This window comes from Carassius auratus, chromosome 37, assembly GCF_003368295.1.
Source record: "Carassius auratus strain Wakin chromosome 37, ASM336829v1, whole genome shotgun sequence".
NCBI classification, from domain to species: Eukaryota; Metazoa; Chordata; class Actinopteri; order Cypriniformes; family Cyprinidae; genus Carassius; species Carassius auratus.
The window spans coordinates 13,051,569-13,195,357 of NC_039279.1; the positions used below are offsets into that span (position 1 = coordinate 13,051,569).

The following is a 143,789-nucleotide window of genomic DNA, read 5'->3' on the forward strand; positions in this document are numbered from 1 at the left end:
AGGCTAAGATGTAAAGTAAATGCTGCTCTGGTTGATAAGTTACATGCAATCACAATATCATAAAAAAAATGAATGATTTTAAAAAGAAGTCATTGTGTGACTACATATTATACATACTACATATTATAATATATATATATATATATATATATATATATATATATATATATATATATATATATATATATATCGTATATCGTATATATATATATATATATATATATATATATATATATATATATATATATATATATCCCCCAATAATCCATTAATAAGCATTTACACGTTCAAAATAAGTTTATTAATAGAATTTATATACATATATACACACACACACACACACACACACACACACACACACACACCATGTTTTTTAATATATATAAACTCGTAATTGTATTAATTTTGGACGTTTAAATGCCTATTCATTTCTCTTGCTTATTAGACTGTTGTAAGTGACTTACCGTGGTGGAATCGCGCTGGGCATGGGCAATGGTTTCTGTGATGGTCGCGCACAGTGACGCGCTGCACAAAATTGCGCCAAAATATAAATCATAATGAAAAAGTACAGTCTTAATATTTTATATCCTCGCTCAAAATTTTAAAGGGGTCAGCAGAAATGTCTAAGGAAACATGGGTATATGTTAGCAATTACATTTTAACACATCACGCCCCAGAATGCATCCATCTCTTTGCCAAAGGATATGTCCATATTAAGTAATATAAACATTTCCGCAGCAGGCTATTTATCACAACTTCATAATTAGTATTGAGATGAAAGGTCTATAAAAGTATGCTATTGGTATTTTTTTGTTGTTGAGGTGTTTTTTTTATTTATTTATTTTTTTGGTCGCAAAAAAAAAAAAAAAACCCAACAAAGCAGGCTCACTATATACTATAAGCCATTGCAAATATACCATCGACAATTAAAAATATCCCACTTAAATTAAGGCATGTTTAAGCCTACAGCAAATATGCAGTCCTGCAATTATGCCATTTTAATGTAGCCCAAAATTATATTAAAAAAGAAAAAAGGCGTGATTCCGATTTAGAACAGGGTTTCTGCTCCAATAAAATATATGGTCACTTCACCAATTAATGATTGTAACAGTATTTGCGCAGCATGCTACTGCAAAATACATTAACATAATATTAGCAGCATTAAAATTAATCGCCTGAAACCATACTTTCCAGCGCAGAAAAACCGCTAGATGGATAAGCCAGGTTCGTCAAAATCCAAAGATGAGGGATTTGCATTCAAATATCGGACGACCCTCCTCTACGTTGTCAAGTGACGAATAGGGGGTACCCTCAACGTTGCTTATGGACGTGAGGGGGAAATGACCAAACGGCAGTATGTGACGAATAGGGGTGAGACTGTGTTGGCTTTTTCAACATCAAAAAAATACTGTTACCACCACCTCTTTATTTATTTGTGCTTTTCTGATTTCATCTTCTAAACACACCACTGCATCCATAGTACTCCCTCCTCTCCTAAATCCACTTTGGCATTCAGTCACCACAATACACATTAATCTCTCATTTACCTTTTTTTTTTTTTTACCATTCCTTCAACTGCTGCAGCTTTAATTACATAGCATAGGGGGAGGGGCTACCAGACTTCAAGCTGATGACAAAATAAACATAACTCATACACTACATGGTTGAGTACATAGTGCACAAGTACATGGTGTATGAGTGCATTGTGTATAGTGTGTCATTTGGGACGCAGCTATTGACAAGTAGTAAAGCATTTAAATACATTTTCATTTTCAGTTTGGGTAATAAGATAGCTTACATTTCATTATGTGCGTTTTAAATATTTTGCCTTCAACTGAGAAAAGGCTTAAACTTCAGATTACCCTTCTAATCTCATACACTAAATGGTACATCACACAGTGCATAGTCTAAGTGCATAGAGAATAGTGCAACTTTTGACTGTGAAATGTGTTTAATAATAGAATGTATTCATGCACTGAGCTCAAATAATTAACTTGAGGGGGAGTGACTGTGAGGAATGACCGGTCTGCTTTGAAATTGAGTGGTGTTCTGTCCATGGACTTCTCAGGTCATCATGAATTCGCCATAATGTACACAAAGGACAGACCCGGCAAACCCAAACAAGTTTGTTAGGTTGAACTGGGAACATTTATCCAGATGATCTTTTACTACCACCAATGGAGAAAATACTACATTATACCAAGGAAGCTGAGGACATGGGAGTCCAATTAGGCCCTGTTTAAAGCCTCTTTTGTGAAGGGGACCGCTAGAAACTTGAAACTGGGGCTGGAAAGATTCTGGTGCCTGTTGTGGCAGGAACCAGAGAACACATTGCTAGAAACCAATGGTAAGGGAGCTTGTCAGGCAAAAGGAGAAGGTGTTTTGGAATTGGAGGTCACTGAGTCGAAAAATTCAGAAGAGAGTGAAGGCTGAAAAAAAGGGGATAAGAAAATGTCTTAAAAGGTTGCCTGGAAAGAAGAATCTGGCATTTTGTCTACCCTCATGTGAAGAAGGAAAAATTCTGAAGGAAGGTTTCTGCTCCAGATGTGGCGGGGATGTGGGAGTTTTCTTATCCAGTATACTGTATGTGTTTTGCTGACATGGAGAAAGTTTGCAACTGTGTTCTCTGGGGTATCGTGTGGCAGGGAGGCACTATGGAAGTATGGGTTACTGGGGCTGGTTATGCAGTTACAAGACCTGTAGCACAAGAGCGGAGTCTGCATTCTTGGCAATAAACAAAGCCTGTTCCCAGTGAGTGCTGAACTCTCCTGAAGGCTTTATTATATTGTGACATTACGTGCTCACTTTGGCAGTTTTGGAAGCATGAAGCAGTGGGGGTGAGGGTCAGCACCCCAAAATCTGAGGCCATGGTTCACAGCCAGTAAAAGTGGATAGTCCTTTTTGGGTAGAGGGTGAGTTGTTTCCCAAAATGTACAAGTCCAAGTATCTCGGGGTCTGGTTTACAAGTGAGGGTAGGTTGAAGCATGTGAAAGTGAAACTCGTGACATTTGCCAAGTAGGGTAACCCATACTCGGAACTAGTGCTCTGCATTTTACCCAAGTGCACACACACAGCAGTGAGAAGTGAACACACCATGAACACATATTTTGCCTGGCATGGAAACACCTTGGGATCGCTCAGTAGAAACTGGAGAAAATTGCTGGATAAAAGTGTGTGATGGCTGCCCTCTTTAGCCTGCTACAATTGTGACCTAGTCCCGAATAAGCGGCAGGAAAATGAATAGCTTTTCATCATCAATAACTCATTTTCCATCAGAAAATCTGTCATTGTGTAATAAGACGTTATAAGCCTTTCTAACATACATTCACAAACATTGCCAAGGGACCAACAAGGGATGACAAATTAAAATCTTTTATTAGGCATTTGAAGCAGTATACTGCTCTGGGCTTCCCAAGTTCAGTGTCCTTTATTGGTGATGTATTGTTAAGCAAATCCCATCTTAAAATATCAGCACACCTAGAAGAACCAGTTAAGTTAGATTATCATTATTATACAGCTCTGAGCAATGTTTGAACATGATTGATTATGCAGATGAAAATGGTGGTCAGATATTTCTGTAAAATGACCATTGTCAAAGACAACTTTGTAACTGACCATAACAACTGATCCGTGTCACCTATTTGCCATCTTTCCACCCTCTTTTCAAGATACAATCATTCAACTCAAAACCATGCATTTATATATTTATTTGTTAAGCAGCCATGTAATAAAATGGTTGGCATAGAGCCAGTCAATCACTACTATCACCAAAAAAATTTTACAATTCCAGGACAAACTCTAACCTCACTGCCAGGGTCCTGATCACCTCTCGTCTATATGACAGGCTGACTGGACATCATCACTTACATATAGAACATAATGAGATGTTATTTCCCACAATAGGAAAAAGTACAAATAATAATCAAAAAAGGAGATTTTAGAGAAAAAGAAAAGACAGATGCTTAAGCCAAGTCATCACATTAGGAAAACTCTAAAACCAAGTTACAGTTGCTCTAAAGATAATTCAAGCACAATTTATTTGCATTGCAACAGTATATTACTTTTATCAGCAGCAGGAAGCATGCACTGTGGTAGTTGTACCTATTTTATATATATATATATATTTATTTTTTATATATAAAATTCTGTCTGCATAGTTAATTATAAAGACAAATTATCAAAGATGGCGGCGCTAGTGTTTTCTCGTTTGTCTGTGTAGCTTATCTGTGTCTGTATTTGTGTTTTATAAACTTAACGGGTTACCTGATTCGGAATAATTTTTTTTTTTTTTTTTTTTTTTTTTTTTTTTTTTTTTTTTTTTTTTTTTTTTTTTTTTTTGGGTCTCAGATCTGTGCTAACAACTTGGTAAACAGTAAATAATAACATAACCCGATAACAACAAAACGAGCTGGTCTGGCTGCATTGATAATATGAGGCTATCGATTTACCTGCTGCTCGCTTATGTGCTGAGCGCACCGACTGTGGATGCTCCCGGATCTGGATCATTTGCATCTTCCCGGATTATTCTCCCAAATTCTGCAACTATGCTGTTTTCTGATACCGGTGGCTTTACATCAATCCACATGGCTTCAATGGACTTTTATGACTTTTCTACTAAGACCTTGCATAAGTACGAACTTCTCAGTTGGACAGAAATACGGCAGTTCCAGTCCATCTCCTGCAAGCGTGATCATGGAATCAGCAATGCACGCCCGAAAAGATCAGCAGGTTTTTGGATTATTTTACTCCTGTTCCTATCAGGTAACATCCATCCCAACCCAGGACCAGAAATGACTGACCTTTTGAGCCCTAACGATTTGAAAGATAGCAGTGGCTTGCGTTTTATTCATGTTAATGTGCGCAGTTTGTTTAATAAAATCGATGCTATTCGTCTGTGGGCTAAATTGACAGAAAGTGATATAATCGTCTTGTCAGAGACGTGGCTCAAACCATCAATTACAAGCAATATGATTCATATCGAAGGGTATAATCTCTTTAGGACGGATCGTGTGGGTAAAGGAGGGGGAGTAGCCATATATGCTAAGGCGTCGTTGGAATGTTGTTCCATTGAATCAATAACAAAGCCAAAATTCTTCGAACTATGTGCCATCAAACTAAATCTCCCCAATGGCGCTTCTCTGACTGTGGTAGGATGCTACCGCCCACCTTCGGCTGCAGCTGGAGCAACTGCCCTGCTGTCTGACTTTTTGCATAAACTGCCTAATGAGTATATTGTCCTAGGAGACCTGAACTGGGACTGGCTATCGATTTCATCACCGTTAAGAGACATATGTGATGCGTTACATTTGACGCAATTAGTACAGTCACCTACACGCTTACATCCAAAACGAATGGACAAATCTACATTAATCGACGTCATTCTGACTAATGCTCCACATAAGTACTCGTCTACTGGAGTTTTTTGTAATGATGTCAGTGATCATTGTATGGTTGTCTGTGTTAGAAATTGCAAATTGACTAAAACCAAGCCAAGGTTTATTTTTAAACGAAATTACAAATGTTTTAATGAACAAGCTTTCCTTCATGAAATCTATCAGAGTGATTTAAACTTAGTTTGTGATATGGATGATGTTGAGCTGGCCTGGAATTATTTTAAAAAGACCTTTTTAGCCATAGTTGACAAACATGCCCCTATTAGAAGATATAGAGTGAGGGGCAGAGATAATCCTTGGTTTAATGACTCTATTGCAACAGCTATTAGAGAACGTAATGAAGCATGGATCAAAGCAAAAAGAAATAATAATGATAAATGTTGGTTAAATTATAGGGTATTAAGAAATAAATGCACAAGACTAATAAAAAGTACAAAAAGTGAATATTATTTGAATTTAATAAATGAAAACCTTAATGACCCCAAAAAATTTTGGAAAGCAATTAGATCTTCTTCAGGTGACGTGCCACCCCCCACTATCCCTGAAGTTATAATAGCAAGCCATGGTGAAGTAAGGGGTAAACAAAATATAGTAGACACTTTTAACAAGCATTTTATTAATGCAGGAATGGTTACTCAGTTGACACTTCAAGCCAACTTCGCAGATAGTGTAACCTCTATCACAGACTCGTCTAGTGTAAGTTTAAATAATTTTAACTTTACTCCTATATCTGTCTTTGAAGTACGAGAGGCACTGTTAGGCTTGGACTGTAAAAAGTCTGCTGGCCCAGATCAGATTGAGCCATATTTCCTCAAAATTGCTGCAAACTTGATTGCTGATCCTATTTCCTCCATTTTTAATCTTAGTCTATACAGTGGTTCTATCCCCAAGTCATGGAAATCTGCATTTGTCCTCCCATTATTAAAAAGTGGAGACCCGTCAGCCTTAGACAATTATCGACCAATCTCCAGACTATCTGTCTTGGCTAAATTGTTTGAGTCTCTAATAAATGAGCAACTAAAACATTTTTTAGCTGACAACTGTATTTTAAGTCCCACTCAGTCTGGTTTCCGACAAGGACACAGTACAATTACGGCTGTAACCTCTGTTATGAATGATATTGTTAATGCTTTAGATGACAAAAAGTCTTGTGCTGCTTTATTTATTGATTTATCTAAAGCATTCGACACTGTTGACCATCATCTTCTTCTGCAAAGATTGCAAAACATAGGTTTTAGTAGCAATGTGCTAAATTGGTTTTCTAATTACTTGAGTGGTAGAACTCAGTGTGTGGCATTAGATAATTGTACTTCATCCCTGCTAGAAGTAAGATTGGGTGTCCCTCAAGGATCAGTTTTGGGCCCTATTTTATTTTCCATTTATATAAATAACTTAGGTTTGAATTTGAATCAAGCTAAGGCTCATCTGTATGCAGATGATACTATTTTGTACACCTCTGCTATGTCATTGAAGGAAGCAATTCATAATTTACAGTCTGCCTTTAGTCAGGTACAAAAATCTCTGGTAGGATTAAAGTTGGTATTAAATGCTAAAAAGACAAAATTAATGGTTTTTACACGTTCACATTCTCTTATCGATTTCACTATTTTAACACAAAGTGGTACTCCAATAGAGAGAGTGACCTCCTACAAATACCTAGGTATTTGGTTGGATGATAAATTGTCTTTTGGGGTCCATATTGAGAGCCTTTTAAAGAAACTCAGACCCAAGTTAGGTTTTTATTTTAGACTAAAGAAGTGCTTTCCTTATTCAGCAAGGAAAAGGTTGGTGCAGAGCACATTTTTATCAGTTTTGGATTATGGTGACCTAATTTATATGCACTCTACTTCATTTTTATTAAAAAAACTAGATGTACTATACCACTCAGCTTTACGTTTCATTACAGGTGCAGCAGCTAGGACTCACCACTGCACTCTGTATGAAACTGTACAATGGTCCTCCCTCTCCCTCAGAAGGAAAATCCATTTATTGATTTTTATTGCTAGAGCACTAATGTGTAAATTACCTATCTATATTTCAAATTTGCTTATTTACCAAAATAGTGTTTACAGGACAAGATCGTCAAAGAAAATACTATTAATTACTCCATCAACAAAAACAGCCATTGGTAAAAAAGCTTTCTCATCATATGCACCAAATGCCTGGAATGAACTCCAAAACACTTTAAATCTAGTATCACTTCCATCTATTAATACTTTTAAAAACCTTTTAAAGTCAACTCTGACTGAACAGTGCAATTGTTATTAATTAGGTATCTTATACAATTGTATGTTTGTATTTGCTGACGTTAATGTCTTGTTTTGTTTTCTAGTATGTATAGTGTATAGAGATTTGTAGTGTATTATGTAATTTATGTCCTGTCTTTTATGTATTGAAACTTTTGGCCGCCAGTCTTGGCCAGGACTCCCTGGGAGAAGAGTTACTGTAACTCAATGGGACCTTTCCTGGTTAAATAAAGGTTAAATAAAAAAAAAAATAAAAATAAAATAAAATAAAAAGACAACTCTTTGATGTGTATTTTCCTGAGATCTGTTCTTGAGGGGACGACTTCATCTTGACTGGCATGAAGTTTTTAAATTTTACATTACTTTGTTTTTAAAAGGTACTGGCCCTTTAAAGACATTTTTTTATTAACATTGTCATTTGCTATTCAGGCAAGAAGGCTTAAAATGTTTAAAAGACTAATTTACCAATGAGGTATATATAAAAAAAAAAAAAACCTTCACAAACAACAACTGATATCTTGTGCAATTTTGGCTCTCAAATACACCGATTACTCAGGAGACATTTACTGGGAAAAAAGAAAGCAGTGTCACAATTTCAGATCAATGTATATAATCTGAGAGGATTTAAAAATTACCAAAAATGAACTAGACTTTGGAGTAACTATTGGACAAACCTCAGCGGTTTAAGGCACAGGAAGAATGGCTCACGGAAAATTAGGTATCTGGGGTGGGAGGGAGTAGGATTATCAAAAATTGCCAAGATGCTAGACAGTTCAGACACCAATAAATATTAAACTGATTGACACCTTTCAAGTTAACAAACATACAGACCCAATCAGCATAACATGATCGCCTGTTTATCAGAGAAGATGCTGTCTATGATCAACAAACTATTGTTAGGTCATACATTAAATACAACATTCCCAATAACAAATCTTAAAATCGCCTATTAAACTAACAGCTTAAAGTGTGGATGGTTAAGAAAACATGGATATTCTGAGGTGACATAACAAATTTGATAAATTTTCAATGCCATGGGATTCTGTAACTACAGTTATCAGCCCAGCCAGGGCTACCTGTTTGGTAGACAATGCAAGACAGGGTGATTGAAAACCCTGTTAAATACATTCAGCATTTTTTGCAATTCTGTGTAGTGCCACTAGTTGCAGAAATTAGACAATGCAACCTTTTACACTGTTTCTTGGGCTGTTTTTTAATCTGCAGGTTAAATCCATCTCTCACTCACCACCCTTGAAACGCTATTTCAACTGAGGAGGACCCCCCGGAATGCATTTTCGACAGAGTGGACCTCCAAAGGAGGAGAAAACTGCAGAAACAAATTGAGATAGTGGATCCTTACTGGAGATGAACAAATTGAGAAGACTGAATACTGTCAGCTCAATGTCTTAGCCAACTGTTTGACTAGAAAAAGATTTGATAAAGTAGATTTTTATAAGACTAGTATAACAAATCAAGATAAAAGGTATTGAAAGTGGCAAACCAACACTGTCTATTAAAGTAGCTACTCATATTCAGCCAAACAGAAGAGCATCATTGCACACTACAGACCATTGTTTGTTCTTCAATGGTTAATGATAAAAAATTACACATTAAACTATATATAAAATGCAAAGGCAGTTACACATCCACTGATCAGTTTTGATAAACAACATTTCACATTTGTTAAGATAAAAACATGGAATGGAACCATTGAGTTTTTGTGTAGTTCACATTAGGGATCAAAAGCTTAAAGGTCATGACTATTGTCCACTCCACTGGGTTTCCATGGGGTGTCGCAGGAACTCCTCCACCTGTCGGGCCATGTCCATGGTCTCATCCAGATCAAATTCACCTTCAGTGTCTAACATGGAGTCATTCCTTCAGATGCACACACACATACACATACACCAGTCAAGCACTGGGTTCGTTATTGCAGAAATCAACAGTGATAGCAATGGGGGGAAAAAATAACCATAAACTAGATGTTCCTCAGAACTTACATTGATGGATAGATTGTGAAGTTATGGTGTTGATTGACAGTGGGTGATGCTGTATGCTCCATGAAGGAATTTCCAGGAGAGGGTTCAGGATTGGGTGAAGAAAACCTGAGAAAGAAAGAAAATGCATACAGGTCATTTGTATTAACATCTGTTTTCTTGAGTAATTTTTTGCAATTAACTGTGAAATTTGTAATGCTTCTGGTATTGCATTCAAATACACATTATAACTGTGTGAAATACATGTGCTGGTCATATAATTAGAATATCATCAAAAAGTTGATTTCATTAATTCCATTCAAAAAGTGAAACTTGTATATTATATTCATTCATTACGCACAGACTGATATATTTCAAATGTTTATTTCTTTTAATTTTGATGATTATAACTGACAACCAAGGAAAATCCCAAATTCAGTATCTCAAAATTAGAATACTGTGAAAAGGTTCAATATTGTGAAACAAAACCCATTAAAAAACGGTGGGGAGATTCACAAAGAGTGGACTTCAGCTGGAGTCAGTGCTTCAAGAACCACTACGCACAGACGTATGCAAGACATGGGTTTCAGCTGTTGTATTCCTTGTGTCATGCCACTCTTGAACAACAGACAGCGTCAGAAGCGTCTCTCCTGGGCTAAATACAAAAAGGACTGGACTGCTGCTGAGTGGTCCAAAGTTATGTTCTCTGATGAAAGTCAATTTAGCATTTCCTTTGGATATCAGGGTCTCAGAGTCTGGAGGAAGAGTGGAGAGGCACATAATCCACGTTGCTTGAGGTCCAGTGTAAAGTTTCCAAAGTCAGTGATGGTTTGAGGTGCCATGTCATCTGCTGGTGTTGGTCCACTGTGTTTTCTGAGGTCCAAGGTCAACAGAGCCGTATACCAGGATGTTTTAGAGCACTTCATGCTTCCTGCTGCTGACCAACTTTATGGAGATGCAGATGCATGGAGATGGGGTAATGTGAAGAGGAAGATGCGATATGCCAGACCCAAGAATTCAGAAGAGCTGAAGACCACTATCAGAGCAACCTGGGCTCTCATAATACCTGAGCAGTGCCACAGACTGATCGACTCCATGCCGCACCACATTGCTGCAGTAATTCAGGCAAAAGGAGCCACAAGTATTGAGTACTGTACATGCTCATACTTTTCATGTTCATACTTTTCAGTTGGCCAAGATTACAAGAAATCTGTTCTTTGTATTGGTCTTAAGTAATATTCTAATTTTCTGAAATACTGAATTTGAGATTTTCCTTAGCTGTCAGTTTATAATCATCATAATTAAAAGAAATATATCAGTCTGTGTGTAATATATTAATATAATATTATTAATGTTATAAATAATGTCCAGTTTCTTGCAAAGACTAATCATTTCACTTCATAAGATCCCAAAATATTGTCAGGAGCCATGGGTATTAATTTTTATGTTCCTTGAAGTTGATATGCTTTTTTTTTTTTTTTAGTTCTCAAAAACCAGTAGCCACTGACTTGCATTTTATGAATCGCCAAGGACCACAGTTTCATTTAAAAATCTTCTTTACTGTTTTTAAAAAAATAACCTACATCTTGGTTGACCTGAGATTAAATTAACAGCAATTTTTGGAGGGTGAACTATACCTTTGAATACATCTGTATATATTGGAACGTAGAAACAAATTTCTCTAATATCCAGGAATTATTAATGATAATCAATCAGATGAGTTTTTGACTTTTTGTATAAAAAACCAAACTAAACTTGAGAGAGGAGAAAAATACTCACTCAACCTTCACCACCTGCTTGATCTCTGGTTTGACATATCCATCCCCCACTGCTTTTGCTGAAAAAAACAAAATGATGTTGATGTTAATAGAAACTTTTTAATTTAAATTCACAAGAACCAAAGCATGTATACAGTATTGTTCAAAATAATAGCAGTACAATGTGACTAACCAGAATAATCAAGGTTTTTAGTATATTTTTTATTGCTACGTGGCAAACAAGTTACCAGTAGGTTCAGTAGATTCTCAGAAAACAAACAAGACCCAGCATTCATGATATGCACGCTCTTAAGGCTGTGCAATTGGGCAATTAGTTGAAAGGGGTGTGTTCAAAAAAATAGCAGTGTCTACCTTTGACTGTACAAACTCAAAACTATTTTGTACAAACATTTTTTTTTTCTGGGATTTAGCAATCCTGTGAATCACTAAACTAATATTTAGTTGTATGACCACAGTTTTTTAAAACTGCTTCACATCTGTGTGGCATGGAGTCAACCAACTTGTGGCACCTCTCAGATGTTATTCCACTCCATGATTCTTTAACAACATTCCACAATTCATTCACATTTCTTGGTTTTGCTTCAGAAACAGCATTTTTGATATCACCCCACAAGTTCTCAATTGGATTAAGGTCTGGAGATTGGGCTGGCCACTCCATAACATTAATTTTGTTGGTTTGGAACCAAGACTTTGCCCGTTTACTAGTGTGTTTTGGGTCATTGTCTTGTTGAAACAACCATTTCAAGGGCATGTCCTCTTCAGCATAGGGCAACATGACCTCTTCAAGTATTTTAACATATGCAAACTGATCCATGATCCCTGGTATGCGATAAATAGGCCCAACACCATAGTAGGAGAAACATGCCCATATCATGATGCTTGCACCTCCATGCTTCACTGTCTTCACTGTGTACTGTGGCTTGAATTCAGAGTTTGGGGGTCGTCTCACAAACTGCCTGTGGCCCTTGGACCCAAAAAGAACAATTTTACTCTCATCAGTCCACAAAATGTTCCTCCATTTCTCTTTAGGCCAGTTGATGTGTTCTTTGGCAAATTGTAACCTCTTCTGCACATGCTTTTTTTTTAACAGAGGGACTTTGCGGGGGATTCTTGAAAATAGATTAGCTTCACACAGACGTCTTCTAACTGTCACAGTACTTACAGGTAACTCCAGACTGTCTTTGATCATCCTGGAGGTGATCATTGGCTGAGCCTTTGCCATTCTGGTTATTCTTCTATCCATTTTGATGGTTGTCTTCCGTTTTCTTCCACGTCTCTCTGGTTTTGCTCTCCATTTTAAGGCATTGGAGATCATTTTAGCTGAACAGCCTATCATTTTTTGCACCTCTTTATAGGTTTTCCCCTCTCTAATCAACTTTTTAATCAAAGTACGCTGTTCTTCTGAACAATGTCTTGAACGACCCATTTTCCTCAGCTTTCAAATGCATGTTCAACAAGTGTTGGCTTCATCCTTAAATAGGGGCCACCTGATTCACACCTGTTTCTTCACAAAATTGATGACCTCAGTGATTGAATGCCACACTGCTATTTTTTTGAACACACCCCTTTCAACTAATTCAACTAATTGCCCAATTGCACAGCCTTAAGAGCGTGCATATCATGAATGCTGGGTCTCATTTGTTTTCTGAGAATCTACTGAACCTACTGGTAACTTGTTTGCCACGTAGCAATAAAAAAATATACGAAAAACCTTGATTATTCTGGTTAGTCACATTGTACTGCTATTATTTTGAACAATACTGTATATCGAACTCCGTCATTAAGTTTGTGCTGAACATGTTTTGAGAGGTAGATTCTGACTCTCTTTATCATCCCTTTATAATCACTGAAGTTGTCAATCCCTAAAGTTAACTCACTATGTTGCCTACATTGAACAATTAATGTCTCATTTACTGCACATCATGTTTATACTGTGTGGTTGAATTAAAAGGAAACAGAGCTAGCAGAACCCAGAAGGTGAGCTTGCGCTGATGGTGAGCATTATTGAGTGGATTCTGACTAAGTTAAAAACCTCTGATTGACCACTGATTTTACACGCTAAGCAGGCATGTCTGTGATCGGTTGTCTACACCAGTTACACAAATGACCTACATTGAATTCTAAAAACCTTTGCTGCTGAAAGGTGACAAGTTTGCATCCCTGAAGTTTATGCTAACTAACTGTAACTATGCTAACAATGAAACACAATCATTTCTGTCTGCAAGAGAAACGTGCATACAGTTTGGAGGTGTGCAGTAACGGGAGAAGACTTCCTCTTTCGGCTGATTGGGATAGAGGAAGAGCAGATGATTCAGATCACTGATCCGGTCGGCCAGAGAGCGGATAGAGAAATCTTTAGTAGTGAAGGGCATCAGGTTCCACACCATCCGTTCTCCTGCATAAAGAAACGCACATACTCAGAATGATGGCTGGTGAGTAAAGTCAAGCATTTCTGTTCAGCTTGGACCCACGTTTGGCTGGAATGCATCACTACCAAAGACATTAGTATTGTCTTCACTAACCATTTACTGTGCTCCTACCTGCTTTGTTCGGGTTTTCTGCGACCCACGCTATGGTGATGCCTCCAATCTCAGAGTCACTGAAGCGCAGAAGGAACGTACCATTTGGTTTGGACATCAACATGTCCTGAGCTTGCTGCTTGTTCAGGAAACCCAGAATCGCTCTGCAGATAAACACACAATTGACCAATTGTTCTCTTATTAGTCTCCGAGGTGTGCTGAACAGTCTTTACCCATCATTCCAGTGAGACTTCAGGTGTTTCTTCATGAGCTCAATGACCCCATCAAACCACTGCCAGAATGTGAAGTTCCTGCCTGGCAAGCTTTCCTGTCAAAACAAAAACACCCAAGTCTAGATCCTGAGACTGGATATATTGCATTCATTTCAAAAGTTTGTTTGCTTTTCTTCTGTTATATCACTGGATGTTCTGTGGGGAAAAACTAAATAATGGCTCTGAAGGCCAGCACGAACATATTACATGTCTCAAATGTGATGCATGCCTCTAAAATACAATTATTTTAAATTAAACTCTGCTTCATATATGTGTAGCAACATGCTCATTTAGAGTCATTTAATGCGCACAGTTAAAGTGCACAGTCTGATTTTAACTCAAAGAACGACATCTTTAGGGGATAAGAGCGCTGATGAACAGTTTGGCTATAAATGGTGGTTACCCTATTGAACTGAGACCAGGTTATGGCCATGTTGCAGTAGTCCTCAGGGTTGTTGTTGGATATGCTGAAGGCTTTCTGAGCGAGAAACACCAGATTGTCTTCTGACAGGCCTCTGTCGCTCTGAACCTCTGATTTATATTTCATGTTCAAAGCCTCGCACAGCTGTGGCCACAGAACTTTTTCAGGCACCACGAATGGCACTCGACCCTAAAGAGAAATCACAAAGAACCAAATGAGCACAAGTGTGTACTGCTGTGAATGCTGTAGTACACTGCAAGCACAAAATGTTTTCATGCCATTTTACATTTCGGTTGCTTAAACTTAGGGCTGGGTGATTTTTCTGATTTAATCGATTAATTAAAATATAATGTTTTGCCACATTTAATTTTTATAAATTGAAGAATCAAGATATTGAATAGAAATATTACTAAACATCAGAATTAGACACTTTGAAATGATGCCTATTTTAACAGCAAAAAGAAAAGAATGACTCAACCGCATCTCTGCACATGTGATAAACCGCTCAAATGTAATGCGCTCTGTGAAGGACCAAATATTCTCTAGGTGCCATTCACACAGAATGAAGTTTGTGTGTTGACAAAGATGTGACGCAGGCAGTAAAATAAGAAAAAATGCAGGAAGATGGGAGTTGAACTTCTTTTAACATAAACTCAGTGGTTTTAGAATGCCGTTTCATGCAAGATACATAAATACAACAGTCAAACGCTTCCATGATCACATAGAAATAAACTGGAAAACCTTGACTTTTGAGATTTTCTTTGTTTTGTTTTATTTCTGAACATATAATATGTATAAGACAAGTTTGTAGAAGATGTATTTGTAGTTTGTGCATCTTTTTTGCATAGATATTTAACGTTAACGAGATTAGTTTAACATTTTCATCATTTTGACAACTTCATGTGTAGCGCACTTAAAATAGAAATTTTATTAACTAGAGGGTTAATTATTTTATTTTTTTTAAGTTACTTGAATCATTTTTAAGTTGACTAGTTAAAAATCGTAAAAATCGAGAATCGGTCTAACGTTCTGAAAAAAAAAAAAAAGTAGATTTCATTGTATTGCCATATCGCCCAGCCCTAAACGAATTTAAACATTCTAGACCCTGTTAAGAGAGTAGTGTGTACTCAAATCCCAGTCAAGAAACAACCGTTTAAAATATACATGAAGATAACCTGTTCAGAAGTGTAAATGCATTATATCTGACAGATTAGTAGACAACACAAACAGACTATTTGTGTTGTGCCCAAAAAAATATGTATATATATAAATAAAATTACCTTTTGTTAAAGGGATAGTTCACCCAAAAATCTAAATTATGTCATTAAATCACTCTCATGTCGCTCCAAATCAGTAAGACCTCCATTTATCTTCAGAACACAGTTTAAGATATTTTAGATTTAGTCCAAGAGCTCTCAGTCCCTCCATTAAAACTGTGCGTCTACTGTCCAGTTTGTGATATCCGGTTCGCGATCTTTTTGAACCAGTTCACCAAATCGAACTTAATCGTTTTAAACGGTTCGCGTCTCCAATATGCATTAATCCACAAATGACTTGAGCGGTTACCTTTTAAATTTGGCTGACACGCCATCTGAGTTCAAACAAATCAATATCCCAGAGTAATTCATGTACTCAAACAGTACACTGACTGATCTGCTGTGAAGAGAGAACTGAAAATGAACACCGAGCCGAGCCAGATAATGACTCGTTCATGAGTCAAGAACCGGTGACATCGGTTTTCAGATCACCAGTAGTTCTTTCGGACAGTTCGATTAAAAAAAACGGTTGAAGAAAACGGTTCACCGGTTCTTTGCGCTCGACGTAATGGCGTCATTGGCGATGACTGCAAGCCTTCGGTTTACCCGCGCTCATAATATTAGCACAGAATCAGTTCAGAATCACACTCTGTGTGTCAGTCTGCTTCACGCTGAATCACACAACACATGCGCAATATCATCAGCTCCTCGGTTCTTGAATTGTACGCGTCTGACAGAAACGGTTCTTGCTCGGCTCTTGATCTGGCTCGGCTTGGTACTAAAATACTTACACTGTGTTCCAAAGATAAATGGAGGTCTTACGGGTTTGGAACGACATTAGGGGGAGTTATTAATAACATAATTATGATTTTTGGGTGAACTATCCCTTTAATGGGTGAAATGATCTTGTTCCAAAAAAAAAAAAAAAAACAATTTTACTAGCTGGGTAACCTTGCAATATAAAATGACAACCCTCTCATGTCCATCAGCTGGAGTATAAAAGATACTGTTAATGATGTATCAGCTGCTAATAGTACATTTTGTTAAAATATGATGAGAACATGTAAATGATGCGTCCACTAACCGTCTCAGAGAAAGCATTATCCCACAGTACTGTTGCTGTAGCATTATTATCTTGACTCCCATGAACGATGACAACAACAGGTAGGGATAATGTCTGCAAAAGAGAGAGGAACATGAAGGGACAAATTTATAAAAATGACACAAAGGCGCATAATAAAATACAACAAATAAAGAGTAACTTTGACAGAGTTTGTGTTTATTTTTACCTTCACATGAAACACAAGTTCATTGCCTCCCACACTGAACTGAGACTCAAACAGAACCGTAAACTTCTCTTCAGTCACTGACTCTGCCCCGCGGCGGTCTGACCGCTTAATACGCTTCAGAGACTGTAAACAAGAGGGAAATAAGTCATTCATCGTTAAAATATCCTTTAAACAACAGTTTTGATCAATCAAATCCCAAAACATCCACTGAATCAAATAACAGCAGGCTAAAAAATTTATGTTTATAATCTTTTTGACTTTATTAACAAATTTCTGGAGGATCACTAAATTTGTTCATGAATTTTTTTATCATGCTTTTGTTTCATGTAGTTAGTCATGTAATATTACTAACAGTATAAAGTTAATCTTATGTTTACTTTATTTAAAAAAAAAAAAACTAGATATGTGTACCACAGCCTAAAAGGGGGACATTTGTAGAATTATACTAAAAGGCCTTTTACTTGCTAAAAAGTATGAGCTATTAATCAGACTACAGAAGGCATGTAGTAAAGGTGTATAACAGGTTCCTCTGCTTTTTTGGTGCATGCGAACACAAACAATGTGTAATGTGAAGCCTTTAAGCACAGGTTACCATGGTCCTGAAGTGTGCACTCAGGGTGCCAGTGGTTTGGTGGTACTCCATCACACAGTTGTTGTTCAGAATCTCTCCACTGCTGTCACTTCAGTGAAAAGAGACGACAAACAGTCATGTCACTTTTTACTGTCATTCAAACAGAAATAAAACAGTGTTTCTCTACAGGTCTTGGTGGTGACGTCCATAAAACAAAAACATTTCAAAACCATGACAATGACATACAGAGCTGTAATTTTATGGTGTGAACCTATCACAAGTGCTAGGCCCCCAAAGTGCCATTGTCATGTGAATGTGCAGCCAAAAACAAACAAAACTTTAGCAGTTTTTAGCAAAAAAAAAAAAAAAAAAAAAAAAAAAATGGTAATATAAACATAACCTTAATTATTTACCTTAATTGGTGTGTGAAATAGTTAGTTTCGTTTCATTTTAGCCCCTAATTTAAATGAAAACGATCTCTAAATCCATTCTCTGTGAAGTGTGCAATGATTTGAAGAGTCAGACATGTCACTGCACTCACAGCTGACTGGTTCGATCTGTTTTCAATCAGAACAAAACCTGCTATGGAAGTTAGTTACTATGACCAGGGATTCACACAAGTGGTGTGCATGTGTGATTGCTCACTTGCAAACTGACATGGCTGGCACCTGTTAAAGGGATAGTTCACCCAAAAATGAAAATTTGATGTTTATCTGCTTACCCATCTTCTTCCTGCTTTATGGCGGATCACAGACTTATAAATGCATTACCGCCACCCATCTCTCAAAAGGACCATTGGCACTATCTACAATCTCAATTAGGAGAGTCAATGGACCATTTGATAGATAGGTGACAGTAATGCACTTATAAGTCTGCGTTCCACCATAAAGCAAGATGACCACGCCTCAAGCACCTGCTTGAGAACACGCTTAGGAGAGATAAAACAGTTTGCACATTGCGTAAATCAGAGGTAAAACTACATAAATACTGTTCAGTTTCTTGCACAGACTGATAATTTTGTCTTTATACATGAATGTATTGTCACATGCCACAGGGTTTCATTTGGTTTTGTTCATGTTTTTTTGTTTGTTTTATTGTACGTTTTAGCCGTGATTCCCATTCACATCAATTATAAGACTGACAGACTGCAACAGTTTGTGTTAAAAGTCTCTGTGTTCTACTGAAGAAACAAAATCACAGACATCTTGGATGCCCTGGGGGTAAGCAGATAAACATCAAATTTACATTTTTGTGTGAACTAACCTTTTAATACACAATTACCATTTAGACTGACTAACTATTATGCTAAATACGATTTCCATTCGATCTGAAAGCAAAACTCCAGGCTAACCACTGCTAGAACACAAAAAAGTGAAATTTCATTCACTGACACGCTTCACTCAGCAGTGCTAAAATGGGCAATTCATATAATTGCCAGCAACCTGCCAAAATAAAAGCTTCCTGATTTATTGCAGTGCAATAATACTATTATTACTATGATTAATTGTTTTGTATAGTTGTATTTAATGGGTCCCACTACTAACTGTGCAGTGCCCAAAAGCAGACCCACTTTTGTAGTACATAAAGCCCATAATTAGCAAAAAATAACCTATAACTTATCTTGCTAGCCACCTAAACTCTATTTGAGGCAAAGTTCCCGGATGTTACACAATAAAGCAACTAAATCTAATGCAAATCTATTCCATGTTAAGTTTTAGTCAAAGCCATATCAGGCCATTATGTCAGTTGTTTGGTTTTAATTAGTTGCTGCTGAAAAATGTCTCCTTATTTTAGTAGGACAGTGTAAGGGTCTGTCTGAATGCAGTAAGTGTTTTATAACCTTACTTGCGGGTGTTCTCGTTCTTCAGTAAGGCCTTGGCCTGCTGTTCACTGATGATGGTGGCCTTAACCTGTGGAGGATTCATGTGGACATTGAGTTTCCCTCCGACCAGTAAGCGAACTGTTGCCGAAAATTTGGTTTGAGTCTTCAGCACTTGAGGAGGCTGTTTCTCAATTATGAATGTGCTGCAAAGAGACCAGAAGCAAAGACACTGCTGAAAACCTTGCTTCTCTGAGAGAGACAAAGTTTACCAATGGTGGTAGTGACTGAGTACACACCTGGTGACGAGTGCTGATATAATGTCTGTGACAGTAGCGTTGAGTTCAGTAAGCATTTCTTCTATGGGTCCGGGAATGGGCAGCTGCTGTGTCAGGTGTTCAACTCGGCGAATCTGCTGTCTGTTTTGCCAAATCATATCGGCCAACTTTTCACACCTGCATTCACAAAACAACAACATAAAATACTGTACCACCAATGTGTTTAAAGCAAGTTGCACAAGTATGCAAGTTGGCGTACACCGTGCAACTTGCACGTAACATTTACATGTTACATTTCAGAGTTATATGAAAAAATGTCCTGGCTCTTCCAAGCTTTATAAATGGCACTGAATGGCACTTTTTTTTCTTTCAATACTCCAAAAGAAGTCTAATAAAAGTGCATCCATCCATCATAAAAAGTGTCCTACACAGCTCCAAAATTAGCCAAGAGGCGATTGGTTTTCCTTTGATCCTGTAAACAAAATCTTGGTTCTCGTTTTGTGTATGCACGTATGACGCCCGTTTCACACATACTCCGTCTGCAGTGCGTATGCGTTGCGTCTTTTTCTACGCACCCATGTTAACGGATTCCAGTGTTCGTAATGCACGTGGTTGCGGTCCGTCAGTGCGTTGAAGGAGCAGTGCATCTGCAGCAGTGCAGTGATCATTTACTTACAGAGTCTATTTTTGCTACGCTGCATGCGCTGAATTAAAGTGACAGCGCATTGTCCGCGGTAAAAATGAACATGGATTGACACAATAATTAAACCAAAAAGTACACGATTTATTTATTTATTTACTTACTTTAAGTCTAAAGTAAGGAGACGACTCTGAATCGACGCTGAAACGAGTCGTTATAGATTTCAAATCTTTTGCCCATCTCTATGTACGTCACTAGGAACACTTTGCATAATAATCTCCGCCTACCGTGTTGGGAGAAACGGAACTCTGACCTGCCCCACCCCCACACACAGACGCTCTGGTTGGTGTGATAGCATCATGTCGAGGAGACAGTGTGTTTTTAATTGTAAAGGCAAGTTAGTTTTATTTTCACTGCCAAAGAATGAAGATCAGAAGAACCAATGGCTAAAATTCATTTTCACCACAATGCCAGAGCAGTACAACAAATCCCTTTTGATGTGTTCACAACATTTCACTGATGACTGCTTTTCTAATCTCGGTGAGTACAGCGGGATTTTCAAAGCGTTTGGCCATAAAAGATGGTTCATTACCAACTTTATTTAGACCAACGAGCATCTCCGAATCACAAGGCGAAGTATGATTATGAAGTTGTGTGTCTGCTTTCTCCCGAGCGTCTTATCAGTATGTGTGCTGTCTGCAGCCTGTCTGCGCTGATCGTCATCTACAAACACGTCATTAAAATGAAGTGTAACTCCGTGAATACTCAACAAAGAGACATGAGAGAGATATCTATAGAAAGCTTGACATGTCCACTTTAAAACTAAACAAGTGCTGCCGAAAACAGATATTCTGTGATAAAGTAATCCATATGAAAACAACGCGATGTCTGTTTTTCACGTCTCCCTTCGTTATATCTAATGTGACCACGCCCCCTTGCTGAACGCGCTATTCAGATTCAAACTGAAGCGCGCGACTTGAATACACCCACACAGAAGAAAAAGCAGCGAGACTGTTCAAGTTTTTTATTTTACTGTTTGCTTTGTGGTGAGAGGAATAAGACATAATTCACCCCAAACAGATGCTAACGCATTGTTTGTAGTGAAGTCGTGTACGGAACCACCAATCCAAACTGCTTATGTTAGTTGACCAATCAGAACAAAGTATGCTACCGAAAGGTGGGGTTTAAGGAAACTGAATCTTTTGAACAGTTTCGCGCGAACCGTTTGGGGATCTCTGAGAATTGAGGTAATTTTAAAATTATATTTTGACAAAATGACAATGTTTTTTAACCTTGGATGGATTTAAACCTAATGTACAGGACTTATAAACAGTGATAGGAAGCTTAGAATTTTCATCTTACTGGCTCTTTAACTGGTATTTTACATTATTTCGGATTGTAATAAAATAATATATCCCCCCTTTAAGTTTGACAATTCAGGTAAATTTTTTGTTTTTGTTTTTATTCAGAAAAAATATGGCAATTTATATTGATTTACACTTGACAAAACAAATGTGTCTATATGTCAACGGTTGGTAGAAAACATTTAAGATGCCTTTGTGTATGGTGTGAAACAGGCCTCTGGATTTGTGTCAGGGGAGGTCATAATAATTTAGCCTGGTAATACCAGACTCTGCTACTTCACTTTGCTTCGTAGACAGAGTCTGGAATGGCATAATAGAGAAGTTTTCTCTCTCGCTAGGGGGCGCTTGTCTGAAGTTTAAAATCATTGGTTACCCGTAAGCCAATCAGATACGTTTAGTTATGACGTATGTTATGCGCCTGTACAGCCGCATTGAAGCACAGACATCATAGCCTGGTAATACCAGACTCTGCTACTTCACTTTGCATCGGAGACAGCAAATGACAGTGTTCAACTGAGCTGGTATCTAAATAGATTAACTTGAAGTTAATTACCAAACTCACCATTTGTATGCGATGTGTACCTCGTCGACAACCATGGCGACAAGGTTGTCTTGATAAAGCGTTGATGCTAGCATAGCTCGCCATTTGGGATTCAGAATCCAGGATCGGGGCTACCAAAAATAAGGCTGTAATACCCCGCCATTATATCTTGATCATTGTGCACGCCAAGCTGTGCAGCACACAGACCAAGTTTTTCTGCCTCCTTGACCTGATCCTCCATGAGTGCAACCAAGGGGGACACAATTACAACTATAGCCTTGCCGGCCTTTGGCCTCCCCAGTTTCTCGCTAACTAACGGTAACAATTGATAAATTAAACTTTTCCCAAAACCAGTCGGGAGTAGGGCCACAAAATCACCTCCATTTAAAATGTTTATTAAACACTCTTCTTGTTCTGGCTTCAGTTTGAAAAAGAGTTGAATGTTCTCCATAACAGAGCGAATTGCATCCCGTGTCTCGTTTCCCATTTCCGCGGTCGTTTCGGTTTTCGATTTCTCTAACCTACAATGTAAAACTCGGCGGTTAGCATCTACGTCACGGCTCTCAGCCCTCCCTCTGTTCGTTGATTGGCCCGGCTGTTTCCAGACCGGTGGCAAACAGAAAGCTCTGACGCTGTATCAGACTGAGTACAGAAGCTAAATGAAATTGAGCGGAATTAGGAAGTCTGACGTAGTCAGGCTAATAATAATTAGCTTATGAAAAGAATGTCTATGGTACGCACTCCTTCCCTGTAAAGGTGTAGTAAATGTATGTGTATACAGTGCATCAGTACCAGGCTTGCAGTATGTCCAGTCCTCCCTCTGATGGTCCTCCATTGCCTGCGAGCTGCTGTCGTCTCTTCCACTGAATAAGTTCATCATCTATGATCACGGTTTGCTGTTTCCTCAACAGAGCTAGAGTCCTCTGATGCTTCTCTGCCAGTTCCTATACTCAAAGACACATTATTTTATTCAACCAATGGATATGATGGAAAATATTGATGCAGCTAATAATAAATAGACATGCGTATCATATGGATTCAGTGTACCTGTCTGTATTTCTGTAAGGTGTTGGCCTCTCGAGTGAGCCATGTCTCTAGCGTTGACTTCCTGCTCTGCAGACTTGACTCTTTCTGAACCCGCTCAACTGGAGGAAGGCTGGCCAAACTACTCACTTGAGCTACTCGACAAAGAGAAAGCTTCAATTAATAATTTAAAAATACAGTTCAATAACGCATTACTCTGAAGTATTTCCTGCATAGCTTTATTTTTATTTTGCTTGTTTTTCACGCTTTTGCTGTTCAACATGTTCAAAACATGACATGGTTTGATTCGACTGTTTTGAAAGATGATTTGCTCACATAATGGACATCTCTATGCACATCAGACCAGACAAAACTGTCCTATTAGTCCAGTTTTGGTTACTGTAACTTAGAGGGTCCAATCGTGCTCTTAGGAGAAGCAATTTTCCAGCAGAGCTTATCTCCAACAGACCTTTAACCCTGAAGACTCTGATATCAGGGTTGGAGTTAAAGGGTTAGTTCGCCCAAAAATGAAAATTATGTCATTAATAACTCACCCTTATGCTGTTCCAAACATGTAAGACCCCCTTTATCTTCAGAACACAGTTTAAGATATTTTAGATTTAGTCCGAGAGCTCTCAGTCCCTCCATTGAAGCTGTGTGTACGGTATACTGTCCATGTCCAGAAAGGTAAGAAAAACATCATCAAAGTAGTCCATGTGACATCAGAGGGTCCGTTGGAATTTTTTGAAGCATCGAAAATACATTTTGGTCCAAAAATAGCAAAAACGACGACTTTATTCAGCATTGTCTTCTCTTCCGTGTCTGTTGTGAGAGAGAGTTCAAATCAAAGCAGTCTGGATTTACTGTTCGTGAACGAATCATTCAGTTAACCAAATCGAACTGAATCGTTTTAAACGGTTCGCATCTCTAATACTCATTACAAACAAAAACAAACCAATATCCCGGAGTAATTCAGGTACTCAAACAGTACATTGACTGAACTGCTGTGAAGAGGGAACTGAAGATGAACACCGAGCCGAGCCAGATAACGAACAAAACATTGACTCGTTCACCAGTCAAGAACCGTTTCTGTCAGACGCGTCCGATTCGTGAACCGAGGAGCTGATGATACTGCGTATGTGTGATTCAGCGTGAAGCAAACCGACACACAGGGCGTCTGAACTGAACTGATTCTTTTGGTGATTGATTCTGAACTGATTCTGTGCTAGTGTTATGAGCGCAGGTAAACTGAAGGCTTGAATCAAGGGCAATCATTGCAAATGAAGCCATTACGTTGAGCGCAAAAGAACTGGTGAACCGTTTTCTTCAACCGGTTTATTGAATCGAACTGTCCGAAAGAACTACTGGTGATCCGAACACCGATGCAACCGGTTCTTCACTCGTGAACGAGTCAGTCTATTGTTCGTTATCTGGCTCGGCTCGGTGTTCATCTTCACAGCAGTTCAGTCAGTGTACTGTTTAAGTGCATGCATTACTCCGGGATATTGATTTGTTTGAACTCAGAGGGAGTGTCAGCCACATTAAAAAAAGTTAACATCTTAAGTCATTTGTGGATTAATGCGTATTAGAGATGCTAACCGTTTAAAACGATTCAGTTCGATTTGGTTAACTGAATGATTCGTTCGCGAACCGGATATCCAGACTGCTTTGATTTGAACTCTCTCTCACAACAGACACTGAAGAGAAGACAATGCTGAATAAAGTCGTTGTTTTTGCTATTTTTGGACCAAAATGTATTTTCGATGCTTCAAAAAATTCCAACGGACCCTCTGATGTCACATGGACTACTTTGATGATGTTTTTCTTACCTTTCTGGACATGGACAGTATACCGTACACACAGCTTCAATGGAGGGACTGAGAGCTCTTGGACTAAATCTAAAATATCTTAAACTGTGTTCCGAAGATAAAAGGAGGTCTTACATGTTTGGAACAGCATAAGGGTGAGTTATTAATAACATAATTTTCATTTTTGGGCGAACTAACCCTTTAAAGGGATACTACACCCCAAAATGAACATTTTGTCATTAATCACTTTCCCCCATGTCGTACCAAACCTTTAAAAGCTTTGTTCGTCTTCGGAACACAATTTAAGATATTTTGGATGAAAACCTGGAGGCTTGTGACTATCCCATAGACTGCCAAGTAAATTACACTGTCAAGGTCCAGAAAAGTATAAAAGACATCGTCAGAATAGTCCATCTGCCATCAGTGGTTCAACCGTAACGTTATGAAGCGACAAGAATACTTTCTGTACATGAATAAAACAAAAATAACTACTTTATTCAACAATTTGTCTCTTCTTGTCTATGCTGCCTCCATTCAGCTCATATTCTCCAAAATGGTGCCAATGTGATGCAAGGTGATACAGAGGAGACAAACAGTTTAATAAAGTCATTATTTTTGTTTTCTTTGTGTATTTAAAACTATTCTCGTTATTTCATAACATTACAGTTGAACCACTGATGGCAGATGGACTATTCTGACGATGCTTTTCATACTTTTCTGGACCTTGACAATGTAATGTAATTGGAGGTCTACGGGACAGTCACAAGCATTCCGTTTTTCATCCAAAATATTTTAAATTGTATTCCGAAGATGAATGAAGCTTTTCATTTTGGGGTGGAGTATTATGGAGCTAGATTTGTGTCTTTATTACATGCGAGAAAATTTTAGGATCTGGGAGAAAAAAAGTTTGAGCGAAAGAATTTTCTCATAGAACATAAAAAAAAAGTGAAATTTTTAAAATTATTTCTGAGAAAAAAAATCTCTCAAAATACTTTTTAAAAAAAACTCTCAAATATATATATATATATATTTTTTTTTGCTATCAGTGTGAAAACATTTTCTCAACAAAAAAAAAAAAAGTGTTTCTCTCGAAACGCTTTTCTTTGCTCTCGTGTCAGGATTTTGCCTTCACTTTGAGAATTGTGTCATGGACGGGGCCATGTTCCTTTTGTCAGTTGGGTGAGCATAGTCTTGTCTTGGGAGTCGAACTGAATCATTACAACATTGTTCAGTTCACTGGTTAGATGCCGCCTCTGCCTTACGGCTAGTTTAGTTGAGCACGGACACTCCAATGTTTGGGTAAGATGATGGCACACAGCTGGCTGAGCAAGTTCAGTATCACTGAAGATTAAACATAAAAAAATAGCACTAATAATTTTACAATTTTCAAAATTACATTTTTTTTTATGTTCTATGAGATATAAGATATGTTCCTCTCAGATCATTAATTTTCTCTCATGTAATAAAGACACAGATCTAGCTCCATAGAGTATCCCTTTTAAACTTTGCAGAAGGGTGAACCTCAAAAAGCAATTATGGTCAGCCTTAGGAGTAATTTTTTTTTAATAAGTAAAAAGGGGTCATATGACGCTGCTAAAAAGAACATTTTGTGTATTTGGTGTAAGGAAATATGTTTATGCGGTTTAAGGTAAAAAAACAAACACATTATTTAAAGCATTTTCGCTTTCTCAATGAAACAGCATCACACACTGTTGCCTTGAGTAAGTGTAGGCCGGAGGCCTAGAGTGAGCAGAGGCTGGCTTAAGTGAGCAGAGGTGGGACGGCTTGAGAACAGCGCGGCCGGAGGATTCTATGAAGGAGTGTATGTTGGGCTTGCAACAACCCCACATTTGACGACCCTGGGCTGGTCTCCGCTTTATCCACAGTGAAAGCCGATCCAGCGATGCACAGTGCAAAGTTGATGTATTTCCTCAGCAACCAGCATAGATCAGCTTCTGGCATGATGAAGCAAATATCGTCCTCTTTTGGAAGGCCAAACAATGTAGTTTCTCTTTCAAAGTGAAACAAACAGTGTCTGACATGGCGGGAATAATACTACAACGAGAATCTTTGTGTGAAAATCTGAGCAGCGTGTGTGGGGGCATGTCAGAACAAGCCATTTTAGGGGGGGATGGCAGTTTTAACTTTTATAAAGAGTATCTCTTTGGATTTGAGACTTTAGTCTTTGCAACTTCACAGATCTTCTTTATGCACCAAGAGCTTGTAACACTCCAAAGCAGGGGTTCCCAAACTTTTTAGCCCGCGACCCCATGATAAATGCGCTGCTGCCCCGCGACCCCCCCCCCCTCCCCCCCCAAAAAAAACCACCTCTCGTCGCGTGAAATGTACAGCAAATCGATTTTATGCCCAGTGTCAAAGCACACGAAGTTATATTTTATTGTTCTGCGTGCAAAATCAGTGTTACAATTCTGCATGAGCTGCTCGATATCCACCTGTTCTCTCTCGGAAAGTAACTGTGCAGCTATGTTGGGTTGAACTCGTTCATTATTCTGCCATCAGGAACCAGTCGAGTAAGTCTGAGCTGCTCACACGCGTGCTCACACCCGTGCGCGCATACACACACACACACACACACACACACACACACACACACACACACACACACACACACTCATGCTAATCCGCTAGATGTGTCACTTTATGCTTTCCATGGTGACGCGTCATTGCTTGTCACGTGACATACCGCAGCAACAACAGAGCTGAATGAATGATCTGCTTTTGTCATTTTTCCTTTTTTATTCAAAATATTAACAAATTTGTTAGATATGGCATGAAATAGCTGATATTACGATGGTCAAATATATGCAAGTGGAAGTGTTTTGTTGTTTAAACACCTTTATAACGATCGCGTTAGTTGAGCTGTATGCGCGATGGGCGCCGCTATCTTAGTTTGTGCCGCAGACGCAGTTCAGAGAATCAGATCTGTTGGATTTACAACACGTGAATTCATCCACTTCTCCCGAAATACATAAAAGTAAGTGGCTGGTGAACTGGGAGAATAATGGAGTAAACTTTAAAGTTACTTACACAATGTGTATCTGATATGAATAAAATGTGTCTAATTATAATGAAAAAGATTATTATTGCCTCTTCCTTTGACATCAGTGTGTATTTTACAAACTCTAAATGTATTGTTTTTTCTAGTACTTATATGTCTGAAACCTAAAATAAACATTATGTGGTTGAAAACACTGAAAAGTGATGACAAGTGTGATGACAGCTCTGAGGGCACTTGTCTCTGGCTCAGCGCCAGCCAACTCGTGAGAGCACATTTGAATTTCACGTCATGCACTGACCGGTGTGGTCGTACACTCCAGGTACTAGCCTAGACTGATCACACCGGTGTGATCGTACGTGCGATGCGAAAGAGTTAAATTAATTGAAACAAAAATATATAAAGCCTATATCGAAATCATCTCGCGACCCCTGCGCCGGGAACCACTGCTCCAAAGAACAATCATTTTTCTTTTTTATCGCATCATATGACCAGTTTATAAAATGTAAATCTCAGAATTTATGGGTTAAAATCCGTCTGAAATTTTTTTCACAGAATCAGTCAATTGTGTGTTTCCCAAAAACTTAATTAGCTAACTCATAAGGCGTCGTAAGTACTAACATAGTTCAATTATTTAGCCTTAGTGAAACTAAGAAGCCAACGAACATTCACAGCAGTGCAGTGTTGTCTGGTTGATGACATGTTTGTTACAGCATAATTTTGTAGGAATTATGATGTCTTGACTGAATGAACCTATATAGCCTGAAGGAGTAAAGTGTACAGCAATTACATACTACATGTAAATGGTTAAAAATAAATTAAGGTTTTCTGTTGTTTCTGCAAAAAATTATCTATAATGAATGTACATGAATTGCTATCTTGAATTAATTAATTACCGGACATTCTTAATCCAGCACCTCTGTATGTTCATTTACTCTGAAAAGTTTCTGAATCAAGCACTCACTGTATATGATATAAATGATACTGGATGTGTGGATTAATACTACATATGTTCATACCCTGTATCCTCAAGCTCTCCTGGTACTGAATGATGAAGTATTCTTGACTGTGCTGTAGCTTCCGGAGGTCATTCTCTGTGTCGTGTGTCATAACACGTAGCTCCTCAAACGTCTGGTTGATCTGCTGATATCTCTGAGGGGTCCCATCTACCGGGCCTGACCCCGGACTGCTGGCCTGATTGTGACAAACAAACAAGATATCACTTGCTCACAATTCAATTATGGCATCCTCAGTGTAAATCAACAACCAAAGAAGCTGCATGTGTGACTTACGTTGGATGCTTCCTTTACAAGTCTCTCCTCAGTGTACAGGATGTGTTTGACACACCGCACAAGCTCCAGAGGGCAAGGGTCATATGAGCTCTAAAAAAAGCATAGGATCATTATTGATATGAGCTCAACATGATTCAACAGGTGTACAAATCTTTTGCAATTAAACAATTTGCAGTAAACCTGAATGATGCGTCACTTTAGTCTGTGTGCAATGTGTGAACCTATATTATTATTTTTTTTTTTTTTGTAACCTTGTACTGCACTGTTTTTTGGGCAGAGCTAATAATGGTCTGTGTGGCGCGGTTCACATGATTAGTGCTGTTCCTCTTTTGGTGCGTTCCTTAAGAATTCTCAACAAAAGTGGCAGCGCTTATCAATTGCCAAATTGCTGTCACTCACATTTTACTACTACACCTGGCCTAAATTCTAGCTCAGTTACCTTGTGTTAACAAAGTGAAAGTTCTTGATTTGTAAATGTATGGCAGCCCACCTGATATATTCTAAAAGAAAAGCTGTGGGCAATTCGAAATTCATCCACAGGGCGTAATTGCCCCACGGGCCGGATTTTGAACACCTCTGCGATATATAAAGGAACATACAGACAGTAAAAAAAATCAGGCTAATAGTCTGATTAAAAAGCTAAATATTCATGTTCAATTTGGCCCAACTGATAAAATGTTTTAACATATTTCAGAGAAGAATTTTTTGACACTACTGCTTTGTCATCAATATCCTTTTCATTGATGACTATTCAACCATTTTTTAATTTATTTTATAAAGTACTGCTGCATTCCACATGGAAACCTCCACTGGGAAAGAAATACAGAGATCTGACCTCTCGTAACTAAATGCATCGAGTTCTTGTACCTTCAGCTGTGAGGCATAATGACCCAGTTTGATCTTCAGCAGGAAACCATCTTCACCCATCTGATGTTCTGCCTTCCTCTGCAGCTCCTTGATCAGACCCTCCAGCAGACGCTTTGCTTTAAACTCTTCCTGCTGGTTATCCAGGTCGATGGCATCCCTGCACATGACACAAACACTCTTCAGTCCATTTCATGCCCTGCTATGATAGTAAACAGATTTTATTACATACACAGGTCTGAGCTGCTAGTGGAGCAAAAAAGCTCACCATGGCTGAGCCTCCAGCCAATGCGCCAGGTAGTGGCGCACCTCGATGGGGAAGTGCTGCCCATAGAGAGACTGCATCTGATGCAGGGCATCCCCCTGCAGCTGCTGTGCCTGAATCCACAGCGCCATACCTGGCTCTGAAAAAAACAGAGCGAGATGTGCACTTGTAACTTTAAGAATGGTTTGAAAACAGTGTCCCACAATGAAATCAGCATGACCTTGTGTTTCCAGCAAAACTGGACAAAAAATCAAATTAATAAAAATCAAGACAAACCAAATTGATGCATTTAACTTTAAAAATGTATTTTCTTAAACAGTATACACAGCAAAGTACACAGTAAACTAACACTCCATTGTGAAGATAAGCTTTCACTAGGGGATTTTGATTCATGGGTTATGCTGAAATACAAGCATGCATACTAACTAAAATGCCTATACTATATAATGCCGCCCAAATGTTCACGCAAAGAAAGAAAGCGTGGTTTCAGTAACCGCAGTTAATGTTGAAGCAGCCATGTCAGGGAGATGCTGTATGTTTCTAGATGGAAGCAAAATCACTTTATTTGGCCTGAAAGCAGATGCATTTAGGAATCTTTAAGATTGCTTCAAATAGAACAGCAACGCATTTTATGGACGTCTGTTTCGTGAACCTAGGAGAGGAGGTAAATCTGACTTTGCGACAACAATCTGGAACTTCTGAATCAGCTACTGTATGTTTTGTTATTAGTTTAAGTATTTGCTATTGAAAGTTTAAATGTGGAGTTTTGCGCATGAGAGGGAGAGAGAGAAACAGTCACATCACAGAGCTGTCTTAACCGTCTGTGGCGTGTGTACCGCAAACACCTATGAGCTTCATCACTGTGTCTGTCACACAACTCTGTTCCCCTTTTGCACTTGAACTGATGGTAAAACTAAGGACATTATTAACGGACTTTATATTTATTTTGAAAGATGAAGCTCACAGTTATGGAAAGGGGCATTACATTTCCGACAAGTGCTTGTGGTGTTTGGCCAATGATAATGAGCTGGGTCAGCTGGCCAATCAGAGCAGACTGCGCTTGTCGGAAGGAGGGACTTCGTAGAAAATGACACGTTTGAGAGAGGCGGTGCATAGAGGACCTACAATAATGTTTTTTGAACATTAAAGCATGTAAGCATTTTCTGTTACACCAAATACACAAAATAATGATCTTTTAAAAAAAAAAGCATCATATGACCCCTTGAGTGCTTTATGGGTAAAAGACGTACAAAGGTGTCCCTAGATAAGATATGCTGGATAAGAGGAATTATTGTCCCTCACTCAATGTGTCAGAAAACAGATGCCATGGAAAGGATCAATGGAAGTTAATGTTTTTGATTAAAAACCACAAAAAAGTTTTGATAATCCAAAACTTGAAAACAAGCCCTTTCAGTTCTGTCATACTGAAGTCGATTAATTTTTATTTTAAATGGGCTTTTGATTAAATCACTGAAATAAGGTCTGTGGTTAACAGAAGTTTGCAGTCTCCACCCCGAAATTAAAATGTAGTCAGTAATTATTTACTTGGGCTGTGCAAAAAATCGAATCTGATTTTCATGCGCATCTTGTCAGTAAAGGCACTCCTGTGATTAGAAGTACATCTCCAGCACGTGCGTTCAGATCAGTGTTGCCAGGTTTTCAAAACAAAACATGCCCAAGTACTTCTCAAAACTAGCCCAATTGCGTTTCGTTCCGGGCGATAAAATAAAAATGTTTTGGCGGGGTTCCCATGGTAAAATTTGACGAACCGCGGACATAAAAAACAACCGCAGACTTGCCAACACTGGTTGGCCTTTACTACACAGAGCCGTAGTTCACTGAAAATCTACACAAAATCAATTTTAAAATCGGAGGTCAAAATCGATTCTTTTTTGATTTTGAAATCGATTTTGTGCAGCTTGTCGGTGGACTATGGCTCTGTGTAGTAAATGCTGCTCCACCTGAAACAGTGTTGCTAAGTTCGCGGTTGTTTTTCATGTCCGCGGGTTGAAGCGACCCCAATATCAATAACTTGAGGTTTAGCCCCTAAAATGTAAATTTTACCAAGGCAACCCTGCCAAAGAACATGCATTTTAACCCTGGGACGCTATTTTTATCAGGGAACCTCCTGGAAACGTTGAATTGAATTAAATTTTTTGCACAGCCCTATTACTTACCCCCATGTCGTTCCAAACCCATAAAAGCTTTGTTTGTCTTCAGAACACAATTTAAGATATTTTGGACGAAAACCGGGAGGCTTGTGACTGACCCATTGACTGAGAATATCTGCTGAATGCAAGCAGCTTACGCTCTTTTGTGTCAGCTGTGCTGCACAGATGCTCTGTTTTCGGTAAAATCAAAGTATAAATACACTTAGAAAACATATCCTTGTGTTGCGGCTGACACAGAAGAGCGTAAGCTGCTTGCGTTCAGTTCATAATCTCTAAAATGGTGCTACAGTAATGCGGAGAGACACAGAGGAGACAAATTGTTGAATAAAGTTGTTATTTTTGTTTTCTTTGCGTACAAAAAGTATTCTCGTCACTTCATAACATTACGGTTGAACCACTGATGGCAGATGGACTATTCTGATGACGTCTTTCATACTTTTCTAGACCTTGACACAGTTGACATTGTAAGTTACTAGGCAGTCAATGGGACAGTCACAAGTCTCCCGGTTTTCATCCAAAATATCTTAAATTGTGTTCCGAAGACGAACAATCTTCTCTCATAGGAGCTTCAAAGAAGACGGAGAAAGCCAATATTTGAAAAATGCCAAATATTGGCCGATATATCGGCCTTGGCCAGTGACACCTGTAACATGCAACTATACTAATTGTGACAGAAAAACCTAAATAAATATACTAATTTAATTAATATTTAATAAATGTCAATCACACATATTTACAAGTGAGCATTTGTTTCCAAACATTCTGTAGGCTATCTGAGTGGCATGTGCCACTAAATGTTGTGTAATACAAGTCTTATTGTATGTTGCTGATCAGTGCAAACTATCCATTCTAGGAAACACAGGAAATTAATCTATCATGGGTCACTACCAATACCGCTTTTACAGTCTGACACCTACCTGCCTGCATTCAGCATCATCAATAAAACAGCCAGCTCAATCTATAGTTTTAATAAATATATTTTGTATAGTTTTATAAAATTATGCAATAAGAAATGAAACCATTTTATAACAATGTGAGATTCTTTATTAAATCTGACAACAGAAGTGTCACTGCCCCAACCCACTGCTCTACAGTGGAAAGATGGAAGAAGTTTGTTGATACTGATTTCATTTAAATGGCAACTAACTCTACAGTGTTATATTATTTTAACTGAATTAACTGATAAAATGTTTTAACTGAATTAACTGATAAGAATTTTACATGAAAGATGACACACAAATTTAAAAAGGTAAAAAAAAATTGCCCATTTATAAACAGTGGAAAATAACATGCATTTTGTGATTTACACCAACACTTTTTTTTACTTGTTATTTCAGCCTCTCTCCAGTCACATAGCAATGTTGGAAAGAGTTGTTTGAGTGAACATCCTGTAACGGTGCAGTTTGGATGTAGTTGCAATATTTATTTATTTAATTATTATGTTTTGCCAATTATACCGTACGGTAAGTACTTGTATGGTAATTAGTACTATAATTTCATCATGATACTTTCACTTCACCAGAGTAAATGATGGTATTTTTTTTGTGTAATGTATTACGCCAAAAACTAATATTTAGGTAGCTTACATATAGCTGTTTTAGAGACATACTTTGAGATAACGTTACTTCATTAGCATACACAAATATTAGCATCAACAAAAACTTGTTGCTTTAAACTCAAGAAGCGAGTTAACTGTACGACTAACGTTACAGGCAAGCTAAAATGAAACAATCACCAGAATAATATTTTAGGGTATGAAACCTCTACAGTACAGATTTATTTTCAGAAGATGAATATAATGGCTCGTGAGATGTTTAGTTAGCATTAGCAGTTAGCACTGACAGCTAGCATTAGCTTGACCTAAAGGATAAAACATACAAACTCAAGTGTTTAAACCTTCTGACAGTTTACCCGTGTCATAAACAAACCTGTATTTGTGTCTGGATACATGTTTATTATCATTCAGTGGAGCAGTTTAATATCTGCTAAGCAAAGTTAGTTAACGTTAAAGTTTCTTCATAATGCACAGTCAGCTGAAACCAATCGCATGAGAAAAACTGAATAATAAAGGTAATAAAACATGTGCTCACAGCATTAACGGAGACCTGCAGCAGAATGATTTGATGATGATTTGTAGATGTTAAACGTTTGACAGGGTTTATCCATCCATGAGCTCAATTGTACAGAATCACCACACAACTATTAGTAGTGATGGGTCGTTCTTGAACGAGTCGTTCATTTTGAACGAATCTTTAATGTGACTCGTAAAGAACGAGTCGTCTCGGGGAGTGATTCGTCCAGTAGCCCATGCGCAACAAGTTGTTTAAAAAGCTAAAACGTTGTCCAGTTTTACAAAGCCTTCATTATAATGCACAGAAGAATAAAAAAAAAAACATTAGCCTGTAATTTGACATGTCCCTGAAATGACTGTTTTGCTAAATTAAGATAATCTTTAGGCTAACAGACGAACAACCCACTGAATTGGGTTGATTATCCACAATGGGAGGATCAGATAGAAGAATTAATTATGAATTTAATAATTATTGAAAATGTGATTATTTAATATCATCAGAGTATGAGAAAGAAAATGAAAAGGATCAGTATTGTTTTATTAACATATGACAAGACTATTATTGTTACTTATGTGATCTGTCATGAAATTGATAAATTACTAGAAAATTTGATTTCTACCGACCAGTGATGATTGTGACATACACTGAAAAAAGTAATAAGTAAATTTACTTAATTTTTATTTGGCAAGTTTTTGCACAAGCATTTTTCAAGTAAATTTAACACATTTGGAAATTAAGTAAATCTACTTAACTAAGTCAAGTAAAAAAAAAAAAAACAATAAGTATATTTTATTGAGTAAATTTTAATTAAATAATATTAAGTTAATGCATTTACCAGACACTTTTATCCAAAGCAACTTACAGTGTATTCAGGCTAACAATTTTCACCTATCATGTGTTCCCGGGGAATCAAACCCCCAAACCTTGCACTTGCTAATGCAATGTTCTACCACTGAGCTACAGGAACACTTCAAGATCTTGTGACAAAAATAAGTGAAAATTTCACTTACTTACTTTTTTATTTTGGAAAAGTTTTTACACTAACAAAAAACCCGAAACAGATATTCTAGAAATTTCTAAATGTAAAATATTTTTTTTCAAAACAGTTTTATCAAATGAGGGTAAATAAGTCACTTCTGTCCCTTTAAACCAGTTTACAGCAAAGACAGCACGAAGGACTGGATGCACATGATAAATATTCTGCAATTAAGAAAACAGACAAAAGAAATTGCACTGTAAAACCCGATAAGTAAACTTTACTCAAACCGTTTGAGTAAACAGATTGCCTTGATTTAAACCATGTAAGTTTTAAAACTTTGCATTCAAGTAATTAAGTGATTAACTAAGTGCTGATTGAGAATTAGTGATGAACAGCTGCTGTTAACAAACAGAATCACTGAAGAAAAGAGAAACACAAGAACTACTACAACTGACTTCAGACACAGTCTTAGATGAAATCAACTGAAATAAAATACATGAAATCTCTCAAGATCTGATTACACAACCCCACAAACAGCATCACCAGCTCCATTTATTAATAACCAGACTGACTTTATTTCTGTCAGACGTCTACAGAAGATCTTATTGAGAATGAACTAAGGTTTAGATGTTGATTTATTGTTTCATTTGAAGTAACCATGTTAGAGATCAGTGTTTGCTTTAGTTGGGCTCCTTAACCCTTGATTTCTGTCTTAGTCTTTTCTTTGGCTGTTATAACCGTGTGTTTTTAAAACACATTTGTTATAACTCAAAAGCCCAGAAGAAAAGCCATCAGGCGTTAACCTGTACCTAGGTGTAGATTGTTATACTTTATATCGGTGATGATAATCATCAATTATGGAACTGTGCGGAGTCTAATCTCTGATGAAATAGGTGTTGTGTTAGAGCAAGTGGTTCTGTGATAATCAGTTAATATGAATGATTTTTCAAACAGTTTAGACTTCTATGGTATCAAACAGTCACACAAAGACATCCATAATCAGCATATGAACGTCAACAATGGTGATCATAAAAAAATGCTGCAGAGCATCCTGGGAGCCATGGATGAGTTTTGTACTACAATAGTACCCAGAATGTATTGCAGCATGTTATTTTCGTCACCATTGTAGAGGTTCATATTCTGATTATTGATGTCTGTGTTTGACCAACTACTAGCATAGAAGAAAAATGTATGTGTACAAAAATGTGTAGAAAGTCATTTTTATATTAACTGATTATCCCAGAATCACTGGCTCGTAATATCACTTTTACTAGAATCACTTCAACGAATTACACAACACCTACTTCTTTAGACGCCATACATATAAATAATTGATGATTATCATCACTAATATAAAGTATAACAACCTACACCTAGGTACAGGTTAACGCCTGATGGCTTTTCTTCTGGGCTTTTGAGTTATAACAAATGTGTTTTAAAAACACACGGTTATAACAGCCAAAGAAAAGACTAAGACAGAAATCCAGGGTCAAGAGCCCAACTAAAGCAAACACTGATCTCTAACATGGTTACTTCAAATTAAACAATAAATCAACATCTAAACCTTAGTTCATTCTCAATAAGATCTTCTGTAGACGTCTGACAGAAATAAAGTCAGTCTGGTTATTAATAAGTGGAGCTGGTGATGCTGTTTGTGGGGTTGTGTAATCAGATCTTGAGAAATTTCATGTATTTTATTTCAGTTGATTTCATCTAAGGCTGTGTCTGAAGTCAGTTGTAGTAGTTCTTGTGTTTCTCTTTTCTTCAGTGATTCTGTTTGTTAACAGCAGCTGTTCATCACTAATTCTCAATCAGCACTTAGTTAATCACTTAATTACTTGAATGCAAAGTTTTAAAACTTACATGGTTTAAATCAAGGCAATCTGTTTACTCAAACGGTTTGAGTAAAGTTTACTTATCGGGTTTTACAGTGCAATTTCTTTTGTCTGTTTTCTTAATTGCAGAATATTTATCATGTGCATCCAGTTCTTCGTGCTGTCTTTGCTGTAAACTGGTTTAAAGGGACAGAAGTGAGAGACTTATTTACCCTCATTTGATAAAACTGTTTTGAAAAAAAAAATATTTTACATTTAGAAATTTCTAGAATATCTGTTTCGGGTTTTTTGTTAGTGTAAAAACTTTTCCTAAATAAAAAAGTAAGTAAGTGAAATTTTCACTTATTTGTCACAAGATCTTGAAGTGTTCCTGTAGCTCAGTGGTAGAACATTGCATTAGAAAGCACAAGGTTGGGGGTTTGATTCCCCGGGAACACATGATAGGTGAAAATTGTTAGCCTGAATGCACTGTAAGTTGCTTTGGATAAAAGCGTCTGCTAAATACATTAATTTAATATTATTTAATTAAAATTTACTCAATAAAATGTACTTATTATTATTATTTTTTTTTTTTTACTTAACTTAGTTAAGTAAATTTACTTAATTTCCAAATGTGTTAAATTTACTTGAAAAATGCTTGTGCAAAAACTTGCCAAATAAAAATTAAGTAAATTTACTTATTACTTTTTTCAGTGTACCCCCGACAACCCCATTTATTTTTTTTATTTTTTTTTTTTGAATGCTTTATTAATAATTTGTTTACTGAGTTTGGTCTTTGTAAAATGCTGCTTTAATGCATTAAGCCACATAATTTCACGTTAAGTGCTTTAGAATGTCCCAATGATTCCTACGTGTATTCAACTAGTCCAGAAGGTTAAAGGGTTAGTTCACCCAAAAATCGAAATTATCTCATTAATAACTCACTCTCATGTCGTTCCAAACCCGTGAGACCTACGTTAGAGTCCTGCACGGGTTCGGGTACCCGCAGGTACAGGTGACCAGCAAATTTAGCTGAAACAGGTGAAAAATATCCAACAGTGTCGGATATGGGTGCGGGTCGGACACAGGGGAAACACGGGTCTAAACACGGGTTCAAAACAGTCACGTGCAAACGTAAAATTAGGCCTACATTCCACTTTAAAAAAAAAATCACAACTGCACGAATGGCTGCATTAGTAGTTAACAGACGTAAAAGATCAGCCAGCTGTTCTTTTCCATTGTTTTTGTTATCCTTATATATATCCGCCTCTCCTGATGCTCATCTGTGAACGATTTAAAAATGGGTGCATTCGACTTGAAGCACAACCTCAGACGGTGGTATGGTCCGGTCTTTTGTTGTTCTGTTTTCTTTCAGGATCAATAATACAAAAATTAAAGCATTTATCTGTATTTCCGACTGATGGGAACTGTGCATATACATTCATAAATCAGTCAATTTTGTATTTTATTATGAGATATTTTATTCTAATGTGATCAGTGACTCAAGCACTGATGGACCAAAGAGCACCTATTTCGACATTTGTAGTAAAAACGTGAAATATAAATTCTCAGAAAATGCATTTAATACCAATATATTGAAACATCTGTTTATATACTCCATTAAGGAGTTCAATTGGAAAAATATCAGTCCACATGCGTTTTATATTTAATATGAGGGAAATAGACATGCATGCATGCATGCATGCGTGACACAAAAAATATTTAACTTTTAGGTAGCAATTTTTTTTTGTAATTCTGTCAATTACACTAAGGTTATTACATTGTCTGCTATATATTTGCTTCTTATTTATTAAATACGGGCAATTGATTGATAAAACATTGATCAAAATTAAGATAAAATGTATAAAAAACAAATATCTTTTAAAAAGAGTTTTCCGTAAATAACTTCTGTATGACCTGGCAATAAAATTCGAAAAAAATGGAAAACAGGTCGGGTGCGGTTTTAAGCACTGCGGGTATGGGCGGGGGCGGATTTACAAAATCGGACCCATGCAGCTCTCTGACCTAAGTTTATCTTTGGAACACAGTTCAAGATATTTTAGAATTAGTTCGAAATTCTATTCAAATTTTCCCATTTTTTTCTTTCAATACAAATAAAATGCTTAATTATGAGTTCTATTAACAAACTAAATCTTTTTAAAAAAAAATTCTTACCTGAAATCGAAAATCATCCTAAGAAAGATCCAGGCTGCTTTCTCCTTCATTCAAAGTAGTCCATGTGACATCAGAGGGTCAGTTAAAAATTGTTGAAGCATTGAAAATAAATTTTGGTCCAAAAATAGCAAAAACTATGACTTTATTCAGCATTGTCTTCTCTTCTGGGTCTGTTGTGAGACCGTTCAAAACACTGCAGTTTAGTGATGTACGGTTCACAAACGAATCACTCGATGTAACCGGATCTTCTTGAACAGTTCACCAAATCGAACTGAATCGTTTGAAACGGTTTGCGTCTCCAATAAGCATTAATCCACAAATGACTTAAGCTTATAACTTTTTTTAATGTGGCTGACACTCCCTCTGAGTCAAAATAAACCAATATCCCAGAGTAATTCATTTACTCAAACAGTACACTGACTGAACTGCTGTGAAGAGAGAACTGAAGATGAACCGAGCCGAGCCAGATAACGAACGAAAGATTGACTAGTTCGTTAAGATTTTTATTTAAATATATTCATTGTTCTGCTGCATTAACTCCACTTGTTTGTTCACGATCTTGAGGATCAAAAACAGATTTGGTTCATGAAACACTTGTGAAACGCCCCAATGATTTGATTCGCCTTAGTCACATGACACGGGTGTTTCGAAAAGCCTTATTCATGTGACATGGGTGATTCAAATCACACTTCGGAGCAGTGTTTGGAAACATCTATGCTTCGGGTTCTCGACACAATATGAAAACGTCAGTGTAGACACAGTGTCACATTGTGCCTTTATAGCGGTGTTCATAAGGGCAGGCTGGGCAGCCTGCTTTGTTTACAGCAGTAACCATGGAAACAATTTATTGCTGCTGTTTCATAAGAGCCACCTGCTGTCAGACAGTGAAATTGAGTCTCTTTCAGCCCCTTTGCTGTTTCTGTCATGTTCAGATGTTTTATTTGTAGCACTATTTCACACGCTCTCATATAGGTTGTTTAAAAACATTATTTTTTACACGTCTTTTCAAATGAAGGCCCGCCTTCTGAAATATAAAATGTGCTGTGATCGGTTAGCTGGGTCAATGTGTGTTGAGATTGACACCTTTCAACGGGTCGGGAAATGTTATGCCCCTTACCACAGACACCTGCAAACTTCAATGTTTCAATGTTTGCCAAATCAAAAAAAAAATTCGCAATTCAAAACCGGATGATTATAACCACTCCAACTACATCTGCCTTGGGAAAGCTAGTGTATCTGCAACATAGTGATAACAGCTCAACAAGGTCTAACCCCATTCATTGGTATTTGTGATATCACAAATCCCGGAAAATATGCATTGTAGTCCAAACTAGTCATTCGTTGTAGTTTTTGAAAAGTTTTTAGGTTAAATAAAATATCATTTTTAAATTGGACTTTGAGCTTTGTAACTTTGGAGATCTTTTTTATGCTTAAACAACAACATTACAGACTAAAGTTGAAAAAGTGAAAAAGGACCAAGCAATAATGAAAGGACATCTTTTCATTTATAATGTCTTAAATCTCATTTTGTAAAAAAAACTTTCTCTAGTCTTTAAGTTTCAACACGACTCCTGACTCCATCACCTGCTGCTAGAATTATTCTATTTAATTAGGGTTCTTTCCCTCATCATTATCATCATCATCCTGAGAATCCCTTTTGATGGATCTGCAAAGGAAACGGAAAGAACTGTTAATGCTACAGAGCTAAATCTACAAGTCTATATATAGATCTATGCTTACTGCTTGCTCACCTTCGCTTCTCAAATGTTAAGATCTGTAAATAAACACGTCATGAACCTTGTTCACCTCTCTTGTGGTCTCCTTCTGTATTGTGACAGATATAAACTAAATGTCAGTTATCGTTAAAATAAATGGGCTTTAAAAGGATAAACCACTCAAAAAAAAAGAGATAAATTTACTCTGACTTACGTCACACCTACACTGTAAAAAATTGTGCCATTAAATAACAGTAATTTACTGTCAGTAGGGGTGCCAGTAAAGTACTGTTAATTTACAACTCTCAACCATTAATTTACCACTCTTCATTTTTTTTACAGTATTTTATCGTACATTTCACCATGGAAATTAACTCCACTCCCACTGCTTCAAACAGTTCGAAAAAAAAAAAACTAGCATTCATACGATGTTAGTACTATGAACTTCTTTCATTTGAGTCCACTGAGAAGGAATATTTCTTAATATAAAACTGCAAACACTTAATGTGTTATAGTAAAGTAACTTAATGCATGACTTTTACTCGAATCACTGCAGCTCACACGTATGTGCTGAAATACTTAACACAGAGATCACCGCTGTATCAGGAGAATCCAAATTTACTGTCTTTATATAAAGCAACAAAAGATCAGAAATTGTGGCTCATCATTGACTGAAGCAGAGGCTGTACTCTCCAGCACAATGGTGAACAACAAAACTACATTAATCTAACAGATCTCTCTTGTGCAAACACACATTAATACAGTAGAGTTCAGTATTTACTCTCATTATCAGTGTATGACTTTGCATAATTTTTTTTTGTATGGATGTTCACAAATGTTTTAGTTAAATTAACTTTTTTTTCATTTGGTAAATCTGACATTTACATTTTACAGTGTATTACTGTTTTTCCTTGACTTAACGGCAACAAACTGTAGAAAAATACTTTTTTGCTGGCAACCATTAATTTACGGCAACAAACTGTAGAAAAACAGTTATTTACTGGCAGCAGGGGTGCCAGTAAATAACTGTTTTTCTAAAGTTTGTTTCCTGTAAATTAATTACAGTTTATTACTGTTAAATTATTCTTCATCTTAAATCTTTAACCCTTTAAACCCCACAACAAAATCCTCAGTTTTAAGTGAACACTTATAATGTGTGCACAATACAGAGTGTTTGAGTAACACTGAATTATTGAAGTTTATGAGATAATTCTGTGATTAATTGATGATTGAGCATTAGTGTTGAACACCTGCTATTTAAAAACAGAATCACTAAAGGAAAGAGAAACACAAGTTCTACAAATGATTTCAACCACAGCCTTGAATTCATGAAATCTCTCAAGATCTGATTAAACAACTTCTAAAACAGCTTCACCAGATTCACATTACTAACCAGACTGACTTTATTTCTGTCAGATGTCTACAGAAGATCTTATTGAGAGTTAAATAGGTTTAGGTGTTTTTTCTTTCTCACATGACGGAGATCAGTGTTTCAACAACTAAGTTTTTTTTTTTTTTTTTTTTTTTTTTGTACATACTGTAACAATGCATCTTTGGAACTTATTGTAGCCAACAAAAAAAAAATCAACAGAAGAAATAAATCTGGTATTGTTGTTTATAGATTGACAAGAACAAACAGTCTATTATTTCTGATCCAGTCCCATGTCCCTTCTCTTATTGAATATTACATCCAAATAAGAAACACTGCTGAGCCTTAAATTATGAAACACTGTTAAGAAAATTTTACTCATTCAAAAAAAAAACCTTTGCTGAAATTTACACAGAAATATCAAAAATCAGCGTATGAATCACAAAAATGTTGACAATCCACAAAATAAATAAACAGATAAGTTCTGAACTTCACAAAAAATGCTACTAAAACTTAAGACAAAAGCAAAATTATAAGCACATAAGAATTCAAGAAAATAAGTGAACAATTCAGGGGCATATATCCTGTGCTGGTACCCAGCATGCATTGCATCATGAACCTTTTGATTGTCACCACTGTTGAGATTCATATGCTGATTGTTGATGTCTCTCTTTGAGTGTTGTGGACACTGCTTCTCAAAATATTTAAAACTCAAACTGTTGTTAAAACCGTATGTTCTGGTTATTACATTACTGCTCAATCTTCTTATAAAATTGAAGAAACAGAAAATTGTGTAACTCACTCACATATTTCAACACCAAATTAATATTTGAGTACTATAGCAACATTCAGTCTAGTAGATAATGCATGACAGAAACAGCCATAATCACTTGACTATGAAAAGTCAAGGGTCAGGAGCCCAACTAAAGCAAACACTGATCTCCACAATGGTGACATCAAACGAAACAGTAACATTATCATCTAAATCTCTGTAGAGATCTGTTGATCTCTGATCTGACAGAAATAAAGTCAGTCTGGTAAGTAATGAGTGAAGTTGGTAAAGCTGTTTGTTGATTGTTTAAATCTTCAGTTGATTTCATCTAAGGCTGTGGCTGAAGTCAGTTGTATTTCATGTACTTGTTTTTTTCTTCTTCATTGATTCTACTCATTAACAGCAGCTGTTGATCAGTGTCTGAATTCACTCATCAGTTTCCTGTAAAAGCTTTTTTCGTCTTTGGAACACAATTTAAGATATTTTGGATGAAAACAAGGAGGCCTGTGACTGTCCCATAGACTGCCAAGTTAGTTACACTGTCAAGGTCCAGAAAAGTATGAAAGACATCATCAGAATAGTCCATCTGCCATCAGTGGTTCAACTTTAATGTTATGAAGTGACAAGAATACTTTTCGTAAGCAAAGAAAACAAAAATACCAGCTTTATTCAACAATTCCTTTGTCTCCTTGTGTCTCTCCACATCACCTCCCATTTCTGATCATGCTGATTGATCATTTAGAGGTCTTAGTTCACATATCAAAATTGAGACAGACTTTATAGGGTTAATGCCATATAATAGTTCAAAATGCTTTCCATTTTCATACAAAATTTGCAGTTTCAATACATAAAAAGGAACAAACAAACAAACAAACAAACAAAAACACAATAGCATTTATGAATTCTATTAACAACCTCAAAATAGGTTATTTTTCTTGCCTGAGGAATGATTTGGTCCAATTTCCATGGTCCATTCAAATGTTGCAATTTTTTTCTTTCAATACAAATGAAAAAGTTAATTATGAGTTCTATTAACAAACTAAAAGTAAGTACTTTTTCTTACCTGAAATCTAAAATCATCCCAAGAAAGATACAGGCTGCTTTCCCCTTCATTCAGATGTTGCAGTTTGTTTGTTTTGTTTCAGTATGAAACACACACAACAATATACAGTAGTTAATTATGAATTCTGTTAATAACATAAAAATAAGTACTTTTTCTTACCTGAAATTGAAAATCATCCCAAGAAATATTCAGGCCGCTTTTCCCTTTATTCAGATGTTGTTGTTTGTTTCGATACAAAATACACACACACAAAGAACAAACAAAACAGTTAATTATGAGTTATATTAACAACTTACAAATAAGTACTTTTTCTTACCTAAAATCGAAAATCATCCAAAGAAAGATTCAGGCTGCTTTCCATCTTCATTCTGATTGTTTTTTTCTCAATAGAAGCGCGCACACACACAGATACACACACAAACACAAAACACAATACAGTTAATTATGAGTTCTATTGACAAACGAAATAAAAAGTACTTTTTCTTACCTGAAACTGAAAATTATTTAAAGAAATATTCAGGCTGCTTTCCCATTCAAATGTTGTAGTTTGTTTATTTTGTTTCACTAAAAAACACGCACACAACAATATAGTCAATTTTGAGTACTAGTAACAATTTAAAAATAAGTACTTTTTCTTACCTGAAATTAAAATCATCCCAAGAAAGATTCAGGCTGCTTTCCCCTTCATTCAAATGTTGTAGTTTGTTTCAACACAAAATACACACATACACACACAACAAAAACAATATAGTAAATTATGAGTACTGTTAACAATTTAAAAATAAGTACTTTTTCTTACCTGAAATTGAAAACCATCCCAAGAGTGATTCAGGCCGCTTTGCACTTTCATCAGATTTTTTTTTTTTCATTAGAAAAGCACACACACACAACAACAACAACAACAATATAGTTAATTATGAGCTCTGTTAACAACATAAAAATAAGTACTTTTTCTTACCTAAAATTGAAAATCATTCCAAGAAAGATTTAGGCTGCTTTCCATCTTCATTCAGATGTTGCAGTTTGTTTTGTTTCAATACAAAACACACACACACAGCAATATAGTTAATTATGAGTACTATTAACAATTTAAATATTTGTACTTTTTCTTACCTGATATTAAAAATCATCACAAGAAAGATACAGGCTGCTTTTCCCTTCATTCAGATGTTGCAGTTTGTTTATTTGTTTCAACACAAAACACACACACACACACACACACACACACACACACACACACACAAAATCATATAGTTAATTATAAGTTCTCTTAACAACTTAAAAATAACTACTTTCTTACCTGAAATCGAAAATCATCCCAAGAAAGATTCAGGCAGCTTTCCATGTTCAAATTTGCAGTTTGCTGTTTTAATATGAACAAAAATATTTAAATTGTAAGTTTTATACTAACAACCAATTTTTCTCAGGAAAGATTCAGGCATCTTTTCGCCTTTATTCAAAAGCTCTAGTTTGTTGTTTAAACAGAAGAAAACAGTAAACAATAGTTTAAGAAAATAACATCAATAATTTAAGTATAAATACTTCTTGGACAATCAGGTGTTTTTACAGTAAATTTCTGTATGTTTTCTCGTTTCTATATTATCAGCTTCAGTAAACTTCACTTATCTCTATAGCGTCCAACGCGAGACTCACTCAGTTCAATCTGGAGTTCTACAGACATAAAAGTAGTCTGTGACACCATAGAATAAAAATCTTCTGCACAGTTCTAATGAGAAGGCAACAAAGGGCAGCTCCAACAAGCGCCAATTTGTTGTCATGACAACAAGATACTTTGCCGCTGATTGGCTGAAAGACGGCCTACAATGTTAAATAAAGTAAACTTTTTTTCTTCAAACGATACCAGATATAAGGGTTTGAAGGGCACTGAGGATAAAAAAACCAGTAAGCATAAACAACTGAAAATGGTATATGTTTGTCAAAATGTATTCCTCAAAAGAGTCGACAGATGGCAATATTAATGTGTGGTGTCACCATAGACTGGGTGTCACCTGTTTTTATACAGTCTATGGGTGTCACCCATTGATTGCCAAAATTGTGTTAAATCTACCGCCATAGGAAATTATTTGGGAATACAAAAATGCAAATAATTTTTGGTGCACTTAATGAGCTAATTAAATGAAAATACAGTAAATGCAAATCGAATGCAAGCTATACTGTATAGACAGGAACTTTGGTTACATGAAACCCATGTTTGGCGACTAATTTCATGTTCTGTTTTTATACAGTCTATGGTTCTGACAAACTATTTAGTGCAATGTAAATATGCTTTAAATCAAATGTACATGAGGGGAGTAAATTAAATAATTTCTACTTGAAAATAAAATATTACAATTACAAGGTGACTTAAAACAATTAGATCCGAATGGGATATATTGGCCAAAACACATAGGAAAACATTATATAATTGTATTTTATGCTTAACAGTTTACGGTTTGTAATGGGTGAACTAAAGTTATCGCTTTTTAGGAGGCTCAACTATTCGGCTTTTTACGCAATCACGCGTGTGACGAGCCAGGTATGTGAGAGCGCGGGCTTAGTCACGTGATATCTCAGAAGGCGGAGGCGGGGGCGGTCTAGCAGAGGCGGTGCTGAACTTTACTCGCATCTGATTGGTGGAGTGAAGCTTCACCACGGTAGTGGTAAACGTTGCAACAAGAGAAGAAGAGGGTTTGTTCCTGTCTTATTTTTCATCGTCTGAAGTGTAAGTACAACAGCGCTAAATAATAGTGTTAGTAGCAGTATGTGTGCATGCGCGCACCGTTATAATGACAAACATTGCAATGTGTGTGATGTAGTTTAGTTAAGGTCAAAGAGATTGTGCTTGCGTTTATTCTTTCACACGCTTTTAAGAAATGTAGTCTGCAGAATAACTATTGATTAATTATTTGCAAAGGTACGTTCTAACCATAGACTGTAAGGTTCTAACTGGAAGTGATCGTTCCAAACATAATTTATTTCATTTTGACATGGAAGAATATCTGTCCCTCACTTACTTAACGTTACCTTTTAAAGAATTTGCTTCGGATTAAAGTTTATTATCATCACTTCGAGAAAAACATACACACACACAAAAGAAGATATTTCGAAGAATGACATTTGGGTTCCAAACAGTACTGGACCCCATTCAATTTAATCGTATGGTTAAACAAAAAACACTGAGACATTTTCAAAAAATAAATAAAATCATTCATATTTGGAATGACATGAGAATTACTAATTGAAGACAGATTTTCATTCTACCATTTAAAATTGTTGGGGTAAGTAAAATCAACAAAATTATTATAATAATAGCATGGACTTGTTAAATTGGTTAAACAAAGTCACAGTAAAGAGGACATTTATAATGTTTTATATTTCAAATAAATGCTGTTCTTTTGATGTATCACAGCCTTCATAAAATAGCCTTTGTGAGCTTGCTGAGTCTTGTTTACAAAACTTTTGTGAATGCTCACTGCAATGACAGTCTGTTTCCCATCCCAGCATGGCTGAAACTAAAGGGAAGTTTGATTTTGCGATTGATCGGGGAGGAACCTTCACAGATGTGTTCGCCCGCTTGCCTGATGGTAGGGAGAGAGTCCTAAAACTGCTGTCACATGACCCCCAGAACTACAGAGACGCTCCTACTGAGGGCATCCGCCGAGTACTGGAGGAGGTAAGGAGGAAGACATCAATATATTTTGACTTAGAAGCTTATTGGAAAGAGTTAAGTTTGTGGTTATGGATTTGATCTGGGAATGATAGAAGATAAGAATCTAGTGAACAGATTTCTGCCCAAGTATCGCATGGAAATCTTTTTGTTTGTTGGGTTTATGAATTAAACAGGAGACGGGGCAGAGCTTTGCTCGAGATCAGCCCTTGGACACTACTCAGATTGGCTGGATTCGGATGGGCACCACAGTGGCGACTAATGCCTTACTGGAGCGACAGGGTGAGAGAACAGCACTGCTAGTGACACGCGGATTTCGGGACTTGTTACATATTGGCACGCAAGCACGACCTGCCCTGTTTGATCTGGTGAGTAGTGCTGACGATGTAGACTCATCCCAGTAACTTTCGATTCTTTTCACTAAAAAGATTCATTCTGACCCATTTGGAGATCAGTTGGTGATCAGATTCTCATTCATTTTGTTCACAAATGAAAGGTCTCTGTCCATTCAGTTTAATACAGGTGTTCCAGAAACACTGTCTGAATTCAAAACAACTTACTACTTTAACTATTTCTGTCAGATATGGCAGCCACCGCCTTATTCAGTAAAACAGCATATTTTTTGTTCAGTAAGTCCAACCAATGTAATGCTCTCCACAGAGACCGCTCAACTGCTACTTGTGCAGGCAGGGAAAAAAATCCAAGGGCTTGTAAAGTAAATGATTTTCAATTGACAGAAGTAAGCAAAAACAGATCTGTACGTAAACCGACACAAATTACATGAAAAATGAAACTCCACTACTGGTTAGAATTAGTCATTTAGCAGCTTACTTATAGTGACGGTCCACAATGTTACACAACTATCTGAGCTCAGGCTTGGCCATTAGAGTAAGCTGTCCTTCAAGCTGTTTCTTCTGCTTGACCTGCCAGAAAATTGACTGTAGAATAAGACACTTTAAAACACGAATAACTGCTATAACATTTGTTAACGATCAAGGTCACAAATGAGCGGAATCCAAGTATGCTTTGTTAGCTTTGGAAGACCATAAAATGGGAGCCTGGGTCTTATTGTCCAATGGGGAAATTGTCCTAAAGGGCTATATCATAAAAAGTTTTCACAATACACATTGTTTCAAAGCAGCTTTGTAGAAAATGCATGTGTCTGCATTTAAATTTAGAGTGATATTTTATCAGAAGTGAACATATCCAGGCAATGTCAATTCCTCAAGTGAACAGTTCAAAATAATAGAATCATACAGTTAGCTAACATGAAATAAATCTTAGGCAGAAGCTCATTAAAAGCGATTTTACAATTGTGAGATTCAATATGAGATTCATTATGTGAATGTTTGCCGGAAGAGATTAAGCCAGGTGAGAAAATGCTCTTCTCCTTTAGTGGACTTATGTCCTAGGATAGTTTGGAGTCATAAAAGCTTATCTTTTCTAGTAGAGGTTTTGTATGTTGGTTTCAAAAATCTGGTTTAACATTGGAATCAAGTTTGTGAATTCTGCATTGTAAAATTGCTGTATCATCATGTTTGTAGCTCTTGGTCAAAAATTTAACCCACATATAGTAAGAGAAGTTACATTTTAACAGAAAGGTTTAACACTGTTCCTAGGACAAGGGTATTTTTCATAAATGATGGCTCTGGGCAAGTTGTCTCAGTTAGACAATTTCTTTTGGCCAAAATAAAGGCTTGATATTTATATTTACCTAGTTTTTTTTTTTTTTTTTTTGCTGGTTTCTGAATAGTTTTACTCTGACATGTTGAATAGTGAATTCTAGTGTTGTGATAGTGTGGTGTTGTACCAAGCTATTGGGGAAGATAAAATTCTACATGTGTGCAATACAAATGTAGATTCATTTTCCTGGAGGTAATGTTAAAAAGGTAAAAATATATAAATAAAAAAATTGAGTTGGCAGTTTTAGCAATGCTTTTAGTTTAACTCAAGACGATAATTCTATAATAAGAGCTGGGTTGTTTGTGCATGTGAGTGTGTACAGTACAGTAGGTTATTTTTTACAAATTGCAGTTAATTCAGCTTTTGGTATTATAAAGTCAATTACTGAACAACACAAACTAACTATATTAACTACCTAGCCATCCCAAACTAACCTGCAGGAACCCTGTCTGCCATGATTCCTGTTTCCATTTCTCAAGTTGCTTTGATGAAAGACTTAGACAATCAAGTGTCTTGTTGTTGTTTGTATTAAAGTGTTTGTTGTTTTAGGAGGTGTGTATGCCGGATGTTCTGTACGAGGAGGTGATTGAAGTAGAGGAGAGGGTTATTCTCAGACAAGAATCCTGTCAGCTACCCAGAAATGAGCCCAAACGAATAGTGAAAGGTGATTAAGATTTTTTTGGTATTTTGTAATAAAGGACTTTTATGTATTATTTATAAAAAATTATTAAATAAAAATTAATAAAACCTAGACTAACATTTTATGTTTATGTCGTAGGAAAGTTTTATTGGTTTATACAACCTCAGAAAGTATCAGTAATGTCACGTGCATGGAATCTCTTTCTCGCTCAGGCAGTACTGGAGAAAGTCTGGAGGTGTGGCAAGAACTGGATCTTCAGCGTCTGGAGCAGGATTTGAGACGTGTGCAATCCAAAGGCATCAGCAGTATAGCAGTGCTGCTACTCCATTCTTACACGTGTGTATAGATCATTATATACATTTGATGTATTTATTAAATGACTGGAATATTTGATTCTGATTAGTCAATCATGGCCTTCAGCAGTCTGATATTCACAAGGAAACTGCAAGAAGAAAAGCTAGTAATTAATTAAATTGAATGTAATGCAATATTAAAATAAACAAATGGCTGAACAAACTTAATTCAAATTGATATAATTTCTAACATTATTCTGTGACATGGTATTTCACAAATATTCTGACATTAGAAAGGGAAGAATTTAAGACGTAAATATTAGTATTGTACTCTTTAGTAGTTTTAGTTGGTTCTTGTAAAGAGTGAACCTAAGTGTGAACACCCCTAAGAGTCACATTTCCATTAGTGTTAAAGTCTTTGCTCTTTGTGTCTGAATGTCTCAGCAATAGTGATATGTCTTATCACAGTTTAAAGGTTGCAATATAAATATAACGCAGTAGCAGTTCATAACAATATAACAAAATAATCGCAATATATATTGTTGGCCAAATCATGCAGGCCTATATATAATTCATTATAAACATTTTAAAAGTTAAATACTTTCATAGTAGTGGTATTAATATTTTCTTGTCCAACATTTTAAGTTTGTTTACAGAAAACTATGCAAAGATTCCATAATAGTACAGCTTGTTTCACAGTAGACGAATTTGTCAATATCATTGAATGCATACATAACTTTGCTGTTTCATTGTTTAAATAACTTAAGATTACTCACAATTATATTAAGTTTCTCAACAATTATTATTATTATTTTTTTTATTCTTGTCAATTTAATGCCAATAATCTAAATATTTCCACTTCAACTGACTCAGGCCTCGCTATAATCTAATGTGGTGTAATTTAAAAGTACATAGAAACAAGAGACAATTTGGTCTGCTAGTCTAACTAGTACACTTAATCTGCAAAACACTGCTTACAATCAAGGTGGAAGTAAAAACAGTAAAACACCAATATAAACAAACACTGCAAAGTGCAAGAACTCATATTGCAGTGTCACGAGGACACCTGGGTGTCAGAAGGTATGCCCAATGTGGCATTATATAAAACACTGAATTAAAGCATACTGAGACATCTGATAATGTTGAATGAAAGCATATTACTCATTCCTGTTGGTGTGTGTTTCAGATGGGCAGCACATGAGAAGGCAGTGGGCTCTTTGGCAAAGCGTCTTGGTTTCACTCAGGTGTCTCTTTCCAGTGAGGTGATGCCCATGGTGCGAGCAGTGCCTCGTGGGTACACTGTTTGTGCTGATGCTTATCTCACACCTAAAATACACCTTTACCTCACTGAATTCTCTGAAGGCTTTAAAGGAGGCTTGAAGGTATGTCTGTGAGGTTTATTTTATCAAGCTTTTATAAGTACTCCTAATTTCTACTAATTTAATACCCCGTCTCCCCCTCTCTCAGGATGTGGATGTGTTATTCATGCAGTCAGATGGTGGGCTGACACCAATGGAGCAGTTCTGTGGTTCTCGGGCAGTACTTTCTGGTCCAGCTGGAGGAGTCGTGGGCTATGCTGTCACATGTTATGGATTTATGGAAAATAAGCCCGTCATTGGTTTTGACATGGGAGGTGAGAGATGTGTAAATGTATCTCCTGAAGGTTTAATAGACTGGTTCATCCGAGTATGAAACTCCCATCATCATTTACTTACCCTCATGTTGTTTAAGACATTGCCTTCTGCAGTCTTGTTTGAGGAAATGACAAAAATTTAGGTTGTTATTCACTACAAATCGTGCCTTTGATTACATATCTTTTATGTTTGTATTTGTTCACGCTGAGCATGCAGTAAAGTCAGAAAAGAGATTGTTGAAGGATTTGTTTGTACAGGCACATCTACAGACGTGAGCCGATACGCTGGACAGTATGAACACGTGTTTGAAGCAACTATCTCTGGCATCACACTGCAGGCTCCACAGCTTGACATCAGCACTGTAGCCGCAGGTGGAGGCTCTCGACTGTTCTTTCGGTAACAAACATAAAATATGAATCTAGTTAACAATGTAACTTTTAATTTGTTTGAACCATTTTTAACCATTATAACACACATTGTATAGCATGCTTGTACATTTAGGCTACGTCCACACGAAGCCAGAGCTTTCCATATCTGATCTTTTTTTTTTTTTTCTCGTCTCAAAAACTTCCACGTCCACACAAAACGATGTAGTATACATGCCAGATCAGCATGTGGCGCTGTAATTCTGCCACAGATATACACTAAAAATGGAGAAGACAAGGACTATGCTCATAAACCTTGCGTGTGGTTCACAAACGAACATGGAACAATAAATTTATTCATCTGTGTTAATGTTAGTTAATAAAAAGACAATCGTTCAGTGTGTGTTTATGTTTTTATTGCTGTTACGTGACGTAGAGGTGTCTGACTAGGGACGAGATGTGGGCTGATGATGTCATCGTTTCAGAAAATGTCCACACGAAAATACAAAGGCAGATTTTTCTAATTTATCCACTCTGGGACCCGGTTTCAAAAAATATCAGTTTCACTCTCAAAAAAGTATGCGTATACAGCGAAACACGTCTCCGTGTGGACGGGGCCTTAGTTAGGTTTGTTAAGAGAAGTAAGAACCAGTGGCATGTGGTTGTTCATGATGAAGGGATAAATGATAAATTATAATTAATAATTTAATTGGTTAGGACACCTGATTGTCAGAAGGTGGAAAAGAGTACTTTAATTGAGTATCATCTGTGTAAGATTGACAGAAGTTGCAATGAGCTGTGGTGAATTGGTAAAGAGGGAATAAGAGTGGTCCATGTACAGAGCCCTGTAGAATACCAGTTAGTACTTGGTGTGGAGATAAGACTCCATACGAAGATTATATTTATTATATTATATTTATGGATTAGTCAAGTCATCTTTATTTGTATAGCGCTTTATACAATACTGATTGTCAAGACAGCTTTACAGTGTCAAACAGGAAAATAGTTTGTCAATAATGCAAAAAAATAACGGTGTAATTTTTCCAGCTAAAGTCAGTTAATTGATTAAATCAGTCAAGTGTCCCCAACTACGCAAGCCAAAGGCGACAGTGGCAAGTAACCAAAACTTTGAAAAATACAAAAAGTTGTATTTTCAAACACTGAAGTGTTGCTAATACAACTCATTTACATTTGGAGAAAATTTATGTTCTTTTCAATTTATTCTTTAATTTCTTTACTTGGTCTTAAAACCGTTTATAAAAATTCTTAAATTTACCTATATAAAACCTGCACAAACTCTTTGTTTGGGTTAAATCAAGACACAAAACTTATTGTAATTAATACACTTAATAAATCTTTTGCACTGCTCCTTAGAGAGTAAAAATTATTATTTTAAGAGAGACACCAGTCAATTTCAAAGTCATGACACGTAGCAGCACATTTAAGATTCCCAATATGTTGGACATGTTATTGAAAGTAGTCTGTTGAGACATGCTTTCACTTTCATAGACTTGTAAGTAGTGCTGTGCGATATGGACAAAAAAAAACTTGATTTTTTTTAAATCAATTTTGCAATTTCGATTTTAATCACAATTTTGAAACACACAGACATGCTTTACAGTCATAAATCTATTCGTTATACATTTTTAACATAGTTCCAAAAGAAAACCAATGAGAGCTTTATCAAAAAGTTGTAACTTGTCTCTAGAACAGACATAAGTCAAGTAAAGATGTCAAACAAAATGTCTAAACATTTGTCAAAAAATAATCATAATTAAAAAATTTTATAAAACCCTTATCTAGGGATTTTTTTTTCTTTTTTTTTCCATGCAGTGGTCATAGAGCTCACTGTATCGGTGCCTCAGGTGTTATATTTTTTGCCCAATATATTTTTGCCCAGGGTTCACATGTACTCCATCTGCAGTGCGTACGCGGTTCAGAAGCAGCAACAAGCGCATTATTGTAACGCGAAAGCACATTAAAATAATGCGCGGGCGCAAATCTATCCGCTCGCATTTAGATTTTCTTTGCTCTGTTAACAAAACCAGACGCGCATGCTCAGATCATAGACTGTATAAGGCTACGATACATGCTGCCTAAAAATGTGTCTCCTCTCGCTCAACCTGTATCCTGTGCACTCACATCTCTCTGTGCTCATGCACAAGATATTAAATCTTTTTACACCTTAACCTTTTCCGTTCTCATCTTTTACTGCATGCAGTATGAATGTTCTGATCCGTTAACATGGGCTTGAAAAGAAAAAAGGCTACACATCACAGACATAGCGTGTGAACCTGGAGTTAGGCATATGCCCAGTCTGTTCTGTTCTCACGCTCCACTTAGGCGCGTTGCAGTCTGATTTGTTCGAAGAGCATACTGCAGGAGGTCGGGGCCGCGGAAATCACTCAAGCACACTTAAATCGTGATTTTATTACGATTTCAATTAATCGCACAGCCCTACTTGTAAGTGTTGTTTTGTGTTGTTTGATGTGGAGGAGGTGTAACACTGTGTAAGTTTGGAAAGGTGAATATTTCTTCTGTTGTCTGTCTGTATTTCAGTTCAGGGATGTTTGTTGTGGGGCCAGAGTCAGCTGGTGCTCATCCCGGACCTGCCTGCTATAGGAAGGGTAAGAGCAGCTGTTAGGTTATCAGACCCACTGTCTTTCCATCTTCTTGCTTGTACATTTAACCTTCTACAATGCCATAATACTTGCTCCCATTGAATTCTTGTTCTTCTCATGTCTGTGTTTAACAACTTCGTTGCCTCTCATCTGTTGCTGGTTCACTGATACTGATTTACTATATACAAGACAAGTTGTGAAAACATACCAATATTGGCACATTAATATTTGTTAAGACATTAAGGGGTTATATGACGTTGTTAAAATTATTATGTTATTTTGTGTAATGCAATGTGTTCGCAGTTTAAGGTTTAAAAAACTCTTACATCATTCTGAAAAATGCGGTGTGCTCTGATTGGTCAGCTATCTAGTGCGTTGTGATTGTCCAAATACCTCAGGGCGTGTGATGGAAATGTTACCTTACCAGGTTCAGGAAACTCCGTAAAATGCTCTACACACACTTGAATATTTGGGTTGTACTGTTCTGGAACAATGTTGTAAATAAAACTTAACCACTGATTTCTAGTTGTGTCCTCTTGTGGAAGGAAAAACAAAGTAGTTTGGCTTTTGCAATGAAACACACAGTGTCTCCATGATATTGTGGTGGCAATAGTACTAAAAAAAGTGAAGTGATGTGGCATACAGCCAAGTATGGTGACCCATACTCAGAATGTGTGCTCTGCATTTAGCCCATCCAAAGTGCACACACACATCAGTGAACACACACATCGTGAAGACACACCCAGAGCAGTGGGCAGCCATTTATGCTGCGGCGCCCAGAGAGCAGTTGGGGATTCGGTGCCTTGCTCAAGGGCACCTAAGTTGTGGTATTGCTGGCCTGAGACTCGAACCCACAACCTTAGGGTTAAAAGTCAAACTCTCTAACCACTAGGCTAGAGAGTCCTCATTTATAATGAGTCTTTCCTCGGGCTCTACTCTCCCCAGTTTGTTGGGTCGTAAAGACGAGGGGGACGGGTTACCTGAGGATCACTTTCAGGAATGCTCCGTCAGGCCAGCCCCCACGGAAGTCCGGCCCCTTTCAGTGTAGCCTCATTGAACTCCCAACTGATGGCACTGGCTTGACCCATGGCATACCCAGCATCTCTTTCGGGACTCCGGAAGAGGATAAGATGTCTATCACTGCATCATTGTCAGCAGAAGAATCTGCTGAACAGCCCCCCGCCATGGTGACTGCTCAGTCGGAGTCCAAGGTTGAGTTGATGGCCTTGCTTCTCCGGGCGACCAAGAGTATCGGGCTGGAGGTGAACTCTCCACCTTCTCCCGAGCACTCAAGACTGGACGATTGGTATCTGGGCTCCAGATGTGACTCTCAACCACGCTCCGCCCCTATCTTCCTGGAGGTTCATGAAGAGCTCACCAAAACATGGAAAGCCCTGTACACTGCGCGTTTGAGCTCTTACCTTTTCACCACCCTCGTTGGCAAGGCGGGCAGGGGGTATGTGGAAATTCTTCATGTGGACCGTGCCGTTGTGCTGCACTTGTGCCCGAAAAAAGCCGCCACCTGGAGGAACCCTCGATGCCTCCTATCCGAGGCATGTAAGCTGTTGTCAGCCCTGGCTGCCAAGGCTTACAGGGCTGCGGGCCAGGCAGCCACCGTCCTACATGCCATGGCCATCCTGCAGGTACACCAGGCAAAGGCACTGAAAAAGTTACTAGAGAAAGTTCTGACTCTGGGTAGAAGCAGGAAATGTGTACTCCTGCATGGTTCAGGAGTGTCATCTTTGGCTGAAACTGGTGCAGATGCATGACGCCGACAAAGTCCGCTTTCTAGATGCCCTGTCACCCAGGCCAGCCTCTTTAGCAACACTGTTGAGGACTTTGCCCAGCAGTTCTCGGCAGTCCAGATCAGATGGAGGCCATCAAGCACATCTTGCCCGGTCTGATTCTTCGAACACAAAGCTGCTGGGAGCCAGGTCTTCATCTGATTGTCGCCGAGGGTGCCCCTCTGCAGCCTCAACACCTGGTCTGCCCCAGACATTTGACTAACATAATTACTGATGTTAACACACAGGGAAAATGTGTAATGAACACCTTGCAGATATAAACGGGGTAAATAATGTTTCGATGAACAGATAGCTAACACTTAACGTCGCCGAAAGCATAACAATTTTTTTTTTTTTTTTTTTTTACAATAGTGCTCTCATTAGTTAATGTTCAATTGGATTCAACTCATAATTTCATATAGAATACGCTTCTTTATTTATACAACATAGCGTTAATATTAAGTCTTATAGGCTATTTGCAAAAAGGGCCTAAATGCACATGAACATATCTGCGGGGCTCTGAATGTTCTATGTGAAATCAGACATTTGAGTTCCCCCATACAGTTAAAATGGCATAATCAATGACACCCCAAGAATATTCGACTGTTAGATTGGTAGTCAAATCAGGCTCCTCGAATCAAAGCATTGATTCATCGACTATTAAACAAATTAGCATACGCAGTCATTGCTGAACTGCCTGAATTTGCTCAGGGGCAGGACAGCGCCGCTCGGCCTGTTAGAGATAAGATCACTTCAGTATTGTTTGCACAGTCAATGAACTGGACAGGACCTCGACTGCAGTGGCACATCAGTTGCCTTGAGTTGCTAGCAGTGCTGCTTGCTCTTCGGCAGGCATGAACTGTACATGCCTGGATGGACAACACAGCAACAGTGGCATATATCAACCACCAGGGCGATGTATGTTTCCGTTGCATATGACAACTCGCCCACCATCTCCTCCTCTGGAGTCAGACATGGCTTAAATCGCTGTGTGCCATTCATGTTCCAGGAGAGCGCAATCATGTGCTCAATCGTGTGCTCTCACGACAGCTTACCCTCCCCAAAGAATGGAGACATCATCCTCAGGTGATTCAGCTTATTTAGTTTTGATTCAGGTAACCCCAGGTAGACCTGTTCGCTTTCCAAGAGTCTTCCCACTGCCGGCTGTTTTATTTCTTGACCAAGACTCCCCTCAGCATGGATGTGCTAGTACACAGCTGGCCCCGGGGGTTTACGCAAGTTACGCCTATTCTTTGAAGCTTTTTCTTGAGTGGTGTTCCTCCCACTGAAAGGACCCTCAGAGATGCTCTGTTAGTGTGGTGCTTCCCATGCTGCAGGAAAGGAGGCTGTCCCTCTCCACTTTGAAGTTTTATGTCGCTGCCATTGCGGCTTAACACAATGCAGTGGAGGGTCTGTCCCAACACCTTTGCAAGATTCTATAATCTTCGGGTGGAGCCCATGTCCTCCCACGTGTTAGGTAATTTCTGTTAAACTGCAAGAGGTGAGTTTGGTGTTCGGCTTGCCGTGCCATCCTGGGTCCTCCATTGCCCCGCAGTTACAGACTTGGCATAAAAGTCTGTTACTGTGTCCTGAAGAGAGTAGGGAGGGGTCACGATTTTCGAATATTCGATTAGTCGATTTAATGACCGATTATCGATTAGGCTGTCTGATTATGTTCTAAGGATGTGAAGCATGCCTGAGCGCGTCTTACCCCCAAAGCCCGGTTCGGTTGACTGTGATTGCTCTGTGACGCAGTTGGTTGGAAGAAGTGGACCAGAGTGCTTCAGTTTAATTAGCATGCGGTATGCATGCAGTGTGAGGACCAACACCGGAGCACAGAACTACTGGTACGTGCAGCATGATTACGTGAACGTTTCTGAGCGGCAAACGTAATAGATTTATAAAGCAATATGTTGTGAGAGGGTCTTCTGTGTCACCGCGTCCCAAATGACTCAAAATAATGAATCACAAAGTTAACAGAACGATGCACTCCACTGTGCTGAGCAAGTAGCTTCTCATTTCTAACTTATTAAGTTGTGATTACGAGCTAGCTGCTTTCAAATTATTTTTTCTTTTTTGAAGGAATAAAATGTCAGGCTTCTGTCAATTTTAAGATAAAATACAAACAATAAATGTTTTTACACTCTTTAATCTAAACAAATGTTTTTACACCCTTTAATCTGTAGTGAGATATTCGCCTCCTTTCATGCGGCATGTGAATAAATGATATTTTCCTGTTTAATATTTGCAGCACGAAAATAATAACGAATAAATATTTGAGTGCATGTTGGAAATAATTTAATACAAACGAGTTTCTCATGAAATAAATCAATTCATTTGTCAGTACGCCTATTGCTGTTTTTTATTTTAAACAGGAAGAATGACAAGGTGCCACATACTTAATTTTTTATACATTTTTATAAACATTTTATATATATATATATATATATATATATATTGTCACGGGGTGAAGAACCACTCGACAAGAGGTACGTGAAATCAAAAGCCCCGGAGGGTGGGTTTATTGAAAAGTGAAGGGTGCCTGGTGAAGTGTCCTGATCTGCTTTCCGCTGGTTGGTGCTCCCCGTGTGCTCTCCGTGCTCCTCTGTGCCAATCAAGGGGAAAGTGGGTGTCCTGACGTGCTCCAAAGGGTGTGGGCTGTCGGTCACTCGCTGCTTTCTGTGGGGATAGGAGAGAGGGGTTAGTCCAGCTTTGCGTTCTGGTTGAGAACCTCTTCTCAGTGCAACATGTGCTGCTTTTCAATGTGCTGGCTGATGGGGAGCAGCTGTGACCGATCAGCCAGTGACGAGGACGTGCAGGTGTTTTGGTTTGGTTTCCAGGGCGACGCTGATTCCTCTGGGAGTGCTCGTCACATCCCCCCCCCCTAAGCGTCGTTCTGGTCCTGCGAAGACATGTAGAAAGTAGGGGTGAGATTAGGGGAGGGTGGGGAATGACCCCTGACAGACCTGCATAAGCTGTCCAGATCCGGGAGAGGCCATCGGCGTTCGCGTTGGCGGCCCCAGCTCGATGGCGGACTTCGAAGTGGAAGTCCTGGAGCGCTAGGAACCAGCGAGTCACCCTGGCGTTAGTGTCCTTGGCGCGGGCCATCCACTGTAGGGGCGCGTGGTCGGTCACCAGGGTGAACTTGCGGCCCAGGAGGTAGTACCGGAGCTCCAGGACTGCCCACCTGATGGCCAGGGCTTCCTTCTCCACAGCGGCGTATTTCCTCTCGGCGGGGGACAGCTTCCTGCTGATGTAGATGATCGGATGCTCCTCACCTTCCTGAATTTGGGAGAGGACCGCTCCTAGTCCTGTGTCGGAAGCATCCGTCTGCAGCAGGAAGGGGCAGCTAAAGTCCGGGGCGCGGAGTACCGGCGAGGACGTGAGTGCTGCTTTCACCTGGGAGAAGGCTTCTTCCGCCGACGGGGTCCAGCATACTTTCTCCGGCTGCCCCTTCCTGGTCAGGTCTGTCAGGGGGGCGGCTAAAGAGGAGAAGTTGGGGATAAAACAACGATAATAACCCGCCAACCCCAAGAAGGCTCGTACCTGGGTCTTTGTCTCCGGTCTTGGTGCGGCGTGGATGGCCTCAACTTTCTTTTCTTGCGGCCGGATGAGTCCTCGGCCGACTTGATAGCCCAGGTACTTGGCCTCAGAGAGGGCTAGGTGGCATTTTCGGGGGTTGGCGGTAAGTCCAGCCCGCCGGAGCTCCGAGAGCACCCTCCGCAGACGATCCAGATGTTCGTCCCACGCCTCGGAGTGGACCACGACGTCATCCAGGTAGGCGGCCGCGTAAGCTTGGTGAGGCCGCAGGAGGATGTCCATCATCCGCTGGAACGTCGCGGGGGCCCCATGTAGGCCGAAGGGAAGGGTCCGGTACTGCCAGTGGCCACTGGGGGTGGAGAAGGCGGTTTTCGGCTTGGCGGCCTCGGAGAGCGGCACCTGCCAATAGCCCTTGGTGAGGTCTAGGGTGCTGATATACCGGGCCCTTCCTAGCCGGTCCAGCAGTTCGTCCACCCGAGGCATGGGGTACCCGTCGAATTCGGAGACTTCGTTCAGGCGGCGGAAGTCGTTACAAAAGCGGAGGGTGCCATCCGGCTTTGGGACCATCACAATGGGGCTGGACCACGGACTCCGGGATGGTTCTATTACCCCCAACTTTAGCATCTGTTGGACCTCTTCCTCAATAGCCTGCCGACGAGCCTCCGGGACTCGGTAGGGCCGTTGCCTAACGACGACTCCTGGGGGCGTCCGGATATGGTGTTGAAGCACGTTGGTCTGCCCGGGCTGAGAGGAGAACACATCCTGGAACTGACTGACCAGGTGCTGCAGCTCCGTCTTCTGGGCAGCCGAAAGGTGGGGGTTGATATCCACAACCACGGGCTCGGTGAGGCTTAGGGCAGCTACTTGGTCCCGGGTCCCCACCCATTTCTTTAGGAGGTTGACGTGGTAGAGTTGCTCCGCCTGCCGTCGCCCCGGCTGTCTCAGGCGGTAAGTGACCGGTCCAACCCTCTCGACGACCGAGTAGGGCCCCTTCCAGGAGGCCAGAAATTTGCAGGCGGAGCTGGGGACCAGGACCATGACGCGGTCTCCCGGTTGGAACTCCCGTGGCTGGGCTGTCCGGTCATAATGACGTTGCTGCGCTTGTTGGGCCCTGGTGAGGTGTTCCCGGACTAACGGCATCACTCGGTCGATCCGTTCCCTCATTTGCCGGACATGTTCGATGACGGTACGATGCGGGGCCGGCTGCTGCTCCCACGCTTCCCGGGCCACGTCCAAGAGGCCCCGGGGTTGACGGCCAAACAGGAGCTCGAAGGGGGTGAAGCCAGTTGAGGCCTGGGGAACTTCGCGGATCCCGAAGAGCACGTAGGGGATCATGAGGTCCCAATCCCGCTTGTCCTCCGCCGCCACACGTCTGAGCATTTGCTTGAGGGTCTGGTTAAATCTCTCTACGAGGCCATCAGTCTGGGGGTGATAAACAGTGGTCCTCAACTGCTTCACCCGCAGCAGCCGGCAGAGGTCAGCCATTAGCCGGGACATAAAGGGGGTTCCCTGGTCAGTCAGGATCTCTGAGGGGAGGCCGACTCGGCTGGCCAGCAGAAACAGCTCCTGGGCGATGGACTTTGCGGTGGCCTTCCGCAGGGGGACTGCTTCTGGGTACCGGGTGGCATAGTCGACGATGACCAGGATGTGCTCATGCCCTCGGGCAGACTTCGGCAACGGCCCCACTATGTCCATTCCAATCCGCTCGAAGGGCACCTCGATGATAGGCAGCGGGATGAGCGGGCTGGGGGGAGGAGTCCGGGGAGACGTGGCCTGACAGGTCGGGCAGGCCTGGCAGAACCGCTTTACCTCGGCGTCCAGGCCCGGCCAATGGAAACGGTCGCGGATGCGTTGGGCAGTATTGGCTGCCGCGAGGTGTCCTGCCATGGGGTGGGAATGGGCCAGCTCCAGAATGGTCTCGGTCTTGGCACGAGGCACAACTAGTAACTTTTTCTCCTCCCCCCTACGCTGGGCGACACAATACAGCAGGCCATTCTCTACGACAAAATGTGGGAGAGGGTGGGGCCGGGGGAGGACGTCCTCTCCATCCACGACTCGCACCTGGCTCCAACAGTGCTTGAGTCGGTCGTCCTCCCGCTGTTCCTTGGCGAAAGAGCCCCCTCCAGCGGCCTGTTGGTAGACATCATAAAACAGATTAGTAGATTGGGAGGGGGCCTCACCTTCTCTCCCACTGTCGGAGACGAGCAGGGCCGGTCGGCGGCGGGGTCCAGGCGGCCGCCTCGGTCTTCGACGGTTCCCCTTGGGGCTGGCAGGCTGAGTAGCGGCGGACAGCAGCTTCTCGAAGCCGGGCCAATCCCTTCCAAGCAGTACGGCCACCGGCAGGTCCTTCACCAGGCCTACCTCCACTGGCCAGGTGCCTTGGGGGGACGAAATGACCATCTCACGGGCCGGTACTTGACGAGTGTCTCCGTGCACACAGGTAATCGGTAGGAAGTTTTTCCGGCCGCTTCGCGGGGCGCACAGCCGCGCCTGGATGAGGGTGACCGCACTGCCTGAGTCCAACAGGGCCCGGAACCGTCTTCCATCCACCTTCACATCTGCTTCGGGGGCTCCCGCCGGCACCCGTTGGTGAAGGATGCAGCCTGCCAGCCAGGCTCGCGGAGGCGACGGTGGTTCGGCACTTGGCATGGGCTCATCTCGCGGTGGGGGAACCGTCGGCCTGCTGACGGGTCGCGCGGTGCCTTCGAGCGGGCGTCGCTCCTGGACCACCCTCCGGGGGAATGGCGGCAGCCGGTCCCCTGCCCCGCTGGGATGAACGGCATCCGCCAGCTCGATCGCCTCCACTAGTTCCCGGACGTCACGTGGGTCCCTCATGCCGACGGCCTGTCGGTGGGCGCGAGGTAGTGCGCGCAGGAGGCGATCGACCACCACTCGTTCCGCTACCTGTGTTGGTGTGGGGTTTCCTGCCAACAGCCAGTGCTGGGCGAGGCGGCTGAGTTCGGCTGCCTGGGCACGGGCTGGCACCCGGGGCTTGTATTCCCACTCGTGGAACTGCTGGGCGGCACTTACAGGGGAGAGGCCCAGCCTCGCCAGGATCTCTCGCTTCACTTCGACATAACTGTCGGCACTCGTCAGGGGGAGCGAGAAGTAAGCCCTCTGTGCTTCACCGGTGAGTAGGGGTGCCAGCGCACGTGCCCACTCGTCCTCCGGCCATCCCTCTCGGTGGGCAGTGTTTTCGAAGACCTGAAGGAAGGCTTCCACATCGTCATCGGCCGTCATCTTGGGCAACAGACGGGTGGCTTGTGCCCGAGGCTCAGGTAGCGGAACGCGCTGGGCCGCGGCCGCCCGGACGGCGGCGAGTTCATCCTCCGTCCTGCCCAGGCGAGTGGCGAGGTGTTCCGCTATTTGCTGCTGGCGGATGCTAACCTCAGCGAGGCGTTGTAAGACGTCCTCCATCGCGGGGCCGCGCGTGCCGCCTTTCCGTGGTGCTGCTGACAGAAAGCAAAAAAAAAATTAGGAGTTGGGGCGGTGACCTTGTCGGTGATTCCTCACTGTTCTGCCCGCATTCTCCACCACTGTCACGGGGTGAAGAACCACTCGACAAGAGGTACGTGAAATCAAAAGCCCCGGAGGGTGGGTTTATTGAAAAGTGAAGGGTGCCTGGTGAAGTGTCCTGATCTGCTTTCCGCTGGTTGGTGCTCCCCATGTGCTCTCCGTGCTCCTCTGTGCCAATCAAGGGGAAAGTGGGTGTCCTGACGTGCTCCAAAGGGTGTGGGCTGTCGGTCACTCGCTGCTTTCTGTGGGGATAGGAGAGAGGGGTTAGTCCAGCTTTGCGTTCTGGTTGAGAACCTCTTCTCAGTGCAACATGTGCTGCTTTTCAATGTGCTGGCTGATGGGGAGCAGCTGTGACCGATCAGCCAGTGACGAGGACGTGCAGGTGTTTTGGTTTGGTTTCCAGGGCGACGCTGATTCCTCTGGGAGTGCTCGTCACAATATATATATATATATATATATATATATATATATATATATACATTTTTGTTTTTTCTTAAACTGACAAAAATGCTCAGCTCACGGTCTTGAGCTGGCCGCTTTGTAGGCTATTTACAAAGCAAACAAACTTGAATTTAACCAACATAAAAAGTTCCAATCATATTTCTGAATTAAATTAATAAAGAATTTAAACAAAATATGACCACTTTGCCATTAAAAACCAAAACTAATTATAATGGCTGCAGCAGCAGCTGTGTAATGAGGACAGTGACTCGTACAGAGAAATCTGATTAGCCCTGGCCGGGCCATGTAAGGCTCTATATTAGTTAGTATTAGTTACGTAGTTTAAATCAAAAGCTCCCCTAGGATTGGCGGGTCCTTATTAAGTACTACCTACTTTTTTCATGGGAGGTAGCAAAATCTGACAGGGTATCAGAGATCGACAGAACACCGGCCTGGAGTTTGAAGTGCAGTGTGAGTACACGCCATCGGGGGAAGGGAGACGATGCCAGAGAGTACCGCCAATAACTAGAACTGTGGACATGCTCATTTAAAATAAAAATAAAATAGGTTATTGTTATAAATACAGACATTAAAATTAATGTTCAAATTAGTGTTGTCATTCAGGCTGTTTACAATATGTTTTAGCGCATACAGTGTTTTATGATATTCTGTTTTAGCACGTAATGTGTTTTAAGCCTAATATTCATGTCTGAATTAATCTGTTCTAATCTTAATTAATCTGTAAACTAAAAAAAAAATGCTATGAATGTTCATGCTCATTTTAAAAAATAGAAATGTCATAGGCTCCTACAGTCTTGTGAGCAATTGATAATAGATGTACTGTTATGTTAATAAGTGTCGTCATTCAGTTATGTTATATTAATATTTCAGCAATCATACAACCATCAATTGGCTTGGGTTAGGATAGACCTTTCTCTAATACATTAAACAGTTTGTTATCATACAGATTGAAAGCCTGAATAGTCTCTCTCCCTCTCTCTCTTTATATGGGTGTGTGTTTATGCGTGTGTGTGTGCATGCGCGGGAGGGGGGCAATTATTGACTACTAATCGAATAATACCCAGCGATTATCGATTATTACTTTTGCTTGAAATGCACATCCCTAGTAGAGAGTTACCTTCTTTTCTCCGGACATGGCATCAATGTCTCAGTTTCTGCCTGTGTTGGGTTCCACCGTGTTCCCCTCGATTTCTACATTTTTCACATGACCTTTCATTCTGTCATTGTGCTCCAGTAGGAGTGGCTGAGCGTTCACTTTTATAATATATACACTTTTATTTTTCTCTACTGTTTATTTTTTTTTATTGATTTTTTTTTTTTTTTGGACTTTATTTAACCAGTTAAGTCAGTTGAGAACCAGTTCTCATTTGCAATGACGACCTGGCCACTGTTCAGTTCAATTCAGTTTTATTTGTATAGCGCTTTTTACGATACAAACCATTGCAAAGCATCTTTAAACAATATTTAGTATTAGCTTTATAAGGGGTGATTTTCAGAAAAAATAATACAAGACATAGTCAACCAGACAATGAACACTATTAACAGGAATTACTATGTAATTGCGTAGTAAGTAGCAATATTTCATAGTTCTGTGTGTTGTTTAAGGGTTAGCATTTTCTGAGGTTCTCTGAGGGGTTGGCATCTTCTCTTTTCAGGTGTTCTGGATCCAGTTTGGAGCTTGTGTAAATCCTAGTTACCTCGGAATGTAAATCCTGTGGCAAAACAGAGAAACAAATAGAGACATAATTAGCGTAGCTGCTGTTCCAACAAAGTAAAATTAATTAGTTTAACCCAAGCTAAAGAATAATAATTCGCATTTGATCAGATACAACTGCAGTCAGAAATTATGAGATGCATTTGTAATAATGTTCTTTCGTAGAAAGAAGGAAGGAGACTAGGGTTGGCGTTTCTGAGGCTTGTGGTAATTTATTAGTCAACACAAAAATAAAACAAAGTCGCACCACCTGCGGATATGCTTAATTCAAACCACTGCTGGGCAATTCACAGTCTTGCTGCTTCTTTGAATTCCTCAGCTCTCTCATCCCTCGCCGGTTCACGGCTGGTTTAAGTACCGCTTCCCCACACCAATAACTGCAATGAGAACCAGGCGTTAATCGTTTTTTACTTGACCCACTTACCACCGCTTGTCTCTTCACTCTCTCTCTCGTCACAGACCTTGCTGAACCACGCCTCCCCTACAACAAACCCCCACCGCCAACTGGTACCTCCTTTTTAGTGAGGTCAGTCACAAGCTGGTGAGGTCGAATAACCAGGAATAAACTTCCTATAATATCCGGCCAGCCCCAGGAACTGCCTCACCTCCTTTTTGGCCTTGGGCCTGGGGCAGGTCACAATCACTGCAGTCTTGTCAATTTGGGGACACACCTGCCCGTGACCCAGATACCCTACCTCCACCCGCCCAACTGCGCACTTCTTCGGGTTGGCCGTTAGCCCTGCCCGTCTCAGTGCCCCGAGGACAGCCCTCACATGCTCCATATATGCAGCATGGGGTCGCAGCACTCGATCCATGAGATGCTGAAACGTAGCGGGGGCCCCGAACAAGCCGAAGGAAGCATCACAAATTGGTGTAATCCAAACGGCGTGGTGAAGGCTGTCTTTTCTTTGGATATGGGAGATAAGGGGATCTGCCAATATCCTTTTGTTAAGTCCAATGTCCGAGCCGAGCCGTCTGTTTTAGGCACAAAAACTATGGGGCTCGCCCAATCACTGTGGGACTCCTCAATTACTCCCAACACCAGCATCGCCTCTAATTCTGTCTGAACCATCTCCGTCTCAATATGGTGCTGAATCAAATAAGTATGACCAGGTAGGGGCGAAAACACGTCTACAAATTCGGACCATAAATGCCCGATGTCAGTGAGCTGCGAGGGCGAGAAGTGATCCCCTCCCGGGGCCAGGGCGAGGGATTTTTCTTTAAAGACTGCTTCTGGCCCGAGATCTTCCTTGGAGCTGGAGGTTGGCAGTAATACGAGCACTTTATCTCCCTGTGCAAATACTCTGAGCTTATTTCCCCTGTTATACAAATGGCTTTATCAGCCCTGGGCCTGAAGCAAATTCTCCATAGAGATCCGCCCCAGTGTATGGAGTTTTGCTCTCAGGTCCATGACATTGAATGTCGTTCTTCGAACAGTCCGGCCGTTTGTGGGTGACAGACGCTGGTACGTATTGCTTTAATGCCCAACAATTCGTGTAACGTGCGTGACATAAACACGGTGTCCTGGTCCGTGAGAATCTCTTTTGGGATTCCAACGTTTGAGATTAAATGAAGCGGTGAAAGTGAAAGTGACGTGACATTCAGCCAAGTATGGTGACCCATACTCAGAATTTGTGCTCTGCATTTAACCCATCCGAAGTGCACACACACAGAGCAGTGAACACACACACACTGTGAACACACACCCGGAGCAGTGGGCAGCCATTTATGCTGCGGCACCCGGGGAGCAGTTGGGGGTTCGATGCCTTGCTCAAGGGCACCTAAGTCGTGGTATTGAAGGTGGAGAGAGAACTGTACATGCACTCCCCCCACCCACAATTCCTGCCGGCCCGGGACTCGAACTCACAACCTTTCGATTGGGAGTCCAACTCTCTAACCATTAGGCCACGACTTTGTTGCGGAGCGCCACTGCCTCTGGATATTGTGTTGCGTAATCCACTATGACTAACGCAAAACGATGTCCCCATGCTGATCATTCTAATGGCCCGATGAGGTCCATACCAATTCGGTTTGAAGGGGACCTGCACTAAGGAAGAGGGCGCAATGGCACTTTTGGGGTGGCCAGTGGGTTCAACAACTGAAATTCCCGACAAGACGCGCACCATCTGGGCATTTTCGTGAATGCTTGGCCAAAAAAATCGGGTCATTAGACGATTTAATGTTGCTGTCATACCTAAATGCCCTGCCATTGGATTACAATGTGCCGTCTGTAAAAGCATTTCCTGACAGCTCTGAGTTACTAATAATTGGGTTGTATCTTCCGTTTTTCTGAGTGTCGTGGGTCACTCGATACAACCGATCCTTAAAGGTCCCGTTTTACGCGCTTTTTTGTAGCTTTGATTGTGTTTACCATGTGCAATATAACATGTGTTCATGTTTCGCGTGTAAAAAAACACAGTATTTTTTACACAATACACCTATCTGTATACCGCTGTTTTCACTGTCACAAAAACGGGCTGATGACTTCTATGAAGCCTCTCCTTCAGAAATACGTGACGAGTTCTGATTGGGCCAGCGGTTCCTGTGCTGTGATTCGACAGCAGCTGAGAGCAGGCTGCCCTCCTGGTAACGCGATTGGGCTAGAACGCACGTGCTTGAGATGTATTTATAATCACAGGAGCGTTTTTACTGACGAGATGCGCATGAAAACCGCATTCGTTTTTTTGCACAGCCCTAACATCTAGTTAACAAAGCTGAACAGCGTTGCCCTTTGTGTAATACGTTACAGAAACTGTTAAACGCACCAACTTAAATAATAAAATACACTTACCAGTTGTGGTCCAGACAAAGAGGGCTCCATCTTTCAAGAATAATCTTTGTGCAAATCCGGCATTAAACTGATTGAGATTGAGAAAGTTGTCCTCAGCAAGCTGTCCTCAGCAAAATGAACTGCACATAGTTTTACATGTGCCTTATAATGTTCGGGAACCGAGTTAAACATAAATTGTAACCATTAATCTCAAAGTACAGCGTTCCTGGGAAGCCCAAACAAAGGTGATTGGACTCAGAGATGAAAATAACAGCGTTTCAACGACATGGCGACAAAAACAAACAGCTCTTCCTTCTTCTCCGTCAGAGCGCAACAAGGCCACGCCCCCTGTTTGTGAATTCATGTGGGCGGTGGTTAGTCAAAAAAACTGTTTAGTGACGTTATTACTGCAGGAACTAGAGGGCTGTAGTCCAAACGGGTCATTTTTTGTAGGCAAATTCTGTTAAATCAAATATCTCGCTTGGCATTGAACTTTGAGCTTTAGCATTTTACAGATATTATTTATACTTCTATATTTATATGTTTATTTAACAACATTACACACTAACTAAAGTTTAAAACATGGAATCACGAAGAAGGGGACCTTTAATAAGGGCAAAATATGGATAAGAGAGCGCGCAGTCAGGATAGAGGAACTGCCCTCGAATGCATGTTTGAGGGTCTCATCCTGGGACTGCTCCAGGGGAAAGTCATCGCGACTGTAAAGGTTTAGTCTCTCCAAGTCGCTAGGTTCAACCCGGCTTGATCGGGGGCAGCCTGCGGGTCGTCCGGGATCCGGACCAACGTCCCCACTTCCATGACCAGGCACCGATCCACGAAATGGCCCGGATCCCCGCAAAGCCATCAGGACGGCCCACGAACACGCCGCCAGCGTGTCCTCCGTTAGTTGGATGGCCAGATCCAGCGATGCCAACTGGTGGCACTGGACCCACTGGGCGTTTCTCTTTAGGAGTCGAGAGATGAACTGCTCCAGTACCACTTTGTTGATGGTCTCTGCGTCGCTACCTCCGGCCAACAGCCATTTGCGGCACGAGTCCCTGAGCTGCTGTGCTAAGACAAAGGGCCGGCCAGCTTCGGTCAATTACAACGAACGGAAGCGCTGAAGGTGTTGCTCGGGGCTGAGGCCGACCCTTTTGGAGAACTGCTCTTTATAAGTCTGCATATACCAGAAGGTACGGGACGGGCAGTTGTTGAGCAGCCTTCTGGGCCTCCCCTGACAGCAGCGGGATCACTCGCACCGGCCAGCTGTCTGTTGGCCAACCACATGCCTCGGACGTTCTCTCAAACAGGTCGAGAAAGGCTTCTGGATCATCTGTTGGCCCCATCTTCATAAGAAGCATGTGAGCGGCGGGGTTGGAACTGAGGGAAGCCGACCTCATCCGAAACTCCCGGTCCAGCAAGCTCCGGAACACCTCGCAGTCGTCCTGCATCATTGCCTGAAACCGATGTTCGTGGTCAGCCCATAAGTCCAGCAGGGCTTGATGGTGTTCCCGATGCAGGCCCACGAACAATGATGATCTCCGCAAACAGCGTTCTCGATGGTCCTGATGGAGTTTGCATGGCGGTGTCATTCTCCTTCCTTCCCGGGTTTCGGCACCAGTGTAATAATGTTCTTTCGTAGAAAGAAGGAGACCAGGGTTGGCATTTCTGAGGCTCGTGGGAATATATTAAGTCAACACAAAAATAAAACAAAGTCGCTTAATTCAAACCACTGCTGGGCAATACACAGTCTTGCTTCTTCTTTTGGGCTTCCACTAGTCCTTAGCTCTCTCATTCCTCGCCGGTTCACGGCTGGATTAAGTACCACTTCCCCACGGCAATCACTGCAATGAGAACCGGGTGTTAATCGTTTTTCACTTGACCCACTTACCACCGCTCGTCTCTTCACTTTCTCTCCCGTCACAGACCTCCCTGAACCACGCCTCCCCTGCCACAGCATTTTTCGAATGCTTGGCGAAAGATATGTGTGTTTAATCTAGATTTAAACAAAGAGAGTGTGTCTGAACCCCGAACATTATCAGGAAGACTATTCCAGAGTTTGGGAGCCAGTGGACTTTGCTATCCTAGGAACTACCAAAAGTCGAGAGTTTTGTGACCTGAATGACTGAGTGACCTGAATGACCTCCATCAGGTTAAGTTATATTCATTAAAAAAAAAAAAAAAAAAAAAAAAAAAAAAAAAAAAAAAATATATATATATATATATATATATATATATATATATATATATATATATATATATATATATATATATACACATACATCATACATACATACATATATACATACATACATATATATATATATACACATATATATATAGTTTGCAATGTCTTAAGAGTAATGTTGTGGTAACATCCTAATATCCTTTCAACATTTAAGGGTAGTGTACTCCCCCATGGCTTGCGTCAGCACTGGTCAATTCATTGATTTCTATAAAGTGAAGCATCAGCTTCAGTTTTTCCCCGTTGTTTATCCCTGTGTTTACCTCTCACGTCACTTGCTCCGCCCTTGCACCATAGCTCATGACCGGAAGAGAAGATGGGTCATTTTGAGGGGGAGAGAAGGTTAATGTTTTTGATTAAAGATTACGAGGGCACGTTAATTAATAATTAAGTGAAGTGCATGGATACATTTTTTATAATACACACAATAGTATTCCATTAAAAAATAAAAATTTTCGATTTTGATTTCACAGCCACTTTAAGGCACCCATTACAATAAATGTACATATTCTTAATAAATGATTCACACTAACTTCAAACTACTCAAGCAGAATGATTTGCCAGAGTTACTGAAAGGTGTGCACCTCAGGCCAAAGTCCTCAAAAAGACTCAAATAAGAAATAAAAATAAGAAAAATAATTAGAAATGTCAGAACACTTGTCAATCTCACACTGATATGTATGTCTATACATAGTATTAAATTATTTTATTTATCTATAACATACAGACATAAGACACAAGGTCTCCTTTATCAGAATATGTTGCTATTTTCTGTGCTTTTTTACTACAAAAGACTATAAAACCATTAAAAAAAAAAATTATGCAGCTACAGTATGGTGAGCGTTGATTAATATACTTGCAATTCCCAACTATTTGTGGGAAATTCATGTCAGATTTCTTAAGTATCCTCCCAAAATAACAATATAAATATGGTTCAGCACCAAATTGCATCAATTCCATAACTGTAAAAAGGCTCAATATCTGGTCTCATCTTATTGAGTTTGTGTATGACAACTGTAGGATACAGCTTTCTTTCTTCAGGTCAATCATATTCATGAAAAAGCTTTAAGTTGCCACAGTCATTGCATGCTTTTGTGCTGCGCTTTATTTGTGCCATTTAGTTTTATTATTTTATTCGAATTTGAAAGATAATAACAAAATAGTTTGATAAATAAGATCTCTGATTGTAGTCCTTGAAAACCAAAAAAGAAGTGCTTCAAATAATTTTAGTTTGCAGTTTCTGTTCAAATCCTGCATGCATTACAGAAAAAAAATAATGGAGAAGGGTTGACCATACAAAAAGCATAAAATATCAACTTTATTTAAATTTTATTTAAAAATCAATTTTAAAGGTGTGACATCTCTCCGTTATGGACCATTCTGAAATCAGAATGCATGCAAACACATCTAAATGCTTTAAAAACCTTAACAGAGACGTCTAGTAGCCAATTGGATGCGCCTTTAAATAGAAATGTAACATTCATTCAAATTATATTAACAGGGAGTATTTGCTTCCGCTTTGAATCGGTTCCTTTTAGTGCTGCGCTAAAATCGAATGCGATTTTAATGCGCATCTCATCAGTAAAGGTGCTCCTGTGATTAGTATTATATCTCCAGCACATGCGTTCAGATCTGGGTTGTTTTCACAGCAAAGTTCTCTCTTCACAGCAGTTCAGTCAGTTTACTGTTTGAGTACATTAATTACTCCGGGATATTGGTTTGTTTGAACTCAGAGGGAGTGTCAGCCACATTAAAAAAGTAAACAGCTTAAGTCATTTGTGGATTAATGCATATTGGAGATGCAAACCGTTTAAAACGATACCGCTCGATTTGGTGAACTGGTTCAAAAAGATCTGGTTACATCGAATGATTCGTACGCGATCCGTAACATGTGGTTAAAGCGGCACTCAACATTTTTGCAGACATGGTGGGGGTGCCCATTGTGGTTAAAAGCACGTTCTAGTTGGCCACCTACTGTAGCTAACATCACATGTGGAACCCACCTGCTGAGAGAAAAACACAAGCTAAATGGCACTGAATGCTGGTGATGTAGAAAGACCTGACTTACCATTATTTTTTTTTTACTTAGGTTCACACATTTAAAATGTAACTTCAAATGTAAATGTCTTGACGTTATCATGTCATAAAGACTGGACTGAAAGCAATAGCTCAAAAACAAAATTGTTCTATAACAAAAGTGTTTCTCTCTTCTCTCCTGGTTCAGGTGGTCCTCTGACTGTCACTGATGCTAATCTAGCCCTCGGCCGCCTGCTGCCTTCTTTCTTCCCAAAAATCTTTGGCCCTGGAGAAAATGAGCCTCTCTCAACTGAGGAAACCATGAAGCATTTCTGCACTCTCACAAAAGAAATTAATCAATACCTCTCAACTAACCAATCATCAAGTAGTGCTGCAGGAGGGAACCATTCAGAAATGAGTGTTGAAGATGTCGCCATGGGCTTCATCAATGTGGCTAATGAGGCCATGTGCCGGCCAATCAGAGCACTTACACAGGTATAGCACACTATTCAGTCACTTTCCGTTTGTATAGCTTACGTAAGAGAATAGGTGTAATATTTCAATCTTTTCATTCTTGGTTGTTGTGACCAAGAATATGACATACAACTTTCTTTTTTTTTTTTTTTTTAATTTAGTGCAAATTACCAAAAATATGAGTTTGCACAAAATAAACTTAAAATGATGTACGTCACCAATCTCATCTTCCTATCTAGCCACTGAACTTATTTAGTCCATTATATAGTCACCTTATTCCTACAACCCATGACGCTTAGAGCTAATTTTGTGTGTAACTTATTTTAAGTTGTAAACGATGAAAGGCTTGCACTATGAACGCAATAATGTTTTTTTTTTAACTGGGTAAAATGAGATGACAGTATTCTACTCATATGTTGCCTTAATCAAAAATTTTCATTAATTTAAGCATTGCGTGATACTATTTCAAAGTGATTTCCATCATTTTGACAGATTATAAATTGTATTTACCTGAGAAAACTAGCAAACCTGGAATGAAACGTTAGGAATTGAGGAGAAAAACAAGATATTTTTCATGCATTCCACAATTAATGGAACATAGAGAATATTAAATTGGGGGAAAAGACCACAAATGTTCATTATGAGCTGTCCTTTTTCATACTATTCAAGTGGAATGCAAAGGGAAAACAGAAAATAATCATGAGGAAAAGAGTGCAGTGACTGAGCTCTTGCCATAGATATTCTTTTTATAACGGCACGTTAAATACCAAGCGTTATGTTATTCTCATGGTCTCTGAGAATAAATAATTGAGGAAAATAGACCGCTCATTTAGTCACACAGAAGGATAGGTTTTATGTGTAGGGCAACCTGATGACAAACCTATTTGTTTCAGTCTTTTGTTCGCAGTAGGTTTGTCAGGAATAAGGTAGATACTGTAGTAGCCAAAAGTAATGTCTGGATAGGATGTTTGCACAATATTAGTTTTTTTTAATGAATTTCAGTAGAACTATCAAACTATAAGTAGTATAATATATTATATTTAACTGACAAAAGTGTTTGTGCTTCAATTCCAATTACGGAATAATGAGAAATAATTAAATAATGATATTCATTCAGCAGCTTTGATTCATAAAAAAAAAAAATAATAATGTTTGGGATAATTATTGTTAAAATCACGTTTATATATATATATATATATATATATATATATATATATATATATATATATATATATATATATATATATACACGAAAGTATTGGGACACCTAACCATTACACTAACAGGGACTTTAATGACATTGCATTCTAAATACTCAGACTTAAGGCCAGTGAAGTTCTTCCTGGCATCCACCAAACCCACACTAGCTTATCAGACTGTCAAACTGAAAAGCATTACTCATTACTACACTTTTTTTTTCCACTGATCCAGAGTCCAGTGGCAGCATGCTTTACACCACTCAATTTGATGCTTGGAATTTGTACTTAATGTGAGGCTTGCATGCGGATGCGCTGCTCTTTTACATTGCATTGATCATTATGAAAATGAGCTGTCTGCATCTGTGCACTTCCATTTACACATTGTTATTAGATCAACCACAAAACTTTTTTCACTTCCATCAACACTTTTAAGGGGTTGTGGTCTCATGCTAATTTGCCCTGATTAGTAAATCTGTCCCTATATATTTAAATATAATTGAACCCATGACCATTGTACTACTGTTTGAGAAACTTAAACACACTTGTAGTACATTAAAATTATCTGGCTTATTTAACATTTTAAGCAAGAAATGTACCTCTGTAAAGTATGTTCATGTCAACATCAGTCAGATTGTGACATGATGAATATCATCTCTCTCTTAAAGGCTAAAGGCCATGATACATCTGAGCATGTGCTGGCATGTTTTGGAGGAGCTGGTGGTCAACATGCCTGTGCCATTGCAAGAGCCTTAGGCATGAAGACTGTCTTCATTCACAAGTATGTCTATATGTTTATGCATGTGCATTATCTTTTTGTTTTAGTCTGATGTTGTCACATGCTTGAAGGGGAGTCTTTATCATATAAGTCATGAAAGTCATGTTATCAAATCAGTCCCTTGCGAAATGGATGAGAAGCAATGAAAATGTTCTACTGGTTGGACAGCACATCACCGCTAAAAAGTCAGGTGACTGTACCACCTTGTTCATATCTGTACCTGACAGGTAACTTTCAATAAAATGATAGCACTTCTTCTGAACTTGATTATTCACCACCTTACTATGTTTTTAATCTGGCATTGCACCATTTCAGATATTTTTGCCTCCTGTATGATGCTTGTGTTCTGCTCTTTTTAAGTCATTAAAGCCCCTTTCACACTGCACGTCGGACCCGGAAAATTGCCAGAACATTGTCAGTTTGCCTTCTGTGTGAAAGCAACCACGTCCCGGGATTGATTCCCGCATTGAACCCGGGTCGGGGACCTAGTAACATTGCGGGGTTCGACCCGGGACGAGCGCTGTGTGAACAAAAGCCAGATCTAATGCCTTGTTGAAGTGATGACGCGCGTTATTGCACGACTCTTTTACTGGCTGTTTTGAAGGAAGATCAACGTTCGTGACGAAAAAATATGTGCGAACTGTAATGAAGCAGAGATCCGTTAGTTCCTCACTTTCCGTGCTGACACAGAGATCGTTCGCTTGCTTCAGTGAAAGTATAACGCGCCTACCGTTTTCGACTCGTACATTACACGTCACGCCCTGATGTCACGTGTCGTTACGGGATCTTTACGGGTTGTGTGTGAAAGCACGCACATATCCCGGGTAATCACTGGCAGTGTGAAAGTGCACAATCTAGCGACCCGGGAACAATTGCCAGAACACTTTACCCATGTATTTGCTGGAATGGCAGTGTGAAAGGGGCTTTAGAAGAATTGCATCTGTTAAAGCTGGTGAACATTTGGATTTCAAAACTGCCATGAATCATCACTTGAATCTTGTTTTTTATCCATTCTGATATTCAGTACAACAACATGATTGCAAGTCTGAAAATACTTTAAGTAACATATCTAAAAGAAAGAATTAACATAGGTTTAAACTTTTTTATATTAGTCAGTTATCTTTATCTTTTTTTTATTTCTTTAATATATATATACACTAACAAATAAAGGATCAGAATCATCAGGCATTACATGTTTGTTGTAACAGGCGACAGGATTTCCTGAAGATTGAAGACAAATTTCCTAAATACAACTGAAAACTTATCATATCTTGAAAACTTTTGAAAAAAGGTGGTTAAAATTTCAAATATTTAGACTGCGGTGGAAGGTTTTACATAGACTAATATTGGAAGTGGGACAGATCAGCAAAAAAACAAACTTGACATATACATAAAGGGTGTCTGCATTATGCTGTCTATCAGTTTTTTGACCTTCAAAAGAATACATTTTTGAGCTATAATCTAAAGTCCTTTTTATTCAGAATCTATGGGTTGACATGAATCTGAAATTGTGATCAGATGTTTTAATCTGACACTGAACTGAATATTCTCTTCACATCTACTTGGACCCTAGTGACTTCTGCTTGTGGCTGTTTTTCATGTTCATATTCATAATATATAAAATATGTAAAATATAAAATTAAATGCCTCAGTGTTTCAGAACACTGACATAAAGTGCTTGCGTTTTTGAACTGATTTGATGACACTACAATGCAATACTCTTTTTTCTGTCAGATACAGCGGAGTGCTGTCAGCATATGGTTTGGCTCTGGCTGATGTGGTGGAGGAGGTTCAAGAGCCATGTTCTCTAAAATATGAAGCGGGCTCATACTCCGATCTGGACAGCAGGATTGAGCAACTGACTCAACGCTGCAATCAAATACTGTGCAAACGAGGCTTTAGCAGGTCACCCTCAAAGATGCAGCCAGATCTCAAAGCATCTCTTTTTGCTTATCTGTTGTGTCATTACCTTTGAAAAAAAAAACTGATTATAGATGCAGTAACTTAATATTATGATAATAACATATGATTTTGTCTGTACAGTTCTCAGATCAATATAGAGGTTTTCCTACACCTGCGGTATGAGGGCACAGATTGTGCACTCATGATCTCAGCCGCAGGTCACCCCAGTAACGCCCACTCCTGCATGTCTGGAGACTTCAGAACAGCCTTCACTAAACGGTACTGCTATTTCCATTGTGAATGCTCAAAATGGCTTGTTGTTTCCTCTTCTGTCTCAAAATTTGTATTTTTCTACATCAGATATCTAAAGGAGTTTGGGTTCACCATCACTGATCGGCCTATCATGGTGGATGATATTCGTGTACGCGGTTCTGGGAAATCTGGAATTAGGTCAAAAGTGCAGCCCAAAGCAGGGCAGAAATCTCCAAGACCTATTAAGGTATTTAAATCTAGGACAGCTCAAAGGTATCACACAACAGACACGTCACATTCAGTTCAAGGGGCAGTCCAAAACGGTGAATCTAATCATTAAACAGGAAAAAATTACTTCAGCAATTTAGAAAAAGTGGCATTAATGAATTTGAACTTTGGTGTTTGAAAAAAAAAGAAATTTTAAGAAAAAGAAGATCTGTATTATTATAGCTCTCTAGATGAAGCATATAGAATTTATTCAAGCCTATGTATTGTATTATGTACATTAACAACAATTTGGGACAAATATATTGCAATTTAATTGAAAACTAATGGAGTGACAGTAGGAAATAGCTGGGCGTCATGGACAGACACCCCATGGCATGTTTTACCAGGCGGTTTACACATATATTAAATTGTTTTGTTTTTGTTTTATTGGACCCAGATGACCCAGTGTTACTTTGAGGACCGTTATTTGGACACCAGCGTGTATCTGTGGGAGAATCTTTCCAGTGATCACAGTATCCAGGGACCAGCCATCATTATTGATAAGAACAGGTGAGTGATGTCCTGAAGGTTTCTCAATTCTACATTATACATAGTCAGTAGTGGTGCTTGGCACTCATTTTGAGGGTTTAATCAGACATGCTAATATTACAGTGTGTGTGTCATTCTATGTTTTCCGGTAGTGAATGATTCTTTAAGACGTGTTGTTGATGAGAATTTTGCTCCTAAACAGTCCTACAACCCATGGGCAGTACTTGACAGAACACAGAACCCTTATCTGACAGCAGGTCTAATGCATTTCCTTACCAGACCCGTGTAAAATAAAAACAGCGATCCAAACCGCACTTGTAGACCTCACCCTTGTTCGCAAATCTGTTACACAAACCTATTAAAAATTACACATGGCTGACAGACCAACCTCAGATTTTTCTCTTTTCTGGTCATATGAGGCTCGCAGGACTGAGAAAAAGAGCACATCATAAACATAATTGTTTAATTAGGACACAAGCAAATAGTAACTTTTCACTGTGAATTTTGATGTGCATTTCCTGTAGAAAACATATAATTTAACCTTCTAGTATGGGCACCTTAATTGTAAGCAGAAAAATAACCTGGCAAGGGTCATTAAAATAGATAGTAGACCACAATGTAATTTAGGTTAGGCATAAACTTCAAACTGTGTTAGGAAAGCAGAGTGTATTTTTATCTGTTTTGTGTGGTATGTGTTTGTATTCAGCATCACTGGTGTGGTCAAAGACAAATTTCAACCATGGTTGATAATAAAGATGTATAGTATGTTCTAATTGAGGGTTTAGAAATGTTTTCATTTTCTCTGTACACCATATAATACTTTGATATTATTAGTATTTTTTTATTAGTAGTATTTTTTGATTAATATATGTGTTCTTTAGCACAATTCTCGTGGAGCCGGCATGTGTGGCTCATCTGACAGAGGATGGTGACGTGTGTATTGATGTCGGCACAGGAACACAGTTTGTGTTAGGAACCGAACTCAACGCCATCCAGTTGTCCATCTTCTCCCATCGCTTCATGAGCATCGCAGGTCTGATGGGACAGGAAAAAATGATTGGATGAATAATGAGTGTATGGAATGAATAATCAGGGTTTCTGTGGCCATAGAAAAGGTCCTAAAAAAATCTTTATTCACCCTTCCACAAATGAAGGCCTTTTTCAAATCAGAGCAGAAAGTTTTAATTTCATAAAGGCATGGCATTAAATGCTGAATGCATTACAATAATGGAGTATCTTCATCAGATTTTTTTCTCTTCATGTAAAATGAAATCTTGAAAGTTTTAACAAAAATTGAACAAATTCTCAAAACAAAAACAAACATTTGACAGAAGTGTATGAAAGCTTGTTTTACCTTTAAATGAAATATAATTTTCTGTGCCCACTTCATTTTGATTAATTTCAGAGAAAACAAGACTTCTTGGGTCATTTTGCTTCTCAAGTATCTAAAGAAGCTTTGTGGTTCCTCAAACACAGAGCAAATGGGTCGTGTGCTGCAGAGAACATCCATCTCCACCAATATAAAGGAACGACTGGATTTCTCCTGTGCTGTGTTTGGACCTGATGGAGGTTTGGTGTCTAATGCTCCTCACATCCCTGTTCATCTAGGGGCAATGCAGGAGACTGTACAGTTTCAGGTACACAAACACACACATATAAATTCAATTTCTTGATTGTTTTTCATTTGGAAACATTAATTGTCTGTTGCTGCATGGCTGTCAAAGGATTCAGTTTTGAATGAAGTACAGTCAAATATAATTTCATCACCTTTCTGAATTGTGACACCAGTAATTCAAAAAGCCATCCAGTCTGTCCTAAAAGTAAAAGAACCAGAAAAATACAAATATATTGGTAAAACCAATTGGATTTGTTTACCCCAAAGCCTGAAATATGACAAAGTACTTAAATCTATTTTACTACTTGCATAAATCAACCAGATGGTGGAATGCATGTTGTAATAGTGATCATTTAGATGCCTTAGAAAATTGTCAATTATGTCAATTATGATACAGTAGGCTTTTATAGGGTTAAGAATTTTTAAACTATTCTTAAAAGTCATTTATAGCACCAGATATAAACAGAATACTATAATATGTCAGTATGCACAATATACCAGCACTGTGTGTGTTTGTGCCAGGAAAAAAAACATTACATCATGGAAAAAAATATAAATATATTTTTAATGGTAATTTGAAATGTGTAGTAAAATCTATTTCAGTCACAGACACAAATTCATTCCATTTTCTCCATTTTCTTTTATTATAAGCACTTATGTTTTTCTTATTCTAACTGTAACATTTTCTCTTTAGCACATATCATGTTGTGATACATAGTCACTTTAAACAAAAGTTAAAAATCAATTTTAGTTTTTAGTGTGTTTTTAATTTTTGTTACTTATCCAGGCTTACTCTGATTATGATTAAGATTCTGACAGTGCATAAGGTCAGTTAGCACCTTAAACAGGTTGCTATAATCTAGTTCATAAAAAGCTTTAAAAAAATAATAATAATAATAGATTGATTTAGCCCATTACACCAATTCCTGCCGGCTCATTCATTGTGTACGTCTAAATCTGTTACAGAAAAATGTCCCACAAAAAAAGAGAAAAAAGAGACTATTTTACTGTTAAAGGTGCCATAGAATGTATTGATACAATATTTTAATTGTTCCTCATAATATCTTCATAGAAGGTATGTGGCTTAGGTAAGGGCAAAAATTCTCCAGAAACGGTTTTACATGTTCATTTTCAACCCTAGGATTGGTCCCTAGAATGAAATGATCTGTTATTGCTTTGTTTAGAAGCATCATGAATAATAATGTTGAGCTCTGCTCTGATTGGCTGTTTCACAGGGCAACTCATTTCAGTAGCTCTCACAGTGAACAGATGTCCAGTAAGAACAATGGAGAGATTTGGCATCCAACCTTAAAGATTGAGTCTGTATCAGGCACAGGAGCTGTGATGTACTCTGAAATACAAGTGTGCAAAATAATCATACTTCAGTTCTCAAAATAAAATTATTTTGACAAATTGACTAGATGGCTTGTCAAATGACAATAGTTTCAACTTAAGTGGTGGAGAAGGTCACTGCTAACTGTAAGCAACCAAACTAACATAGTTAGCTCCTGATTTAGGTTTTGTTGATGAAATATAGACTAAATTATAATTGTATATAAATTCTAATTAATAAGACATCACAGGCAGGAAATAATATTAAAGGAGTCATATGATGTTGCTAAAAAGAACATTATTTTGTGTATTTAGTGTAATTAAATGTTTATGTGGTTTAAGGTTAAAAAAAAACATTATTTTCCACATACTGTAAATTACAATTTCTCCTCTATGCCCCACCTTCACATTGATTTTTACAAAGCTCATCATTCTGAAAAGCAAGGTGTGCTCTGATTGGCCAGCTATACAGTGTGGCCAAATACCTCAAGCGTGTGTCAAAAATGTTACGCCCATTACCATGTTGTGAAGCGCATAATTACGGATTTTAATGACTTATACTGTCTTTTATCGCACTGCTTTACATCGTGCAGTGTAAACATAAAACCCCATGTCTGCATTTATCAGAGAAATGACAAATAACTAGTGCTACTCTACACTGCTCAAAACTCGAGTTTGAATCATCAGTGGCCAATCTTTAAAATTTGAAAATGTACTTCCAGCCTGTGAGTCAGAACAGCCAGCATTGTAGTCCACTCTCCCAGGATCAGGAAACTGTCCTCCATAAAATGTGCTGCACACATCTCAATATTTAGGTTGAACTGTTCTGGAACAGTGTTGTAAATACAACTTAACCACTCAGTTCTTGGACCACTTCTCTTCTCCGTCTACATGGCATCATTAGGTTCTGTCATTCTGAAACATGGATTTTCATACCACTGCAACGCTGATGACACTCAACTCTACCTCTCATTCCATCCCAATGATCCGACAGTAGTTGCTCACATCTCAGCTTGTCTAACAGACATTTCTTGCTTGATGAAGGACCATCACCTTCAACTCAACCTTGCCAAGACAGAACTGCTTGTGATTCAAGCAAACCCATCGTTTCATCACAATTTCACCATCAACTTAGGCACATCAACCATAACTCCTTCAAAAATAGCCAGAAACCTTGGAGTTATGATTGATAATCAGCTGATTTTCTCAGACCACATTGCTAAAACTGTCCGGTCCTGCAGATTTGCCTTATTCAACATCAAGAAGATCAAGCCCTTTCTTTCGGAACATGCTGCACAACTCCTTGTTGAAGCTCTTGTTTTCTCCAGGCTGGACTATTGCAATGCTCTCTTGGCAGGTCTTCCAGCCAATTCTATCAAACCTTTACAGTTAATTCAGAACGCGGCAACAAGATACATTTTTAAAGAGCTGAAAAGTATACACGTCACACCTCTGTTTATCAATTTGCACTGGCTTCCAATAGCTGCTAGCATAAAATTCAAGGCATTGATGTTTGCCTACAAAACTATCACTGGCTCTGCACCCATTTACCTAAATGTATTACTTCAGACTTATGTGCCCTGCAAGTGAACATCTCTTGATTGTGCCATCCCAAAGAAGCACAAAGTCACTTTTACAGACTTTTAAATTAAATGTTCCCTCCTGGTGGAATGACCTCCCCAACTCAATCCGAGCAGCTGAGTCCTTAGCTATCTTCAAGAATCGGCTTAAAACACATCTTGTCCATCTTTATTTGACCCTCTTACTTTAACACTCACTATTCTAATTCTATTCTTAAACATCTAATTTAATCCATTTTTCATTCATTCATCTTTTCATTTATTATACAATTATAACAAATAAAAAAAGATTTCTAACTAGCTTGTGTGATGAAATTATAAGATGGACTCAATAGCAAGTAAAAGTGAGTTTATTAGTAAATGTAGGAAACAAGGTGATGATGATGATGCAAAACAAGGTCCAAGGAAGCAAACGCTTAGTGACACAGGGACGCTGTAGTACAGCCCAGTCCAGACGTGAAGATCCCGTGAGGTTAGTGTAGACGACAATGATCTAGAAGTTGACGGTGGTGATAATCCAAAAGATGCTGAAGACGTGAAGGCGGACGTGTAGGACAAACGGTTAAATGCATTATAATTGTTATAGCACTTAAATATCATTGCTTTTTTGTTGTTTTGATTGCTTCCATTGTCCTCATTTGTAAATCGCTTTGGATAAAAGCGTCTGCTAAATGACTAAATTTAAATGTAAACTATGCCAAGGTAAATACAGTTTTCCATTCGGTGGCAACTTTAAACCTTGTGAAAGAATATATCCACAAGTAATTCAGACATGAGAGGAGGAAATTTCCTCCTGAGATTTTGGATTATACCTGTGAATGCTTAAATTTTGCCATAACCATTTAAAACCCCTTCTGTGTCCTTAAACAGTTTTGTATTATATATTTTTAAGTTATCGGTTAACACAAAGGATGTGAATAAGTGCAATAACACACAATCACCCTCTGTCCACCTCTCTCTCTCTCTCTGAGCTGTATCTAATCATTGTCCCTTTCAAGTAAAGTCTCTTCGCTTGGCGACCATATTTGCACTGCCTCCGGGCAGTTCATCCAAGACCAAGTCCTATCTAAATCAAGTTCAAGTTCAAGTAGAGCTTTATTGTCATTCCGCTACATTTGGAGACATACAGTGGAACTAAATGTCGTGTCTCGCAAGACTATGGTGCTACATAAATAAACATAATCTAAACATACAAAACTAGACGCAAGAACAATTTTTAGACCTACATAGCTAACAATCTGAAGTGGTAAACTAACACACTTATGACTGCGCATTGGCTGGTCTAGCCTCGGGTTTCTACGGGAACCAGAGCTTCTAACAGGCGCTGCAGTGATGCATTAACTTTACCAATCTGCGATTGGCTCATTCATTTAGAAGGCGGGACTATTCCACCATATTGTGTGTTGGAGTTTCTCCCATTCATACGTTTAGGAGTGAACTGTCTTTGTATTTCTGTAGTCTTTGACTTAATTGAGATGCTTAATCTGTACTGAAAGCTGGAAAATGTTCTTCATCCAAAATGTAAAAAAGAATCTAAAAATACGTTATCCTTATTTATTCCTTCCCTTTTTAGCTTGTACTTATTTGAACAAATGCCTGAAACTTGGTATTATGAGCACTTCCTATATCTGTTCGCCTCTTTAAGAAGAATAGCTTTGTGTATTTCCTAACTGTAAGTCGCTTTTGATAAAAGCTTCTGCAAAATGACTAAATGTAAATATATACACATTCTAATGTACTGTGGCATGATGTAGATTGACTAAAGGAAACCCAGAGATCCCTGATAGCACATTCAGTCACTCTTAGCAGATGATCAGTTTATTAACAGTTTTTGTTTGACATTTTACATTTAAATGTATCAATGTATTTTGAATAAACAAAGGAACAAAAAGTAAAGAAGAAAAGTAAACAGTACAGTAAAGAAGAAATCCAAAGTTTTGTAAGCTTGAGAAAATGTACTTTTGATGTCTTTTAGATCAAGGCAGCAGGAGGCAGCATGCAGGAGGGAGATGTGATCCTCAGTAATCATCCGTGTGCAGGTGGCAGTCATCTACCAGACCTCACAGTCATCACTCCTGTAGGTTACTTGTGATGAGTTTTTAGCAGTGTCATTTAAAATGATCCACAAAGTCTGTCATAAAAATGTTTGGCTTCTTGTTTTACTCCAAAAAACAAAATACTGTAATGTATCACATTTTTTCTAAATTTAAAATCGCATTACTGTGATACAGTTATTCAGTCGAACAAACATATGCATATGAAAAACAATGTTATCATCAACAGTAAACAGCATATAAATGAAAACTGCCTAATGGTACTAAATGAAATGTGGATCCAGGAAGTGGTAAAAGACTGCAAGCTTTGTGGGTGTCCATGGAAGCGATCTACTGCATCTTTGCTTTTATCGTCCTACTGAATATGATCCAGATGTAACTTAGTATGTGATAAAAACTTGATTTTCTCTGCTTTTATATATATTAAAAATTAATATAAATAATTATTCAAGTTAAAATAAAAAACTCAGCCCTGTTCAGATATCCATAAAACAAAATATTCTGGGGGCGATGAAATTTTTGTGAAAATCGTCAAAAATGCTGGTGAAAAAAAATCTACTTTACATCACAGGAATAAGTTATATTTTAAAATAGATTAAAATAGAAAACCGTTATTTTAAATTGTAATAATATTACACAATGCTACTGTTTTTACTGTATTTTTTATCGATAACATTAGAGACTTAATAAAAAATAAATAAATCATTCCAATCCATTTTCATGGTGTGGATGCAGAAATGCCAATGTAAAAAAATCTAAATGATCCTAACAGTAGACTTCATTTTCCTTAAGCAAAACTGCTGATTTTGCAGGATAACAGACCTGATGAGATTTGTGTTATGTAGGTGTTTCGCGATGGCATGAGAGTTCCGGTATTCTTTGTGGCCAGTAGGGGGCATCATGCTGATATAGGAGGCATCACTCCAGGCTCCATGCCTCCACACTCCACCAGTCTACAACAGGAAGGGGCCGTCTTCACTTCCTTCAAACTGGTCACGGGTGGAGTTTTTCAGGAGAAAGGTTAGAAGAGATATCAATCAGGTTGAAGTCAGTGTAACAAATTATATTGAATGGTTATCCTATTGTTATACCAGGATATTTCCACGGTCAGTCTATGCGAGTTTTTTTTTTTTTTTTTTTTTTTTTTTTATTATTCATAGTCATCTTTATATCCATCAGCTGTGACAGAAGCCCTCATGGCACCCGCTCAATATCCAGGATGCTCTGGGACACGCAATCTCCGTGACAACCTGTCAGACCTCCGGGCACAAGTAGCAGCCAATCAGAGGGGTTGTCAGCTGGTGGGGGAGTTGATTGCCAGCTACGGATTGGAAGTTGTCCAGGCATACATGGGATACATTCAGGTGTGTACTTTTTTCTGATGTATTAAATATAGCTAATGAAAATCTCAGCTTTAAGTTTATGTCAGGGTATGTCCCTGTGTATATTTAGAGTAACGCAGAGCTTGCAGTTCGAGACATGCTGAAAGATTTTGCCCGTCAGCGGCGACAGGAAACGGGCTCTCTTGAGGTTGAAGCAGAAGATCAAATGGACGACGGGACACGGATCAGATTGAAGGTTCAGATTGATGAACAGCAAGTAGGAAATCTTTTTTTTAATTTTTGCAGATTCAAACAAGTTTCTGAATTAGAACCCAGTTTAACTGTTTTCCATTTTGATAATTTATCACTTCCAGGTTTCATACTGAATATAAAATTGAGAATATTGAATTTTCATTTTCAATAGCGCATTCTCCTGTAATATATGTAAATGAATGTAAAACTGCACAAACATCACAAACTGTTGTACAATAAAAAGAACAACAAGAAGACGTTGTTGATCAACGTCTCTGTCCATCTGTGTGTCTGTCTGCAGGGCAGTGCAGTGTTTGATTTCACCGGGACGGGGACAGAAGTGTGGGGTAACTGTAACGCTCCTCGTGCCATCACCCTCTCTGCCCTCATATACTGCCTGAGATGCATGGTGGGCCAGGACATCCCCCTCAACCAGGTGACCCACATACACAATATACATACCAATGACTGCTTGGCTACTCACATTCTTTAAACTATCTCCTTCTGTTCAGCAGAAGAAACAAATTCTTAAGGGTGAGTAAATGATGACAGTATTTTAATTTTTGGTTGAACTATCCATTTAATAGAGATCGAAGAGGACTAAACAAACCAGAAGAGAGTAGCAAATTAGTTTGTTAACAGAGGAAGACAAGGAACTTGAACTGCAGGTTAATAATAATTAATAAAAAGGCACCAATATGGAATTTCGGGGCCAATCCTGATAACCGGTCTTTTGTGACTGTGACAGTCAGTGTGATTGTATTACAGATGTTACGCTGTTAAACTAGTTTAACAGTATAGAAGTATATTATATTTCAAATTAAACTATTATAAATTGTATTGTGTTAGTTTATATGTTTATGGTTATAGGGATGAATTGCTGTAAAGCAAAGTAGAACAATAAATGTCATACATACACTATTGTAAAAGGGTTGGGTCTGTGGGATTATTCATGTTTTTGAACATTATATAAGAGGTTATCGTACTAAAATAATGTCCTGTAAGTTTCAGAACTGAAAACGTCCTTGTTACTGAAATAAAAGCTTTTATTGACACCAGGCCCAGTGAACACCAGATCCTGGAATGTGCTTACATATGACGTAATAGATAGTAGGGCTGTGCAATTAATCGATTTTGATTTTGGACTCCCAACGATTATGAAAAAACACTAATGGAAAAACAATATTATTTTTGCCTTATTTGAGCAGCCCTAATAGATAGGTTGAACACCGCCTCCACAGAAGAATATCAACACCCAATTCTGTAGCCCCGCCCACTAATTTTCACATGACATATTAGGGAAATAACGTGAGTGGCACTAAACCGGATCGAGCAACCAAGAAATAATAATAATTATTATTATTATTCATTACATTTATTTAGCGCTTTTCTAGGCACTCAGGGGGTATCTCCTCATCCACCACCAGTGTGCAGCATCCACCTGGATGATGCGACGGCAGCCATAGTGCGCCAGAACACTCACCACACACCAGCTTATTGGTGGAGAGGAGACGGAGTGATGAATCCAATCAGTGGATATGGGGATTTTTAGGAGGCCATGATGGTCGGAGGCCAATGGGCGAATTTAGCCAGGATGCCGAGGTCACACCTCTACTCTTTTCGAAAGACATCCTGGGATTTTTAATGACCACAGAGAGTCAGGACCTCGGTTTAACGTCTCATCCGAAGCACGGTGCTTGTTGACAGTATAGTGTCCCCATCACTACACTGGGGCACTAGGACCCACACAGACCACAGGGTGAGCACCCCCTGCTGGCCTCACTAGCACCTCTTCCAGCAGCAACCTAGTTTTCTCAGAGGTCTCCCATCCAGGTACTGACCAGGCTCAGCCCAGCTTAGCTTCAGTGGGCAACCGGTCTTGGGCTCCAGGGTGATATGGTTGCCGGCCAAATAAACATGCCATTTAAGATCGCAAAATATTGTGCAGTGCCTGGAAGAACACAGTCGCTTCATAACCTTCCTTCAGATTCAAATATAGGAATGCGTGGTTGAACTTTTTTTTAAATTAAGTTCCAGCTCACGCGAGTAAAACATTGAGTGTTCGTTCACTTCTTTGTAAACAAGACACAGGTTGACGCTGGATTTGCAGAGAGACTGATATTAAAAAGCAATGCAAAAAAGGAATTGCACAGCACACTTATAAGAGTAAAAAATATTTGTACTTTGTGGAACTACTGCTTTGTTTGAGATCACTTGATCTGTCCTGATTATGTGTATGTGTCTAACCAAAGTCACAAAAGGCTCCAACTATGAAGGACGTAGCTTGTCAAATAGACATACAGAAAGTTAGTTTACTATGCAAAACTTTTATCCAATCATAGCACTGGGCGTTTACTTCCAAATCATTAATGCGACATACCCATAAAAACCTTTCATGCCCAAAAGAGCCTTTCTCAATTACTTATTGATTTTGATGTTTTTGAATGTAAAAACCATGCAAACATCATGGAACATCATCAAGTGGACCTCAGACAACAGTATAAAATAATAAAAAGCCAGTTCAAGACCCCTTTAAAATGTGATTATAATTATTCCTAAGACCGCAAAGCTGATTCTCGCAGTCTTCCGTGTCACATGATCCTTTTGAAAATATTCTAATATGCTGATTTAATGCTGTTTTTTCACGTATTAAACTTGGTAAATAAAATAAAAAAGTAGTTTAAGGTGGACATAACATGCACAGTTTGTGGCTAAACTTGAAGCTTTAGAGTATAATATTGCATCCTTCGTATCTTCGAGGAGTTCCATGGTCAGAGCTAGAGAGTCACAAGCACACGCAGCTTTTGCGCAGCAATCGTCTACAAGCTGTGACATCGACATAAATGCCCCAGGGACAAAAACTTTGTTGACTTAAATTAACTGTGGCTAACGAATTAACGAATGAAGCATGTTGATGGGCGAGCTCTAGTCTCAGCCTCAGATGTCACGCCCACAGACCGTTGGCTAAACGTCTGATGCATATGGGACACAAAAGTATAAACACTTCAGGAGTGTCGAAGTCGTCATCGGATTTGTTGAATTATACAGGATTTCCGCCTGGAAACAAAGATAGCTTGGCACCAAGGTTTGAAGGTCTGGATACGCAAGACTAGGCTCTCTCTTGCTCTCTCTCTCTCTCTCTCTCTCTCTCTCTCTCTCTCTGGTTGGTGTCTCTCTTCCTGGAGAAGTGCCCATACAAGGAATTCTGCCCTTTATGGCGTCATACAGGGCCATACTCAAAACAAACTTTCTGAAACTTATACGAACCCTGAAGGAATGTCTCTAGCACAGAAATACTACGCCATAAGTCGTTTTTTAAAACTTTGGTCATGTTTAGCGTAAGAATCCAACTCATTAGCAGTGTAAATAAGCCAGAATGCATTAGACTTCCCTTTTTTCTTTTAAAGGACACAATCATATTTATTGATGAATATATTTAATGTACTGTATGCTTTCATTCACATATAAATATCAATGCACATGCACAGAAGATCAAGCATGCTTGCATGAGACACAAGATTTTTTGCACATAATTCTGCTCCACTTTTTGTTTACAAAGATTTTTTGACTAAATCAATATTCATACACATAGTTGTGTGGGTAGTTGACCTGTCATCTGAACTTACTCTTACCGGTGTATATATATATTTGTATAAAATCTTCATAGACAAAAGAAAGGTTGCATTTTATTTAAAAAAGATAGGTTGCCCTTGTTACAGTGCTATAACAAAAATGAATACTGAGTAATATTAATATTAAAAACATGTGCTTATTATAGGGGTTTGATTTCTGTAGGGTTGTAATTGCATAATTTGGATGCTAATTTACCGCTATTACTCAAGTAAGTAGATGTAACCTATAACAAGGACACTAAAAGAAAACTTTATTACACTTTAACAAATATAATGCTTTGTAATTAGCAGGAAAGACTTTGTGTGTGATGAAGTGCTTTGTGTCTTAGGGCTGTCTGGCCCCTGTTAAAGTCATCATTCCCCCCGGCTCGATCCTGCAGCCATCTCAGAATGCTGCGGTAGTGGGTGGTAATGTGCTGACCTCACAGAGAGTGGTGGACGTTATCTTCAAAGCCTTCCAAGTGTGTGCGGCATCACAGGTGTGTCATATCTACATCTTTCAATGAAATCTCCTTGTGCTGCAAAAATCCAGTTGTGGTTTTCAGAACATGCAGTTTTGGCTTTTTGAGTTAGGTCAAATTAATTTTTACAATATAGCTTTATAGAAAATAATGATGTTAATGTTCATAATATCTTAATATCTTAATGCAACTACTCTGGTATAGTCCTATTTAGCAGATAAGACTTGAGCTATTATATGATAGACATTTTACAACAATACAAGCAATCATGCAGCTGAGATATGCAATGAAGTATGTATAGCCTTTCGCAAGTATACTATATGTGGATATAGTAAGCCATACTTGTATAACCAAATTGATATGAAGACCTGGATGATACTGTAGTTTCATTATGTGACTAAATAAAAATATTAAGCAGTTAAGATACTTAACTTGCTATAGAAAAAATAGATCTCATTATGTGAATGTACTGTATGCATGTGAATAAAGTTGAGTATAACCAGCTTTAAAAGAGCTGTGCAATAATAAATATAAATAAATGATCCATGCAGGCAAGATTTGCTAAATGGTGTATATAATGCTTAACATGAGTATAATGTATGTATACAGGTGAAATAAGATGTATATTCAACTTTTAATATATTGCTGAGTCATAACATAGTTTATATTTTCAACAATATACATTCAGACAGTAAGTTTGCTATATAGTACATATCTTATCAGGACTGATTGGATACATTCATAGTAGTTACTTTCTTATTAATTAATTATAGTAACTAAATTATTAATTATTCTTTTGTTAGTTTATTTGAGTTACTAATTCATTATGTGGTGATATTGTGAATGATGACACCTGTGAGGTTTTGTTCAATTAATAACAGTTTGGTTTAGTAATAAGCTTAATTACTATTCGGTATGTAAGATTTTGGTTTGTGCATAAAAATGGAGTTAAATATGTCAGTCATATTGCAAACCCCTAAGCAGTTTAACTGTGGAGTTAATTGAAAGTATGGAGCAATATTGTTTCATAAAAATTTGAATCTGTTAAAATTGAGAAATCAATATATATATATATATATATATATATATATATATATATATATATATATATATATATATATATATATATATATATATATATATATATATATTTTTACCTAGCCCAAATAATAAAACACAAGCATCATCAGTATTATCTCTAGTCCCCTAGTGTACACCTTTGACAAGGAATGAAAAACTCTAGATGCTGTTTATGATCCTACTTATTGCATTCTCTCATATTCTTTTTTTAAGGGTTGCATGAACAACATTTCGTTCGGCAGTGAGAACAGTGGTTACTATGAGACTGTTGCCGGGGGTGCAGGGGCGGGACCAACCTGGAACGGGCGCAGTGGCGTTCACACTCACATGACAAACACACGCATCACTGACCCTGAGATCCTGGAGAGCAGGTCTGACATTGTAGCAGCCTTATAGATATGTTCCATTCATTCATAATGTATAAGAGATTTTTAAAGTTGAGTTGATGTCTAAGGTATCCAGTGATTCTTGAGCAGTTTTCCCTGCTGCCCGGTTCCGGAGGGGCAGGTCTGTACCGCGGCGGTGATGGTGTGATCCGGAAACTTCGATTCCGTAGTCCAGTGGTTCTGTCGATATTAACGGAGAGGCGTTCTACACAGCCCTATGGCCTACACGGTACCTTCATCTGCAGTATATTTATATGATTTCATATATGTGCTTAAGTGTGTATATAATTATATAATGTGTATATAATTATATAATGTGTATATATATATATATATATATATATATATATATATATATATATATATATATATATATATATATATATATAATTCTTGGTTCATTTAGGAGGTAAAAATGGAGCACCTGGGCTAAATTTGTTGCATAAAACGGATGGCAGAGTTTTAAATTTAGGGGCCAAGAATACCATCAGCCTGGATCCTGGGGTAAGACAAACTGCATTCAAATCAATAATTTGTTTTATATATATATATATATAAACATTTCATATCTATTAGAAAGAATTAAAAAAAAGTCTCACAATTCTAACTTTATTTGCAAGCTATAAACTGAGAAGTGCAATATATTAACTTAGAATTGCAAGAAAAATGAGAAAAAGAATTCTGAATTTTCATCGCAGAGTTCTGAATTTTTTTCTCAGAACTGCCAGAGTAAATCTCATAATTGTGAGATAATAAGCAGCAGTTAAATTTTTTATTTCTTTACTCCATGATGTAAATAGTCTTGAATACATGTAAGTGATCAGGAAAAGCTCTTTAAAGGGGGGGTGAAATGCTCGTTTTCACTCAATATCCTGTTAATCTTGAGTACCTATAGAGTAGTACTGCATCCTTCATAACTCCAAAAAGTCTTTAGTTTTATTATATTCATAAGAGAAAGATAGTCTGTACCGATTTTTCCCGGAAAAACACGACCGACTGGAGGCGTGACGTGGGGGCGGAGCTAAAGAATCACAAGCATCAGTAGGCTTTTGCGTTGAGAGTGTTTGGAAGCTGTGACTTTACCGTGAGGACAAAACCATCATCCAAGACAAACCATGGCTTACAGTCAGATTCAGCCGTTTATTTATGATCGAGAATCAGATCCAGAGGCTGAAACTGAACGAGAGCAGCAGCAGCAACGACTCGCTCCGAGCGGGGCTCGAACCCGGGTCTCCGGCATGGGAGGGGACGCACTAACAAGGAGGCAGAGATATTTTAAGCAGTTTTACTCACCACCTGCGGTTCCAACACACGATCACATGACCCTTTTCCGTTGGGATTGCATCATCCTTAAGAAATAAACGATGTGCAAATCCGTCGTCAAACTGGGCCTTATTTGTAAAACAAGCATCTTCGAAATGCAGGGAACAAACACAAACACTTGCACAACTCCGTTGATGCTCTGTAAAAATAAACTCCATCCACTGGTCCCTTAATGCTGTTTTTTTTTTTTTTTTTTTGGTAATCTGTGCAGGGTTGTCTTGCCCTGGCCACCAAAAACACACTCCTTTTGTGACTTTTCGCGACGCTCTCGCTCTGATCAGTGAATGTCTGTGCTCTCAGTGCCCTGCTATACGGGAGCGTGCGCTCTTCTGGCAAACGTGCCCTCAGGACCCATATAAGGAAATTCCGCTCCATCTAATGTCACACAGAGCCATACTCGAAAAAAACTTTCTGAAACTTGTGACAAACCGGACGGAGTATTTTTGGAACAGAAATACTCCTTTAAACGTACAACTTAATTTCTGAAACTTTGTCCATGTTTAGCATGGGAATCCAACTCTTTAATAGTGTAAAAAACTCAGTATGCATGAAATAGCATTTCACCCCCCCTTAAATTCTACATAAGGATGTTCCAACCTCAATGATCACATCTGGTTAAACAACTGTATTTCTTTAAATGTCTTTGTTTTAGACTGGTTTTGTGTTAAGTGAGTTATTGACTATAGACATTTTCATTAAAATGGTGGCATACATGACAGGACATGTTCAGTCTGTTCACCCCTGGAGGAGGTGGATATGGAAGTGTGGATGAACAGGATGAAGACCATCAGCTTCCTTCTAAACGTCGCTGCCTGTAGGAACACAGAACACAGTTTAAGAAGAGGAAACAAAAGAAACAATAGAAACGGTTTCTGAAGACAGCTGAAATAAAGTCTATTGAAACCTCGTATATAAAGTGTTTTTCTTTCTGCTACAGTGCTTTACAAAGGTTTGTTATAGACAATGTACAGTAGTGACAGAATCAGTGATCAGTATTAACTGAATACAGCCAAATGTTATGCTGTTAGCATGAGCTGGATGGGAATCATTGATAATGAGATCATAGTAATGTGTTAACTATATATATATATATATATATATATATATATATATATATATACCAATACCAAAGGCCAAGATAGTATTTTTTGTAGGCTTTATAGTTTATACCTACAAATAAATGAAAAATCAGTTTTACTTCTATCATTCATTTCTTTATGTAGTTCCGAATTATATATATTTTTTCTTTCTGCGCGACAGACACATTAGAGAATGTCAATCAAACACCGGGTGTTTATGACATCACTGGCTGATCAGGGGAGAAGTGCTTATGAATCCTCAAACGGGAATTTTAAGAATCGGCGGAACGAAATCTAGAAATTCCGCTTTTAAAATGCGTCTGGTGTGGAAATAAACTTTGTGCTTCGATTTTTGCACAAGGTGCTTTCACAGAGCCTTATTCCCAACTCCAATGTTGTTCAAATGTTGAAACAATCCGAGAAATAAAAAACAAAAGTGTCTTTTAGTAGAAAGAAAAATTAACTCAAATGTTTTTTGTAAAACGTTTTTTTATTTTATATTTTCATTTTTAATTATTTGCATTCCCTGGGAATCGAACTGAAGATATCTAAACAAGTATTAAAAATAAAGGTTCAAAAAAGGAGTCCATAGGAGAACCATATAAAACAACCTTTATTTTTCGTTGTGTGTGTGAAACCGAGAGAGAGAGAGATAAGGGGCATTAAAAAAATCTAATGTACATTTCTTCCGCTATAAAAAAACCTTTTGTGGAATGGAAATGTTCCGTGGATTGTTTAATATTTTAATGAGCGCAATGTTAATTAAACTATTCTTTATATAAAAGCGTAGTATAAGCGTTAGCCTATATAAAAGAAGTATTTCAAAATATAGCCTATCCACCGTTATGGCCATAATTAAGGACACTTGTCAAGAAGTGATTAGATTTAATTGCGATATCAGAGATTGAATAAAATAATAGCTTTAATTTTAGAGAATCGAATTTTTGCCAAGGCAATTTGTCTCGAAACATTTCAAAAGGATTAGCTAAACTATTTTGGATCATTTGATTCTGACCCCTCGAAAGTGAACAAATTCTATATTCATAAAAGCACAATTTATTTTTCCTTGCAAAATAATAATAAACAGGCTACACTTGTTTGTCTGTCTGTGACGTGTTTTTGTAAAACGAATCATATTCTTAATTATCTTATGTTTAAGGGTGAATTCTCTTAAATTGTGTTAAAAGCAATAATCTACGATTTGGTTAATTGGCTGCGATGTCGTATGAATTGGATCTGCTGATGCCTCCCAAGTGGAGTTTCTAATGACGCTTTTACCTATAAATCATACGAATTCGAAATTAGTAGATTAATTGCGATTTCAAATTTTCTACATCGAGGCACATTGAAAATTACCGTATGGAACCTACCAAAATCTTTCCATACAGTACTGCCCCAAGGCTTTTTTTTTCATAAAGGTAAAAGTGAGTGCACTGTGAGGTAGGCCCCATTTAAACCCACCTGTGTTCAAAATAAGCCTAACACACACAGTATGTTTTGATATTGTTTCACATTAAATAAATGCTTTAATTTTGATTGGATAACTTCTGAAGAATCTTATCAAGCATGGATTACATCTTAAAATATGTATTTTCAGCATTTTCATTAGTTTTTTATAGATTATTCTTGTTCCACTGGATCTTTCTTTCTGAGGAATTACTTTAAAATAGAAAGCTGTTTTGACAGATGAATATAAATCATATCAGGTATCATTTGATTTATTACTCTGAATTTTTTTTCATTTCTATCAGGATTCAGTCAGTTTCATTACTGGCTTTAAGAATAATACTGTCTTTGGAGGGCTTCTCAAACCACAAAGTTTATGTGACTCGGGCAGAAGAACACATGATCACAACATTTGAAAAAACATTTGATAGACTCCAAATGCAAAGTAAATGAAAACAGTTACAAATGAGCATTTGCTGTGAGAAATACTGTCACCCATTGCTTTGTCCATGATATTTATATTGTCACTTTCCCTGCAATCTGTAAACAAAAGGTGATACACACACACACACACACACACACACACTTAAGATGAACTACGCAAAACTTTACACAGGAAGCTCCTGGACACGTTTTCACGCATTACACCTAAAATTAACACATCTGAAGCATATTCATCAGTATTATACAGTCTGACTGCTTGCATGACACAAAAACAATACATGAAAAAAGACACAAAGTCAGTCAAAACAAAATCACCCAGAAACTGAGATTTCCCAAATACTTGAAACTTAAGATCCATTACAAAGAATGGACCTGTAAGAGGGTGGAAGTGTTGGGGGTATGCATGAGTGATTTAAGGGAGGACAGGACAGAAAAAAACAGCAGGAGGTGGTGGTGGGATGACGTGCACCAGACGGAGTGACAACCACAGAGCACCCAGTTAAATGACCCTAACATTTAATTACTGATCAAATCGCTCAATATGAGCTTCTGGACAGTATCATGCAGACATGCATGATTAAAAGGCAACAAACATTTATTTAAAAAAAGGCATTTGATGACCAGATTATAAAAATCATAGTTACAGCACCTACACTCCACAGGGACACAGAGTCGTGATAAGACTTTGAGACAGTGCACTGATAAAAATGGCTCTAATTACAGTTCTTCAAAGTGAATGCATGCCAGAAAAAACCACGCAAGACTGGATCTCATCAGATCTGTCAAGCCTCCACCATTGTTATCAGAGCCTGAGATTGGACTTTACCAAATGGAGTCGGGGGTGAAATGAAAGTGTTTGAGCACACATAATCATGTCAGAAAAGCCATACAAAAAGTCAAGATCTCAAAAAAAAAAAAAAAAATCAGTTTACCCTGCTAAAACCAACATATAAAAAGTGACATTAATGGCATAAAAGTTTATGTAAACTTTGCAGGTCCCTTGCAGTTTTAAAAGAACACATTCAAACACGAACACATTCCTAATCCTAACAAATGTCCAGCACACCATTTCAGGTTGATTTGTAGAGAGGTAAAGGAATCACAAACACTATACTTCAACATTCAATTGGTCTGATCAAGTAATTCATGGATTGTCCCCAAACATTACAAGGGTCCATTCAGGAAACAAGAGCCGCTAATGTGCCTCCCCACTGACATTAACAGTCTGAGGTAGTAGTTGTGTCAAAGAAAGTCACATGAATGAACATTGATTGGGTAGAATCTTTGGTCAATATGGGCCCTTAACAGTTCGGTTCAGGATTTTCTCAAAGAAATCCCTGAGACAATTCACAGATTGAGTATACAGTGATAGCAGCATCAGTGGTTGCAAATCTTTGTGTGAACCTTAGCAGTGCCAAAGATGAGAACCCATTTAGGAGTATCAACAGTTTAAAGAGAATATTTGCAAAGAGAAGGTCCGTTCTGAAGGGCATACTGGTTTGGAGGTGGATGAGCAGTTTGATTGTTGGGGCCAAGCGCATCAAACACACTTTTATTGGGCGGAACAGATTGCAGCATACTGTCCAAGTCCATTAGGAGGGGCGGGGCTTGAATAGAAACCGGCCCATTTGGTAGGATGGGCCAGTAAGGGTGACCAATCAAGTGTGATGAAGTGACGTGCGCACCACCGTAACCATAGAACGGAATACCACCCAGTGGCATGAACGGGTTTCCGTTAAAGCGCATGCTAGGAGGGGCTACCGCGTTGGGAGGGGTGTACTTGGCGTAGGAAGTCGGTAGCTCCCATGGAGGTGTGTTGCCCCGTTTGGACATTTTGTTTGGCGGGGGGCAGGAGTCACTGAATCGTTCTGAAGTTGATCCTCGTTCACTCAATCTTTTACCAACAAGCGTCACCCCTCTCCAGTCCTCGTCTGACAAATCCGAGGCAGGACTGACGGAGCTGGCTGATGAACTGCAATTATACGAGGCGTTACAATGGCGTGGTGGAGTGGTAGAGCGATTGTGCGGCGGGGGCCTGATGCCCCAACTTTCCCTCTCTCGGGGCCCTTCCCCAGCAGAACTGGCAGGCCTGAGGCTATGCAGGAGAGAATCTATAGCAAACGTGGAGTCCAGTTTGGGACGATAGGGGTCCTCTGATGGGGGTGGGCTGTGACGAGTTGGGACAGGGGGTGAGGAGAGGTCAGCGGGCAGAGGTTTAGACTTGTTCGACTGAGTGTAACTTTGAAAGATGTACGGGGCCAGGTCCTGAGCAAAGATAGTTTCATCTTGACGGGACACTGCAGTATTTTGTCTTTTCAGCAGTTCCAGGGGAATTCGGCTCACTTGAACAGTCCAAAAGTTACCTTTACCTTGGGGTTTACCAGGATCCTTAAGCACCTAGAGAAGAGGGGCAATAAGATAATGTCAAAATAATGTAAAACTAACACATCTTTTGTCAGTCACCTAAAGTTAAACACAAACCTTCACGAAGCAGTCATAAGATGACAGGTTGTGTCGGACTGAGTCCCTCCAGCCTTTGTAATTTCCTTTAAAGAATGGAAAGAGAGTGCTGATCTCCTTCAAAATCTGTTTGAAGAAGACAATTTATTCATGGTTATTAAAAACATCATTACTGTTATTATTATTAGCCATGGATTCTAAACAGACAGCTGAGTAAGTGTATCAATGAGAATGAATGAATCTTGACTGTCTGCTACATTTTCAAAAAGCCAACAGTGTGTGCTTTCATAGGCCTATATATATATATATATATATTTCTAAATCACATTTTAAAAAGTGACTTTTTTTCTGTGTGGTGACATTTTTATGTAATCTCACACAGTGAATAGGAGTTTGCCTAATTTGCATATTTTACCAGTTTAAACACAGGTCATAAAACATAAGTCGTTTTAAAAATATGTTTAAAACACAGGATTTGATTGCCATATTATTTAAAGAAAAGTCGAGTTCGGTGACCTGTAGCAGCAGACCCTACCTCACATCATTAACACAAATACACAGGAGTCACTCTTGAATAATCAGCAAACTGTTAATCCCGATCGCGGATTCTTACAACTTGTGACATTTCGGAACAATTGCGTAGTAATTGCGGCACAGTGTGATTCCAGCCACAGCTATCAGCATGATAGAGTATCGGCCTCTGCTTTCACTATTCACAACACAAACCCCATCGAGATCCAGACATGAGACAGAATACGTGCCCCTGGACGTACAACACGCACTAAAACTAACTTCACATGTAAACGGTCCTGTACTTTCTTTGTGGAAATTAACGTCAGTGTTATGACGGCACACTAGGATTTATACAAATTTGAAAGGTAATTCCTGTGTATATGTGTTTCAAAGAGTGCTAATGGAATTTGTCTTCATTTAAAACTTTAAACCTTAAAGAAATCCTCCAATACGATATTAAAAAAATACTTTTTCTGCAGTACGACTTGTAAAAATAAAAAATGTAAAAGTGGATGTGTCACTGACTTTATGATAAGTAGCCTAGGCAATAATCATTTCAGTTGAAACGCTGAATTTAAAATATCCTATAGCCTAAATATATTAAATGGCGTATGAATTGGGGCATAACGCAAACAAACTGTGACAGTTAAAGTTCATTCACATTCCTGATTAATTTGAACAATTTAAAAAGACTGAAGTTGCGCGTCGCGCGCATGAGAAGATAACCTACCTCTGACAAAGTGAGCTTCTTCTCCGGAGAGTTCTGGATGACCATGGCAATCATAGCTAGGTAAGAGTAGGGTGGTTTCGGATAACGCTGGTAGTTCTTCTTTTTTCCTCCACCGGAGTTTCCATCATGCATTTCCCATGCGCTCCGATCCGACGGTTTGGCTCTGTAACAGGAGTCCTGCGCCATCCCTGTGGACCTTTCCAGCCGGCCACCGAACTCCAGCAGCGGGTTTGTAGAGCAGTGACAGCTGAGGATGGAAGAGGAATAGCTGGTTCTGCAGTCAAGGGCTCCTGCTCCTACAGTGATCACGGGTGGTGCCAACGAGCCCGGACCCCCCCAGTGCTTTGTCATGCTGATGTAGAGGGGGAGGAGGAAGGGATGGTCGCTCCTCAGCCCCTCAGACTGCTGGCTCCAGGTCAACTCTATTTGAGCAGCAAACAATTCACAGTTTCATGTCAATCCCGCTGCGTAATGGGAGTGAGAATGAGGCGCGATGCGCGGTCACCGCGGGGGAAGAGGGGGAGGACACGATAAACATCAGATCAGATTTAATGAAAGACACCTTAAGTGGCCTTTCCTGGTATGGACCTTTCTCCACCAAGCAATAAATGCGAATAGGAATAACAAAATCTCGCACTTGGTTAAAGATAATTTGCAATCAATACATTTAATCAAACAAATCAAGGTCACAGAAGAACCAGCTCAACTAACGTAGAATAGAAGACTTCACATCTGGACAGCCAATATGACAGTGAAAGCAGTGTGACAATGTGACAACGGTAGTTAGTAAAAAAAAAAAAAAAGTTACATCTAAATCATGTAGCCTAACCAATTTATTTAATTTTTTCTAAATAAAAAATAAAATAAACGAACACTGCAAATAAGCCTTTAAAAATCCAATGCCATATCGCAAGACTAGTGGAGAGAACTGCAAACAAGGCTAAAATGCTGTTCAAAACATGCAGTTACTGCCCTTAAAATCAAGGCCACACTTTACCTAACATAGCCTATATACATCTTTTGTTGAGAAAAACATTTCCATGTCGTCTGTCAGATATAAAGAGGCCTGAATAATACGCGGATGGAAACAATACACAGATTAACACCCAATCAACAATCAGGAAATAACTGCAACCCGATCACCTAATAGGGAGCACGTCTCTGTGTATCAATGCGCACGAGTAAAGGAAAAAGGTAGCCCTAAATATGATTAAATAAAGAAAACGTGGAAACGATGTGGAATTTCCCAGGCCGAAAGTAATGTCTTTTGGGATTGGTTCGGATTTAAAGCAGGACTCTCATATCTCAGCAAGACAGAGAAAACAAGTTGGATTAGAGAGAATCTCTTCCGTCGCAGGGGTTCAAAACACAATAGAGGGATGAGAACTAAACTCATCACACCGAGAGTCTGATAATCGCCTTGAAAACAGATTGACAACATACTGACTACTATTGTCGCACGTTTATTGGGATACTTGTCTTTCACAAGCAAACTTCTTGAACATTTGTTTTTAATAATAATAAAAAGGGAACAATATTTTATTGTAGCCTATTTAATATATATATATATATATATATATATATATATATATATATATATATATATATATGTATGTATGAATCGCGATTCATTTAGCCTATCTCACGTTTGCAAGTGCTTCATTTATTTCCTGATTTTCATCGTAGCATACACTCTTTTTTTACATTTTACAGAGAAACACTAAATTATGTTAAAAGAAGCTGCTGTAGCTGTTAAACGTGAGCGGACGCGTGTCTTACCTGCGGTATTGATTAGCTACATTCACGCGCTCCTCTCTGACTGTTTGAGAATCTGCAGCTCATTTGCGTAATGATAACGTGACGTTCTAATCAAACGAACGCTCAACGCTGATTGGACAAACAAACAACTCTGCATTTGCTAACGAACCTGTCCAAAACCTAGCTACATAATTTTACAATTACATATATGTTCCCTTAATATTCATTTATTTACTAACTTCAAAATTCAACTTCACTTATTAAAAATAAATAATTAATTAAATAAACAATTAAAACCATAAGGCACATTGCCTTTAAAAATTAGCGCAATATAATAATAGTAATAAAAATAATAGTCTAATACATAAATACATAAAAAATCTAAATTACAGAAACTAATTAGCACATATAGTATTTTGACAGTTTAACGATGTTCAGGATTTCGTTTGCTATATAAAACCAATGCTGGTTCTTCACCGGTTTAGAAAGCAATGCAGAAATCATTATAATAAATCCTCGCTGAAAGTAGGCTACATGCCATTTTTAATTTAGTTATTTCTCTTTTAGCCATGAAATAGAAAAATGTAGATAAAACTACCACAAAAAGACATACATTCTTGAGTTAGAAAATAAATTGCATTTACAACTGCACAACTGTGAAATTGTGGGTTTGTCTCTTGCATTAATAGTAAATAATAACAAAAGGACACAAAGTGAGTTTATGGAAGTATTAACGTTAGTTGCAGTATATGTTGATTTGCCAAGTATTATAGCAACATAATACAATTCTCATGTTATATGCATCTTCTTGGAATCAGTAAGCGGAACTTCTTCACTTCAGCAATGTAAAGAAAACCAGAGGACTCTATTTCCTGTGTCCCTCTGGAAAAAATCAGATGAAGCTGTGAGGTCATTAGGGTCACCAGATTAAATGCTTCAGCTTAAATGATCAGACTCTTCCTGGATTTTCCCTTGAAACTTTTCCCTTAAATTGTTTAATTTTTTTGTTTAACCTTAGAAGTACCTGAAGGTTATCCATAGACTGTTATCAAATCACTTTTAGCTAAGTCTTGTTTATATGACCCGATGTTCCGCTATTGCAGCAGTAATTGCTGACTAGTGTTCATGACACTTTTATGAGCCCTGTGAGTTAATAAACAGATAAGCTGGTGTGTAACCTGCCTGCTGTGAGGGCTGTCCATATGAGTTAACTCTGTCTAAATCAAAAGACAGCTCAATTCACCAGAACTCGACTTTCAGAGCACAGAAACATTTTTTTTTTTTTGGTAAATTGTTTCAAATTTGCATATGCAAGAAATATTTGTTTGTCATTTTAATGGAACTTGTATTTGCTCTGTATTTTGTGAAGTTTATTTGTTTTCATTACATAAGCTTGTTGAATTTGTGAGATAGAAATGTTAGTCCTGAAATGGTTATAATTTTGTGATATTTTTTAAATTTTAATTTCTATGGAAATATTTTTGGTAACCCTGGGGCCAACATTTGGGGCATGTCTAAATACTGTAAAATGTAAGAAAATCAAACGAGATTACTTGTTTTCTCAGCATGCAATTCTAAAAAATTATGCAGATTATGTAATAAACTGCACAGCAAAAAAAGCCAGTGTAAAATTAAACTCAATTCGAGTCAAAAGTAACACTCCTAAAATGTATATATAACCTCCATTTTGGAGTTAAAATAACACTTTTGAAAGTGTGAAATATGTACATTACTCAGAGTACATTTTGACACTGAAAGAGTTTATTTGTAAATCCAGCATGGTGTTAAAATGTACTCTGTAAATAATGTATTAATATATATATATATATATATATATATATATATATATATATATATATATTAATTCACAAATGAATGCATGTTTACATTTTCTTTATTTAAACTGAAACGTTGTAACTTTATTTTCTGCACCAAAATGTCTTCACATTCGGGTTTCAGTACATGTTAACAACATGTTCTTACAAAAATATATAAAACATAATGTTAAAGCAAATCAGTGGCACAAAATACATATTCTTATTTGCTTTATATGCATTCTGAATTTCATTCGGTTTATTGTGCTTACATTTATCTGCTTAAACCACAGCATCTCATTCATTACCATCAAAGCTGAATGCAGGGCTGTACTTAGCTGATGTGGGGCCCGGTGCGAAGTAGGGAGCAATGCTCCCCTCAGCTTGATTGCGTTCTTGGGGTGGTGGGGGGGTGCATTCAGTCCGTTTATCCCTCAAGTGCGGGGACCGGTGCGACCGCATCAGTCTTTTTTTTTTTTAAATCTTCATGTGGTTTCAAACCTGTTTGACATACATGTCATACATGGAGTCTGTGGAATAACATGAGTATAAGTAAACAACAATTCAGGTGAACAATTTGTTTTAAGGGTTATTTTGCCTCCAAAAATGATGTCATCATTTATTTACACGACTGCTGGTCTCTGTGCATGAATGTGCGTTCATGAGCAAAGTAATTACTCTATTAGCAAAGTAATTCAATCTAACTTAACCAGGAAAAGCTGGTGAAAAGTTGTGAACAATCAAGATGAATAAAAACACAAAATAAAATACAATCTATGTGCTTTTTTTCTCTGAGGTAAATATATCTGTTGTGCTCATTGCAACAGGAAGTTATTACATCATCATCTGTCATTTTGACGTCATCACAACCGAAGCTCCAGTCCAAAGTCAGTGAAGAAAGTACACAGATACTTTTTGGGGGATTTCCATGCTTAGTTTTTTATGTAACATTTTTATTAATCTTGATTTTTTTCTTCACAACTTGTGTGTAATTTAGAGTGAACTGAACTAATAGTGTCTCATGAACACAAAGTCATGCACAGAGACCAACAATCAAGTCAGAATGTAAATGATATGAAAAGTTCAGTATGTTTCTCACCAAATCTTATTGTATACCTGCAGAAAACTTGGAATATACATCACATGATACATAAGACCACTCTATTATACTTTTGCTTCTATTTTAAAAGCTCGATGTTATTTACCATAGACTGAGATTATAAGGGCAAGCACATTCGGGACATTTTATTTAAATCTCCTTTTGTGGTCTGATAAAGAAACATATGACATAGGACAAATTCAAAGGTTAGTAAATGATTATTTAAATTTGAACTATCCATTTAAGGAAAAGCATTTAACTCACTGTAAATGTATATATTTATTGTTGTAAAAAGAAGTCGGTCTTACTGGAAAATAGGTCACAATTCCTGAATTCCGTGCTGATCTAGTTGCGCTGAGGCAGGGCTCTGTCTATAAAAATTAATGCGCATAAATGAGACAGCACATAAATAAATGACAGCACACGCATACCAAAAAATCATATCTGATGGGTAGTTCATGCTACCCATGTGTCATATTCCAAGTCATGCACAAATTTACTTTAAATGGTGAACAAATTTAACTAACAAAGAGTTTGAGTATACTGAAAAGTTATTTTCAAATATATACAAGTGAATATATATGAAAATATATGAATATATGAAATATTAAACAACACACACACACACACACACACACACACACACAAACATATATATGTATGTATGTGTTTGTTTCATATATATATATATATGGGTCATTCCTGGTATGACCCATATTTGGTTTCGTAAGTATTGGAAAAAAAGTTACATGATTTTTATGTTTTTTGCATTCTACCAAAATAGTGACATGTTTAACTATTAGGAATGGATATTGGTCAAGCTTAGGGACTCAAAAAATAACGATTATGGACAGATTGTTCAGACACTGGCCATGAAAATATTCCACCCTGTTAGGGACATATAGATAGTTATCACAACATGTTAAAAATGTAATGTTAAACAATAATGAGTTTTTCTTGGATAGTGTATGTCCCTTATGCCATCCTATTATTATTATTATTTTTAAAACAATAACAAAACAATTATTGATTAATATGTCTTAATTTTTAGGAACAGGTACTTTTTGTGCCAATTTTTGCCAAAAGGGTAGTAAATAATAATAAATAATTATCAAAAACATATATATGATGTTAGTGCTCCTTACCTCACAAAATAAGACAAAACTATGCCAAACATTTAATGTTGCAGTGAAATTATTATTTAAAATGACTGGAGCTTAACAGGGTGGAATACCAGTGTGAACAGGTTCGTTAACGGTGAACAAACTTTACGTTATTGCCCATGCATGGTTTCCCACCTGTAATGTGTGGAACTGCACCTATATAATATTGTAAATAGGACATAAGAAAAAAAAATAAAAAAAATAATAATAATCCAGATTTCCTTTGGAGGAGGGACACCATATGGTTCCTTATCACAATCAATCATGGAGACAAAACCGTTATCTGTTCAGATGGCTAAAAAAATATTTACAAATTAGAGAGGACAGACATAATAAATTATTTTTTTATTTATATTTGAATAAAAATAAAGATGTTATAAATCATTTGGATTAACTAGATTAACAAACAACCGCAAAAACCATAAAAAAATGTAATGGTCAGTGATGCCATTTTTTGTGTTTTTTTATGATATGATGATAATTATGATGGGAAAAAATGGATGCTGCGTTAATTGTTTTAAATATTGTAATATTTCCACGCTGATTAAAGATGCTATAAATCAATATGATGTTATATAATACATACTTTAAATGAGGTAAAACTCTTAACTTCTGGTCTTTCACTTCTCAAGCAACCTCTGCATCTGCACTGCATAGCAATTCAAATCTGTGAGAAACGGTTAGGCGAGCACAGCATTTAAATATCATCATAAAGTAATATCATCTTATAAAATAAGTTACATAATGTAAACGAGGTAAAACACTTACTTTTGGTGTTTTCCTTTGATAAAACCAAATTTCGCATCTTCTTCCCATCAAGTGAAAGAAAATATCTCTCTTGAGAAAAAGGTTTGGAGAAAACATAAATATAGCTATAAATCAATATAATGTTATTAAATAGGCTACATATTTAAAATGAGATAAAAAAAACACTTGTGTATGGCAACCCCTCATAAAGCATGTATCATGAACTGTGATGCTTCCTGAATAGTCTACTACATGAAAATGTGAGATTTTTGTCCACAATCCTACATGTAATTTACATAATTCCATTAAAAAATGGAAAGCTGTCACTGGGCAGCACCTTTGTACCTTAAGGGTGTGTAATGGTACCTTATAGGTAGGCCTATACATATGAGCACATATTAATCACAACTTTACATAAAAAGTTATAATAAGAACTTCTAGAGGTCCCAAAATTGAAGAAATATTACAAGATCTTTGAGCATTGCGTTGACCTTGGATGCATGCAACTCCAAATTAGGTTACTACAGTAAAATGTCTTAATTCAGGCTATTTTCACTAACGCAACAACGAAACACTCTTATAGCAAAATAACAACTAATTAACAGTTTGGATGATATTTCTTCCCGTTTTCTTCATAGGCATAAATGTTATTTGTCGTAACACCCCCATTGCTGTATGCTGTCGAGTCCGACCGTGTTTATGAGACTCGCAGGGGGCGCTTGACGGCTCAGGCTCACAGAACAAGTTCCTTGTTCTGTGGATGAGGGGCATCCACAGCTCAGTAACATTTATACACTAAAATATAGACTACTTTTGTTAAAACACTAAGTGCAAAGAATTGCTGTCTGATATACAAATGGAATTCCGTAGCGGTCTCTATGAAATAATTAAATATAAAGGTTTTTTATTCGATAATCGGAATCGAATTTGATTGGTTCAACTTGACCAGCGCTGAGAAAGGTAACTGATACCACGGAATTACGCCATCTACTGCGACTTCGGTCTAGACAAAAAAATAAAAATAAAAAACAACACTAAGAAACGTTCATAGAAATTGTATTGAAAATACACTAAGATTTCAAATAGAAGAATTATTATTCAGGCCAATCCGCCCATTTCTTAAAACTTTTTTTGCTGCCTTTTATCCGCGCATTCGCTTTCCGTGCAAGCCAGTGTTTGTGTGAGTGTAGCGCCGACTGTCGGGACTCGGGATGCGTTGAGCGAGTAGACGGACCAAAGGGAGCAACCGGCTGTTGTGGAGATTATTTTATTTCACCTGAAAGCTAACGAAAAGGACACAGGATTGATTAAACGGACATGAATTTACCGACTGAGATCAGCTAAAAGCAACAGGTGAGACAAAAGCGTTGAATGTGACGTATTAAACAGGTGAATAAATGACAGGTGTGTTTCCAGGTGCGCTCACAGGCCACTGACACTAACATTGTCGCGGCTTTAAATGTATTAAAGTGGCTTTATTCTTGAATGACTGATTTAATACAGAATGATGGTACTGTTTAAAGTGTTCTTGAATCGTTGTTATTTTTGAATGAGGAATAGGCTAAAGAAGTTGCGATGAACTAAACTTCAAGTTAGCATTATGCTAGTAAACAAGAAATGTCATTTTAAATAAAATAAGGTTTTTTGGACATGTTCCAACATAATACCACGTTTTTGACATTATGTTACCATGTTTTCGTGCCATGTTTTCCTGCGTTATGAAGTAGTAGGCTACGTTATAGTAAGGCTAACGTCACATGAATATGGCGATCGTTCATTACCATGGCATGCTATTATATGAATTAAATTATCAAGCTTTCACATAAAAACAAACAAACATAATTGTCTTCTGATTCATATGTTCTCGATACAAAAGCCGTCCTCGCAAATTCGTAACGATTCAATATAAAGACCCGTGATACAGTTTGATTATAGATTCAAATAATAATTAAACTATTTTTTGTCTTGAGCAGAAAAAAAATATTAAGACAATTAAGATTGTTTACTGCCCCAACAATAATTTGTAAAGAAACATGTCCAACACTTTATATAGACTAAGCTACTTATAGGAGTAGATTGTGCTAATATTTTAGAGCTTAGTTTCACTAAAAAATAAAACCATATTTCACCCTAAATTAATATTTGAAAAATGTACTATGTTTATTTGCAATTTTTTTTCCTGATTTCACAATTTCTTAAAAATTCCATTAGCCTTTATTGGTTTTCAGCGACGGTTGGAACCCAGTTATTAAACTAATCTAGATATTAGAACAGTACTGCACCACGAGTAACTCATAGTACATCAGTTATGCTGAGTGAAGAGAATTGTCTAGTTAGATATTAAATCGTTTTCTGTTAGGTCTCCTACATTATGAGAAATATAAATATATATTCAAATATTTATTTATTTGTATTTATTTATTTAGGGACATAACCAAATTCATGATTTGAGCCAGAAAAGGCTGAAATGTTTGCATTGCACATTGAGAGTATAACATGCTAAATAGAATCTTGGGTCCCTTAAAGGCTTTTCTTTTAAAAAAAAAAACCTACAGTTCTAATATAAAAGGCCAGGCCATACATATATACTTATACATTCATACATAAATTTTTTTTTTAACTATCTTACCTTTAGTAGTTTAGCAGACATTTTAATCCAGCAGAATATTTATCATATTTAAGAGTTTATAAGCTTGTCGGTTAGGTTCACAATACCAAAATCTTATTGATGCCTTAGAAATGGCTATTAAACTAATTAAATAATTAAATAATTAAATAAAAAGTTAAATATTAATATTAAATTAATGACTGTTAGTAAAGAATACATAAACAACTTTGACAAGTGACAAGTAGGCAATCAATAATTACGCTATTAAAAACAATTACAAGCAATGGAACAAATGTGTTTGACATCTTTCAGTATCAGTATTCAGAGGATCAGTGAAATGCACGTTTTCTTTTCAGTATTGTTAATTGTAAGACCCAGTAATGCACTGATTTATTATAACGCATCAGATATTTTTACGATAGAACCAACTGTTGTTACATTATAGACAAGCATTTTGAACAGATGGTGCATTTGTTCCCACAAATATGTTATACTTGTTGCTCTGCTTTCACACTTTGGTCACGCAGTTGATATCTGGAAGTCTTTTCTTCAAAAGTAGTTCTGATGCAGTCTAAAGGAATGTTTTGTGTCATTATCTTGCAAAAATTCACAAGAGGGAGTGAAGGTCTTTGTACCCGGTTGCGAAGGAAACACCATGCACCCCCTCTGTTTGTAGATAGTGGGAGGGAACATACACTTGTAGTAGAAACATGTTGAGATAGTGTAGGAGGGTGCCGTTCCAGGGCCAGCAGCCTTTTTGGTTGATTAAAGACCAGACATGCTGCTGTATTCTGGATCATCTGCAGAGGCTTAGTGGTTTTAGCTGGAAGGCTGACCAACAGAGCATTGCGGTAATCAATCCTTCAAATTATTAGTGATGTTTTCTGCATTAAAATGTTATGATTTCCTATTAATTTAATAGAATGTATGGGAATACTATGGAATACTAATATAGCGGCGTGATGGTTTCACATTTATGAGCAGAGGGGGAGTTTTGTGGCAAACAAAGACTTATGTTTGTGACTCAAGTTCAGCAAAAGAGTTATTTTTCTGAGTCTGTATATATTCTTGTGGACTACTTTTGTGGTACATTTGTCCCCAACTCCCCATCCACTTTCACTGTTTGAGATGTGCATTGTGAACGTGAACATTATGCTAAACACCCTTTCTTGTGTCCTCTGTATCAGTCATGGGTTTGAAAGCACAGTAAATTATTTATCCTCTTTCTTTTTTTCCTTTTTTTTTGAGTGAATTGTTCTGTAATGTATGATGCAGCGAATCAAACTTGGATCCAGTCGGCACATCCATAAACCTGGTCATGTGCCATGGCTCATTTCACTGAAACACTTCGGCTCAATGAGAATAGTGTGTTAATGGATTATTCTGGCTTCAGTGCGTTTTGACTGATTTCTGGAGGTTTTTTAAGAAGAAATGTGAAGTGAAATTTAGAAATACGCTTCCAGTACATTAATTCTTACAGTGAAATATGTGTATTTCTGTTTAAAACTTAATTTGTACAGTTAGAGAGTCATTTTGCTTGTTGTGTTGTCATGGTTTGAAAGTTGAAAAAATGGATATTAACTAAATATTAAAGTAGTAAGTGAATTTTTTTTCACATTAAGATCATGTCAACTCGTATATTATTTATATCTTGTGTCCAAAATATTGAAATGGTGCATATTTTGACATTTATAAATTGGTCCGATTCACCATCATTTTAAAGAAAATGAGGCAGAAGTGGAAATGAATTCAGTTTTCAAAAAGCTGTTCTCAATAAAATGACTGGGCGGTGTTTGACGTGGTTAAAAATAGAATTTACTATTTCGGCTGATTTGCAAAAAGTGTAACCAGTAAGAAAGTATAAGTACGTTTTTTTTTTTTTTTTTTTTTTTTTTTACAAAATCATGGGAATGTTAAATTAATTTACTTTAACAATCTAGAAGTATTTTATTACAACAGCTGTACTATTATAACATATGGTAGACTTCTCTTATTGTTATTTTACTCTGATATTCCTGTATCACACTATCAGATCATTGCATTACATCTCTATGGTCAGATGGCAAGTGTCTTGCATTAAAGCATGTGACATGTTTTTCGTTTGACTCTTGGTATGAATGAGTCTTTATACTGCTGTGCTGATCCTTTCCAGAACATTTGGATTAGGAGAACTTGTCACTTTCACTATTCCACCACTAAATCTGCTTAGAGCCTGAATCTCTTTTATCTGCAGTTTACTCTGGTCTAAAGAGAGAAAAAAAAAGAGAAAACTGGGCTAAAAGAAGCTGGCTTTTCACATGCATACTGTGTGTATTATTTACACTTATCAACAGTACAGCTCTAAGAACATTAACATTATGCAACTACACCTGCTTCTTCTAGAGGAGCCTTGTTGAAGTCACCTCCTTTGATGAAGTGAGTGAAATGTTATCATTTGGTTATATAGCCATCAAAAATCATTTGGTTATATAGCCATATATAAGACATCAAAAAATAAATTTCTGCAATGATTGTGCTTATAACTAGCATGGTAAGTTTTAAGTTTTATATTTGTACATTTTTTATCCTTTTGATTTGTCAATTTCAGTTTACTTATTGTGTAATTTGTTATATAATGTAGTAATATAATCATGTAAGTTAATAATAAAGTGCACAACAAAGGAGTACAATCCAAAAGGTACTTTTAATATATCCAAGGAGAACACATGCGGGGAAACCAACATCCATCTGTATACAATACAAACAATACCCTACCATGAATGTGGGTATAAATACAAAGGGAATGTAATCAAGAGGAAGAAAAACAGGTGTGTACTAATTGATAGCCAGGGAGATAAAATAGGGAGCCAATGCAGGAGAACAGGAACATGGAGAAAACTAAGCCAAAACATAACATTAACATGACAAAATGCTAATAATTGCTAATAAATCTTGTCTTTTAAGTTTTGTCTAGGGCATTGCAGTCTTAAGTACTATTCGGACGGGACTAGTTTTCTAAACTACGTTTGAGTTTCGATTCTTACCACCTGACGTCTGAGATTTTCATGTACCAATTCGGACGGGACTAAAATCTCTGTGTTTATTACAGAGGTGGGAGGGTCTGATTTGTGTATCTGGGTATCACAGAAATCACGCACTCTGTATGCGTGCATTGCATTCATTCAGAATGATTGCCTTAGTATTATTACACAATACATACTAAATGGCTAGTGTAACAAAACCATGTTAATGTGTGGTTCCTTTAGTTTAACTTGTTTTCCTTTTTTTTTTTTTTTTTATTAAATGTAATTAAAACATTATGTAACTGAGTACATAAATGAACGTGAGTAATCTTACCTGATGCTGATATTACAATGGCCGGTATTAACAGTTTACTTGATCTTGCTCTTGATTTTATTATTTGTATTATTATTTTATTATTATTTATTTGCCGCTAAGCAAATATATCAAACATCCGCGTGGTAAGAGCATCTACGGTAATTCGGATTAGTTTTCTCAGAGGATCACTGAGTTTGCTGAAAAACAGTAGGTAATTTGCTATGGAATTATCACAGAGGTTGTGTGAGAAAAACACAGACGTGGCAGATTCGGATGGGATTATAATCACCAAGTACGTCTGTGAAAGGCAGATTTCTCTAACGACCCCCTGTAAAACTAGTCCCGTCCGAATAGGGCTTTAGACTATGACTTGGAAATGATCACATTAAAGCATAATAGTTTGTAATTATTGGAAATACTACTTTTGTCTATGTCAATTACTGTACTTCTACCAAATGGATGCCAAAAATATAGTAGAAGTAGACTCTCTGTAGTAGTACACGAATGATGTATCGTGAGACACCAATGTGTCCCTGAGCAAGACACTTAACCCCCTAGTTGCTCCAGAGGCGTGCGACCTCTGACATATATAGCAATTGTAAGTCGCTTTGGATAAAAGTGTCAGCTGAATGAATAAATGTAATGTAAATGTAAATGTATCTATTTTCCAGATTAATCGGCACCGATAGTTGACCATGCCGATAGTTTTCCACATTTCGTCCTTTGCTGGAGTGGCTAATAGTTTTCCGGGTTACGTCCGTTGCTGGCGCGGCTGAGAAGGCTCTGTTCCCTTTCAAGGCAACCTCGAACTGCGTCATCTAGGGGGCGCTATGGGGAACACCTTGCCGTGACCCATGTTTGAAGCGTACATTGAAAAATCACCAACGAGTTGGCTGGCGACAGCCTCTGACGTCAGTCCAGGTTCAACTATAAACAGGCACTGGGAGAAAACGTCATTCTCTTTTTCGTCTTCACTGACTGTTCTGTTTGAAGTGTGCATCTGAAAGAATTGATAAGAGCGATCTTTCTCTGTCTATCATGGTGACCACTAGCAAGCGTTTAGACAATATGTGCATTCGTGTCTGCTTTAATTGACACTCGATGACACAAACGATCTTTGCGTCATTTGTTTTGGTGAAGAGCACACGCGCTATGTCTTTGAGGAGGCAATCTGCATGCATTGTGAGCATTTTTTCAATGAAAAAGCTCCGCTCTCATTCGTCTCTCTTTCCGAGGAAAAAATGCAGCCATCTGCTTCCCGCGGTTCAAGACCCGCCGCTGCTGCTGAGGCATGGAGGAGAATGAGCTTGTGAGAATTTCAGGTGGCTCTGTCTGAATGGTTTAGAGAGGGACTTTCCCTTTCACGCTCTTAATGGCGGTGGACGAGAGAGAGCCTCTGGAGGATGATGTTATATCCTTAACACTTTCTGATACTGAGGTTAGTGCTCTGCTTGGTTTTTTAGAGGTTATGAATTGCACCATGGCATAGTTGGAGTTCCACTTCCACAGCCTTCCATTTCTGCCCGATCTCCATACAGAGATAGAAAAGAAATAAAAGAAGCCGTTTTCTTCTTGCATCCATCGGTTTCGGCATTAGAGTTGTGCCAACATCGAGGCAATGCATGAAGAGGATGAGGAGGATGCCCCCTGTAGAAAGAGCTTTCTTCCTGCAGGGGAGACATCCTCTCTGAATCTCCCTCCTTGCCATCGAAGCCCCTTCAAGAAATACATCTCGCTTAAATGGCAAGGCAGCAGCAGGTCAGGCTGTGGCTTTATTACACACGATGGTGGTGCTTCAAGCATATCAGACTGATCTGCTAAGAGACCTGGATAGAGGCGAGGGCCTTTCTTCTCGATGCTCAGGTTTCACCTTCTGAACTTTTTGGTATTTTCTTTGAGACAGTGATCGAGAAGTTTAGGGAGACGAAGATGCGCTCCACTGCTTTCAGATCCTTCGTTCCACGAAGGTCCAGTTCTTAGCCTGAACAACATTGGGTTCCTGGCCTGTCTCGATCTGAGGATCAAAGACGGGCACATAAGGCTAGTGTCGCGACTCGCGCTCCTCCCCCACCTGCGGACAGGGGTAAGAGGAATTGTGGGTCATGAGGAGGTAAGCACAACCTAAGGGAAGTGATCCAGACGAGGCAGCAGTCTTGTCCGAATCAGAGCGATACCTAGGTATCTACTCATCCCCTTTGGGTATTTTTTACTTCTGCTTCTATCCTCCCCTTCCTAATTCCCCTGTAACCACCAGCTCTCCACCTAATCGGGGGTGGGTGAGTATGTAACCCTTTTTGTATATACTTATGTCTATTAATTGCCGGTGGTTATGTGTCTACTAATAAACTCTGTGAGTTTCCTTTTGCAGTGCTCAGTTACAGTGTTTACTAAACACTCATCAGCACCAGCCATCCAGTTTCATGTTCTGGTATTAGGCATCCCTGAGGGGTCTCCTGGCTGCTTAGTTGTGCTGTCGCATCCAGCTGGAAGTGGAGGTGGCAGTTATAGAAGTCTTCTTGTATATGCTGCCGCAGGTGTTGCTTCCCTTGCCAGAGGTTTGTAAAATTTGAGCTTGCCTCTCCCGTGAGGTTCAGCGCCTCTGCGATGCTGAGGAACCTTTAGGTACACATGCTAAGCTCTGTGTACTTTCTGAAAACCACATAGCGGTTAGTGTGCACGTGAAAACTTTGCACACTTTCTAAAGTCCACGTAAGTGGTAAACATGCACGCAAGACTCTGTGCACTTTCTGAAATCCTGTACGGTGAGGGTTACGCGCTCCGCCTCATTCCCTTTCTTGAGATTATTAGACCTTGGTTCCTTGGGCTCCATTCAGCCAGTGTGTATTTGTTTATACACTTCAAGCATCGCTTCATTCAACATGAGGGGCTGTTTGGGCAATTCTCCTGGTTGTTTAACAGCGCCCCCCTTTTCCAAGAAGGGTCGCCTATGAGTGCACTACTCTGAATTCTCTCATGTGAGACTGAGTTCTCTGTTTTTTCCCCAAGAGCGCTTCAGCATTATTTCCACAGATCGAGTTGATGAGTCATACTGACTCATACATACTGTTTTGAGATGCACCATTCCATCTATTAGCTGCTCTATCAGAGTGCCACAAGGGCCCCTTCCCTACAACGGTATTTGAAAATCCATGCTATGGTAAGTGTGCATTTGAAGTCTTTGTGCACTTTCTGAAATCCACACTGTGGTAAGTTTGCATGCTAGTATTCTGCGTTCTTTCTAAAATCCTATATGGTGAGGGCTTCATGCGGTTGCTTCAAGCCCTTTCTTGAGTTGGTAAAAGCCTCGTTCATTTTGGGTGCCACTCCACCTACGTATCCTCGGATACCTATCTAAACAGGGTGTTGCTACTAAGGATCTATTGAGACAGCACCTTCAGCAAGCTTATGCGAAAGCAAGCGGTAGCCCCTGTGTGACATGCAGGACTTGGTATAAAATGCTAGGTTCTTAGCCGTATCCCTTTAAAGGAATCTTTCCTGATTCCAAGCCTTCAGCTCTACCCCGGACATTAAGTTGGATATGTAGCTAAGGCCTTGGGCCATAAGGGGTACTGTCACAGACAGCCGTCTAAACGTCCCAGGGGCAACTCCCATGGAAATGGTAGAGTTGGTACTTGGTGTTTGCCATGATTCTGTGTATGTAAAAATGTATGGTCAGAAAAATTAAACATTTCGTAATTTTTCATGTAATTTTTGTTAAACTTTTATTAAAATTGATGTGAAAATGTATAATTTCATGATTTTAATTAATTAAAATCCGTTAAGTATCCATTTTAAAATCTATCTGTTAATTAATCGGTATTGACCAGTGTGGTCCAACCTAGCTATCGGTATCGGCAAAATCCAATATCGGTCGACCTCTAGTACAAAGTACACTGGACACTGTCTGAATGGTATTAATGTAGCTGCAGTCAGTTATTTATTCAGTCATTGTTAACAGTCGAGACAAAATATATCTGTGTAGAGCTCACCAAACTTGAATAGAGAGTTGAATTTGCGTCTTCCGTGTCTAGTTTGCCGCTTGAACATTTTAAATGCATTCATGTGTCTAGAGCGAAATAGACGCGCATAAAAATCAAACATTTAAAGCTAAATTGACGCGCGTCCGAGGCTAAACCTGCTTCTTGGTGGAGGGGCACGTGCTAGGTGGTTGTCTGTTTGCAAGATGGCTGATGTTGATTGAGCATTCATCAAGAGAGGTACCGCTTTGTATTTGCTCTTGTGAAAAGTAGCTGTATATCAGGGGGAAAATAGTTGTAAAAAACGGCGGGAAGGCTGCAGGTCGATAAACGTGTACGTGACTCAAAAGTGAAATGTGTATTTACAACTTACCAGGTTGCCCAATCTCCTCATCGACACTCTTCCAAGCGAGGTCCTTTATATTCCTATCTTTCTAGAAATATGAACTTGTGTCATATAGCTCCGGGTGATTGGTCACTGACACTATCAGTCTTTGCTCCATGTTAAATGAGTGACTCCAGGCGGGCCTGCCGCCCCAGCAGCAAGCAGGTCAATTTGCACGCACGCACGCACGTCAATTCGCGTCTACCGGGTGAACTAGACTCACAAATGAGGCAAATTCGCATCTACCGGGATGCGCTTAATGCCTCATTCGCGCCGCAAGACCTCCAGACGCGCGTAATTGCGTCTTTACAATGACTTAACATTGAAATAATTTGCACAATACACTCTATTTCCATTTGGTGTGAACGAAGCATAAGACTAATAACAGTCCAACAGCAATATTGGCAAGAAATTTTTTTTTATTGAATTTCTGAATACTGATACTGAAAGATGTGAAGCAATATTTGCTCTATTGCTCATAATTTTATTACGGAGTGTTATTATTTATGATTTATAAGGAAGTCATAAAATGAGTTTGATCAATAGCAAATTAGTTTTTGCTGTGGTATTAAAATAATTGAATTTCACTGCTATTGGTGCTGGCACCTAAATTATTTGTAAGTAACATTGACTATCAGTAAAATATAGCCACAAAATAATGGAAACTTCTGACATATGTGATAGCTAGACATGTGCCGGTATTTGGTAATGCAATATATCATGATAATGAATTTGCACGATATTGTTATCATAGGTTCTTCTAATACCCTGAATAATTATATACTACAAATAATTCAGAATTTGGAATGCATTTTAAGAATGCTATTGCCATCAACTGGTCAAAATGTACAACACCGCTGTATGCTGCTTGAAAGAGTGTGCGCTCTGATGTGAACAAACCGGCATTAGAAGCACATGGGGGAACATGTGAGAAATGCGCTGAATGAAAGCATATTCACTATCTTACAGCAGATGGCACTAAACTGCAGAAAATGCAACCCTTACCCTGGAAACCCCATAAATAAAGCAGCTGCACTTCTTTCTTAAACATATTTAAAGGGATAGTTCACCCAAAAATGAAAATTATGCCATTGACTCACCCTCATGTCATTCCAAACCCTACGACCTCCGTTCATCTTCGTAACACAGTTTAAGATATTTTAGATATAGTCCGAGAGCTTTCTGTCCCTCCATTGAAAGTGTATGTATGGTATACTGTCCATGTCCATATCTGGATGTGCCCTAGATATTGTTTTAAAGTATTTTGATTCTTTATTGTTAATTCACTTTACATTAGGGCTTCATTAGTTAATTCTTTAGTTTACACAGACTGCCAATGAAAAATTCTTCTGAACATTCATTAATCTTGGGTTTTCCAATATTTAATAACATGTTGTTAAAATCTAAAGTTGCAACTGTATTATTTAATGAGCTAATATGAACGAAGACTTGCATTTTTTTAAACAAAGGTTAATAACAGCAAATCTAGCTATTGCTTATTGTGAATGTTAATGGTTAACTAATGAGGTCTTATTGTAAAGTGATACTTATGAGTCTTTATAGTTCTTTTGCACTTTAAACTGTCTAAAATATTTAACTATATATTTTTCTGTATTGCTTTATTGTATTTAAATGTTCAGTTATTGTTGTTATAAGAAAAAAGTAATTTAACCTGTTAAACTGTATTATGTTAATTTCTGTATTATATCAATTTGATACCGGCATATCCATAGTGTCAGCTAGATTTAATAAATAGTTTTGCCTCAAATTATACATTTGTTGTTGTTTTGACATTGTCAGCATCAACCTTCACTTTTATCCCAGAATCACACCTTACACGTGTCAAGTCATCATTAGTACAGGAAAAGTCTTGCTGCTTTCAAAGTTCAATGTTTTTGATAATGATTGATCTATGTTCTTCTTGGCAGAAATACAAGATCAAATGCTCAGATGGTTTTGTTTGTAATTGTCACTAAGTGCCAAGCCCCTCCAAATACAATGTATCTTTAGAGACATCGAGACATTCAATAGATACCAAAGAATGGGTATCAAATTTTCTAACAATATCTCATTCCATTTTCTGGGCATGACTGTACTGAGTCACAGTTCTATAGTTGATAGCAACTGTTCTTGAAGCAAAGTTTTTCTGGTTTTACTTTGTTTCCAGTACAGTGGATTAGAAAGAAAGAAAAAAAGAAAGTGACTATCACACTAACTTTTATTTTTAACTTTTTTTTCTGTCATTTTGAGATGAACCCTAAACTTCCATATGTGAAGTCAGAATTGTGAGATATAAAGTCACAATTATCTTTTTTATACTTGATGAAAATTTTTCAAATAATTGGTTCAAATGAAATATCAAACGCATTATTCACTTGTGTACATTGTGTATTATGTCAAATGCCAGAAGAGGCGCCGAAAGGCCTGATGATATTTTTTTATACAGTGTGACCTAATCATTGTTTAACGGGGTCATATGATGTTGCAAAAAATAACATTATTTTGTGTATTTGGTGTAGTGAAATGTGTGTATGCAGTTTATGCATAATATGCTTCCTGAAACGCTTCAATTTTTAAATATTTGAAACCTTGAACTAGGGGTGCTCCGATCACTATCGGCCGATCGTTAATGCACATCTCATCAGTAAAGCCGGTTATTTAATCAGCGGTTAATTCCATCAGGTGCGTGATTTCACATAGAGCAGCTGTTACTACACAGAGCCGTTGTTAACTGAGAAGATGCGCCAAAAAACGCTGAAAATGAAGTGGATTTGCGCATCTTCTCTATTAACAATGGCTCTTTTTTTCTCTACGAGATGCGCATAACGATCGGCCGATCGTGATCGGAGCACCCCTACCTTGAACTGTTCTTCAGAAAAATCTTTAAGGTCCTGCAGATTCTTCAGTTTTCCAGCATCTTTGCATATTTGAACCATTTCCAGCAGTGACTGTATGATTTGGAGAGACATCTTTTCACACTGAGGACAATTGAGGCACTCAAACACAACTATTAAAAAAGGTTACAGTGAAAAAATTCACTGATGCTCCAGAAGGAAACAAGATGCATTAAGAGCTGAGGGGGTGAAAACTTTTGGAATTTGAATTTCAAGGTAAATTGTACTTAATTTATGTTCTGGGAGACATATAAGTATATTTTGTTGCTTACGAAGGGCAGAACTAAATGTAAAAAAAAAAAGATATTTCAATGAAAGACCACAAACAGTATTAAGAACCAAGGGTTCCCAAAAATTTTTTAATGGGGTTATTTTAATAATTTCAGCAATTTTTTTTGTCTTGTGGACTAAATATAAACATCTTTTATGTACAGAATATCTTACTCAGGACAGTACTAAATAAAAAATATGCATTTAGTGTGATCTCTCTTATTTTTTTTACAATTATTCACATTTTCACAGATTCTGCGAGGGCTGCCCAAACTTTCGAGCCCCACTGTATACCTAAAAAAATTATAAACGCAACACTTTTGTTTTTGCCGCCATTTTTCATGGGCTAAACTCAAAGATCTAAGACTTTTTTCTATGTACACAAAAGGCCTATCTCTCTCAAATATTGTTCACAAATCTGTATAAATCTGTGTTAGTGAGCACTTTTCCTTTGCCGAGATAATCCATCCACCTCACAGGTATGGTATATCAAGAAGCTGATTAGATAGCATGATTATTGCACAAGTGTGCCTAAGGCTGGCCACAATAAAAGGCCCCTCTAAAATGGGCAGTTTTATTGTATTGTTGGGTCTGAAAACCAGTCAGTATCTGGTATGACCACCATTTACCTCACGCAGTGCAACTCTTATCCTTTGCGAGTTGATAAGATTGTTGATTGTGGCCGTTGAATGTTGGTTCACTTCTCTTCAATGGCTGTGCAAAGTTGCTGGATATTGGCAGGAACTGGAACACGCTGTCGTATACGGTAATCCAGAACATCCCGAACATGCTCAATGGGTGACATGTCCGGTGAGTACGCTGGTCATTCAAGAACTGGGATGTTTTCAGCTTCCAGGAATTGTGTACAGATCCTTGCAATATGGGGCCCTGCATTATCATGCTGCAACATGAGGTGATGGTCATGGATGAATGGCACAACAATGAGCCTCAGGATCTCTTAACGGTATCTCTGTGCATTCAAAATACCATCAATAAAATGTACCTGTGTTCATTGTCCATGACATATGCCTGCTCATACCATAACCCCACCGCCACCATGGGCCACTCGATCCACAACGTTGACAGTAAACCGCTCACCCACACGACACATTACAGGCTGTCTGCCATCTACCCTGTACAGTGAAAACCGGGATTCATCCATGAAGAGAACACCTCTCCAAAGTGCCAGACTCCATCAAATGTGAGCATTTGCCTACTCAAGTCAGTTACGATGACGAACTGTAGTCAGGTCGAGACCCCGATGAGGATGACGAGCATGCAGATGAGTTTCCTTGAAACGGTTTCTGACATTTGTGCAGAAATTCTTTGGGTATGCAAACCAATTGTTAAAGCAGCTGTTTGAGTGGCTGGTCTCAGATGATCTTGTAGGTGAAGATGCTGGATGTGGAGTTCCAGGGCTGGTTTGGTTATATGTGGTCTGCGGTTGCGAGTCCGGTTGGATGTACTGGCAAATTCTCTGAAATGCCTTTGGAGATGGCTCATGGTAGAGAAATTAACATTCAGTTTATAGGCAACAGCTCTGGTGAACAAATAAAACACAATAAAAAATTGTCCTTGATCTTGCAAGCCTTTCAATGGGATAAGCGGGTGTGTGTTGTCAACAGTTCAGAAGGAGTGAAATAAAGTGCATGCATCTGTAATAAAATGTCCATCACACTGCTCCACGGGGGGAATAAAGGACTCCTTTAGCAAATCCATGCTTTTTTGTAATATAAATATCCAGATTTCATATGTAATAAACACTTTTTTTCAAAAATTTTGGTGACTGTGGTATGTGGAAGACGTATGCGTCACTCGCACACCTCTGGAAAATGTAGATGCAAAGGAAAACAAGTCTCCTCTTGGCTTATTTCGAGATCCTTCAACGTTTTTTCTTTACAAATTTGTGCTTCTAATTCGTGACCAGCATTTTGTTTTGTTCTCTCGATGCGCTAATCACTAACCATGCAGCGCTGATGTATTATGACATCCGCCTACACGTCTTCCAGTTCTCAACAGTTAGCAGAAGTGAGAAAAAAAAGTTTATTATTGTTTAAATCTGGATATTTATCTTACAAAAACGCATGAATTTGCTACAGGGGTCCTTTATTCACCTCCCGGAGCCATGTGAGGGATATTTTATTACAGATGCATGCACTTTATTTCATGTCTTCTGAACTGTTGACAACAGTTTTGTTCATTCTCAGGTGAACTAACTCTTTAACCACTGATTTCTAGTAATTTACTCTTTTGGAAGGCTTTTGCGAAAAAACAACAAATGTCTTCACAACATGATGGCTAAGGTGTCAGCAACAATAAAGTTACGCCTTCTTTCTTTGCGTGAACATTTGGGCGGCATTAGGTAGATCTTCCCACACAGTGACGTAGACGTTGGGCCATGTTTAAATGAGGCGTTTTAGTAGGGCATGGATTTAGTCTTTACAACTTTAGGGATCTTATCTATTCACAAGCAGCTTGTAACACTCCAAAGAGAAAGGTAAACTTGAAATCGCATCATATGACCCCTTTAGTATTAACAACATTTAATTCAAATGTCCACCTAATCTTAAATATTTGGCCACTTCTTTATGATAGTAATGCTACAACCACTGCCATTGTGCTTTCACACAGGACGCGTTTGCAGTCCGCTACTCGGTGCGTGAACAATCGCTGCACTGCTGCAGACACAATGCTCCTGGAATGCACTGACGGACCAGAACCATATTTCGAAAGATGATTCTTCTATTAGTGTAGGTTTATAATATATGATTTATCTTATAAATCTGATAGAATGGTGCACATTGGGTCTCATTCATGAAACACGAGCAGAACTCATTTTTGTGTAAATCGCGTGTAAAGTGGTTTTGGAGTAAATTTTCGGATTCATTAAAACGTTCGTATTTTACAAATGTTAGTCGGTACGAAAGAAATCTACACCTGCTCCCAGCCACGCATAAATAGTGCATTTAACGTCTGAACGTTTTGCTTATTAATACGGCTGCATTTTAATTCATCTTAATCGGGTACATATTTACACAGCATTTTGAAAAAAATATAATATATATTAATTACATATGGTTTTTCTTTTAACTTTTATTATGAGAGCCAGTAATAGGATCTGTAATATGCTGCCAAACTTCCTTTTTTAGGACCTGATACGCTACTAGTACGCTTGAAATTAAAATGTGGCGTTTTGAATGTACTTCTGATAATAAAACTTCAATTTCTGCAGCTGAGAAATGTTTCTTTTTCAGTCGCTTTTGAGAAGACATGTTGAAATTCCTTCGTTTGGTGTCATAATATGATGCTCATATATAGTTGTCAGTCGGATTTAATAGGCGGGATTTATGGTAATTGACGACTGATTGGAATTCATTAACACACACACACATTTCACTATCACATCTGGCGTTTACGAAGTTTTTGTGAATCAGGAGAAGATTTTTCGGGAAGTTCTCTTTACGCGCAAATCACTCAGATATTTACTCGTATATTTACAAATGTTTCATGAATGAGACCCAATGTTCCCAGATGAACATTATAAGCAATTCAGAGCCACTCTGAGATGCACATAACCTACATGCATATACATAAAGCTTTTATATGGATTCTTGTCCTGGAATGCGTCTCTATTTTGCTGGTTAATCGACACGGACAAAATGCAGTCAAAGTTTTTTTTTATTCTTTTTTTATATATAATTGAGTACACAAATTTAATCATGGGAATCATGACAACCCTACATAACATGATAGCCAACCCATTGGCCTTTTTTTTTCAAACAGACTTTTGCCCATTCAACTGTCAGGAATCAGTGCTATAGTCATCATGCGGCATCAAGTAAATCTGGGTGTCATTTTCATAGCTATGGTTAGCAATTTAGTTATTTCACAATATTTTGCTTTGCATATTATGTGACTATATGCAATCCCACATGAGTAATGACTCTTGTGGGACTCAGCATGTCATGAATGTCAACTTAAACGTATGGTTGCCTATGCTTCACAAAGAAACCCCTTCTTTCTAAGAATGACCTGAACCATTTGAGGACTATGCTAGTTGTTTGCTACTTGAGTTTCTTTAACAGCCAATAGAAAAACCATCCCATTCGTTTAAAGTCTGTAGGCCTAACAGTTTGGGCTGCACAATAATTTTTAGTGGAGAATAATAAAATATTTGTAAAAAATATTTGAAAGAATAGAAGTTACTGGTGATGTTAGCAGATGTGAGAAGCTTCCTTTAGTAATTTATTTCATATTTGCCATATTTTCATTTAAAAATTAAACCTTTATATGTCCACCTTGTCTAACAAGCACAAACTTTTACAACTAAATGTGAGAAGAGATAAAAACTAAAACTATGAGAGAAAAGATTTCAGTATGAACACAGTGTGAGCAGTTTGTGCCTGATTCCTAAACAAAAAACTAATATTGATCATTATTTACCAAATTTGAAAAAGAATGAATGAAACAAAATAATCCTTGTATAGTCCAGTGGAATAACTTCAGCATATCTATTTTTCAATTTGTGGGAAATTAGGTGACAGGATCGGAACTAAGACTGAATAGAAAGTTGACATATGGCTTTTTTCTTTTTTTGGGGCTCACCACTCATATTTGGTACAATTTTTGTGAGTTAACATTTGTTTGCTAAAAGGGCGTGAATGACATATCCTTGTAAACGATGATGTTGATTCTGTTTATGTTCATCACTAGCAGTAGCCACTGAAGCAAATCATGCTTAACATTATTCACAGAAACTAATGGTAGAATACATGTCCATTGTCAATAGCATAGAGATGCATGAAGCATTACTCATGCATCACTTTCAAACCAAACAGGTTTCTGTTGGTCAGTGTAGCAAGACAGATCTCAACATGACTGAAATCTCCATGGTGAACTTTTTCACCCTGATATGAAACTCCTGATTGCCTGAATACCTATTGCAAAAGCTAGATATAGCCCATAAAATGTTTCTGCACTATGTTAAATGTGACCACACCTTTACAAACGCATTCTTGGAAAACCTGTGCTGTATGAAGATATAACTACACTGGAGAGTTAGTCGTCAGCACTGTCATATAGTTTGAGCATCACCTTCAACTTTGCTTAACTACATTGTTATTAATATTACAGTATACAGTTACAACAACTCATACGGGGCAATTCATATGTTTTTGAGGGCATATTTATTAATTTTGGTGGCATTTCTGAATTTGCACAATGCTATTTTAGACCAATGCCAGACTAGCTTGCTTGTTTGTTTGTTTCTTTCTTCTGATGAACTCAGGATAAGATATTTTGATAAATGTTGGCATTGGCTAGTCAGCATAAGGCTAGTCAGAGGCCAAAAAATCCCAAAACATTAAAGACACTTTGTCCAAACTTAAACCATGGCACTTACTCATACACACACACATTTTCCTCACCTTTGCATTTCACCTCTGCTAGTCTAGCTTTCGAATAAACCTAGTATTGCACACTGTAAGTAAATATTGTTTGGCTCTGTAACAAATTATGATTTAACTTAGATGTACTGTAGGGTCAGTTAGTTATTTCAAGTCAACAAAATACCCCAAAATGTAATTGGCTTTCTGTATATCTTTTCAGTGGTTTGACTAATCTAAATTATTTTAATAACTTTTTGTCATGATGGTCAGGGAAGTTGTGGCCTAATGGTTAGAGAGCTGGACTAGTTACCAGAAGGTCGCCGGTTTGAGTCTCAGTGCTGGCAGGATTTGTAGGTGGGAGGAAGTGAATGAACAGCGCTCTCTTCCACCCTCAATACCCATGGCTGAAGTGCCCCTGAGCAAGACACTGAGCCCCCAGTTGCTCCCCGGCCGCTGGATCTATAGCTGCCCTCTGCTCCGGGAGTGTGTTTGCTTCTCACTGCTTGTGTGTGTGCACTTGGATGGGTTATGGGGTTTATGGTCTCTGATACACAGATTCTTAAACGGATCCAAAAATGAAAATCATCTGTCATTCTGTCGTCAATTACAGGTGCATTTCAATAAATTAGAATGTTGTGGAAAAGTTCATTTATTTCAGTAATTCAACTTATTAAATAAATTCAGTGCACACAGACTGAAGTAGTTTAAGTCTTTGGTTCTTTAATTGTGATGATTTTGGCTCACATTTAAAAAAAGCCAAGCAAATCACCCATCTCCACAAATTGTGGAGAATATGGTGATATGCCAATCAGCTAATCAACTCAAAACACCTGCAAAGGTTTCCTGAGCCTTCAAAATGGTCTCTTAGTTTGGTTCACTAGGCTACACAATCACGGGGAAGACTGCTGATCTGACAGTTGTTCAGAAGACAAACACTGACACCCTTCACAAGGATGGTAAGCCACAAACATTCATTGCCAGAGAAGCTGGCTGTTCATAGAGTGCTGTATCCAAGCATGCTAACAGAAAGTTGAGTGGAAGGAAAAAGCTCCACGCCCGTACAGCCCAGACTGAGGGCTCAGATGCGGTCGGTGTCTGTAAACAAGGCCCCAATGTTCAAGAACTCAAAGTCCGTGTGACAGTATTAAATCTAGAGTATGGTCCTGAGACGGGTTGACTAACCCCATTAGAGTTCAGAATGTCTATAAATGCTGATCCCTATGCATCTATTTCATTATCAATATGGATATTAAAATCACCAACAATTAAAACGTTATATGCAGCCAGCACTTGGATGTAAAATCACCAAACTCTTTAATAAAGTCTGTATGGTGCCCTGGTGGCCTGTATACAGTAGCCAGTACAAACATCACAGGGGATTTATCATTAAAATGTGTTTCTCTGGATGATGTTATATGAAGCACCATTACTTCAAACGAGTTATACTTGAAGCCTGCATTCTGAGAAATCCTGAAAACATTGTTTTTGAAGCATTACTTCTCCCTTTACCTTTTTGATGCAGCATATGTTTATAACATTAATCTTGGGGGGGTAGACTCATTTAACATAATGTAATCATCAGGTTTTAGCCACGTTTTTGTCAAACAGAGCATATCTAGAATATGATCAGTGATCATATTATTTACAAAAAGTATTATCGTAGAAAGGGACCTGATATTCAATAAGCTAAGCTTTATCATTTGTTTATCCTTATTGCATCTGTTTTTTTATTTGTTGAACCTCAATTAAATTGTTACTCTTAAATTGCTTTGGACGTTTTTTGTATTTTCTTGTTTGGGGAACAGACACAGTCTCTATAGTGTGATATCTAGGTGAAAGAGTCTCTATGTGCTGAGAATTAACTGACTTCTGTGACATGAGGTGGCTAGCAGATGGTTGGTTTAGCCAGTCTGTCTACTTCTTGACCTGGGCCCCAGTTATTCAAGTATAAACACTAAGACTATATGCCATATTTCTGCCCCAAAAGCTCGTCCAATGGGGGTAGCTGTGGCCTAATGGTTTGAGAGTTGGACTTGTAACCGGAAGGTTGCAGGTTCGAGTCTCGGTGCTGGCAGTAGTTATAGGTGGGAGGGAGTGAATGAATAGCACTCTCTTCCACCTTCAATACCCATGACTGAAGTGCCCTTGAGCAAGACTCTGTACCTCTAGCTGCTCCCCTGGCGCTAGATATGTAGCTGCCCACTGCTCCAGGTGTGTTCACGGTGTGTTCACTTTTCACTGCTGTGTGTGTGCACTTGGATGGGTTAAATACAAAGCACCAATTCCGAGTATGGGTTACCATACTTGGCAAATGTCACGACTTTCACTTTTTCACTTTCACTTCACTTTAAATTGTCTATGAAACCTATGTTAAACTGCAGGCACCATCCAGCCATTGAGTGATGACAATCTGCTATGCATCTCATCATCAATGTAAGCAGGGAAGGGACCAGAGCATATTATAGTTTCTGACATTGTGCTTGCAAGTTCACACACCTCTTTAATGTTATTTTTAGTGATCTCCGAAATCCTGGCGAAGTCGAACATCATTAGTGCCGGCATGAATAACATTCTTACTGTACAAAGAGAGATAAACTATACATGTGGCAAGTGGTGCAAATAACAATAGCAGGAGAAGCCAAAACTCACCGTGCATGATGAAAGATTATTAAAACAGTTGTTTGATGAACTTGTGAAAAACCAGAGTGAGAGAGTAACGAGAGAAAGGAGAGGAGAAAAGAAAAAGAAAAGAAAACCGCAATAGGCACGAATGGAAATGCTAATGACAAGCTAACGAACGCTAACGTGATGCAGGTTCACTGCGCTAGCGGATTAAGAATAAAAGCAAACGATCAAATTAATCAGATTAGATTAATATATAATATCAGAAATATGGTGGGAATTAAGTTATATTTTATCACTTTAAACAACAGAGAGTGATAGTAAGATTCTACAGAAAAAACAAAGCTACATGGAGCTACGATCACAAAATAGCAGCAAGGCAAGCAGGAAGCAGGAATAACACTGTCCAACAGCGACACCCGCAGGTGTGGGTGTGACTTGCTATATAATTGGCAGTGACAGGTTTAGCAAGTTGAAATGGGCCTTGTAATATTCTTGCATAATGAGCTTTCTGTGTTCATTGAAAACTATAACTTTTTTTTTTCGTTCTTTCTTTGCAGAACCTGTTCTCCTGGTCCAAATAGGAAAAGTTATTAAAAATATGATTCGTCATTGGCTTTCATCTGCATCTCTACATTATCCTATTGGATCTCGAGTTTGTATGCTGCTCTCATCAGACGTTTGGATGTCAGAACTGCAAGTGTAAGAGAGTCGAATGCCTATGATAGGAGATAGCAGAAACCACAGTCAGAAGGGATTGTGAAGGAGTTGAGAGTCTTGACTTGGAGGTTATGGCAGAGCATGCCGAGCTGCTAACAGAAATGGCAACTAACGGACGTCTCTCAGCCACCGAGCGCCTGAAGCATGCACAGAAGAGACGGGCACAGCAGCTGAAAGGCTGGGCTCAGATGGAGAAGGACAGTGCCAGTAGTCAAAAGGGCAACCACAAGGGAGATGGGGTGAAGAAAAGCAAAAGGGTGACCTTCAGCACTAGTGTGACATTAATGGAGGCTGCAGCCAGGAATGACATAGAAGAGGGTAAGAGACTAACAATATTGCACATTTGTTTCACTAATTACAATGATTTGTAATTTCAAACACCCTTGTTAAAACTTCTTTTTAAAATGTAAAAAATGTATTATAAATCATGCTAGATCTTTATCCATTAATGTGACATTTAACAGCAGTTATAATTTAGTTTTTCTTGACTGCTGTATACTCGTCTCTTACTCAAAAAAATGTTTTGGTACTCTACCTTTAAGACTTGTAAGCAAATGCAAATGTTAGCACATGCTTGCGGTGTGTTTGGACATGTTAGCGTTTTACTCTGGAAATCAAGATAACATCAACAAAAATAAACAACAATTAGAAAATAAAATCCAGTGGGATTTAACAGAAACAGAGGTTGATATTTAGGCAAAAAAAAAAAAAAAAGGCAGTTTTTTTTAGGGCCGGTAATGTCATACATTTTCCACAATGTTTGTAGTTTTGGTGACCTAAGAGCATCTGTGTCTGTTGGCAGTACGAGAGTTGCTCAATAATGGAGTCAGTCCAAACTTGTTCAACGAGGACGGGCTCACTGCACTTCATCAGGTACATGCTCATCAACAAAAACAACACACACACACAACAGCTGATTTTAAATTGTTTTCATCTTATAAACATAAATACACAAAATCATAATGTTCAGTCTTTGAAGTGTAGTAAGTCTTACCAGCCACATAGAAAAACAACAAAAATAAAAATGCTCCATAAGGTTAGCCACCTTATGGAGCATTTTTATTTTTGTTGTTTTTGTTTTGTTTTGTTGAATGGTGATATATCGATAGACCACTACACTAGACAATTAGTTGTTGGATATCCTTTCAATTAGTTGAGCATCTTATCACATCCTTTCTCTTAAATCATGTTTTCCACAGAAAGTAATTCACTATTGAGTTTCTTTGTAGAGCTGCATAGATGATTTTTTGGATATATCACGCTGTCTTCTGGACGCGGGCGCAAATGTGAATGCGTGTGACAGTGAGCTGTGGACCCCACTACATGCGGCAGCCACCTGTGGACACACTGACCTCGTCCAGCTGCTGATAGAAGCGTGAGTCTCAATTTATCATTTTTACTGCTTTGTAATACAAAACATTTTTTCTTGTATATATCAGTCCCTCCAGAAAAACGTGATTATGCGATTGCCTGATTTAATGCATAATCAGCCAAAGGCCGCATATTTATGTGCGGTCACATTTTTTCAAATACGCCGCTCTTTTGCCGCATTAATTGCCGATTTCAGAAAGCAAAATATGCGGGTCTAGCATGATTTCATAATCCCTGTATTTTCGTTGCAAAAACCTCACATATATATTAACAGAAAGTTGAAAAATGTTGCGATTACTTCACACAAGTAAAGCGCCATTTTCCCCCTATTGCCATGGGAACCTTATGAAGTGACGTAATTACGTGACGTGAGCATCATCTGCAAACCCCGCGGTGAGAAACTTGAAGCGCGCAAATCATTCTTATTTGCCAACAAAAATAAGCGCAAAGCAGTTTCCCGATTTGTTACATGACAGTGGAGCCAAATTATACTGCGAGAACTTGCAAAACTGCGGTTTGATGAAATAGAGAAAAAAAGGTGATTCCCCCAACACCCCCTTTCTCACTAGGCTACTAACACTGTTGTAGTTTCATTCAGAAGTTGATGCAACTTTACAGTTGTAAGATTGCACTTTTTTGTTACAGAACAGTACCAAAAACTTACAGTTGTAATTATATTAGTAGTATGTAAAATAATTTACGTTGCAGTAAGAGATTGCAACTTAAATATTCTGTGATTTAGTATGCTCACTTATCATAGGAAGTAATAAGAAATTACTCTTTACAGTAAGGTAGTAGCCTAGTGAGAAAAAGGTGTTGGAGGAATCACCTTTTTTTCTCTTTTTCATCAAACCGCAGTTTTTGCAAGTTTACGCAATTTCATCGCATAAAATTGCAAAAATATCCTGCATATTCCATCGCATTTTTTAAGAAAATGTGCCGCAAAATCAAGGATTTTTGCCCGTAACAATCACAAAAAAATTCACGTTTTTCTGGAGGGACTGATATGACTGATATATGTATGTATGTATGTATGTGTATATATATATATATATATATATATATATATATATATATATATATATATATATATATATATATATATATATATATATATATATCCTGTGATACAGACTGTCTGTGTTCATGTGTCCAGGGGTGCAGATCTGTTGGCGGTGAATGCAGATGGAAACATGCCGTATGATCTGTGTGAAGACGAGGCTACACTTGAGCTCATAGAGATGATCATGGCAGAGCAGGGTGAGGGTTGCTTTAATATACCTACTATTGAGCTAAATCAAACCTCTTATGACCAGTGCTGAGGAACGTTATGTTTAAAAGATAAATTATTTCAACTCTCTTGAAAAACAGTAACTCATTCTTTTATGGACAGTAATTCATGCGATTCTTTTGTGTTATATATGCTTTTAAAGAGCATGTTAGTATAGTAGGTTATTTCTCCAGAGCAGGGCTTCTCACTTTTTCATGTTGCCACCTACCTAAATTCGATCCTTGCGATCCTGACTGATTTCTGACTGATAAGCGAGACTGTATAACAAATGTTATGTATATGTATATCTATTTATGTAGAAATAGTATATCCTAGAAATATATACAAAAAAATATACAAATAAAAAAAAGAAATATGGTAACACATTACAATAAGGTTCCATTAGGTAATGTATTAACTAACATGAACAAACAATGAACAATACATTTATTACATTATTAGTTCATGAAAATGCAGTCATTCATTGTTAGTTCATAGTTAGTTCAACTATTGTTAACAAGCACATCTTTTAATTTGAATAATACATTAGTAAATGTTGAAATGTCATTAAAGGGGGGGTGAAATGCTATTTCATTCATACTGAGTTTTTTACACTGTTAAAGAGTTGGATTCCCATGCTAAACATGGACAAAGTTTCAAAAATTAAGTTGTACGTTTGAAGGAGTATTTCTGTTCCAAAAATACTCCTTCCGGTTTGTCACAAGTTTCGTAAAGTTTTTCCGAGTATGGCTCTGTGTGACGTTAGATGGAGCGGAATTTCCTTATATGGGTCCTGAGGGCACTTCTCCCGGAAGAGCGAGCGCTCCCGTATAGCAGAGCACTGAGAGCAGAGGCATTCAGTGATCAGAGCGAGAGCGTCGCGAAATGTCACAAAAGGAGTGTGTTTTTGGTTGCCAGGGCAAGATTACCAAAAAAAAAAAACCGCATTAAGGGACCAGTGGACGGAGTTTATTTTTACAGAGCATCAACGGAGTTGTGCAAGTGTTTGTGTTTGTTCCCTGCATTTCGAAGATGCTTGTTTTACAAACAAGGCCCAGTTTGACGCCGGATTTGCACATAGTTTATTTCTTAAGGATAATGCAGTCCCAACGAAAAAGGATCACGATCGTGTGTTGGAACCACATGCGGTGAATAAATCTGCTTCAAATATCTCTGTTGTTAACTTAGCTATCGGCGCGTAAGCACATCAAGTAAACAACATGCGATGTTGTCATCAAACTGCACTTTCCACATGTACAGCTTAAAAAAAAAAAAAAAAAGACGACAAAGTGGAACTTAGTCATTTTCCAAACCCGCTAAGCAAATATATACAGTTTCAGTACATACCACATAGAGACGTTGTTGCTGATGCTGCTCTTGTTAAATTTCAGCCTCTGGATCTGATTCTGGATCATAAATATACGCTGAATCTGACTGTTAGCCATGGTTTGTTTTGGATGTTTTTTTCCTCACGGTAAAGTCACAGCTTCCAAACGCTCTCAACGCAAAATCCTACTGGCGCTCGTGATTCTTTAGCTCCGCCCACACGTCACGCCTCCAGCCGGTTGTGTTTTTCCGGGAAAAATCGGTACAGGCTATCTTTCTCTTATGAATATAATAAAACTAAAGACTTTTTGGAGTTAGGAAGAAAACAAACGTTGTATGTTTTAATTCTATGACTCTTCTCATTATTTAAATACATTCCTGTATTCGGTCTGGAATATATTTCTAGCCTCTCCATCACATCTTGCTTTTCGAAGGGATAGCTCACCCAAAAATGAAAATTCTCTCACCATTTACTGTAATCCCAGATGTTTATGACTTTCTTTCTTCACATGAACACAAGCTAAGATTTTTAATCCATATAATGCAAGGGGACAGGACCACTTCAGAAAGCACACAAAGTGTCAATATTAAAATATTTTTCTTACGTAAACATCGTTTCACTTAAGAAGAGTGTTGCATGAGTTACGGTCATATTCTCTGTGTATAGTTTTTGAAGAACACTTGCATTATATAAAGAGAAAGATTTTTTTTTTTCTAAAACTCTTAGCTTGTGTTCATCTGATAAATGAAAGGCATATAGGATGGCATGAGGGTGGAAATGGAAGTTGGTGTTCCGCTGGGTTTCATTTTAGTTGTTGTTGAACTAAATATACATGTTTAACTTGTGCCATAGCATTTTTTTCGTTCTCTCCCTTTAACCATTCTTCTGTATGTCTGTCAGAAAAAAAGTACTTCTACTTTTTTAATACTTGAGTACAATTTATTGTTGTACTTTTTTTAACTTTTACTCAAGTATAATTTTGACCAGGTACTTGTACTTTTAATTGAGTAAAATTTTCACTGAGTACTTGTACTTTCACTTGAGTAAAGATTTTGAGTACTTTTTACACCTCTGACTAAGATTAATAAATGCTGTAGAATTATTGTTCATTCTTAGTACATGTTGACTAAAGAAGTTAGCAAATATTAACTCATAAACCTTATTGTATAGTGTTACCAGAAATATATACAAATCTACACAGCAAATTAGTAGTTTGACACAACAAAAGTTGTTTTTGTAATGGGTTACTTACAGGTATTTTAAGAAAAAATTATTATGGTCCCAATATGTTACAGATTAAAAATGAAATCTGATTGTACTGTTCAACACTTGCTTCTTGAAAGTATAAGAGAACAGACCCCGCTAAATGATGACTTTCTATGTCAACTGCTTCAATAGCAGTTTTAAATCATTTTTAAAGATTATTTGCTGTTTGCAGTACATTTATACAGTGATTCTCTTGCTAGTATCTATATGTTTGTATTTAGGGATTACTCAAGATAGAATTGATGAATGTCGCGGAGCCAAGGAGAGAGCAATGTTGTCTGACATTCAAGAGCTGGTTGCGAGCGGAGCTGATCTGAATGTGAAGGACGAGCAGGGGGCCTCTCTGGTAAGACTCAGCAGTGCAGGTGGACGGGACGATCATTTAGAATGTTACAAAAACTAAATATCTTGTGTGTTCTCTGTGTAGCTGCACATAGCAGCTGCTAATGGATACATGTCGGTTGGGGAGCTGTTGCTGGAGCACAGAATATCTCCTAACGAAAGAGATGCTGACGGGTGGACGCCGCTTCATGCTGCTGCCTGCTGGGGACAGGTGATTATGGAGAAACATCAGGGTTTAGTGCATGGAAACTACATTTGTCACATTTATTTTCTTAATGCATGTTACTGGTCTTGTTTTACATTTTTTTGAAACTCAAAAATATAAATAACATATTAGTCACAACTTCAGCTGTTTCATTGAAAGCGCAGTTACATAGGCATTTTTAAGTTATATTGTAGGCTGTTTCTTCATAGAAATTTTTAAAGATGGTTAAGACCACAGAACAAGCAATAGCAGTAAGAAGTTCCTGAGCGTGGAAGCAATTTATATGAAGTGCTTTACATTTACAATTATGCATTAAGCAGACGCTTTTATCCAAAGCAACTTACAGTGCATATTTAGGCCGTAAATTTATTTACCTGTATGTGTCACCTGGGAATCAAACCCACAACCTTCCGCGCTGCTAACGCAGTGCTCTACCACTGAACCACAGGAACCTATTGCTTATATTTTTGTGCAGCACATTAGCTGCCACCTTCATTGATGGTGTTCCTGAACTGCTCATGGACATAAAATGTGTTAAACTGATGATGTATGTTGTACAGATGGATATATACATACCTTATACTGTAATGCTAGGTAAAAAAACTCACATAGATACTTCAATAGGTGAAAATAACAAATGCTGTTTAAATTCCTTTAAGTATATATTCTGTAATAACATTAAAAATAAATAAAATGTTTACCCATCCTACATTTTTTTTTAATCTTGGAAATTGTACGAGAAATGTTTATGGCTAAAGGGGATGCCCCTTAGAAATAAATATTTCTCATCAATTAAAAAAAAAAAAAAGTTTTGTTTTGTTTAATAAAATAGAATGAGAGAATGGAAAGTTCTTATTAATAATTTATTTATTAATGTCCTGTCCCACCTTCCTATTTAGTAAGTAATAAATTGTACTCCTAGTAATAGTAAACATGTAATGGACTTTAATTCATAAAGTTGGCAAAAACATATGAACTTTAATAGCATAATGAATGTAGATTTTGTCTTTGTTCACATTTAGATCCAGATGGTGGAGCTGCTGGTAGCTAATGGTGCAAATTTAAACGCCAAGTCTGAGCTGGATGAGACGCCTCTGGGTATGACACATTCCAAAGGTTTGATCAGGAGTGACTTGCCTGGAGGCTTTACAATACTTTTTGTTATTTTGTAGATGTGTGCACTGATGAGGAGGTCCGCACCAAAATGATGGAGCTGAAACACAAACACGATGCCATCATGAAGGGTCAGGACAAACACAAAAACACACTGCAGAGACGAGTGTCCAGCACGGGCAGCCGAGGGTGAGTGCTGATGAAGAGATTGCAATGCCACACTTCTCATCTTTTAAGAAGAAGTTGTTGCTACAGAAAATAATTGATCGTTTTTTGTAATTGATATGAGGTGTAGTTTGAAGCATGTAATGTATGGCACAAAAGCCAAAAACATTGTACAAAATACTTTTTAATACTCAGAATTCAAAAAGTATGCATACAGTGCAACAACACAAACTATGAGGTAAAAAAACACGGATTTGTGTGTTTCATTTGCTTTGAGCTTCTGGTGCCAATATGTGGGCCAAAGAAAAAAAAAAGGGGGGTTTCAAGCTTTAAATGTATTTATATTTTCCCCATAGTTTATAATGTGTCCTGCTTAATTTTATTTTTGGGAGGATCTGTGATCCATGTACATAACACCACTGTAATATAATAAAACACTCACGAAAGAATATGTTTGCTCATAAATACAATGCTAGAGATCAGCGCTTTGCTCACTTGCAGTAATGTTTACACTAGACTGCTGTAATTGTCATTTTTTCTGGGTGGATAATTGTATTAATCATGGTAATTGTGATCTTTATATACATTCAACTGTGTTAATATCAAATAATCCTCTTCTTTGTGTGGTTTTTGATTACAGTAAAGTAGTGAGGCGCACCAGTGTGAATGAGCGCAGCAGTCTGTATCGCCGAGAGCATCAGAAGGAAGCCAAAGTGTGGCAGGAGAGAGGAAGACAGACAGATGCCCTGGATGATGATGAAGACAGACAGACTGATGCTGAACTGAACCTGCATGCTGCACTGGTGAGAAATTCCATTCAGTGTTTGAAAACTTCTGATATATTTCAGGTTGGAAACACAAATATTTTTTATATATATTTAATTTTTTCCCTTAAAGCTGTGTTGTGTATTTTCTGCATCCCTAGTGACACCAAGCCGCAGAATAATAGTAGTAATAATAATACATTCTATTTTATGAAATACCTTTATAGCAAATGTCTCAAGGTGCTTAAACACAAAACAGAGGAACATTAAAATAAACGTAAACATGCATAGAAAAAGATTAAAAGAAAGTAAAGGCAATCCCCAAAAAATAGGTCTTAAGAAAAGATTTCAGTAAATGAATATACTCAGTTTCTCTATTATGAATAGGGATATTATAGTAAAAAAAAAATGCTATATATATTATCGGTGTGCCCGAAGCTGAATATGTTATTCGGAAAGGCACGGATAATGGCTTCAAAAACGAATAACTGATAACTAATAATTCTGCCCTAATATTCGGCTGAGGCTGCAGGACAGTCTGGTGTTTGCTAGGTAACAGGTGAGCCAGGGGATCAACGCAATATTTTACACAAACCTCCTAAAGTCACGCAATAAGTGTGTGAAGTGAATGAATGTAAACTTTATGAATGAAAAGAGCGCATATCAAACACTGCATTGCTGTTGCCTCTCTGTGCATCTCTCAGAAATCAGAGCTTGGCAAGAATAAGATCAACTAAAATAATACATCATACGTGTTCGACTATTTGTGTATATTTAAAAGGCAATGATTTAAACCTTATAGACTAGGAAATGATGCATGAATGAATGGAATAAGCACTTCGCAATCATCAGCCAGTGATCAGCTCCAGGATGATCAAAGACAGTCTGGAGTTACCTGTAAGTACTGTGACAGTAAGAAGACGTCTGTGTGAAGCTAATCTATTTTCAAGAATCCCCCGCAAAGTCCCTCTGTTAAAAAAAAACTCAGAAGAGGTTACAATTTGCCAAAGAACACATCAACTGGCCTAAAGAAAAATGGAGGAACATTTTGTGGACTGATGAGAGTAAAATTGTTGTTTTTGGGTCCAAGGGCCACAGGCAGTTTGTGAGACGACCCCCAAACTCTGAATTCAAGCCACAGTACACAGTGAAGACAGTGAAGCATGGAGGTGCAAGCATCATGATATGGGCATGTTTCTCCTACTATGGTGTTGGGCCTATTTATCGCATACCAGGGAACATTGATCAGTTTGCATATGTCAAAATACTTGAAGAGCAGTATTTTTCAAAGATTTAGCAAAGAATAGAATGATCATTTAAAGTGCAAACTGATCTTTTTATGTTGAGAGCATTCAATCATGTGTTTGTGACGTAAAATATACAGATGTAGCCATCCCTGGTGAATTTTCTTGTACTTGTCCCTCCTTTGGTTTAGGTGTCTGGCTCTAATGCAACCCCTGTTCCTCCATTAGAGGTCGGCGAGGTGGAAAATGGAGCTCAAGTTTTGGGGAACGGCAGCACAGCTTCATTTTCTTCCTCGCGTCCAGGAGAACTCCAAGGCGGGGGTCGCATGGATCGCAGTGCCTCCTATCAGCTCACTCCAGCTTCGACTGCTGCTGGCGGGGACGACATGAGCAGAGAAAGATCTCACCACACGCTCGCAGATCTCAAACGACAGAGAGCAGCAGCTAAACTGCAGAAACATCCAGCACCTGCTTTACCTCTGTCTGCAGACCCTCAAGATGTGGTCATCCCTGAAGGACCCCAGGGACCACTGGAGCCTCCTGAATCAGTGCAACAGGATGTGTCCCCCAGTGAGGTCTACTTCACCCATGCTAGTGGAGATCCACCTCTACTGAAGCTGCGAGCACCAGAAGAAGACACCGCTAATACAAAAGAGCCATGCTGTGGACTCATGTAGAAAGCAGCGGATGAACGTGTTTGGTTTCAGATGATTGTGCAGTTCTCGTTTACTAGAACACGTGGACAGACTAGAATTATGAGGCAGGTACGTGGAAATTAGTTTTATGTCCAAGTCACTCTTTTTTTTCTGGCACACAGACTGAGGTAACTGACGTTTTCAACACTAATGTGAATGAAAGTACCGAAACATTTGATGAATTTACATGGATATACAATGTATAACACAAGAAATCAGGAAAAAAAGGTGACCGTTTCACGGATTTATTGCTTTATTGTAGTATTTCAATCTTTTAAGCTCATCATTTTATTTTAATTAGTTGGTATGGTCATTAAAGTTTCAAAGTATTGATTCAGTTGTTCAATACATAGAGAAAGAAAAAAAACTGACACTGAGCACTTTACTTGACCAAACTTTCAACAATCTTCACAACTTTTATAGATATATAAATACATATAAAAGTAATCTGAGCACAAAAAAGCACATTTGAATTGCACTGATCAAAATAAAATTGTTTTTTTTTTTAACAGTTCTGCTGCAATCTTACAACTAGCACACTTGCTCTAGTTTTTCATTCACCGCTGGTTGCACTATTTGATCATTATTACTGCTTTCAACACCCTCGTATCCCAGCATCTGTCTGCATTGTTTATTGCCTTGAGATTAAACTTAAGCTAATTTTAAATGTAAAGAAATCAATGTTTGTTTTCTGTTGTTATAATTTATTTGATCATAATGTTTTTCTTCAAACCTTCTCTTGAACATAGAAAAAAACAAAACACTTTGCTGAATTTTCTCACATTTTTATTTTTAATTCATCACACCTGGTTGTAATTGCATGAAATAGATGCAATAAAACCAAACTGAAAAATAATTGTATATTTTTTGGTCTGAATACCTTCTGGGAGTTTGGTTAAAAATTTTTAAAATTCAAATAATTTCAAAACCTGTTTTTTTTTTTTTGTTTAAAAATGGAAAATAAGAATTCAAGATGATTTTTAGATTTTTGTTTGTTCGTCTAAAAAAAATATGACTTAACAGCACTAATCTTTTCTCACATGTTGGACAGAGAATTAGTAGCTGGATTCTGACTCCTTTACTAATATACAGGGTTAAGATATATATTCCAAAATATCATTTGTAACTCTTAATACTCCCGGGATTATATCTAACACTCTGTTTTACATATGAATCTTTAACTTTTTTTTATCTTTTTTTTTATGCTGCAGCTGTATTCTGATTATCAAAAGATTACAGAAGAACGTAGTGCACTTAGACACATTTCAAATTGTAAACTGTACATTTAATGTATTCTGTTACCCTCCTGTCCACGTAAAGTCACTTTTCACTTCGTTTTCATTAGTTTTTCTAAACTTATTTGTAGGGCGATGCCAAGAAGAAATTAGTTTTTTAGTGCTGCCACAATATGCAAATTAAATATTCAAGCTTGAAAAGGTTTTTTTTATTTTTTTATTTTTATTTTAATACCAATTGAAGAAAAAACAAAAAATCAAGCTGAATTAAATTTTTTTTGAATTCCCATTTTCCCCCCCACAAAAAAATACAGTGTGTAACCAAAAAACTTTCATCAGTTTGGTTTTAGTGGATTTTCGATTGGAACAAAGTGTGATGGAATTTTTTTTTTTTTAAAACTGGCCTATGAGATTTTTTGTTTGTTTCAAGAGGGTCGAAAATGTGATTAATGGTTTGTGCATTTTTCCATTTTTTTCAAGGTACACATAGCTGACTAAATTGCTGCCAGGATCAAATGATAACCTTACATCATTGTCCCATTATTCCATCTATTCCTTTTTCCTTTTTTAACAAAAAAAAAAAAAAAAAAAAAACTAATTCCCAAAGGACAGATATGCATCTTTATTTTATAGACTGTGTAGAGGTATTTTTTAGAAATGGTCAAATAAAGAAATATATACATTTTAATGTTTTTATATTAATAAAAGAGAGAAAAAAAAATCTAATATCATCTCTCCTCCTTTACTCCAGCTGCAGAAGCATCAAATAAATTGCAAAGAAATATACACGTAATTAATGTTTAAAGATCTCAGGCATGCAAAATAATCTAGATATTTTTGAGAAACTATATCTGCAACATAAAAATACAAATGCCTCATATAAATGAGTCAGTGTATTGGCGGCAAATGTTTCTCGATGAAAGCAGTAGGTTACAGTCCATGGTAAATTGATTCTTTATTTCACCTGTATATCTGCTGTAAGGCATGCTAGAATTAAAATGATTTATCATTTCTATGATTTTCAATGAAGCAAGAATTTGAGTTTCTCTCTGCACGTGTTAAAACCATTATTATTTCTGGTTTAAAAAGAAAAAAGGAATTGACACAAATGTACAAGGACCACAGGATGCTAACAGGTTAAGCTATTTAGTTAGTTAGTGCAGGCTGTTCTCAAAATTCAGTGAGATTTAAATCGAATGAGTGATGGAAACACTATTTTTGTAATGACTTTCAAAAATATGAGAAGCTTTAGCACTTTCAGGCTTGAGTTTAATACTGTAGTGTTACATTATTTTGTGTGAATAATTGAATTTTTATTTTCCATGAATGCACATGCAAAGTGTTGTAGGTGTAAAACGCCCCTACCCCCCCGGATTACCTGGTTTGATCACATTAAGTTCTCTAGTTCCTTGTTTTGATGCTCCAGTCTTAAAAATTTCAAAAAATGTTTCAGTTTCCTAAATGCAGCTCCAAAGAGTTTTCTTTTAGTGATTTCATGATCTTTTTGTATTATTTATTTAATGAACTTTGTAAACTGTTTGTGTGAAGATGTTCTAGATATGTTAGGATGTATAGACTCAATGACAAGCAGATGCTAAATGGCATCATTGATATTACATGAGCTTTTTGAATCTCAAACATTTCACATTTATCAAATATTCTGAATATTTTGGAATTTCCTATAAGCGACTTTATAATCTAGAAAAAGGTCTAAAATTGATATTCCAGAATGTGACACTAAAATGATACTACAGAAACTGAGTAATTTCTAGGTGTAATGGTCCATTTGGATGCTTAAATCTATATTTAGTATAAATTGGTAAACACTTTATCAGGGTTATTTATTTTGGCATTTTTTGTATATTTGAATTTGAAATATCTTTTGGTTGTGTAATCTGAACTCTATCATGAAACATGTGCAAATATTTCATCTTGACATGCAGTGTTTTATCCTGAAAAGCACTTTTCACATTGCAAAATGCCTTTAATGTAAAATTCCTTGTTTTTTGGACATCCGTTTTGTACATTTCTATGTCATCTAATTCCTCTGTTAAATGTAACACTGATGTCTGTAAATATATTGAGAGATTAACCAGGTTTGAATAAAATACACTTGCATACTGAAATTATAAATAATTCATTTCTTTAGAAATGCTTCCTCTCCAGCCTGAACATGAAATTTTTCAGTTTGTGAAATTTTTGCATGTTTTTTTTTTTTAAAGAGGTCGAGGTTGTGAACCTTCAAACTAGCAGATTTGTCTTTATCCAGTAGTTCCTGTGCAACTGTACCAACGTCACTGAACAGTTCCGAGTTGATGGTGTGGTGAAATTGCTTATATAACTGAATGCTTTATCACTCTCAGAAAAAAAGGTACAAAAGCTGTCACTGGGGTGGTACCTTATTAAAAAGGTACACTTTTGTACCGCCCCAGTGACAACTTTAGTATATATATAAAAAAAAAAAAATTCTGAGAGTATATATAGTGTTTAAGGACCAGTTGAGACAACATCGCAGATTAATGTGTGTCATCATTTGAAAAACTATGGAAAACCTATTAAAACATTCCCACATGAGCACTCACTTCAGTGATTATGTATTTTTGTAGGCTAACCCCAGAACACATCACTGTGGTTCCCTCAACAAAATACCAATAGGATTTTTCCATTGGCTTTTGAACCAACAGAAGTTCCTGATTCTTGCAGGTTTTTGTTCATCAGGTGGACACAGTGAACACAACTTTTCTAAGTTTAAAAGCCTAATTACAGTCAGCACCTGCACCACATCGCATTACTTCCGACAACACTTTTTGGTTCTTATTTAAAAACATTTCCCCTGAAAGTTTGTGTCTAAGATAATGGTCAGTAAAAAGTGGGCCTAAAGAAAGGTGTCTTTTTCCATATACTTAAAATAGTTTATTAAAAACAATGCAAGAAATGTTCAAGTTTGTATTTATTTAAGCTTAATAACTTGCAAGTGTCTTGTCAACATTTTTTTTTTAAGATAAAAAAAAATTCCATTGCATCTCGTCTCTGAGAAAAAGAACAGAAATGACTTGTTTTCGACATTTCACTCACGCATGCTGAGTAGAATCTATTTTTAGATGGCAATTGAGAGAAGAGACGGAATCAATGATGTGTCTACCTCTCAGGTGAGCTATTATAATATTTACAACAAAGTCTCACACCCCGGAAGACATTTCTCCAGGAATCATCATGTTTTTATGGCAGTTGTTATACACAAATATACAATAA

General features: G+C 38.1%; 5 protein-coding genes and 2 long non-coding RNA genes across 10 annotated transcripts in view; 2 read left to right on the plus strand and 5 right to left on the minus strand.

The window, feature by feature from the left end:
• Window positions 1-101, minus strand: part of LOC113056266 (uncharacterized) — a 5,976-nt gene extending 5,875 nt beyond the window's left edge. The window contains exon 1 of the mRNA XM_026222899.1: window positions 1-101. This exon is cut by the window's left edge and continues 254 nt beyond it. The gene's annotated coding sequence lies outside the window, so the exon portion shown is untranslated.
• Window positions 102-8,474: 8,373 nt separating this feature from the next.
• On the minus strand, window positions 8,475-35,037 carry LOC113056267 (signal transducer and activator of transcription 5B-like). 2 transcript variants are annotated; one of them, XM_026222901.1, is made up of 19 exons: window positions 34,893-35,037; window positions 30,635-30,770; window positions 30,370-30,526; window positions 29,503-29,592; window positions 29,230-29,404; window positions 23,411-23,541; window positions 23,156-23,307; window positions 19,840-19,995; window positions 19,567-19,746; window positions 17,743-17,830; window positions 17,151-17,273; window positions 16,946-17,038; window positions 14,588-14,794; window positions 14,146-14,240; window positions 13,934-14,076; window positions 13,633-13,788; window positions 11,395-11,452; window positions 9,640-9,744; window positions 8,475-9,517 (listed from the first exon to the last, which is right to left on the minus strand). In XM_026222901.1, exons 2-19 carry the CDS (start codon window positions 30,760-30,762, stop codon window positions 9,400-9,402), a joined length of 2,355 nt encoding a protein of 784 aa, XP_026078686.1. In that variant the 5' UTR covers window positions 30,763-30,770; window positions 34,893-35,037; the 3' UTR covers window positions 8,475-9,399. The 2 variants fall into 2 exon arrangements, with proteins under 2 accessions (XP_026078686.1, XP_026078685.1); XM_026222900.1 differs by having other exon boundaries at window positions 17,743-17,833.
• Window positions 35,038-41,391: 6,354 nt separating this feature from the next.
• On the minus strand, window positions 41,392-45,193 carry LOC113056548 (uncharacterized). The gene is made up of 3 exons (XR_003277708.1): window positions 44,762-45,193; window positions 41,594-41,666; window positions 41,392-41,508 (listed from the first exon to the last, which is right to left on the minus strand). It is a non-coding gene; the product is annotated as an uncharacterized LOC113056548 (long non-coding RNA).
• A 367-nt stretch (window positions 45,194-45,560) lies between these two features.
• On the minus strand, window positions 45,561-46,475 carry LOC113056549 (uncharacterized). Its single transcript, XR_003277709.1, has 5 exons — window positions 46,415-46,475; window positions 46,062-46,124; window positions 45,875-45,918; window positions 45,720-45,764; window positions 45,561-45,604 (listed from the first exon to the last, which is right to left on the minus strand). It is a non-coding gene; the product is annotated as an uncharacterized LOC113056549 (long non-coding RNA).
• Window positions 46,476-47,380: 905 nt separating this feature from the next.
• oplah (5-oxoprolinase, ATP-hydrolysing) lies at window positions 47,381-95,014 on the plus strand. 2 transcript variants are annotated; one of them, XM_026222902.1, is made up of 27 exons: window positions 47,381-47,483; window positions 48,263-48,434; window positions 48,605-48,796; window positions 50,661-50,775; window positions 50,964-51,087; window positions 52,231-52,426; window positions 52,512-52,677; window positions 52,936-53,074; window positions 55,603-55,670; window positions 73,920-74,206; window positions 76,050-76,162; window positions 77,894-78,064; window positions 78,203-78,340; window positions 78,422-78,560; window positions 78,978-79,090; window positions 79,951-80,102; window positions 80,546-80,706; window positions 85,572-85,673; window positions 86,496-86,670; window positions 86,830-87,014; window positions 87,103-87,249; window positions 87,526-87,660; window positions 91,186-91,335; window positions 92,611-92,768; window positions 92,852-93,012; window positions 93,190-93,287; window positions 94,826-95,014. In XM_026222902.1, exons 2-27 carry the CDS (start codon window positions 48,264-48,266, stop codon window positions 94,922-94,924), a joined length of 3,855 nt encoding a protein of 1,284 aa, XP_026078687.1. In that variant the 5' UTR covers window positions 47,381-47,483; window position 48,263; the 3' UTR covers window positions 94,925-95,014. The 2 variants fall into 2 exon arrangements, with proteins under 2 accessions (XP_026078687.1, XP_026078688.1); XM_026222903.1 differs by lacking the exon at window positions 47,381-47,483 and adding an exon at window positions 47,563-48,039.
• A 1,873-nt stretch (window positions 95,015-96,887) lies between these two features.
• Window positions 96,888-102,631, minus strand: foxh1 (forkhead box H1). Of its 2 annotated transcripts, none has more exons than XM_026222904.1 (4): window positions 102,558-102,631; window positions 100,779-101,200; window positions 99,557-99,661; window positions 96,888-99,472 (listed from the first exon to the last, which is right to left on the minus strand). In XM_026222904.1, the coding sequence occupies exons 2-4, from the start codon at window positions 101,127-101,129 to the stop codon at window positions 98,525-98,527; spliced, it is 1,404 nt and encodes a 467-aa protein (XP_026078689.1). In that variant the 5' UTR covers window positions 101,130-101,200; window positions 102,558-102,631; the 3' UTR covers window positions 96,888-98,524. The 2 variants fall into 2 exon arrangements, with proteins under 2 accessions (XP_026078689.1, XP_026078690.1); XM_026222905.1 differs by having other exon boundaries at window positions 100,779-101,242; window positions 102,558-102,603.
• Window positions 102,632-108,533: 5,902 nt separating this feature from the next.
• On the plus strand, window positions 108,534-142,662 carry ppp1r16a (protein phosphatase 1, regulatory subunit 16A). The gene is made up of 11 exons (XM_026222907.1): window positions 108,534-108,712; window positions 129,381-129,858; window positions 130,343-130,413; window positions 130,770-130,915; window positions 132,068-132,171; window positions 134,996-135,120; window positions 135,202-135,327; window positions 136,344-136,419; window positions 136,494-136,623; window positions 137,240-137,402; window positions 138,799-142,662. The coding sequence occupies exons 2-11, from the start codon at window positions 129,612-129,614 to the stop codon at window positions 139,282-139,284; spliced, it is 1,674 nt and encodes a 557-aa protein (XP_026078692.1). The 5' UTR covers window positions 108,534-108,712; window positions 129,381-129,611; the 3' UTR covers window positions 139,285-142,662.
• Window positions 142,663-143,789: the final 1,127 nt, after the last annotated feature.

What these genes read in the sequence shown, in the direction of transcription:
- oplah (XM_026222902.1), top strand. Translation starts at nt 48,264, where the DNA reads ATGGCTGAAACTAAAGGGAAGTTTGATTTTGCGATTGATCGGGGAGGA. An exon ending in TCCGCCGAGTACTGGAGGAG is followed by an intron (nt 48,435 to 48,604) that starts GTAAGGAGGAAG and finishes TGAATTAAACAG; the next exon opens with GAGACGGGGCAGAGCTTTGC. An exon ending in TCGCTTCATGAGCATCGCAG is followed by an intron (nt 80,103 to 80,545) that starts GTCTGATGGGAC and finishes CCTCAAACACAG; the next exon opens with AGCAAATGGGTCGTGTGCTG.
- ppp1r16a (XM_026222907.1), top strand. Translation starts at nt 129,612, where the DNA reads ATGGCAGAGCATGCCGAGCTGCTAACAGAAATGGCAACTAACGGACGT. An exon ending in GTCCAGCTGCTGATAGAAGC is followed by an intron (nt 130,916 to 132,067) that starts GTGAGTCTCAAT and finishes TCATGTGTCCAG; the next exon opens with GGGTGCAGATCTGTTGGCGG. An exon ending in ACGAGCAGGGGGCCTCTCTG is followed by an intron (nt 135,121 to 135,201) that starts GTAAGACTCAGC and finishes TTCTCTGTGTAG; the next exon opens with CTGCACATAGCAGCTGCTAA.
- LOC113056267 (XM_026222900.1), bottom strand. Translation starts at nt 30,762, where the DNA reads ATGGCGCTGTGGATTCAGGCACAGCAGCTGCAGGGGGATGCCCTGCAT. An exon ending in TGGCTGGAGGCTCAGCCATG is followed by an intron (nt 30,527 to 30,634) that starts GTGAGCTTTTTT and finishes TGTCATGTGCAG; the next exon opens with GGATGCCATCGACCTGGATA. An exon ending in CCTTACAGAAATACAGACAG is followed by an intron (nt 23,308 to 23,410) that starts GTACACTGAATC and finishes CTTTGAGTATAG; the next exon opens with GAACTGGCAGAGAAGCATCA.
- foxh1 (XM_026222904.1), bottom strand. Translation starts at nt 101,129, where the DNA reads ATGACAAAGCACTGGGGGGGTCCGGGCTCGTTGGCACCACCCGTGATC. An exon ending in AGAAGCTCACTTTGTCAGAG is followed by an intron (nt 99,662 to 100,778) that starts GTAGGTTATCTT and finishes TTCTTCAAACAG; the next exon opens with ATTTTGAAGGAGATCAGCAC. An exon ending in CTTATGACTGCTTCGTGAAG is followed by an intron (nt 99,473 to 99,556) that starts GTTTGTGTTTAA and finishes CCTCTTCTCTAG; the next exon opens with GTGCTTAAGGATCCTGGTAA.